The 144,179-nt window shown below is 35.6% G+C and overlaps 1 protein-coding gene across 4 annotated transcripts; it reads left to right on the forward strand.

Annotated features, from left to right (window-relative positions):
• The first annotated feature begins 15,084 nt into the window (after positions 1–15,084).
• Positions 15,085–115,763, forward strand: PCDH17 (protocadherin 17). 4 transcript variants are annotated; one of them, XM_047872401.1, is made up of 4 exons: positions 15,085–20,209; positions 51,889–51,947; positions 52,081–52,253; positions 111,057–115,763. In XM_047872401.1, the coding sequence occupies exons 1-4, from the start codon at positions 17,618–17,620 to the stop codon at positions 111,737–111,739; spliced, it is 3,507 nt and encodes a 1,168-aa protein (XP_047728357.1). In that variant the 5' UTR covers positions 15,085–17,617; the 3' UTR covers positions 111,740–115,763. The 4 variants fall into 4 exon arrangements, with proteins under 4 accessions (XP_047728357.1, XP_047728367.1, XP_047728385.1 ...); XM_047872411.1 differs by having other exon boundaries at positions 52,084–52,253; XM_047872429.1 differs by lacking the exons at positions 51,889–51,947; positions 111,057–115,763 and having other exon boundaries at positions 52,081–52,168.
• The last annotated feature ends 28,416 nt before the right edge of the window (positions 115,764–144,179 follow it).

Genomic DNA, 144,179 nt, shown 5'->3' on the forward strand with positions numbered 1-144,179 from the left:
TATTGCATACCAATGAGTAGCACCCAATGTCTATTTGTCCCTTTATGGTGGCAATTTTAACATTTGATGATTATAAATCAGCCAGGTTTTTCCACTGTAGTGTAACTTCTTCCCATTTTGCATTTAATACTTATTTTTGTGGTGAGATTCTTGAAATTATGTAAATATTCCATCCTCTTCACTTTCATTCACTCCTTTTAGGATCCATTTCTGGGTCTTGAATGAATGATCATTCAGACAATTGCCAAATGATGATCTTCAACGCTATCACTTCCTCCACATTTATTATTTGGTTTTCTAAGTAGCACTTTTGCTCCTCCTTGTTTATATATTTGTATCAGTGAGCACTTGTAGTTTCCTATATCATCCGATTGGTTATAATCTACCAGTGTCGGGCGCCTGGGTGTCTCAGTCGGTTAAGCCTCCGACTTCGGCTCAGGTCACGATCTCGCGGTCCGCGAGTTCGAGCCCCGCGTCGGGCCCTGGGCTGATGGCTCAGAGCCTGGAGCTTGCTTCCGACTCTGTGTCTCCCTCTCTCTCTCTACCCCTCCCCCGTTCATGCTTTGTCTCTCTCTCTGTCTCAAAAATAAATAAACGTTAAAAAAAAATTAATCTACCAGTGTCATTTTGATACTGTAATGTGTCAATTTGGCCAGTGGAAACCTTTTTTAGGTTGTCTTTTTTAAATAATATCCCTATTATTTCTTGAACATCTTTTTAACTTTTTTACAAAACAAGATTTTTCAGGCTCATTTTATTCATTTCTCTACCTTAGCCCTAGACGCAATGATTTCTTCAAGGATACCTGCTTCCTTAATTGGAGAGTGATATATGAAAAGCAAGTGGGCACGAGATGAGCTCATTGCTACTGGTTTGTCACTTGTCCTGGGCTCTTTCAGTGGAAACAGCCAGAAAATACATGTATGTGCATGTATACACACACATTCCCATGTATTTCTTTATCTATGCATGTATGTTGATAGCCAAGTATATATACCAGTACTTCCAATTCCACTGCTAAACTACAGAGTTCACACTGCCTCTACCAACTTCCAAGTTTGGGCCTCCCTTGGTGGAGTGTGAAATACTGCTCTCATCACCTCCACCCTCTTGATTGTAGCCAATTTCCCATCGCTGCCAGGCTGTGGCACCCCCACACAGGGGCCCCCTACACTGACTTACACCTCCCCTACCCTGGGGGCTGCTTCTCTCATTTGAGTTTGCCAGATGGACTTTTGCCAGTAGAAGGAAGGAAAAAAAGGAGAGCAGAACATAGATGGAGAAAAGCTGTAAGCGCTGTTAAAAGGGAAAGGTACAAGAAAGAGGAACGAGAATAGTTAGGTCTGTTTTTGTGAGAGCAATTTGTGAATATCTATTGATTTTTGCAAGTTTTTACCTGGAAATAATTTCAGACTTGCCAAAAAGTTGCAACTATAACAGTAGTGCAAAGAACACCTATAAATCCTTTACTAGGCTTACCTTTTATAAACACTTTACTACTTTGCTTTCTCTTTCTCTCATCTTCTCTCTGTTCTCTCTATGGCATGTATCTGTATAAATATGCATCTATGTAAGCACATATGCATACACATACAGATATGTGTATACACTCGCTTTTTTCCAGAATCATTTGAAAGTAAGTTTCTTATGCCATGGTCATTTACTACTAAATAGTGTTGTGTATATTTCCTTAAGATAAGAGTATTGTCTTGAATAACCCCAGTACAGTTACTGGCATTAAAAAGTAACATTGGTGGGCGCCTGAGTGGCTCAGTCGGTTGAGCGTCCGACTTTGGCTCAGGTCATGATCTCACAGTCTGTGAGTTCGAGCCCCGCATCGGGCTCTGTGCTGACGGCTCAGAGCCTGGAGCCTGCTTCGGATTCCGTGTCTCCCTCTCTCTCTGCCCCTTCCCCGCTCATGCTCTGTCTCTCTCTGTCTCAAAAATATATAAAAAACATTAAGAAAAAAAAATTAAAAAAACAAAGTAACATTGATACTTTTTTTGTCTAATCACCTATATGTATTTCAATTTAGTCATTTTATCCAATAATGTCCTTTATAGCATTTTAAAAATTAGGTACAGAATTCTGTCCAGGATCAGGTATTACAATAAATTGTCATGCCTCGTCAGTCTCCTTTAATCTGAAATATTTTATTTCCAAAGCCTTCCTTTGTGACATTGACATTTATGAAGAATACAGTTCCTTTAACATTTTAGTAGAATACATCGATTTGTTATTAAAATATATATTTCTTTTGACATAGCTAATTACTTTCTCATAAGTTAATTTTATGTGAAAGAGGTTTCCACACATATATAAAAATATGCTAAGAATTGTGTCAATTTCAGTATTTTGTAAAAACATCAGAAGTAATCTATATACCTATTGAGAGGAACTTAGTTACCTACATGATTATGTGTCTACACAATAAAATTCTACATATTTTTTCAAAAGTATAATGTTCTGGTGTAGAAAGATGTGCTTGATTTATCCTTACTGAGAAAAAAATAAATTATATAAAGGTGTGATTAGTACTTTTATCACATACATACTCTATTTAAGTGGCATGGAGTATATTGTTACTTTTATAAATACTACAACTGATCCACATTTGAAAACATTATATTAATATTACTTTGTACTAAATACTATTTCATATAAAACACAAATTTAGAATAATATCCAAATTATATTTCAATATGAATCTAAATAATTAAACCCTCTCCTATTCGAATATTTTAGTATTTTATAATATTTTATAAATGCTTTGTTGAATATCAGATTTCTGACGTTAGATATCTATTAGAATTTCAGTAACATCTAAAACTATTATTATAATTTCTAGTATTTTATTCAGGATAGGACTTCCAATAACAAATTCTCTTTATATGTTCAGAAAAACAATATCCAATAGTGTTTTGGAATATGTAAAAGTATTATTAATTAACTTAGCGGATAATATTTTATAATATACCTAGTATAAAGTCAAATTACACATTGAAGCTAAATGTATATGCATCAAATAATCTATCTAAACAAAGTGTATAAGTTATCTATTGAATAAACTTAAAGACATTTAACAGAAAAAGCCCCATGTAAAAATGCCTTCCATAAAATCAACAAGCATGTCAATTTCCCCCTTTCCCAGATCATGCAATAGGCAGCAGAATATTGCTGCTAATTGGTATATGTTTTTCTTCTGGACGTGAAAATTCTAACCTTTTACTTGACAGATGTTTGGGTAAAATGCCATGTAACATTTTGAGAGCTTATCTGTGCTCTTTACAGTTATGTTTATACTGCCACACATTCAGAAGCAAACAAATGAAATAGTAAACAAAAGTGAAAATATGACCTAGTTAGCTATTTACAGATAAACATATAAATCAAAAGCAAGTTAATTTCAAATATGTAAAATATTTGGTAGAGTAATCAAATAAGATATCAACTTTTTGGAACATTTGAGAATAAATGACATATATGATGGTCAGGTGATGAGTAATTATAAATACAAAACTCACAATTGGTAAAATCTTCATTATACCCATTTTTGTCATATTTTAGCTGCAAAATGGACTAGTACCATAATAACAGTGAACTGGTTTTTAGAGTTAGCAAAATCTTTTCCAAATGTCCTCTGGTCCCTATAAATTTGGGAGAGAGGAACATCAAATATTTTATTAGTATTTTTGAGATGATAAAATGTAGTCTCTGGGAGGTTGACCAACTTGTCTACTGGATGAGATGAAACCAAATCTTCCGATAACATTTTCAGCATCATGAATGACATACGTTACCCTGAACAAACCACCCATGCCCCATACCAAGACTGCCAGAAAATTTTAGGTGTAATTAAGACTGCCAATGATCCTATGCTCTGTATTTTGTAATATTTTATAAATGCTTCGTTGAATAAATTTATTTATTAATACTTTTGTTGAAAATATTAAGTCCACATAAACCAATTAGCTTTGTTCTTCCGTCATACGTATTTTTTTTTTAACATTTATTTATTTTTGAGAGACAGAGAGAGACAGAGCATGAGCAGGGGAGGGGCAGAGAGAGAGAGGGAGACACAGAATCCAAAGCAGGTTCCAGGCTCCCAGCTGTCAGCACAGAGCCCCACGCAGGGCTTGAACTCACAAACCGTGAGATCATGACCTATGCCGAAGTCGGACGCTTTACTGACTGAGCCAGCCAGGCTCCCCATTGTGTCATAAGTATCTTAAACTCATCAGGATGAATGACAAATGTATTCAACGAGGCAGAAATGAAGGCAAATGTAAGTTTCAATAAACTAATCCACACTTTTATAAGAAAAATAGCACTTTACTAAAATGGCATTAATCTCATTGAATCACTAAAGAAACCTATCAGATATCGGACCTCACATATACAACAACACTGAAACATAGCAATTTAGTATGCCTTATCTAAAGAGTTAAGTCACATAAATAAAAGTGGGAAATACTAATAAATCTTTTCCTTTTGAAATGTTATGTTAAGGTGTACCAAGTCAAATGCGTTCTTATTTCATTTACCTATAAATTAATTCCCCTCTTTAGCATTGTTTGGTTTCCCAGCAATGCACTAAAATAAAAAAGAATGTTAATCATGGACACACACCAAGGATGCTGTTATTCTACTTGGGGAATAAATTATTTATGATGAATGTAACAGTGAAAAACAAGAGAAAGTAGTTCTAAGCAATCAGTTGTTTCTTGTGGAACTTTGGCATTTTAGAAAACTGAGTGATCTCTGTGAGAAAAAGGACTTGCCTGGTGGGGAGAAGAACAAAAGCCAACATGGAAATTAATATTGCTTATATGAGAGATAGTGAAGTGATTGAAATTAATGTGTTAGTGAGGGCAAATGGTACCGTTAGTTTACTTATGTATTTTTAACATAAATTATTATGTATTAATAATAGAAAATTTATAAAATTGAAGATAAGAAGTCACCCATCACCCTACCACCTAGAATTAAATGCAAAGGACATAGCCTTATAAATGCTTGGTGTTTGTATCCCCACTTATTTTTTACGTACAAATGTGTATACACAGGTTGTAAGAAAATTCTAATAGTGTATACACTGCTTCTATTAAATGCTGTTTAATTTAAAATTTTTAATGTTCCATTTTATTAATGTTTCTTCTATTAACATTTGAATAGAATGCTAACAGATAGCTGTTGTATAATGTATTTATCCACTCCTTCTGTGGTAGCAAAAATGCTCCCTCCAAAGATATCCACATCCTAATCCCCGGAAATCTGCAAATACGGTATAGTACATGGAAAAATGGACTTCACAGATGTAAATAAGGTTGCAGACTTTTATTTAGAGAGATCATCTGAGTTATCCGAATGGACCCAATCTAATAACATGAGCTCTTAAAGCCAGGAAATTTTCTCCAGCTGGAGTCAAAATAGATGCAGCAGAAGGGGAAGTCAAAGAGATTCGAAGTTGGAAAAGCATCTGGCTTTTCTAGTTTGAAGATGGAGAGGGCAAATGACAAGGCATGCAGACAGCGTTGTGGAGCTGAGAAAATCTCCTGACTGACAACCAGCGAGGAAATGAGGACCTCTTTCCTACAGTTAGACACAACCGAATTTGATCAACAATCCTGGACCATGGACAAAGAGCTTTCCTTGTCTTCCTTGTTCATTATAATTCCAGAATCTACAATGTATCTCTCCTTTGCCAAATCAAGAATGAATGAATTGGGGCACCTGGGTGGCTCAATCGATTGAGTGTCCAGCTCTTGATTTTGGCTCAGGTCATGATCTCGAGGCTCGTGAGTTCAAGCCCTGCATCTGGCTCTGCGCTGACAGTGCAGAGCCTGCTTGGGATTCTCTCCCTCCTCTCTCCCCTGCCCCTCCCCTGTGCACGCTCTCCCTCTCTTTCTCTCTCAAAATAAATAAATAAACAAACGTTAAAACAAAAAGAATGAGTGAAATGTATTTCTGCTTTTGTAGATTGTTACTATCGCTTTAGTGTTGTAAGTTTAGCTTGATTTGGTCTCCTGAGAGATGATTCCATTTTTCTTGATTTGTAGGAGCTAGAAGCTCTGTATTAAATTTGTAGTGTTGTTAGGATGAGAAACTTGGAAGAGGAATCTATTTTATAGGAGGAAAGAAATGCACCAAAATAAGTTACTAAAAATAAAAATAATTCAATAAAATCAAGAAAATTCTATATTGCTCAGCTATCCTATGGACAGAGAAACAAAATAAGGAGAAGAAACATGGAGAACTGTGGAAATTTCTTATATACACCAGCTTTCCCGGTTCCAGGGAGGAGCATAGAATGAAGTCATGAGGGGAGAAATGTATATTATTTATAGAAATCTTATACCGAGCCCCAGTGCTAAAGAGTTTCAGGGGTATGGTAGCCCTGTGGTTTCTTTCACAGTTTCGCTACAATGGTTTGCCTGCGAGGCAAGCTGTGTTGTTCATCTTCTCATCAGCTTGCTCCCTGAAAATGTCACTTGTCCTGGAGATGGTAGGAGCCCTACACTGCGTTGTCCTGTGTGTTTGGGGCATGAGGAAATGCAGCAGGCTGCTTCTGTCCATCCTGCTCTCTCTGCCCACAGGGCAGAGCCCAGATGAAGCAGCCCTGGAGAGGATAACTTGGAGTTAATAATTAATATATATATATATATATATTTCATTACCTTTGAAGTTCAAAAATCAAGGGATAATTTACGTGGTTTTTGTTTGTTTTTGTTTTTGTTTTTTTACATTTTGTCTGGTAGTCAATGACCTTTTTAAATTCACAAGTCTTGGTCTTTTTTTTTTTAACCCCAGGGCACCTTCCTCTCATATTTTCATGGTAATAGATTTTCCTCATTTTCTCCATTCTGTTTTATACTTTCTGTTATTTATTATTGTGTTCTGTTAATGGATGGCCTGCACCTGTCATTGTGTTTATTTTTCTCCGATTTTATTTCTCCCCTCATTGGCCCCTTCCTCTGAGTTATAGGAAAATAGCTAAATTTTTTCATGTAATTTTCCACAGCTGACACTTTGGCTTCTTCTCCCTAGGGTACATGATATTACGTTTTTCCAAGTTTCCTCTTTTTCCTAGAAAAGTGGCTCTAGGAAGTTGACAATTGAGAAGTTTCCTTCAATCTAGTCCAATCTCAACTGTATTTATAAAACACTGTCAATTATTTAAATGTCATTATTGCCCTTTCCAAAATGATGCAGGAATTTCTATATTTTCCTTTACTTTTCTAATGATATTTTCTTTTCTTTTCTTTTAACTTTACTCATTCATTTTGAGAGAAAGAGAGAGAGCCCTTGTGCGCAAGTGGAAAAATGGCAGAGAGAGAGAGAGAGAGAAAGAGAGAGAGAGAATCCCAAGCAGGCTCTGCACAGTCAGCATGGAGCCAGACGCGGGTTATCGAACCCACTGACCCCACCAACGGTGAGATCATGACTTGAGCTGAAACCAAGAATTGATGCCTAACTCACTGAGCCACCCAGGTGCCCCTCCATGATGTTTTCAGTGGCAGTTTAGCAAGGTTTGAGGCAAGAGAGAAATTAGTGACATCTACATATCACCAATTCACTTTGAAGCTAGGATGAGATTTTAGACTATGATTAATTATCAAAATTGCTTTCCTTTAATGTATGTACATATTTAAAACCAAATATTTTTATTTTATTTCCTTAAATGGTTTTATTCTTAACATAGACTACTTGGAGAGATACCCTAAGCTACCCACAGTTCTTGAGATTTCTCTAATCAGGAGTCCACAGAGCACAAGGAATTCTATGGGTTGCTTCTTCACAAATATTCCCTTAAAAACTATGTAATGTTTTCAATCTATGTTTTTATATGTGAATATATTAGAAATAAGTTCCAAAGCATTCAGCAGATTCTTGGAAAGATCTATGGCTTAAGAGCCTAGCTACCACTTTTGGAATATTGTTAATTTATACTTGTTGAAATGGATAAGCCATAAAAATTTTTTTTAAATCCTCACAATTTTTATGTCTCTCTCTGATTGCTCTTGCCTGCTCATGTCAGCAGGGCCCTTTACCTCTAATTGGGTGGAATTATATGTCCATCGTTCACCGTCAGAGTGAAAAAAGCTCTCTAATCTCAATAAACCTATTGCTACTAACCCCAAAAAGTAAAATGAAAGGACTGCCCCCTGAGCAATCTTTTCCTCTCCTAATGGTCATGAGATTTACTTGTATCACAATAGTTATAATCAATTAAGCTTCCACTGCAAGTGAAGCTTCTGATTAGTGTACAGGAAGCTTTTTCTTTTAAAAAATGAATCTTTTAATTATTAAAATATATCTCATACAGTGGAGTGCATCTCACAAACTCATCTCACCTCTCTTAAAAATTTAGTATCTGGGTGCCTGGGTAGCTCAGTCGGTTGAGCGTCCAATTTTGGCCCAATTTTGGTCTCGCGTTCCCAGGTTCAAGACCATATCAGTCTCTGTGCTGACAGCTCAGAGCCTGGAGCCTGCTTTGCATTCTGTGTCTCCCTCACTCTCTGCCCCTCCCCTGCTCGTGCTCTGTCTCGTTCGTTCTGTCTCCCAAAAAATAAAACATGAAAAAAAAATTATTATCAGCAGAGCAAAACTACTTTTTGATAATTTTCCAAAACAGAGTTACTTCAGTGTTTGTACATGAGTACAAAATCAAGTATATACAATTCCTGCAAGTGTTCATGAACATATTTATACAAACTGAATTTATAGGTCACCATCAAATTTATTGGAAAGGCGTTCTGTAGCATTCAGCAGATTCTTGAAAGGATCCTGCCACAAAAGATTTTAATTACCACTGTTTATTATTGATATACCTTCAAAATAGTGTTAATTTATATTTATATAAATGGCTGAGCAGTACAATAAACTTTAAATGCTTTCTTTCTGAGGCTCTTCTCTGATTCTTGTGCCCCAATCAAATCATTTAGAAGGGGCAAATAAATCATCCCGACTCATCTAATTATTATAGCCAATATATTTCAGATTTATTTGTGGTTTTCTAAGATGAGCTGGCCAACATTCAAATAAGCATGTAAATATCTAAATTCTTTTTGCTTTCATTCTACAATAACTAGTTTTGTTGATAAAGATACCTCACTCACTACCAAAGTTGGACTTACGTTCTTCAATGTTTCAACTTAAAATATTATAAATCATTATATGTCTTTTAGTATTGACAATGTGTAAATGGCCATGCCCTTTTTTTCTGTATATTTTGTTCTCCTCTTTTCTGGAAACAGGTGACACTGACCCAGAAACCTGTGGACTCTAAGAATCTGAGGTTAGAAATGAGGTTTCATAGGTAGCTACGTAAATCAATTGAGCCATGGTAATTTTAAGGATAATTCAATCCAGTGATTCCTTTTATTTAACATTTAACATGACTTTAAAACCATTTCTTGACTAACAACAGAAATAATTTTAGAGAGTATGTTATGCACCTTTTTATGTATGTTTTGGGGTAGGGGAGACTAAACAAAGATGCTTTACCTAAAACAAAACTGTGCTACTTCTCAGGACATGGGCGATAGCTGTTTAATAGCCCTTGGTTTTCAATTGAACTGCTCCAAATTTGTAAAAGATAAGAGGAAATAATATGCTTAGCTCACTGAAAAGAGGAATTTACATAAGTAGCACATAATTATCCAAGGAAGACCTTGTCGCTGAGACTTGGGAGGGTTAATGATTATGATGATAATTAAAATGCAGAGGATTTGTAGAGCACTTATTTGCTTTCTGAAGAGCTCAGTGTACTTCCCATATATTCTTCTCATAGTTCTCTATGTGATAGCTATATAACAGGACATTTAAATATCTCAGAATAATAGACAGAAAGGTGTGACCTGTTATAACAATAAGTGATTATAAGCTTTTGGGTTTTGCCTCACCTGAAAGGCAAGACCTCCAGTGACAAAGCTTTTTGAAACATTTCAGGTCATCATAGCAGAACTGACTCTGAGGAAAGAGTGCCACCTACTGAATCAAACTGCCCAGGTTCCCACCAAGGGCTGGCCTTGCAGCTTTAGAATTGTCCTGACTTGCTTAACTGTAAGAAACAATGGGATGGCTGCACCATGCATGAAATACTTACTATCTTTGTTTCTCACCTTAGCCATTTTATTTTAACCATCCAGCATTCACATATATAAATTAACTATTTCATTCATAAACTTTTCATTTGTTTTAAAAAGTTGTATACAAAGATTGAATAAGCCTAACTCTCCTACGAAGGAAATTTTGAAAACAAATGCCTGAATATCTTTATTGTCGAAGTGACCACAAGGGGGAGCTAGCATGTAACGTCTCATGGGGCAGGAGAGTTGAGGTTTCACAATTAATTGAACCATTCATTGTATTTCTGGTTAAGTCGTGAGAGGACATAAATATGACATTTGGAATTTATGAAGCTGAAGATAAGCTTTCTCGGAATCTCATTTTGCACAATGTAATCCGACTTCCCTCTCTTAATTATATGTTACTTAATACATTAGATGTAACATATTTTTTCATGTGACAATTCTTGTTTCTGTGTGGTCTCTTTCAAGTACTCTACACACAAGTACACACACAATTTGTTTACACCATACCAAATAACCTTAAACTGTCAAATTTAAACGCAGAATTGTTAAATTAACTTTTAAATGTGTCTTCGTACTTAAAAAGCAACATCCTGAAATATGTATCATGATTCAAAAATTGACCATTGATGACTAATTTATGAGTATATCCTTCGGACTAACATACTTAAAAATGTATGTAAAATACATGAACACCAGTTGGAAATTGAGTTCATTTCTTGTGTGAATTTCAAATTAATAAATCTTTTATGTTTTTGTAGGGTTAGTAACTTTATTTTTGATGTTCAATAATAGGAACACACTTCGTATGTGTGGAGGGAGGGCACATGTATACGTATATATTATTATATCATAACATAACATATAATAGAGAATAAGAGTAAAATATATTATTTCCTAACAAATATTTTTCTAATAGCAAGATTTCATAATTTTAATAAAAATTCAAAAAAATAGCATTCAATTTAAAATACTGTTTATTTATGAAGATATTTTATATTTTTTCTTATTTTGTTGTGTGGGAGAGGTTGAGGTCTCATAAACGTTTTAAATTATAAAACATTTCCCCTGAAGCTTAACAATTATAGTTACTTTGCATTTTCATTATTATTCACATTTATCATAACAGAGAAAGATATGTTTTAGTGATTATCTGACTAGTGGCATCAATGTGTCATTCCTTAAAAGAGAACGCTTTGGTTAAAAGTCAGCAATTGGCCAATTGCTGTGTGTTAGAGGGAAGCCACAAACATCTCTAAAAGGCAATGGGAATTAGGAGAAGTAGCCGTTAATGAAATACTGTTATTCATTTTAGGGTTTAAATGTGATACTGAAACTTTTGAAACTTATTATATGTACAACAGTTCAATCATTAAAATTATTTTTGAAGATTTTCTATAAACAAATAAAAATGAGATCATGATAAAAGTGATGGAGAAGGAAATAGTAGAGAGGATATTTTTCATTCATATAAACAGTGGTTGTGTTGAAAACATCAGCATTAAAATTTCTTTTCAGAACTGTATTTTCTTGAACTCAAGAATACAGCAAACAGGACAAGTTTTTGAAAATGTTAAGTGCTGCCTTTATGGCTGCCTGCACAAATTCTCAGAACTATAGCTACAACTAGTAAGTAATGAAATACAAAGAGTCAGAGACAAAATTAAATAACTTAAATAACATGAGATTTCCTTAAAAAGTATCCTTAAGATTATTTATTAATAATATTAAATTATTGATTTAATATAGAAGCATTAATCAGCCTTTATTCATCTATAAAATAGACCATAATGCCTCTGTTCGAAGCTATTCTAACATAACAATCCATTTATTTTAAAACTCACTAAGACCAGCATATCTTGTTAATTAAACGATTTTATATTTATAGTATAAGTCTTTTTCCAAGTGCTTTTTCTCAGTAAGTGTGCACACACATCATATGTTGATTAAATCCATGAAATCTTTGGATGTTCAATATATGTTTAGTAAAGAAAGAATAATACAGTTTTGGTTTAAGGTTGAGACTACCATCTGTAATTATAAATTATGATTATCAACCAATCTCTTCTTGAGAAATTTGAGATTGTAGGTACTGTTCGTTTTGCATAATACTACATTCTTCTAGATTCTTCAACCCCAGTACGTATGTTCATAGCCTACTATGGTATAAAATCCAACAGAATCTTTGAACTATTTAACCATATGTATATTGATTTTTAAAATGAGCTTAATATAAGCATAGCTAAGAGTAAATACTTAATAACTATCTACCAAGCAAAAATATTGGGGATTAAAAATAAAACTTATGAGATGGAAAAAGCAAATAGTAGTGATTATAGTTTAAAAAATTGTGTCTGGTTAAGAGGAAGCAAAAGAATTGAAAATATCAGTTGATTCAATTTCCTTTAAAAATAAAGTAGGGATGAGACATAAGGATAAACATTAATTAGTTTGGGTACATGTCAGTATTTAATAACTGAACTCAATACTACAACTTAAATAAAATGTAAGTAAGATATCTGGTAAATTTTCATTTTACTCCCTTTCACAGATGCCCTGTGGCATGGTAGTTCTCTTTCTATACACTAGGGGGAAGTGTGACATAGTTACTCTGGGAGGGTGGTAGGCAAACTGTCTGTGGGGATGTATTTCCTATCACTGGTTTCTCCTTAGACACTGTGTTTTCTTCCCTCATTTGTGTAGCAGCATTTCTAATGAATTAAGGCTAATCAATAAGCCATATTACTCTTTCCCTGAAATGTTTTCATTCTCTTGTTTTTGCCTCATTGTGAACCTCAAGTAAAGATATTTTATGAATTTCCTTGAATTAGTATATGATGCAAAATAGCCATAGATTTGTCATATTAAAAAAAAGTAATGATTAACAAGTGAGTGTGTAATTACTACTCTTTATTTAAGTTAACTGCTGCTTTTAAAGCATCAAAGCCTTAGCTGCCAAGATACATGTTTTGGGACAGAGGTACAAAGCCCAAAGAGATGTAAAGGTGAAGTTCCACAAAGCAGCATGGTTAGATACCCACTCAGCAAAACAACCCAGATTTCTACAAAGCTTTAGCTTCCCTAGCAAAAGCACATGCACAAGCTACCTATTTAGAAAATACAAAGACACTTTAGGATTTGAAGGTCTGGCTGTAAATAGCTCCTCTTCAAATTATTAAACTGTTAAAGATCATCTCTTTAAGGGAGTGATGAATTTTGGATTCAGATTAGATTATAAACTCAGACTATAGGTTATTTCATTGAATCCTCCAGGAAATAAATAGCTCCTTTACTTGAATCTTGAAGCAATTATCCCAACAACAATCATCAGAACTTTCTGTAATTGTCTGGATTTGATTTTCTTTGAATCCTGAATGATTCATGTAACAGACTTGTACGTTAGTCATTCACAATTTATAAATGGCAACTTAACTTTAGTATTTATGAATTGCGATCGATACTCTAGCAATCAAAACACTCACCTTTTCTATTTCAATACTTCAATTTTCTTTTTCCTTCTTAACTCTTTCCCAGAACCACAGGATCGCGAGCAAACCAGTCTTCACTTGTGGATATTTATGTTAATAGTTTGGGAAGAAAGAACCTCTGAGATTGGAAACTGAAGTTGATGAAGTAAATGAATCAGGAGCCTCTGTGTATGGGTGTGTGTGTGTGTGTGTGTGTGTGTGTGTGTGTGTGCGATGGTGGTAGTGGTGGTGGTAGTGTTACTAAACATGAATCTTAACGGATCTCCCACTGATCTGTCTTATGGTTCAGCTTTCACGCATTGGAGCTTTAGCAAATGTGGTTATCAACATTTATTTTGTATTGAGATGAAATTCAGATTGCCATATAGAACTTCAATAACAAGATGGAGTAGAGTAACAAAACAGGGAAAGTATTGGGGGGGGGAGAGTAAAATGTCCCCTTTACTTTAAATCTGGACTGAGCTGCAGGAGACAGAAAAAGGTAGAGTCCTAAGTGTTATTTAGTCAGACTTAAGCTTTAACAAAGTACAAAGCTTGAATTGACAGTGAGCCTTTCTCCTTAAAGGAGAGGAGTTTTTTCCTCTGGGGAGACACGGCCTCTCTTTCACTGGGCTTTTGCTTTTCTTCTGAAACACTTTCATAATCAAGTTACTTTCCTTGCATGGGTGCCTGGGGACAGCTGATTTTTTCTCTGAGGATAAAGAAAGTTACATATTGATTGCTGTTGCTCCCCGTGTGTTTGCACCAGCTCCTGCAGAAGCGGGAGCGCGAGCGCCCTCGCATTCACACACACTCGCTTAAGTACACCTCACACACCCCAGAAACACGCATACACACACACACACACACACACACACACACACACACACTTACACCACACACACACACACACACACACACACACACACCCCTCTGCACTTGCAATCAGAAGGATCCACACGCAGTCAGATCTGCACCTCTTGGCATAGGTGTGTGTTTGGTACCGGTGTGTGTGTGTGTGTGTGTGTGTGTGTGTGTGTGTACAGAAACCCATCAGGAAGACCGCAGCTACCTTATTCTGCAAGCACGCTGCGATTCCGGTTCCTGTGTACATGGAAAAAAAAAACAATAAATAAATAAATAAATAAAATAAATAAATAAATCGCTGTCAAACTTTTTTTCTTTTAATTCGCCTTTTCCTAAAGGAAGACGGTGGAAGAGCTTCTCTCAGTAGTTAAGGACTCGGGAGACCCGGCGGCGAGGCCCTGGGCGCCGCTGCCCAGACCGAGCGCTGGGCTCGGGTAGCCCAGCTGGTCTCCCATCTAACTGATCTAATCAATGACTCTGAAGAGCTGGGGCCCCTGGCTCCGCCCCCGCCTGTCTCTTCTCCGCCTTCTATTGGGCGTGGGCCGAGGAGGCAGGGCCTTGTTCCTCACGCTGATTGGCTGGCAGGGAATCAGTATCAATGTTTAAGCGGCGGCGTGAGGTGAATAGAGTCAGTCAGCAAGAGGCGCTGGGGAGAGAGCTGGGACTGCGAGCCCGGCGGATGCGGCAGCGGCGGAGGGCGGCTGGGGAGAAGCTACTCCAACTGTTGAATTTTCACCTTTCATTTCCTCCGATGCCTTGCTTGCGGAAATGGATTTATTTGCTTTGAAACCCGCACGTCTTTCGCAGGCTATGAGCTGATCCTGACAGGCACCAGATTAAACGAGACCACCCGTGACAGAAAAGGAGGAAAAAAAAAAAAAGAAAAAAAAAAAAACAAAAACGAAAGCCCTCCACAACGGACTGCACAATTAACTATGCACACGGTGCTGGACTTTGTGAATAGAGAACATTGAGAGGAAAACCGTGAACTATGATGCGGGGCTAAGCTGTGAACAGTCCCTGGAATCCTGATTTTTTTTTCTTTTTTTTTTCCCCCCCAAGACTCTGAAAGATTTGGGGGTTCCTCACGCCTAACCAAAAGGAAAGGTTTTTTTTTGTTTTTTTTTTTTTGTTTTGTTTTTTTTAATAAATAAGTAAATACACCTAGCAAAACAGACGTCTTGTTTTCCAGAGCCTCGGACCCCGGCAGAAAGAGGTAGAGTAAAAGTGCTGCTGGATTCAGCTACACCTCCCTCCTTCCCTCCCTCCCTTCTCTCTCGCTTTTTTTTTTTTTTTTCTTTTCCTCCAAAACGTGGATCTGGCTTTTCTTTCCGTAGAGTGAGTCAGAGAAAGCGGGAGGAAGAAGCCGCAACTAATGTCTGTGAAGGGAGGACCATGAGGCGAGAGTGAATACGATTCGTTCCACTGCTTGTGACTCATCGGGCAGATCGCAACACCTGCATTTCTGGATGTGTCATTCCCGTGCGTCGAGGCGCCTCGAGAACCCGAGATGATGTGTAGACAGACCCGTGCCTAACATCCCCTCGGAGAGAGGGAGCTCTCGGGGGAGGCGGTGGGCGCCCCTGGCTGGACCGCCGCGGCCGCAGCGCCTCGCCCCCTCCCTGCCCTCCTCGAGCCGCCCAGAGAGACTGTGAGAGCGAGACTGCAGAACGCATCACGCCAAACCTTGATGTGGCTCTTTCATCCAGCCCACTCCTACTATTAAAAAAAAAAAAAAAAAAAAAAAAAAAATTGACGGGAAGAAAAAAAAAAAAAAAAAACCCGCACTTTATTCGCTTCGAATATCCACCACTTTTATTCCTCGCCAAGGTTTTCCTTTCTAGATGAAGAGGACTGGGAGGCAGGGCCATTGGAAGGAGATGCTGAATAGAAAGAAAAGAGAGGCACTTGACAGCCCAGCCCTGTGAATGCAGAGACTGTTTCCCTTCTAGCGAGAGAGACAGGGAGAGTGTGTGTGCGAGCCCTGGGAGGGTGGCTCCCCCTTCCTTTTTATTCCGCCTCCCCCTCCCCCTCCAGATCGGCACATCCAACCATGAGTTGCCTGTTGATTTCCTCTCGCCTGGGAAGAAAAGCAAACTGGAATTAAACTGCATCGAGACAAGTCCTCGCTCTCGGGGAGAGAATGGGATGGTAGCGGCGGCTCCTGGCTCGGCGTAGAGAAACCACAGAGTGTGTGTTCCACGAACAGAGGCGGAGATAGAGCTATATATCCGCCCCCCACCCCCCTCCCAACAGACTCACACCGCAAACGCCGATCAGGCTGTGGCTTTCCGGGGAGAGCCTTTTCCGAGGAAGAGAGGGAGGAGCGTGGTGGAGGGAGGAAACTACAAATCGGGACACTAGTTCTTTGCGCTGCATTTCCTCCCCTCCCTTTGGCTGCTCGGAAAGGAGACAGAGAGAGAGAGAGAGAGAGAGAGAGAGAGAGAGAGAATACGCTTGGCTGGGAGATGCAGTCCGCCGCCGCCTCTGCCTCCGCCAGCAATGCAAGATTAGATCTCTAAATGCAGCAAAACACTGCCTGAAAACCCAACAGCCCGCGAAGCCAGCAGACATTTCACAGGGCTCCGGCGAAGCTTCAAAATCTATCTGACTCTGTCTCCGTGGCTCCGCGTCCCCACCAGTTTCATCACAGGAGACGAGAAACAAGTAAGGATTTCACTTTCCCATCTGCCTGAAGACACACCTCCCCGCGTCCTCCCCCACCCGAGGTGAAGAGTATTCCGGCGGCTGCCGCGGGAGTGGATTTGCAGCGCCCTGGCGGGAGCCAGCAAAAGCTAGGGATTCTCGACCACCCCTTCTAAACGCGATTTCCGTCTTATCGCCGGCCTCATCGCTCAACTTCGAGTGGCCCCAAGTCCCGGCGGAACAGACAAAGCCCCGGGCTCGCCCCCCAGCCGCAGGGAGCCGCCGCCTTGCTCCGCGCCCCTGCAGCTTGGCTGCGCCGCCGCTTCTCGCCCGGTGCGGATGCTGTAGATCAACAGGTTCGGGGAACTTGAACGGAATAAGGAGACCGCCCGGTGCCGCAGCCCCGGAGCAGAGGGAAGGAAGGACCCACAGACTTGTGGCTCGTGTCGCGCGCGCACGCCGCGCCGGAGCCCCAGGCTGGCGCGCACCCACTCGCTCGCCCCTCCAGTTCGGCTGCTCCTGCCCCCACCCCACCGGTCTGGGATGTACCTTTCCATCTGTTGCTGTTTCCTCCTGTGGGCCCCTGCCCTGACGCTCAAAAACCTCAACTACTCGGTGCCGGAGGAGCAAGGGGCCGGCACGGTGATCGGCAACATCGGCAAGGATGCTCGACTGCAGCCAGGGCTTCCGCCCGCAGAGCGCGGCGGCGGCGGCGGCGGCGGCGGCGGCGGCGGCGGCGGGCGAAGCAAGTCGGGTAGCTACCGGGTGCTGGAGAACTCAGCGCCGCACCTGCTGGACGTGGACGCTGACAGCGGGCTCCTCTACACCAAGCAGCGCATCGACCGTGAGTCCCTGTGCCGCCACAATGCCAAGTGCCAGCTGTCCCTCGAGGTGTTCGCCAACGACAAGGAGATCTGCATGATCAAGGTGGAGATCCAGGACATCAACGACAATGCCCCCTCCTTCCCCTCGGACCAGATCGAGATGGACATCTCGGAGAACGCTGCCCCCGGCACCCGCTTCCCTCTCACCAGTGCACATGACCCCGACGCCGGCGAGAACGGGCTCCGCACCTATCTGCTCACGCGCGACGACCACGGGCTCTTCGCGCTGGACGTCAAGTCCCGCGGCGACGGTACCAAGTTCCCTGAGCTGGTTATCCAGAAGGCGCTGGACCGCGAGCAGCAGAACCACCACACGCTTGTGCTGACCGCCCTGGACGGCGGCGAGCCGCCGAGATCCGCCACCGTGCAAATCAACGTGAAGGTGATCGACTCTAACGACAACAGCCCGGTCTTCGAGGCGCCTTCCTACCTGGTGGAGCTGCCAGAGAATGCCCCGCTGGGCACCGTGGTCATTGATCTGAACGCCACCGACGCCGACGAGGGTCCCAATGGCGAAGTGCTCTACTCCTTCAGCAGCTATGTGCCTGACCGCGTGAGAGAGCTTTTCTCCATCGATCCTAAGACCGGCCTGATCCGTGTCAAGGGCAACCTGGACTATGAGGAGAATGGGATGCTGGAGATCGACGTGCAGGCCCGAGACTTGGGGCCCAACCCCATCCCAGCCCACTGCAAGGTCACTGTCAAGCTCATCGACCGCAACGACAACGCGCCGTCCATCGGTTTCGTCTCCGTGCGCCAGGGGGCGCTGAGCGAGGCCGCCCCGCCCGGCACCGTCATCGCCCTAGTGCGGGTCACTGACCGGGACTCGGGCAAGAACGGGCAGCTGCAGTGCAGGGTACTGGGCGGAGGCGGGACGGGCGGCGGCGGCGGCCTGGGCGGGCCCGGAGGTTCGGTGCCCTTCAAGCTTGAGGAGAACTACGACAACTTCTACACGGTGGTGACCGACCGCCCGCTGGACCGCGAGACACAGGACGAGTACAACGTGACAATCGTGGCGCGGGACGGGGGCTCGCCTCCACTCAACTCCACCAAGTCGTTTGCTGTCAAGATTCTGGACGAGAACGACAACCCTCCTCGTTTCACCAAGGGACTGTATGTGCTGCAGGTGCACGAAAACAACATCCCAGGAGAGTACCTGGGCTCAGTGCTTGCGCAGGACCCCGACCTGGGCCAAAACGGCACAGTGTCCTACTCCATCCTGCCCTCGCACATCGGCGACGTGTCCATCTACACGTATGTGTCTGTGAACCCCACCAACGGGGCCATCTACGCCCTGCGCTCTTTTAACTACGAGCAGACCAAGGCTTTTGAGTTCAAGGTGCTCGCGAAGGACTCGGGGGCGCCCGCGCACTTGGAGAGCAACGCAACGGTGAGGGTGACCGTGCTAGACGTGAACGACAACGCGCCGGTGATCGTGCTGCCCACGCTGCAGAACGACACCGCTGAGCTGCAGGTGCCGCGCAATGCCGGCCTGGGCTACCTGGTGAGCACCGTGCGCGCCCTTGACAGCGACTTCGGCGAGAGTGGGCGCCTCACCTACGAGATCGTAGATGGTAACGACGACCACCTGTTTGAAATCGATCCCTCCAGCGGCGAGATCCGCACGCTGCACCCCTTCTGGGAGGACGTGACGCCAGTGGTGGAGCTGGTAGTGAAGGTGACGGACCACGGGAAGCCCACCCTGTCCGCGGTGGCCAAGCTTATCATCCGCTCGGTGAGCGGCTCCTTGCCCGAAGGGGTTCCTCGGGTCAACGGCGAGCAGCACCACTGGGACATGTCGCTGCCGCTCATCGTGACTCTGAGCACTATCTCCATCATTCTCCTAGCGGCCATGATCACCATTGCCGTCAAGTGCAAGCGCGAGAACAAGGAGATTCGCACTTACAACTGCCGTATCGCCGAGTACAGCCACCCGCAGCTGGGCGGGGGCAAGGGCAAGAAGAAAAAGATCAACAAAAATGATATCATGCTGGTGCAGAGCGAGGTGGAAGAGAGGAACGCCATGAACGTCATGAACGTGGTGAGCAGCCCCTCCCTGGCCACCTCCCCTATGTACTTCGACTACCAGACCCGCCTGCCCCTCAGCTCGCCCCGGTCGGAGGTGATGTATCTCAAACCGGCCTCCAACAACCTGACTGTTCCTCAGGGGCACGCGGGCTGCCACACCAGCTTCACGGGACAAGGAACTAATGCAAGCGAGACCCCTGCCACTCGGATGTCCATAATTCAGGTAAGAGGCTGTTAGCATAACTCGGACTTGACTTTATTGCTGATTTTGGAGCTGTCCTGAAACCTTTGGAACAGGACAAGCCGCACTGCCAGCAGCAGTGAGGGGGAAATTTTTAAATGAAGATGCTTCCCGCTTTTGCCACTCCGTGCAAGACATACCCTATACATAACCCCTCCCATGTTCATAGTTTAAAATCTCAAAGATGTGAATGTCTTACTTCGGTTGTATTTTAAAGATTATTTTTATAGCTTTAAAAATGTTAGCAGTGTTCAGGATTTAGAGTTTATTTTTTATTCGCTGCTCTACATTTCTCTCAGTAACAAAGGATTCCTAGAGTAAAAAAACCCTGTTTTAGTTAAATTTGCTTTTGAATTCTATTTAAAAATCGGACACCAACAATGAGAGAAATGTACGCTGCAGTATTCAGAAGTTAACTTCTTCTTCAAGTACAAAATAGCAACCGCTCAGAATTCCAGAGCCTGAATCTGAGCTAAGTTTTCACTCCCCCCCCCCCAAAAGTCAGTTTTACATATTAACAAGTGTTTTAAAGAACATGAGTCATACTTTTTTCTTCAGCGGAAACTGCAGCATAACACCTTAGTGTGCTTTAAACTTTTAATATGCCAATTTTGCTCTGAAGCTCTTTCAAAAATTTGGGTTGAGGTAGGCTCTGCATCATGACCAGTAACTGTCGATGAAAAGTTTATAATTATTTTGTCCTGGAGTTTTCCCGATCTATTTCATTGAGAAAGCAACAGAGTATACCCAAGAGTCACAGACTCATTTTACATGGTTGAAAACAGGAGGCAAAGTTGGCATTAAAGGCACTTGATGCACCAAAAATGCATGTAGTCTGCATACTGTGTATTTTCAGTATTTTTAAGTGATCTTTAATATATTTTAGATTGTATAATCCAAAGTTACTGATGTATTTTTTCAAAACCCTAAATGACGGACCCATCATAGATTCTAACAATAGCAGGTAACTGTACTTTGCCTAACTTCTTTTATCAACTATTAAGTTGTGTCACAGGAAAAACTTAATTCTTGCTTATTATAAACGCATGTTGCCACAAATTACTCTGGATGGGCACTACTTGAAACTCTAAATTGAGTTTAACTAAAAGTGACACTTTGGGAGGAAGATTAGTTTGGGGCAAATGAAGTTAATTTGTTCATAATTTTATGCTTTGAAAAGCAAATACCCTTTAATGACACTTGACTCAGTAATGTTTTTATTACTAAAATGAATAGTAAAATATCACAACCTTATCTTTTCTAACATAAGTGTGACAAATGCTAAAAGTTGGCAAAACATATTTTCTTATGATAGTTAATGTCCTTGTAAAGCAGACTCTTGTAATCGATGCTACTGAATACTAAAGTATTGATTGTAGTATTAAATCCCACTTTTTACAGTGTCTACTATATTACCATTTATTATGATTTTTTGATGTCTATATAAGACTGAACGAAAAATATCCCCCTTGAAAAATATTGTGGTTTCTATGAAAGTCTCCCGTGACTGTGTAAAACTTATTTATGATAATCTCCTTAGGGAGGTATGTTAAAATACATATTCATACATCCTCTGCAATCATTTTATGTATACATACGTTATATACCTTTCTTATATTCTTATCATTGACAATTATAAAGTTATCACAGAGGGTTAATGCTTAATCTTCCATTCCAAGTGCTGGTAGTTGAATTCTTATTTAGGTTCCAGTAACAATGAAGTTGGTACAGTAGAATTATCAGCAAGCCTGATTCCTTGGTCACATTAGTGAGAAACGAATTTGGATGGAAGTATCCAGAAGGTTTTGAAGAACAGGGGTGCCTATACTGTATTTACACCATGCTGTTCTTTAAGATGTTCATTGCTTGAGGAATGGATGATGGTGATGATTCCTCCTAGCAGTAAAACTTAAGCCAAAGAAAATCTCGTACATGCAGGGAAAGAGACAGATAATTTAAAAGTAAAACAAAGGGCACACTTCTTGCCATTCCCTTTTTCTAGAATTTTAATCCATGCCATGAAAACACAGAAAAAGTTTCAGTTTTAAGTTCTTGACATTTTTTTCCAAGGTGACTCGATTTCCCATATTGTTTCCGCCCTAGAAATATCCTTGCTATAAACTGTTAAAACAGGCAGTCTCTCTTTCTCTTTTTTTTCTGCTGAGTTTTTGCAGTCTTATAAAGAACACTTTGTAAGTTCCTAATATGTTAACTTCCTCCTAAATATATCAGGCTTTCCTCAATGCCTATTATAGAGAACAGAGTAAATTAACTATAGTGACCCTCCTTTTTCTTCTTTCTTTTTAAACTAGTGCACTGCAAACACTTTGTGCTGAAGTGACATGCTTAAATTGAAGTGTTCAGGTATCCATAATCTTGTTTCAGAGTGTATTTATTAGTGTGTGCATTTAACACAGCCTGCTAAGGAAGCACACTGCTAATCTCACGCGTATTTCTGAAGGTAGTATTTTAATCCACAGAGTGCACTTGGACGAACAGCTGCTAGGTCTCGTTTACCTTTACTTCCCAGCAATTTCGTGCTGTTTAGAAGGCACGCCGGGTATTTTCATTGATGGAATGACAGTATTTTGTAATTGTTTTGCAATACACTGGTAAAGATGGGTGTTATGAAATTTAAAAATTTCAAGATGTAAAAGTCTCATATTACAGCTTAAATTAAGATTCATTTAAGTATCGAATGATATTGTGTGAGTCTCAGGGTCTAAAATTTTAAGGATGAGATCTGTAGGTTCTTGAGCATGAGAGCATTTTTATTAAAAATGAATGCAAAACAATCCAGTAAGCTGGTTACACATGTAACCATATGTAGAAACAGTGGTTTGTGAAAAGGGGTTTTATTTCAGGTTTTCTCCAAGTTTTTCAGGTGAAGCAAAGTCAGCCTGTGAAGTTTTAAATAACAGACTAGAGATTAAAATAGCCTCAATAATGTGAATCATAATACAACATTCTTGTAATGAAATATTTTACTCATTTTAAAGCTATAACACAGATTTCGAAAAACAGCACAGATTTTGTGGGAGGTAAGGCAAATAGATTGTTATACAAATTTATAAATGTGCTTTTCATAGGAGTAATTTCCATGTGAATTATTTCATATGTTAATATGAGAATCTAAAATCAAGTAGAGATCATTGCTAATTGTCACGAGTAACTACATATCGAGGCTTATCAAGAATTATTTGTTCAGTCTCAGGGTAACTTCTCAACAGGTGTTTTCAAAGAAGGCCTGGCTGAGAAGAGACTGGGGATTTCTTCACTATTGGGAGAATTTCCAGTTTTGTTTGAACATCTGTGTTTTCAGATTTTCTATGGCACTACTGAAAGCATTTCAATATGATCTCAAAGAAAATATATTGAGCCAGCAGAATAAGATCTACTAAAATGCATTTTAAAAAATAATACATTCTACATTCTCACGTGGTGTTTTACAGTTCAATTTCAAAAGATTCACATTAGGATTGACCTTAGGCTCTTTGTGCTAGAAAGAGAAAATCCTTTTGATATATATGCATGGCCTTTTCAATAAAAAGGAATTAAACACATGGTGAATATAGTCAATCCAAATATACAAAAATGAGATTGCAGCATCCAGGACTAAAGTAGCAAAGCATAGACAATAAACTCAGTATTTTAGAATGAAAAGGTGAAAGAAAAAGTATATCTTTACTAGCAACATTATCCGTTGTCTGCCTTTAGTCCCACTTCTCTAATACAAGAGATTCTTGACTATAGGAACTCCAATGAGCTCCCAAGACCATGATCCTAAAATTTCATATTCTAGTATGTCAGTGATTTCAATAACAAACATGAAAAGTGTGAGCAATTTCTTTCTTCATTTAAAATTCTGAGGATATTTGTCCACAGTGTTGTTCTAAGAGGACACAGTTTGATTAGTTACATGCATTCATTTCCATAAACATTATATACATCTCTATTTATAAGGGTAATGGTGGGCTGGATAGGAAGGGGATGTCTCTGTCCTACTGCATGTCTCCAAGAGTATCTTGTCCACTTGTGTTTCTTTTTGTAATTTATAGATAATAGCTTTAAATTTCTACTTTAAATTAACATGAGTACACAATCATGAAACATTTTTTCTATGCTACCATATATTAAAATAGTATAAAGTACAAAAATACTTGATTAAGAAAATCAGCCATCAAGGTGATTTGAGTTTCTTTGCAGAAGAGTTTAGAATTCAAATTATTTTTATCATTTTTAATATATTGTTAGTTTTCATGTAAGTTTTGTGTGCACCCATGAAAATCTCAGCTCCATTGTAAATTTGAGTACATTTCTTTATTTTATAATAAATGAAAACACAAAAGTTTTTTAACTATATGAGCTAGGAACCTGATAATCTTAGTTTTACTATTGGTTGATATAACTACTCATGAGTAATAACTTCTTCATCCATTAGTTTTTAGTTTTCAATAAAATCTCCAAAATTCCAGCCAGGTAAAATACTTCATCATTTTTACACTGAGATGATTATTCTTCAGTCTTTTTAAAATGTAGGAGTAAGATAATTGAGTGTATGAGTGAGTTTATAATTTTACTTAAGTTCTGTGAGTGAGTTTTATAATTTCAATAAATATTATCATATTCAAGCCTACATGGAAGATTTTGGAATTTTATTCTTGGCATCTTAATATTATTTAAGGCTGTGTGTGATCATGCAAGTTATCAGAGCATAAAAGAGTATGTCCTAAAATTCCAATCTCAATTGCTTGATCATATTTTTTAGTCACACACAAAAAAATTTCCAGTTTTTAAAACATTGTCACCTATGACTACACTGTTCAAGCCACATAAAAAAATTAAAATAAATAAATGCAAAGGTAATTTCTAGAAACTTTTCTTAATAAAGTTGAAGTTATACATTATTCGCTTTTTACAGTGCATATAGATGTATATATGTGGTTAAAATAAATTAGTTACCCTTTAAATAATCTCAAGTATCTCTCCTAAGGGACTTAAGAAATATACATATTTTAAAATAAAAAAAAAACTTTGAAAATCTCCAAATAATTATTTAATACTATTTACAAATATAATATTTATATTTTCTTATGTTTCACTACCACTGTCAGCTTTCAAGTTTTTTACTTATTAAGCAGCACTTAGTTAGTGCTGCTTATGTAATACAATGCAATAGAAATATATCTATAAAAATAAAAGGTATAAATTAAGAAACTATTTTATGTTAAGATTAATAAAGGTTTACATGTACTTATTACAGTGAAGGTTGGCTCTGGCTATATTTATGAAAATGTGAACAATAAAACTTCTTGGCAAAATTTAAGTGTATCCATGTATATATGTCTTTATATTTCCCAGATAATATATATAAATACTCAAGCACAAATATTAGCCCATTTTATATATTTTTTTAATTCAAAGGCAGCTCTCCTCTTTTTAAGGATGAGCACAAACCTTTATTTTTTCTTTGAAAATATATGTAAACTTGATTGTACCGTTTTCAAACTTCAAACATTTTGAAGTTCATTAGAGCCAGGCATTTTAGAACAGAGGAGAAGTTGAGGAACTACTGGTCTTCCATGGACAATAGGTTGGAGTTTATGTAGATTAAGAGAAAAAAAATTCATCTAGGTTCTGAGTCTTCCAGGAGGATAGTGGGATGGCTAGAGGCATTGTGAGAATATACACCTTGAGCTCTGATAATGAAACAACCACAGGAGGAAGATGAAACCACTTAAATGGGTTCATGCCAGTTAGGAAGTAAAACTTAACTCCCTTATGTTGAGGTGTCTTGCAATACACTCAATAATGGGTAAATTCTTACAAATGCACCTGCTAATTATGATATTAGTCATTGCTCCAGAATATATTCCCCTCAGTGATACTTCTGTTTAATAAATCCCACAGGGCATTATCTTAAAGTCATATTTTAGCAAAGTCATTAGGGAAGGTTTTAGTTATTTATTTTTTGGTACCGAATTCCTTTAACCAATGACTGCATACTTGTTAGAGGATGCCGTGAAGTTCATTTTACCCATCAATTTGAAGACACTGTGACTTCTGCCACCCACCTACAAAACACTTTCAAAGTTCATCAGACCTACACTAATCTATTGTCAACCTATTTTAGTAAAGGAGACGTTGACAAGAATTTCCTTCAGTGGCACACGGTATTTTACAGTTAGTCATAGCTTTCACCACTAGCTTTGACAGTGATATATTGCTATCCTTTGGTCTCCTGAAATAAATTATCTATAATAAAGAAGTCCTTAATGACATCAACTTTCCCTGCTGTGACTAAGCAGAAGTTTGCTTGTGCTTCCTTGCTACTGCAGAAGTACAAGTTCAATATTTTTAAGGTAAAGGAAAAAAAAGGACAAAAATACAGATGCAAAACTGTGACTGTGTGGGTGGCCTCTTTCACTTGTATGCACAAAGTTCTTCCAGTGATAGACTGTAAAATTGGTTTCAGATAGTGTTTGAGAGAATCTATTGATATACATGTGACACACTTCTATCTGTTCTGGTCCTACTGACATTCTGATTACTAGTATTTGTCGGCCTTCCCCTGGATCTATTCCAGGCAGTTTTATTGTAGTGAAATGGCTCTTACAGTTCATTGAACATCTAGCATAACTGTGCTGAATATGATTGGTGCGTTTGCATATATTTATTCAAAAAATAAGGCAGTTAAACAGCATAATTATGGGAAAATGAATCATAACAATAAAAGACCATTTAAGTTAACAAGCTTTGTGATCAAAGGATAAATACAGGTTGGATAAATGAGACTTTAGATGTAACTAATCTACATAAATAGACTTTGGTTTGATTAGAGGAATAGAATATATTAAAATAATTTAATGGTATTAAAATGCATTTTTAAGCCATTTTGAAATATTTAAACACTTGTGTTCTTTTCTTTATGTTTCTGTTCAATAATATAGTCAAGAACCATAGTTATGTTAGATGCAAAATGAGCAAGATGCAGATAAAAGTAATCATGTAAGCCTGTATGAACAATATTTAATATTTTTTAAACATGTAATGTTTCTGATTGATTTTTAATTAGTGGAACACATTAAAGGGACTATATAAAGGACAATTTCTTATTTACTCTCTTTATCAGCTAAAAGCAGCCTTTGTAGAATTTAATAGTGAGAGCATTAAAACTCTATTTAAAGTTTTCAAAGCTATGCCTTCGTGTTTTGTAAATATATACTGTTTTTAAGAGACATTGGTTACATGTTTGTAAATTATATTAATACATACTGTAGATAATGAGTTTATAGTCAGAAAAGCTCATATATATATATTAAATAACAGATTAAACTTACAATGTGACTTTTTAAAAAGTTTTTATTTATTTTGAGAGAGAGAGAGAGAGAGAGAGAACGAGTGGGGGAGGGGTGGAAAGAGAGGGAGAGAGAGAGAATCTCAAGCAGGCCCTGTGCTGTCAGCATGGAGCCCAATGCAAGGTTCAGTATCATGAACCCAACCATAAGATCATGACCTGAGCCAAAGTCAAGAGTCAGATGCTTAACCAACTGAGCCACCCAAGTATCCTTAAATAAGTTCTTTCTAACAAGTATGGTTCTTTAGATATATTTTCTTCAGAAAGATATATTCTTTCTTCTTGGCGATGACTTTTAAAAAATGTGATTTACACATAAGTCATCAATTGGTATACCTCTTTCCAGTATTTCTTCCTGAATCTTTAATAATCATTGCTGAGCAATGATTAGATTACAATTATACCTAGACTTTCCATGCCCTCACATTCAATAAAACCCAAGTTGAAATGTACACATATTTCCTAAATGCCAATGGCTTACTTTTATAAAGCAGAAATGCAACAGGTATTTTATTGTAGGCAGAAATGGTCACAGTGGTTTAAATGTCTTTCTTATTTCTATAGCCCAATTTTACACTATCAATGTCTTAGATAAATTCTTAAATATTTATTTGCAGTATGAACACTTGCATCAGTTTTGAAATGATAGTTTTTGCCCTCAAGATATGTTAGTTTTCAATTCACCGACCCCAGTATAAATGCCTTGCTTAAAGCTGTTTATTTTATTTTTCACACAGCATATTTTATCAGAGTATACTGAGATTGTTTTGTGATTGAACATTCAATAGATTTTTTTGCTATTTCACCAGAGCAATTCCATATGCAAAACTGATACTTATACAAGAAATTCACCTATGATTACCATGCGAAGCATTATGTTACCAGAGTGTAAAGTGGCCAGCATGTGCTTTTTGCCAATATCTCCATTTCAGTAGATGAGATCACGATAAGGAAATAGAATGTTTGAGACATAATATACTTAAAATCTCAGCAAAATTTACTAAGAAAAAAACATTTTTTCTTTTGGTATTTGGAGGAAAAAGGGAGTTAGCTCCAAAAGGGGATATTTTACAGCTCAAGCCTGATTATTACTTAATGATACATCTTTATAGAAATATTTGTCGTAGAAACTTTCCAAACAACCTTAAAAATAATATGATTTCCATGGTTCCTCAGCAAAATCCAGGATATTGTCTAAATATTGGTGAATTCTATTGTGGTGTCTTCTTGGGGCACAAAGTCTTGCTTTCTATTTCACTTTTGCAGTTTTGCATCTATTTTAAAGTAGTTTATCCCAAATCAACTTATTGCATTAAGAAGGTGAATAAGAGGATCTATAAGTCATGAAAAATAAACAAGAAATCAATCATTTATCTTTATTATCATTATCATTAAAATAGAATTAAAGGTTACATAGAATTTATATAATTTCTATAAAATCTATAATTTATATAATTTCAAGGCAAGATACTTGATTGCTTTATTTTTATTATTATTTTAAGCTTTGTGTGACCTTCTGTCACATTAATGAATTTGTGTTTTGTTTTAAGCCAGTGCCTAATCTCTTATTTTAATCTTAGTTGATTTAATAAGAATTTTCTGATTAAGAAAGTTTGGCGATACACTTGACAATTGACTCTTACTTGGCACGGTATGCCTGGTTTGCAATTTCAAAAAAAAAACAATGATAATATGTTGGTACTAATGCATGAATTGTTGTAGAGTAAGAAGATTATCGAGTGTGTGTGTGTGTGTGTGTGTGTGTGTGTGCGCATGTGTGCCTGTGTGTATGAAAAATAGCATTTTAATACAACACATAGATTGAAATACAAAGTCTATAACTTTGCACTTTTAGTATTGGCAGATGCATTGATAATTGTAATTATTAGCTACGTTTCCAGATCTTGACCTTCTAGGAAAGCTAGTATTTATCTCTAGATGATAATAAGACAGGAAATAAGTGAACTATCTTATTAAATCCCAGTCGGAGGAATTTGTAAGGGTTATTGGCAAAAGCCTATGCTACAGTGTGGCCCTGATCAGATATGCCAGTAACAACAAATGAGGCTATCTGCCTAAGTGGAGAGAAACTAAAAGAACTAAAAGACAGTGAATGCATTTAAGAATTTTTTTTTCTGATTTTGAGCAATAGACTTTTTACGATTTTTTTTTTATAATCAAGACAATTACATAGTAATTTGGGTTAGAATGCATGCCTAGTTCCCCATCTCAAAACCCAATTTGTTACCACCTGTGGCTATTTCTATTAAAAAAAAGAAAGAAACATAATTACTATGAGTCTCAGCAGTCTTAGAGTAAATTTTTGCAATTACAATACCTCCCTCGGGCAGATGTGTGAAAATGGCAGATTAATTCCTGCCAGGATCTTTCTGTTCCTCCTGCATTTTTAGGTTTGGTGTTACCTGCTTATTAGAGCGGCTCTGTTTGCTCTGGTTAAAGGTTATGTCAGTGTTTCCATAGTAAATCTCTAGAAATAAAGATCCACAAGTCAGCCATTAAATTTTGCCTTAGGTGAAAAGTTGACATGTAACGTTTTAGCGAAGGGGTAGAAAATATTTCCCATCACACTCCTCTGTTGGCTGGTTAAGTTTGAAGTAAATGGTAGTAAGACCATTTGGCAGTGTCGGAGAAAGCAGGACAGGTTGGGAGGTAAAAAGAAAAGCACCTTCTTTGAACTATAAAATACTATATAATCAGCAGAAGTCAACGAAAATATTTTTCTTCTATGCTTGATCCTAAAGCTACTTAATGCATAAGAGAAACTGGAAGACTAACAGATTTAACACCCTACCTATTTTCATTCATTCCTTCTTTGGTTTTTTTATGTAAACTTTGTTTCTATAAAGATCTAATTGATCTACACACAAAATGAATATTAGTAAGTCTAAACAGTTTTAAAACTCTGGTTCAGTGTTATAACTCTCTCTTAGCAAAGCTAATTTATCACAAAGCAACTTAAATAGCAGAATATTGGAAGACAGAGACCATATACGTTTGCTTGTTTCTGTAGTTGGGAGAACCTAAGATGGTTTCTAATACATAGAAAGCACTTAAAAAATACGAATTCTTGGTAATCCTATAATCATTAATCAGTCATGAGCTGGAGTTTAGATTCAAACCTAGAAATGAGGGAGGCCAAAGTTGAAGATATTATTCATATAAACATGCTGGTAAACAATTTATTTGAAGGTGGCATGTTTTGATAATTTTATGTATAATTTTTACCTTTGTAATAACTACAATGAAAATTCCTATACAATTCTATTGATAGTGACATAAGTTCTGAATTTGTTTGTATCTCTCTCTCTCTCTCTCGAAATATATATATAACCCACACATATATATGTGTATATATAAGTGCATTAATATATTTGTTCTTGATATACAGTATATGATATACATATATACAGTATATAGATATACAGTATATAGATATATAGTATATAGATGTATATCAAGAACAAATGCTGTTGGTAAGAGCATATCTTTTATCTTTTGTCCTATTCCTTGAAGTGCTTTATACAGTATTAAAACCACACAATTCAAATATTATGTCTTTTTGTTAAGGCTTTAAGAATCACACAGCTCTAGCAAATTATTAAGTAACTAATGTGATCCTTTTTTCTATATGACATTTTTAATGAAATGAAATTATAAGCCATAAATAGTAATGTGGGGATTACATTTATTTGTATTTGTTAATATATAATTTCATGATTTAATCACTTTGGTACCAACCAGTTGCCATCTGATATTGCAAAAAGAAAATCACCATGGGCAATTATCAATGTGTATAATAATAATAATAACCCAACTACAAATTTTTTCTCAAAATCTCAGAATCTATTTCATGTAGGTGGTATGAAATTTCTATGCATATACTGAGGAAGCATAAGCTAAGCATTCATGTAAACAGTATGCTACCCATTTCATTATTGTTATTTAAAATATGTAACCTGCAGAGCTGTTCAATATATAATTATCAATTCAATTAACAAATAAAAAATAATTAAAAAAGCTCTTAATTAAAATAATTTACTACTTTTAAGCTGTTTTAGGACTTATTTACTATTTTATCTGAATTTTAAACTTTAACTGCAAAATCTTTATCAAACAATAAGAAGGTTTGATAGAATAAAGCCTTCAAGCAGAATGAGCTTTCAAACCATATTAAAAATTTAATTATCTCCACTAGCCAGATAGTTGGGATACAAAATTAAAGAAAAAAATAATAGGAAGGAGCAGAGAAATGACATTTAAAATGTTTAGTATTCATTGTCAATTACCATTCGAAAAGAGGAGAAAACTTTCTGAGAGATTATAGTGTTAAATATCATATAAGATACACCAACGAATAATAAGTTTTCAAAGGGGACATTTATATCTACAATTACCCAAACATTATAGTTTGAGCCCATCTGTAAATTTACTCTGGAATATTTGGCATGTTGGGGAAAGAAGGCGTAGCGACAGTGGGTGCTGCTTTCTCCCCGACCGGATGCCAGTCTGGGTCTTGCTGTCCTGTTACTAAGAGAAGTCTGAGAACCAGGAGGAGATCAGTAAATGGGAAACTGGGCCTGTAATGTTCCATAATCTCTCTGAATTTTACTCATTTCCTTGTATTTTTTCTTGAACTATCACACATGCTTTCTTTTAAGGAATACAGTTTAGAAATCTACTAGAAATGTGACTTCTAAACAATACTGGTAAAATGGGAACGTCCTACAGGTTCACCAGGTTTCATGCATTTTTGTTAGTCTTCACATGAAACCATATGATCTGAAAACACATATCATTTGTTTAAAAATTCCAAAAAGTTGTTTGAATATTTGGAAAGTATCATCAAAACATATAATTTGAAACAAAAGAAAAGGAATTGTTACATATGCCTTACTCACATGATTTGTTCTGATTCTTTTCTTCTTATTCTTGCCATCTGGTCTCTTTTCTGTGATATCCATTCTGAAAATATATTTTTACAGGGATACCTTAGGAACCTTGTATATTTACATCAAATGTAAATATTTTTAAAGAACTCAGATATATATGTTCAGACCTGAGGTGCCTAGAGTTGATTCCTATAGTGGAGCAATATAGGAATGGGTTGGATTAAAATGGGTTGGATCCAACAATATTATGTTTAACATTATTAAAATGCATTTAATAAATGAGAAACTTTTGTTGGTTAGTTAAAATAAAAAGCTTCTTGGATTCCCTTTCTTCTAGATTTCTTTTTTATAAATGTTTTTATTTATTTTTGAGAGATAGAGCATGAGTTGGGGAGGCACAGAGAGAGAGGGAGGCACAGAATCTGAAGCAGGCTCCAGGATCTGAGTGGTCAGCACAGAGCTCAATGCTGGGCTCGAAATTGTGAACTGCGAGATTGTGACCTGGGCCGAAGTCGGACACCCAACCAACTGAGCCACCCAGGCCCCCCTCCTTTGTTCTAGATTTAAAAACATAAAATATTGGGGGCACCTGGGTGGCTCAGTGGGTAGAGCACTGGACTCTTGATTTCAGCTCAGGTCATGATCTCATGGTTTGTGGATTCGAGCCCCATGTTGATCTTTGCTGGAAGCACAGAGCCTGCTTGGAATTCTCTCTCTCCCTTTCTCTCTCTCTTCCCCGTTCACTCTCTATCTCTCTCTCTCACACACAAAATAAATAAATAAACATGAAAAAATATTTTAAAAAGATGAAATATTGGTTTTATTTTTTATAAAAGTAATTAAATAAACCTTTCCGTAATTCCTTCTTTTTGTTCTTCATGCAAAAATGTGCTCTATTGAGATATAGTAGAGATAAAATCCTCCATCTACAATTCCTGAAAACAGAACATTTAATTTTTTTTTTTAAGTAAACTCTCTGCCTGACTTAGGACTTGAACTCATGACCCCAATATCAAGAGTTGAATGCTCTACCGACTGAGCCAGGCAGGTACCCCTAGACCATTTCATTTTTTGTTCTCTTGATAAAACTTCCCTCTATATTTATTTATGCTTATGCAGGTCAGAGAAATAGACTAATGTATCTGTTTATAGCATAAGGAAAAGAAATTTATAGTTAATCTTATCCAACAAATACCTTATAATTATTTTCATTACAAATTTCCCGTTGAGCCTCAGTGGACTTGGGCTTCATTTTAAGTACTTATCATTTAACTGGAGAAATCAAATCTCCAGGACACATCTGTTATTTAATGATATTAGAGTTTGGATTTTGTTTGGTGTAAGTGTAGGATTTTGATGGAAAGGCACTAGGGGTGGGAGAGGAAAGGAGCTCTGATTCAATATTCCCAGGTAATATGATATGAATAATTGGAAAATGGAGATATCATTTCAGTTGGTTAATTGTAATAAACCTATTATCTTGTTAGAGCATTAAGGTAGAATCAACATGTTGGGAAACAGATAAAAGGTGCAAGAAAGCATTTAAAATTCAATCATTAGGTTTCATTGCACCCATCTGCTCCCAGGAAATATAATTGGAAATTCGATTCATTGACCTTTAGCTGCCATTTTGGACCACAGTTTCAAAATCTATGTTTTCAAGTTGGACATTTGAAGTTAATTTGATAAGAGCCATATTCGGTATATTTTTAACCCAATTATGTTTTTGAACAAAATTTAGAAAAAATAAAATCAGGCTTAATGTGCTGGTGTATATATGACAAGGAGTCAGCATAGTTATTTAATCCTGGATCTAGTTAAAATAACTGATGTTCAAATTCATTAAGGTTTCAATTAACTAGAGGGACTGCTGAACTTTTTACTGTTATTTTATGCACGAACTCCTGCTTCTCATTAATTATTCTCTGGGTCCATATTATACTACATTTATACTTACAACATCCAATTATGCTAAAATTACATACCATGGTATTAAAAAAAAGCAATATATAGTATTTCAGGTGGTTATCCTGAATTTAAAAAAAATTTCCTCCCCCTCACTCCCTCTTGGCAACATAAGTATGACAGCACAGAATCTTCCCCGAATATTGCCTACGTCCTCATTCAGAAGAGTTACATGATAAAATTATATGCATAACACGAGAGATACATTATGTAAATTGACCATCATTTCTTGTCAGCATTTGTGTACTGCTCTGCTCGCTGAAGTTCATGTAACTTGGAAAAGAGTCATGATTAGACAGGTGTTTCTTCAGCCTATGAGATCAAGTTTCTGAAATATTTATATGGTGGCGAGCCAGATGTACACAGATTAACCTTATAATCCCATTTCACAGCTTTTCCAAATACTTGGAAACTTGTTAAGTATGAAGCTGATTATTCTGGCAGCGTATCTCCATTAATAGGATTCAGATCTTCCTTGTTTACAAGCCAATGCTGCTAATATGATCTAGTATATTAAATCAACAGAGAAACAGAAAAAGTAGAATCCATCCAAGGGCTAATTGACAGGGAAGTCTTTTCTAAAGCTTTTTAATGTGTTTTTTATTGACTTCATAATAACAGAACACACGTAGTGCAGGCGAATGATGTAACTGGGCTACTATGCTGCTATCATTTGGGATGAAGTAGTTATTTATCAGATTCTTCATGCTTCTATTGTAATGTTGATATAAGCCACATAAGACCGTGCATCTGCCCTTTACAAATATTCCCTTCAACATCATCTCGATTGGAAGGCTGACTGTCATTCGACGTGTGAAATTATTTTAAATGCGCTCATCTTTTTTTTAATGAATAGAGGCAACACGGAGTAATGTAATAGTATGTCATGATTTTCATTATGCTTATTTATTGGTTCTGCAATAATAGACAGAGACCTTATTGTTACACATTCAGCTTGAGCCATTTATGCACAGTGCTAGTAGGTGCACCATTTCATATTGTTATGTTCTGTCCTCTCAAGAAAAGAGGTATCAGGAACCTTAAATCAAATTAGACTACAGGAAGAGTTTTATACTTTGTCTTTTTTATATTAAGTGTATAGCTTTTATAAACTACCTCACTCTGCTTGAATAAACTCATGCTCCTTCAGAGACAAGAAAAACCTATTTTTCAAACTATGTATGACAGCCTGATTCCATTTTCAGAAGAAGGAAGGAGAATGCAGGCCCTCAGCAAAGAGAAGAATTCTTCCACTTTTTTACTTCTTTGGGGGACAAATTATCTACTTTGTGTTTCATATTTATACATAATATGTCTAGTGCACGTAAAAGAAGAAGACATAATATTTCTTTAAACCTAGGATTAAGTGACCCTTAAAGAATAGTTTTTCAAGGACAATTGAAATGTAAATATATGAGAGTTGGGGCCCTTGAATTTTTGGCTCCGTGACAGATATCCTAAAGGTGAAGCTACTCCACTGAGACTGTGCCTCTGGACCTGTGTAGTTGAGAGTCAGGCACCGCTAGTGTATTGCCTTTTGGATTTCAACTACTCTAACATTGAACTGGGAGTTTGTAGTCAGCCTCCAGGGATGAATTGGCTACATTTGACTGCAGGGCCACTTACTCCTTTCCTATTTGATTTTTACCAAGTCAATAGTTTCCCTAGAAGAGATTTTACTCTCAGGAATAACAGCAACTATTCCAAAACTCTTCTATGCAAGAAGATCCACGTTTTTGCATTTAAAATAACTTCAGGTTTTTGGTCCAGTATGTGGACCAGTATGAGTTTCTCTCTTTCTTGTTTTTCCCAAAGTTAAATGACTATATTTTTTTCCTAATTTTAAGAGGAATTTTTACTGCAAAACTTCCACTAAAAAACCATACCTAAAACAGCACCTGGTGTACAGTAAGAACTCATTACATGTTTGTGGACTGAAAATAGAGAAAGTTGCATTTTACAAGTTATAATTGCTTATAATTTAGTACTCAGAGGTAGTTATTGCTAATCTTTTGTTGTTCAGACCCACAATCCCTTCTCTAAATAAAAATCCAAAGAACTTAGATCTGAACTGATTTAAGATTATTTTTAATCTTTACTTGTCCCACTTAGTGTTAATATCAACATTTTTTTTTTTTTACTGAAGAAATACTAATATGTTTAAATTTGAGGTATTATATCAGTCTCTGTTGGGATAGGCCATACATGACATGTACAACAAAATGTCATTCTGAGATATGGAAGACTTAAGGATTACAAAACATGTCTGAGTGCAAGGATTTTGAATAAGGGATTATAAACCTGTCTATCTTCCCATGCTGTAATGTGCAAACACATGCAGGACACACTAGAGTTTTGTCTAAAAATATAAATGTCTCATACATAGACACTATTCCATGTCAACAATGTGGTTTCATATTATCTGAACAATAATGGAATTCTGGGCCAATTAATGGATAATTCATTTAGTCAGTTCCTCCCTGATTGATGGTTTGATTCTTTACACTGAGATTCAATTCCCAAGGTTCTTGGTCTAAAAAAAAAAAAAAATTAGCTTTTCTGTCCAGAGTAAGATGCTTAACCTTATTTTTTTTTTCTGGTTTCTTATTAGGTGTAATAATATTTGTTCCTCATAAAATTGTCATAAGAATTAAAGATGAAATATGATTATGCATATAAAGGATATGATCAATACTAAATTTTGAATGAATATTAACACATACGATTATTATTGTTAGCAGTAAATGACGTAACACATGGAAGCAGGTAACTGATATGCAGACATATTCTCCATAAAAATAATATTTCATGTTAGCAATTATGCAAGAGTACAATTTTAAACCAGAATACTTACGATTATAAAAAAGTAATTTTATTAGAATGCTAATTTATTTTTATTTTTTTTAATATTTAATATTAAATATTTATTTAATAGTTAATATTTATTTTTATTTTTTTAACATTTTTTATTTATTTTGAGACAGAGAGAGACAGAGCATGAACGGGGGAGGGTCAGACACAGAATCCGAAGCAGGCTTCAGGCTCCCAAAAGTCAGCACAGAGCCTCACGCGGGGCTCAAATTCATGGACCGTGAGAACGTGACCTGAGCTGAAGTCGGACTCTTAACAGACTGAGCCACCCAGGCGCCCCGAATGCTAATTTATTTTATTCCAAATTTCAGTTTATACCTCTTTAAACCAGGATTGGTTACTTTGTTCTAAATGCTTTTTTTCTTAAAGGTTATTTATTTATTTTGAGACAGAAAGAGAGCAGGGGAGAGGCAGAAAGAGAGGGAGAGAGAGCAAATCCCAACCAGGCTCCGCACTAATAGCATGGAGTCTGATTTGGGGCTCGAACTCACCAACTGTGAGATCATGATCTGAGCTGAAATCAAGAGTCAGACACCTAACTGACTGAGCCACCAAGGCACCCTTGTTTTAAATGCTAAGTAGACATTTAAAAAAGTGATCAATTTTTGATAGACTGTCTTGCAAAAAAAATAATTTGCAGATATTTTAAACTTCTTACTTAAACCACCAAAGTGAACTCTGAAGTGGAAAGATGTTAAGTCTTCCTTCAGAACAGTGCTTTTTATGCAGAAAGAACTTGTGGTAAGTAAAGCTCACCCCAGGTAGAAACTGAAGAGAAGTTTCCACAAAAGAACTGTTGTAGAGCAATGAATACCAGAGAGTTAGAGACATATGACAACATCTGATTTCATTTACACTTCTTTTCATGTGAGAAAATTGAAGCACAGAAATATTACTCACATATATACAGCTAGCTAGAAATAGAAAATTAATGTCATGTGACTCATAGTTTAGGGCTTTTGTTTCTACACCAGTTGGGATATCATGTTTGGCCTGCATTCCTATGGAGGTATTGATGGAGTATGAAAACATCCTACAGCATGAATAATTGCTACTTTGAGTAGTGAAACTTAGTTCCTAGAAGGCAGGTCAATTTGGAAAAGAATTCTTTAAGGCCTTCATATATTAAGCTTCACATCTCTGCTGGGACCTATGTACGTACGACACATTGCCACAAGATCTTTCAAAGTGATAGCCAGCAAGTAGTTTCAAGAAGTTCTGTAAGTTGGTCCTATAGAGTGAAAATATTTCCAGATTTTGGAGACTCCAGAAGCAGATTCTCAGACTCTCAGATTTGATCATAGAACTGGCTTTGATTCTTGTATTTGAACCAAAGCTATCCAGTAGACCTCATTGCTTTCCTCTGTGTTTATTATGATTCAGAGCTGAACAATTGCAGGAACAAAGCCATTCACGGGGGTGGTGTGTGACCTGGTATCAGAAATCTGTAGGGAGCATTGATTAACAAGCATTATTAGAATGAAAGTAATAAATCTGTAAAATACTTCAGACAGTGATAAATAGTCTAGAAAGCAAAGCACAATACTCACAAAAGGGAGATGGGTCATACAGGACTTGCAGGATTTTATTTGAAAGAGTGTGAGATTTTGAGTCAAAAGAAACTTATTCCTATTACTTACTCATAAAGGGACCTCCAACTAGCCTTTCATGAATTCCATAGGCCTCAGTTTCTCCACCCATAAAATAGAAATAATTATAATGGTTCCACTTGGTGAAGTTGGAAGGAAGTTTAGATTTGGAGAGGTTGAGAAACACTGACAAAATCACCCTGTAAAATATGTAAGGAAGCACAGGAGACAAAGGACCAAGAACGGAAGAGTTCTTTTCTCTGGGAAAGAACAGGTTACTTACTCTTATTCTAAGTACACTCTAGAGGAACTTGTAATACACTTCAGGAAACTTAATGTGCCTAAGTACATTTTGTTTTCAGGTGTTCCCATGATGGTACTGTTTGCACAGTTTTAAGTAGTTTGGAATTGAATATAAACATGCTACAAATCACGTAACACTGAAATCCACTTAAAAAATATGAACAATTTTTCAATCAGGCAGCTTCCAAATGCATACTCTGGGAGAGAAGTCTGTGTCCCACAGGAGATGAAAATAACTTATGTGTTTTTTTGTTTTTTTTAACTATGACCTAATTAAACATAGTGTATATGTGAAAATGCCTCATTAGTATTTTATCTACAGGAGTGAGTAGACTAAAAACTTTAATTGTAACCTTAAGAGCTGAGACTTAGTTTTTCTAAGCCAAGAGCCTGCAACTTTTCCTATTAAGGATCAGATAGTAAATATTTAGGGTTTGTGGGCCATATAGTTTCCATCAAAACTATTCATCTCTGCCATTGAAGCATGAAAACAGCCATCGACAACAAGTAAATGAAAGGGCATGGCTGAGTTCCAATAAAACTTGATTTTCAAAAACAGATAGTGGGCCTTACACCATTTTTGTAAGGTATGATTAACTGTTAACATTTCTTAATTTCTTTCCGTTTGTGTATTTATATAAAAAAAAACCCAAAAAACCTGTACCATGTAAATTACAAATAACCTCTAACAAGATCAAGATATTTGTCTGTTGTTTCAAACTAGATATGGAAGAATGCAGGCCTATTATCTCATGAAATGATTGTCTGGGTAAGCCTGCTGCTTTTTCCAGAGGAGAAAAATTCTTAGCACTGAAGTGTCCAAGCAAAGAAACCTGGGGATACTTGAATTAGGTATTAAGTGTCAGTCTGATAAAGACTGGAGATATTTCATTTCATTTTGTGCTAATGTTTAATTAAAAATCTGTTAGCATTAGTAAAGACACTTAGCTTTATTTTAATTTCAGGTATGAATACCAACCTGAAATAGACTCTTTCCATTGAATCATACATTTTGAATGTGATACTTATTCCTGTATTTCAGAGGGAAAAATGATAAATATTCTAGTAATCTAATACTCATAAATTTGATTAATAATTAATTTCTTCTTCAAACTTAGGAATGCCTTTACTTTGTTAAAGTCATATCTCAGGGCAGATCTTCCAAATTCCCTGTATATTATCTCCTAAGTTTTTGTAATTGTACTCTTACATTACTCATTTTGTTTTTCAAATACAAATGGATAATTTTTTCTGGAAAATTTAAAGCTTATTTATTTATTTTGAGAGAGAGAAGGAGAGAGAGAGAGAGAGAGACTGAGAGAATCCCAAGCAGGCTCCTGTTGACACAGGTCTCAGTCTCCCAAATCGTGAGATCATGACCTGAGTCGAAATCAAGAGTCAGACACTTAACTGAGACACCCAGGTGCCCCTGAAAATTTAAATTTGTATATATTTTTTGTTGTTTTGGAAGGGGTTAGTAACTTATCTTTGAAACCCATGCAAAAGACCAGGACCACAAAATTCCCCCAAAGTAATTATTTAAAATAAATAATTATTTACTAATTATTGTAAAATAAATTGATTGGTTGGCTGTTTGCATGAATTGTTGCTTATAAAGTTAAAAATTCTCAGGGTACCTGGGTGGCTTAGTTGATCACATCAGACTTTGGCTCAGGTCATGATCTCACAGTTTGTGAATTAGAGCCCTGCGTTGGGCTCTGTGCTGACAGTTCAGGGCCTGGAGCCTATTTTGGATTCTGTGTCTCCCTCTCTCTCTCTGCCCCTCCCCTGCTTGTGTTCTGCCTCTCTTTTTGCCCCTCCACTGCTTGTGCGCTCTCTCTCAAAAGTAAATAAATAATTTTGAAAAAAAGAAAAACAACTTCCTTTTATAAAGAGTTAAAAATTCTTTATTAATGTGCTAGAGGAGGGCCACTTGGGTGGCTCAGTCAGTTAAGCGTCCGACTTCGGCTCAGGGCATGATCTCACAGTTCATGAGTTTGAGCCCCGCGTTGGGCTCTGTGCTGACAGCACAGAGCCTGGAGCCTGATTCGGATTCTGTGTCTCCCTCTCTCTCTCTGCCCCTAACCCACTCGCATCCTGTCTCTGTCTCTCTCAAAAATAAACATTAAAAAAAAATTTAAATTTTAGAGGAAGGAAAAAGTAAGAAAGGTATTTCATCCTTCAATTTCACCTTGAATTCCTTCTATTTTTTTTTTACTATTAGGAACTGGAATGCACCTATACAGGTGATGAGTTGAAAGGCAGATGCAAAATCAGACAGGAACCTGATCTTGCTGATATTTTTTTTTCTTTCATTTGCAAAATGTAACCGATTATTTGAATAATAATAGACTTTATCTTCTGATCAACAATGTTATTTGGAGGAGGAAGACTGGTGAACTGTGTGTACCAAAATCATTGTATCTGTAATGTTTTAAATTTTAGTGTATTTTGGAAAAAAAACAAACTGATGATATGTGACAGACAGACAGTTTGGTTTTTAAATTAGTTACTTAGATTAGTTATTTATATCTTTTAAATTAGTTATTTTTGGGGAATTTTCTGTAATGATTGGCTAAATGTAATACTTTGAATTTCTTTTGCACTTTAAAAGGTAAGTGTTCAGAAGTGCCTATTTTGACAATTTATATGACTGTCATGATGGTAAGTAATCATACAGTTAAGCCCACTGCTTGCATTAGACTGTTTGATAATACACGGCCATTATTACCTTTTTATGTTATTGGCCAAAGGAAGAAAATCTAGTTATTGGAGTTATATGCAATGCTCAGCATATTCAAATAATTTAATGTGCAAGCATGGAAAGGTAAAAGTGCATATTCTTTCAGTGAGTTGTCTTATTAGTACGGGGGATGGCAGTACTATTTTTGCTTGGTGTGTAACGTAATTTTTAAAAGCATTTCAAGTCAAGTTACATTCATTTCTCATTAACTTAGTTCTGAAAATGTTGGGATTGATCCTGATTTTTCTCTATTTGCCAGAGAGGTAGCACAGACACTGACTGGTTCTGGTGGTTCCCGGCAAGTACGTTGTTCTGCAGTGAATTGGGTATATGAAGGGTAACTTTATGAAAGTTAGTTAGCTGTCATTTCTCTTAAATGTCATTTCTCTGTTAGAAAAAAAATGTAGACAGTAACATTACTATGTGTCCTAGGGCAATTGAGGAGAATGAGTAATAAATATCAATAATACTGTTGTGCGGATACTAAAATGGAACAGGATACTCCAAGCCTCCTAACATAGAAAGTACACAATGACTTCGTTTCCATAAATTTAGATTCAGTGCAGTATAGTTTCAAAACATGTCCATATTAGCTAAATAAATTAGACTGAAAACTGGCTTGAATCCAAATAAATTAATTTATCAAATTTTTCTTTCACTTATTAGCAAGTTTTTAACATTAATGAAATAAGAGTTTAAGAACTGTATCTTGCATTCACAGTGACAATAAATAAAATGGTGAGTCACCGATTCGTCTCCCTCCCTTTTCTCTTTCTCTTCATATGTCGGAGTTCTAGAAGTTCAGACTTCTAATGAATTTTCACTGGCTACATTTACCTTTGGGTTCTTAGTTTGGAGGCCTGATTGCAGAGAATCCAGTTGTAGGTATTCCCTCTGGTGGGATAAATCTTCCATATTCTTGATAGAGAAAAAGAGCACTATAGGAGGAAAGCAGAGAAGAATCTTCTAAGACAATATATCTGGCTGAGAGATAGCCAAAACCAACCAACCGACCAACCAACCAACCAAACAAGCAAACAAACAACCAAACAGAAAAGAAAAGAACTCCCAACTCTCCCCCCCACTACCACCACTGGAAGAAAACAAAAAGACTGGGTATAAGCTAGGGTTGAGATAGAGACTGACCTTACTAAAGAGAATGGACTAATTGCAGGTATTAAAGTCAGCCACTCAAAGTTTGAATTTTTTTCCCTAAGACATCAACTTATGGCATAACTCTATGCCATTGCCAGAGAGAAAGCACATCTAGCATTCAGGGGCACCTTGGTGGCCTATGGACTCCAAACTTCAGCAAAAATAAAAAAGAGAATGCACAGCATTCTCTACTTTGTGTGCTTTTCTAGATAACAAACAGCACTCCTCTTACCTTTTGATTATTTCAACATTCTTCTTTCTTCTCAAAGCTGATTTTCTTTAAGATTCATAAATGAAATGATTAAACTCCAGCATACAAGGTATTATTAAAATTATCAGTGTTGTTTATGAAAGAGTTAACATTTGCAAAAGGTTTTAATATACAGACTCATTACTTTCAGAACAAAATCATCTAAGTCATCCTAATTGAGCTGTAGACTTAAAATGCTTGCTTACAGGATGTGGCTGTTCTTGCTCTCTCATTTCTAATTTAAAGTAATGCTAGCTTTTGCTAAATGTGGTAAGAATTTCTCATGTTTTTATTATGCCTTTAGTAGCAAAACACAAATGTCGACCACACTATACTTGTATAAAATGTATTATTTTGAAAATCATTGATAAATACAGTTATTGCCATACCTCATGCACTTTGAAAATTCCAGAGCCATAGGTGCTGTCAGATAACTTTATAAGTGGTGGCTTAAAGTGCTGTTGCCTACTTCAGCAATGTAGAAAGAACCACACCATATATTCTGTTGAAGGCAAAGCTATCAGAAGCGATGTCGGTATGAAAAGGCTTAAAGTGAATTATTCACCTCTTAACACTCCCTTGTGTTCAGTCTGCTGCAAAGAGAATGCTTACTATCAATGTGAAAAGCAGTGCCTTTGAATTAAGGGAAAAGTTCAACTTGTTTGGCTTTGTTTTCACCCCAATGGCATCAATATGTGCAGTCAACCTTATGTCCGTAATTCAAAAGAATTTTCAAAATTCCACTCCCCTGTGCCCCTGGATGAGGAAAACACTGATCATCTTAGTATAGCTGAAGCTGTAATGATATGATTTAACACCATAACTACACATCCAACCCCAAATTCGTGTGTGAGAAGCCAGTTTTCTCATAATAATGACTTTAAAGAGTCGAAGTATGTCAAAGACATACTTTCATTTCTCTTTAATAATTCCTATGCTAAATCAATACCTCTAGAATGAAACCTTTCTTCATATTTGTATTGCAACCTTTGGGAGAGTCTTCTTGTATTCGACACAAATATATTACAAATTTATCAAGACACTGAGGCAAATACGCTTTTAGAACCTGGTACAAAATGCTGCGTCTTTTCCTTCTCAGTGTCTAATCTGCTGTCGGTCCTATTCAGTGTATTTTTAATTTCAAATGTTGTAGTTTTCATTTTTAGAAGTTCCATTTGGGTCTTTTCTATATCATCTACTTCTCTCCTTCGGGCCCAAGATGAAAATGATACAAGGGAGGTACTTGGGGCTCAAATTTTAAGAAGGCACTTGCTCTCAAAGCCAGGCTTTTACGTTCTTGACCATATTTTTAATATTCTAATATTTAAGATTCTTGTTGGTTAATTCCATCATCTCTTTCATGCCAGGATCTGTTTTCATCGATTGATTTTTCTCCCAGCCATGGGTTATATTTTCTTAACTTATTGCAGACCTTATAATTCTTGATTGGGTCTCAGCTATTGTGAATTTTATATTGTTGAATGCTGGAATTTTTATATTGCCTCAGGTCTGAGCTAAACGTATGTTTGTGGAATGAATTTACCCACTGAGCCTCTGTCTCAAAGGTCTCCTTTCTGGTAAAGAAACAGACATAGAAAGGTAAAAGGATAGCAAGGATGCCAGCAGTTTATAAAGCACTGCCTCCTACATTTCCACACCAATGATTCTGGAAATGCGAGAGCTGTTTGTTTTGTCAAAAATTGTTCTCTCCATAGGAAATTTCCTGACTGCCCCATGAGTCTGTAATGGGAAGTATAAGAGAACACTGGCAAATTAGCACCAAGGTATTGTGGGCATATTTATCACATAGTGATTGGATTAATCACAGATTGAATTCCAGAATTTACTGAAATAGCATCTGTGATGAGAAAGACTAAACCATACAATCCACTTTCTTAATGATTGAATTATTTTTTTTTCTCTTCCTTTTGCAGGGATACCTTTGAAAATAGTTTTCTGATGTTTTCTTTCTTAGAAATTAATTAGAAATGGGATTCAAAATGATGATGTCTTTAATTTTCTTATCCATAATTGTCTCATTTCCTAGAAATCCAAATATTGTTTTAAAATTGCTCAGACTTTCCTCCAGTTATCATTATTTCATGATTATTACAGTGCTGCATGCAGGACTTAAAAAATATAAAAGTTATAATGGAATTGTATTAGATAACTAAGAAATTTTCATATATTATGTCATATAAAGTATAAAACAACATCTTTTAAATAGTATATCCTAAATTTACCACCAAAGTTGTAAAATTATTTTGAAGGTATTTTAATACACTTTGGTATATCTTAGATGCTAATCATTTCATATTCAATGTGTTTACACTCTTTACAAATATATTCTGTTCACTCTCAAATGTAGAATCAATACACAAGGTATTTTCTTTAAAAAACAAAAAACAAAAACAACTCACCGTTTCTGAGGATGGATCCCCGTTCTTCGCAATCTAGCCATGTTTGTTTCCTGCATTGAAATAAAAAGCCATTCCTTTGTTGGGGAGTCTAGCTGGCTTATTCGGTAAAGCATGCAACTCTTGACCTCAAGGTCATGAGTTCAAGCTCCAGGTTGGGTGTGGGACCTATTTTTACAGAAAGAAAAGCCATCCCTTTGCAATAAATTGTGTCTGCAAACTTCGTTTGAAGTATTTATGTTATGGTTGGGTAAACAGGAACTGCACACAAGGAAAACATCTTTGAAAGAAATGAAAATTTAGCTAAATAATTCATATTAAGGTGACTGTCTTATAGAGCTGTTGCTTGGGTTTGCTAGTGTGGCTGAATAGATCTCTATATCCTGAATCCATTCGTAGTCTGTCCAAATGAATACGGAATTTCTACATAGGTTTTATAAGTTGGCTTTGTATAATTTTTTAAAAGTTCAGAAACACTCCTTATTGAAGAAACTTAATAAAAGAGCTTATAGATTTATAATTCTCTGTGAGGCAGAAGGATCTTCAGCATATATGACAGGCAGATAGTGCCTTAGATTTAATTTTCGAATTACCTTTTTGAGCATATAGTAATGAACTTGTTTTGAATGTCGAGTTCCATGTATTTTTAATCATGTACATATAAAAGCTTCATGAAACCACCACCACAATCAGGATAGTAAACAGTTCAGGAGTTGAAAATCTTCATGCTGTATCTCCCTTAGGCAGTTTTAAAACTTGCCATCCACTGATCTGTTCTATGTCATCATAGTTTTTGGTTTTTTGAAAAGTTTTATAAATGGAATTATACAGTGCGAAATTTTCTGTGAGTGGCTTCCTTCAATCACCAAAATGCTTTCGAGGTGCATCTAAGTTGTTGCGTCACTAGTTTTTTTTTTTTTTTTAATTGCTAAATAGTTGTCCAATGTATGCATGTACCACAGTCTGTTTATCTATTCACCTGTTGAAAGATACATGGGCTGATTCCGGTTTTGACAAAGAGGGCTCCTGTAAATATTTATGTACAAATCTTTGAAATCTTTGTGTGAACATAGTTGACATTGCTTTAAAGTAAATCCCAAATGGCTGCATCAGTCTGGATGGTTTTTTTTTTTTTTTTGGCTATGGATTATGCTTTTGGTATCATGTCTGAGAACTCTGCATATTGCCAAGTCACAAAGGTTTTCTGCTAGGTTTTCTTAAATGTACAGGTTTACATTTATATTTAGAGGTGTGGTCCATTTTGATACATACATTTGATACATACATACATTATATATATGTATACATCCATACATATGTATAACACACACACACACACACACACACACAGAAAGAGAGGGAGAGAGGTGTAGTTTAAGGTTCATTTCTATTGAATTATCTATCGAATTGCCTTTTGAAACTGTGTCAAAAATCAATTGGCCGTATTTCTGTGGGCTACTTATGGACAGTCTTCTCTGTTCTATTGATCTATGTGTCTTTTCTGTCTACAGTACTACACTGTCTTGATTAGTGCAGCTTCATAATAACTCTTAAAATAGTGTGATTCCCTCAACTTTATTCTTCTTTTTCAAAAATTTTTTGGCTATTATAGTCACTTTGCTTTCCATTATGAATTTTAGAATCCTTGTCTGTATTTACAGTGAATCATGCTGTAAATCTGAATGTTGTTATATTACATGTATAGATTATTTGAGGAACATTGACAGATTTACCTTGCTGAGTCTTCCACTCCATAAATGCAATATATTTCTTCATTTATTTAGATCTTCTTTGATTTATTTAATCAACTTTTGTAATTTTGAGGGCACAGATTCTGTACTTGTTATTGAAAATATTTTTTTCTAAGCATTTGATTGGTAGGGAACTATGATAAATGGATTGCTTTTGAAAGTTCGGTTTTCAATAGTTCATTGCTAGAATATTGAAATATAATTGATTTTTGTGTGATGACCTTGAATACGCAACCTTATTTATTGGTTCTAAGAAGTTTTGTTTCCAATTTGTTTTTTTTTAATTCCTTTTTATTTCCTGCCTAAACAGTAATATTATCTGTGAGTATAGTAACTGAGAAATTTCCCTTCCTTTTTAATTTATCTTTTATTTATTTTTCTTGCCTTGTTGAACTTAATGGGTCTTTTAGCACAATGGTGAATAAAAGTGGTGAAAGGAAGGGTGAAACTTTCAGTCTTTCACTGGTACATATAATATTAGTTATACATGTTTTTTGTTTGTTTGTTTGTTTTTTGGTAGATGCTCTTTATACAGTTGAAGAAGTTTCCCTCTCTTTCTGCCTTTGCTGAGAATTTTTATCATTCATAGATGTTGACTTATGTCAAATGCTTGATACATTTTGAGAATTGCTATTTTTACTGTTTACTAGTAAAAAGTAATCTATTTGACTCCTTTTACTATCCACTTTCAATTCAACTTCTTTAGGCATATGTAAGTGGTCATGTCAAATTAATCTACTTCAACAAATAAAGAAGTTACCCAATTTGAGCCAACGTGGTTTAGTTTCAGTAGGTGCCTTCTTTTGGTCTTTCTCATAGATGCTTTTTTAAATCATGATTTGTTTTCTAGAGTTATAACAGAAGAAGCAAATTGTAGAGTATGTATATATATCTTCGGATATACCTGAGAAATAGCTTATTATTGAGTACTCCTGATAAAAATTCTGATTTTGAATGTCATTTATAAATTGACTACAATTTGCTGAGTACTCCTGGAGAAATGCATAAAGGCAAGTAATCAAAGAAACCCTTCATATCATGCAGACTTATCCACTTTGTATGTTAGTTTAATTGATTACTTGCTTATTTGTGTTTTCAGTACAAAGGAAAGTAATGAATACTAAGTTTTCATGTTCATCAAACAAAAAAACAAGGAATGAACAAAAAAATGAAACTAGGAGAATGGACTCAGTTTTATAAGATAGTTCAGATCTGTTTTCTTACGAGCAAATAATCAGTAAAAAATGGCCAAACTTCTGTCTTTTATTCCAGACTGAACTAGATTAAAAAGATGATCACATTCTTAAGTTTTTAAAGTGTCTATCTTGGAAGTTTTCTGTAACTACCCACCAATTCCGAGTACTTTTACAAAATAATAAACAAATTATATGTTTAAAAGTAATAGTTAAAAGTCACTGAGTTCCAGTTGAATTTGAAGGGAAAACAGTAGTGTATATGATTAGTTTGTATGGAAGAGGATAAAATTTTCAAAGATATAAATATTCATGTTTAATAACTCTGATGAGTCCTAAAAAACTACAAGTGTCTGACCTCAAGTTTTACCTTCTTCTTAGACTTAAAAGTTAAGATTTATAGATATGCAAGGTAAAACGAATTTTTTAGAGTACATTATCGGGAAATATCTTAAAACCCTTCCATTTCTAAATTAAATGATGCTGTGGTACATATGGCTTTTGTTTTGGGTCTATTTTCATTTTCCTATGCAAATACAGTTATTTTATATTCAGATTATTTTAAATGAGTTTTCTGACACCCTTGGAGCCTGGATAATGAAAATGTTATTTTCTATATTAAAACCAGTGTGGTTTTTATAGTGACTTAGTTATATGTTTGTTAAAGGCCAAATGGCTATTTCATTATGGTAATCATAAACACACACACAATCTTTCAGGATTCTACGTATTTAATAGATAAATGCAGGCACTATTAGTAAACTTCTGATACTCTGCTACTGATTAAGCTGCAGATTTTTAACAATTGTATTTTGTGAAATTCTATAACGATAAACCAATCTTTCTTTCTTTCTTTCTTTCTTTCTTTCTTTCTTTTTCTTTCTTTTTTACATTCCTTTTTACCTCTCTCCACGTCATTCCTCCTCCTGTGTATATGTATCTTTTTGTTTCTCTCTTTTTCTTCTCTACTTTTCTCTTGCCTTTCTCTGTAATTATATTTTTCTCCTCTTTCTTCCCCTTCTAAAATCCCTTCTCTTATGACTTCCTCTCGTTTTTCGATTTTCATCAAAATAACATTTGGTAGCAACACCATCTCTCAGTGGTCATCAAACACTCTGATGCATCCATGCAAACAGACATCGTACAAACATACTTATGCACATGTGCACGTGCACGCACACATAATTTAAAAATAGCTCTTCATTCGGTGGAAAAACGTATTCTATTTCTTAGTTCAAGTCTTTTATTAGAGCTGTTTAGAACTTTAACAATAGGCAAACATTTTTAGATACTCTCCCTAGTAGAACAGTGGAAGGAAAGTTTCCTTATCTGTTTCCCTGTGTTTAACTGAATAGGGATCCTATCCTGTGATGCTCCACCTAACTAAAGCCATTACAATCACAAAGTTACTTATAATAGCACTTACGTTTTCTAACTAGAGTTTCTACTTTGATTTATATTTTACTCTGTCTGTAATACTCAGGATTCTGTTTTTCTGAAGTGTTCTAAGATACTCATGGCCTAGTCTGTAACCGACAACAATAATAGGTTGCATACATGTTTTTGACCAATTCAAAAGAGGAACTTGATTTTATTAAGCTAAAATGTGGAGTTTCTAAATAATTATAGTTTTAAAAATTAGCAAAATTCTGTTGCAAACATATTTGCCCCAGTTGCAAACATTTTTGCCCCATTTTGTTATTTTCCGCTATTATTTTTACTAGAAGATTGTCACCCTTAAAAACTGATAGTTTGCCATTATGGAAACAAAAATTAATGTGCTTCACAGAACCTAAACGCTAATAAAACATGTTAATGAAAAATGTCTGCTACCAAATGCTAGTTAAGGCAGATTAGAAGTGAGAAATGCATTGACCTGTTTACCTTCATCTTTGCATTTTGATAAAGGTCATTTGAGCACCGACAAAAGATTATAGATTCAGAAATTTATGAGGCTATTTCCTGTCCCCAAGCTTTTAACAGACAGTGAAACTTAGTATTTTAAGCTATTACTCTTAACATGTCCTTTCCCCCCCAATAATAAATAGTTCCCAAAAGCCACATAATTAAAATTATTTCATGGGAAGAAAAAAGAGTACTGTTAGTTTAATTTAGCTTTATTTATACGGAAACACATATTGCACTACGTTAAGCCTTACCTTGCGCCCTCTTCTTCATGAATCGCATGCTCCTGTGTCACTGATACTTACATGCTGGATGATCTTGTATGAATCCATAGCTGCTTCAGGGCACAATGGTGTGATATGAAGTGATGCTGAAAACAGGAGAACCTTTGTCACTGAGTCAGCTGCAAGAAGAAGTGATGTGTATGAATGTACAGTATAGGGAGATCTATGAAAGATCTAGTCTCTTTCTCCCAAAAGACTCTGTTCCATGATACAAGGAGAATTCAGTTCTTTTTGGCAGACCTCCACATCAGTTTGGAAGCAGTAAAAACAACCACAAAAACAAGCCTGGTTTCTCAACGTCTTTACTCTCAATATTTTAAGTGACATTTTATTTCTTATTTTTATTTCACTTTGTTTTCGATAACCAGCGGTAATACCCCTTTCCACTGTATCGTTTGAGTTCAATGCCATAATAGGAATGTAGATGAGAATGAATTATAGAGAGGAGTTCAACCATATGTTCCATGCTTGTAATTGTTATTGGCAAAATTTGAAGGAAAGGCCCTGCATCTCTTAATTGAGGAGTGGATGCCTTTAAGTGATGCTACATGGAGGGCGTAGAATCCCAGCAGATGATGCAATTATGTTTAAAAATGAGTATTATTAAATAATTCACACTTTTAATATGGAGAAATTAGGTCATTTTTTCACTCCTCCCACAAATGTTCAATCTTAATATCTAGGTAATGAAACAACGCAGACAGTGTTATCCATCCTGGTAGGAACAGAGAATGCCAGTTATGACAGGCTCATTGTTTACTTTAACAGGTAATTTGTGGACCGGAATCATTTAATTGTTCTGAGTACATAATTACATGTCAGCAATTTCCAATTTAATTAAAATTTACAAATCTGAAGATTAAGGGAATTTTTGAATTATTAATCATTTTTCCACTAGGAAATCTTGTTGCTCTGCAGGAGATTTGTCCAGTGTACAACTATACGTATTTTTTCCTTCTCTTTCGCAGACAGACAATTTTCCCGCAGAGCCCAATTACATGGGCAGCAGGCAGCAGTTTGTTCAAAGGTAAGGCCTATTAAATAACTTTCTCGGCTTCCCCATTTGCATTCGTGTCAAAATTGCTTTGCAAGAGACTACACTTCAGATTCAAACTCGTAGAGACAACACTTTCTCTTCTTTTTCTTTATATGTATTTCAGTAGCTCCACGTTTAAGGACCCAGAAAGAGCCAGCCTGAGAGACAGTGGGCACGGGGACAGTGATCAGGCTGACAGTGACCAAGACACTAACAAAGGCTCCTGCTGTGACATGTCTGTTAGGGAGGCACTCAAGATGAAAACTACTTCAACTAAAAGCCAACCACTTGAACAAGGTGAGTGAAGCCTTCCAATGCTTACGACGTGTAAAGCTTAAGCAATCATTATAAACCTATTAGTACTAGAGTCGCAGTTTATCACGGTGGAACGGACCATTGATAATATATCAAAAGAAACAGCAGATCCCGAGCTTGTCCCAGACAGAAAGCAACTATTCAACACCTCAAGAACAACAGAAAAAGGAAGGCCATGGATATTAGTCTGTAACCATCTTAAAATGACAACTTGACCAAAGTCACCAGATTGTTCTTAGCTTTACAGACATTCCCCAACCTGTCCCATTTTGTGTTTCATTAGCAAGGAAAGCAGGTCATATGTTGGCTAGATATGCACATTCTAATATACTAACTTACAAGATCAAATTTAGTAAATTCACCACATTTAGGTAAAATGAAAACCTGGTTGGAATTTTATAGCTCTTAGCAGAGTTTGTTTATTTTTAATGCGCATTTTAGCCTCAAAGTAGTTTTTCAAGAGTTAAATGACAGCAAGCCAGAATTTTGGCTCCTTTTTTGATTTACATCTAAATGTACATGAGTGTCAAATAAATATGTACTTGTTTACCCTGATAGAGATAAAAAAGAAATACTTCCTAATAATACAAATGTTTTCTAAAAGTCTATCTTCAATTTATCCATTTGATATGCCTTTTTATTAGTTTTGATGCTTTTATTGTTTCAAGCACAATGAAATATTTGCTAATGATTCACCCAGAGAATTAAGCTACTCTGACATATAAGACTTAGGCACTGTGAATAGGTTTTTATGTCTAATTATAAAATATGAAAAAAACTGTTGTATAAATCGGGTTTCAGAATTGCAAGTACGTATTATATTAGTTAATACTAGTTTTCAAAGTATAATAGTATTTAAATATATCTAATATTTATTATTTCAGTTTTTTAGGGAGAAACTACATTTAAACTTTGTGAACATAGTCATTTATTCTTCTAATTCACTTATTGATTGTCAATTCATAGAAAGTAACCTTTTCCCTGTAGTGAAGCCTGACATATTACATATGTGTCAATAGATATTATTAATTTCTCTAATCTAAAATTAAAATTCATTTTAATACAAACACATTCACACATATGTGAATTCAATACAGAAATAAATACATAGGTTCATAATAATATATATGCAATACAGAAATAAATACATATGTTCAATAAAATATAATTTATATTTCTGCACTGAATACAACATCCTGAATTTATTTTAAGATTGGCCTCCAAAAAAGCCTTTTTTGATAAGTCATAACTGCCATATACACCATAGCAACTTTTTGTCCAACAATGCAATATTGTGTTTTATAGTAATTGAATTGTAATTCAATTGAATTACAATTGAATATTGAATTGAATATTTATAGAATATTCATAGTTCCTACAAATTTGAATGTTTACTTAAAGTGACTTAAATGATCTTGATGGGTTTTAACTATGTCATATTATAATATGTGAATTTTTTAGACAAATTTTAAGTAGTGGGTTGTTGCATCTTGATATGTGAATACAGAACCTAACATAGACTCATCTTTGTGTGTAATAAAGTGATTGATGGATAATACATTGGCTACTTTTTGCAAAGCTGCATAGAGTAAGTAAAGAGTTTGCATTTATTATCATATTTCATGAGAAACTTTGTTAATCAAAGAAAAGTTTATATGCTGTTCACATTAACTCTTTAAATTATTTTCATCCAACTGAGCAATATATTTGATGGGAAAGAGCAAAGGCCCCTATAGAAAATGGAAGTGGTTTTATTTATGCCTAAAGATGTCATTTATACTGAAAATCTGTTTTTTCAATTTTGATATTAGAAGATAATACCTAAAAAAAGTAGGCCATTCTTAGAAAAGCATATATTTGGTATATATTGTAAATAACATTCTACATAAAATAATTGCTAGTGTAAGAGTGAGAATGCTAATACAAATGTGTCCTGGAAAACAACTAGTTTCCACACATCTTTCTTAATAAATATGGGAAAGTTATTATGAATCTATGAATTATAGAAGAAATACAGACCTCTACTTTAAAACATGATTTTGGAGGATTAGATAAAATAGTATTTCATTGACTGATTGACTGATTAATGTATTAGCTCATGTATTTAATAAATATCTATTAAATCCTTTCAATACTTGAGGAAAGTTAGTTTCTTCAGGAACATCAAAAATAAATTTGACTTGGAGCCTGCCTTCAAGAAACTGTATGTAACTAGTAGAGATGGGGAAGCTCTCCCTCTCTGTCTCTCTCATCTGTCTCCATTTTTCATCTTCAGTCTCCCTATTTCTTTCCATCATCTATCATCTTTTTTGTTTTCTTCTTTCCTTCCTTTTTTGTCTTCCTTCCTCCCTCCTTTCATTCTTTCCTTCCTTCCTTCCTTCCTTCCTTCCTTCCTTCCTTCCTTCCATTCTTCTTTTTCTTCTTTCTTTCTTTCTTTCTTTCTTTCTTTCTTTCATCTATCCATGTTTATACTTATCTATCTACCTATATAGATTCAGAGAAGGAGACTAGCATTTACTGAGTTCTTACCATTTACTATAAACTGTGTTAGCTCCATTTCATTGTTAGCTTATTTAACCTGAAAACTCTAAAATGCTTAATCATTTTTGTCTCACTTAACAAGAAAACTGAACGTATAGAAAATATATTAATCTGCTCAGCAGGTTGGAATTTTATGCTACATCTAGATATAGCTAAAACTTGTGTCTTTTCTACACAACTTTGTCTCCAAATGGGAGAATTTGCTCAGACATTCTGATTCACTGCTATGACTAGATATCAAATAAACATTGAAGAATAAGTTAAAACCTGAGTTCATGTATGCAAACCTTACGGGAGAATGTAAGAATAGCTCATATGCATTGAATGAATTATGCAGTACTTAAAACTTATTATCCTATTTAGTTTTCATTGCATTTATAGATAAGGAAGTACTGCTACTCTCACATTTAACAGATATTAAGAAATGTTCTCAGTGTTCTGCAGTTATAAGGAGTGAAGTCAACATTAGAAATAAAATGACATGCCTTCAGAGCCCGCCCTCTTACCCAATGCTTTATAGTACTCACATAATGAACAGTTTACTCAGAAATAATTTTAAAATGTTTGAAGAAGCCATCAGCCATTGTCTTGGTCAATGTACTCTGTTAATTTATTTGAAAAGCGTCAAGAGAGGCAATGCCAAATTAATTCAATGCACACCCATAAAGATAATTTTCTTTACAGATGAAAGATGATGACAGCCGTATTTAAGCAATTATCTCATGTCAGATTTCAAATATTAAACCCTAATCTTTAATACCTTCAAAAATCTCCTAAGAATCAAAAGTAAATTTTCTCTTAGGAGAAAGAAACCAAACACTAAACAGAAAGAAATCCATTTATGAGTCTTTTTTTTCTTTCTAAAAATTTGTAGTAGTGCCTTAACACATTTCAGTTAAAACAATCAATAGCATATTATATTTTATAGCTTTTGTATTAGCTTATTTGATTTCTTTCCTTGTTTAAATTTTCTCTATTAAGAAAAATGATGTTCTATTTCTAACTCAAAATATTTCTTTAGCTTAGAAATTAGAATTAATTCCAAAAATAATCTTCACATTTTCAATGGAACTTTCTACTAATAATGGTTTTCCTTTGCAAATGATTTAGGCCTTTGAGATCTTCTATTATTAGTTCAAATATTACTTTTTCTTCTCTTTTGTGCAGACTTTTTCCATTTGTTCTATTCCTGATAATTATGTTTATTGCTACCATCGGTTTAGTCGTCCCAAATACACAGCAGTAGTATGTGTTGGTCGTTATTTTAGCAAAAATATTTGAAAGAGTTCAGTAGTTAATTGAAGGCGTGATGGATAGCGCGACAGCTGGGGAATAGCCTTAAGGATTTTATGTTAAATCCTCTAATAGAAAGAAGTGGTTTTAGTTTCTCTAGTGGGACTAAAAAAAATTCTCAAAGAATGTACTTAGTTTCTTTCTATTTGATTGCATCTCTGTGCCCTGCCAGTCTATTTGTCACTTAGATTTTCTCCATACTCCCTTTGCCCAATATTATAGGTAGGTAGGTAGGTAGGTATCTACCTAAGTAGATAGGTAGGTAGATAAAGCAATCCACTTTGACTTCTTTCAGAAAACATCTGTACTTTGGAGTTCTGTCCATTACAGAAGTCTGGTAAAGTATTTTGATTGTGAGCAATAACTTTTTCTTCTTTAACAACATTTAGTAAACTTTCCCTAAAATTCAGTAGTCTCTCTTGATTCCCAAATAATAAATGTGCAGTTTTCATAAATGCTGTCTGGTGATTTCTTTGAGCTCTTTATTGATAACTCAGTGACTGTTCTCAAGTTTTCAAGGGTAATCAGTCTTCAGCTATCTTTATAGTTGACTGAAACCAAGTTCGTGAATTTAAGCCAGAAGCTAGTGGAATAGCATTGCACCCTGTAAGTGTTGACAACCTTTGCTAGGGACAGCAGTAGAAGCATCACCGTGAGGGAAGCTAATGCCCTGTTAGGTGGCCAACTGTTCATCCCTTCCTCTGTAACTGGATTCCAGGACTTTTCTGATCCTTAGAAGTTGCTTCATTCAAGTTCTTTCTCATTTCTCCTTTTATTTAATTGCCTTATAATTTCTTTCTTTCTTTTTTTTTTTTTTTTCCTATTCAATCCTGTGCCTCCTCTGTCCTCTCTCTTCTGCTAGAAAATCTGACTTCTTAAATTACATTCTGGGTTCAAAACATTTCAGAATAGAATCCCTGATTAAAATCTAATAAAAATAAAATCAATAGAAAGTTGAGAATAATAGAAAGACAAAATAAGCTAGGTTTGCTCCAGTGAATTCAGTTTTAAAACTAAATTACATTCTTAAGGGTTGCCTTCCCTCTTCCCAGAGGACATTCTGGAAAACTACAAAAACTAAAGCTAATGGATTTTTTTGTTTGTTTGTTTTGTTTTTTTCAAATCACTGTTTGAATTTTGCTTGTGGGCCCCATATTTAAAACAGGATTAAGCTAGTTTAAAGACTGCAGTATTTTTTATGTGATTTCAGAGTTTGACGAGGCTCTGAACCCTACTCTTTCAACATCGCCCTCCCTAATTTACTGCATAATGACTGCAATTTCACCATATTTCTAATTATGTCTGGAAAGGAAACAGTTTAAGGTTTCTACAACCTATACTTTACCATGGAGGAACAACTTAAGGAAGAAATAGTAGGGAAATGGGAGAACACAAGGTGAAGCTCTTGTCCACCAGAGTAGGGGTGGAGCCATACATACAGGGTTTGGAAAGGAGTTATTGAGAAAGGATTAGGACACTGAATTAGGACACAAACTTGACCTACTTTGCAATTGCCCCTAGAACTGACTAGCGATAGGACCGTACTTGGATAGTACTTTAATATTCTCAAGCTTCCGTTCTGCTTTCTATTCTGCACCTATGGTTACTGCAGCTGTGACCCTTCCAATCAGTCGATGTCTCTTCCCAGACCTTCCCATAACACGCATCAGCAAATTGCTTCTACACAAGTAAGGACACAGAGGTGATGACGACGTCCATCCTCGCAATCTCTGAAAATACTTTTAAAAAGAAATGCTGCTGTAAACTTATTAATATCAATTTGTCTTATGAAGGAAATGGAAAATCACTGCTATATAGAGGGATGGGGAGTGGGGAAAGCAAAAGAACAGTTGACTGTTTAATACCAGGAAGAAATCATTTACGAATTTTTAAAGGCACTGCTGCTTTTATGATTCAAATGTGTGGCATTTAAGAAATTGTATTATTTGCCAAGCATTCTTATTCTATCAAGCCATCTAAGTTTGAATTCGGCTGCATTTAAGAGCACCTTAATGTCAACTTTTTCCCCCTCTTGTGCTGTCTTAGGACTTTCAGAATTCATCTGGCTTTAGATTTTACTGGATAAAATATTCCCCAAACTATGAGCAGCTTAAGTTCATTTTTGATAACCAAACTTTGCAAATGTCCCATAGTTCACCTAACTTTAAAAGTTTCAATGACATCTCTTTCTCATGTGCAAACATCTGTTTCTAGAATCCAGCAGCTGGTATCATGAAAATAGGGAGATTTTATCACCCTCACATTTGTTCTCATCGTAAAGCCTCCCTAACAAGTGTTGCATGATTTACTATAGATTTCAATGTGATTTTTAGGTTATCTTGCTTTTAGTAATGACTTTTGCTAAAACACTCCAAATGGGGAATGTTGGGACAGTAGTTCCCAAACTTTTAGAATCTCATTTTGCCTTCGGGCAGGGGAACCCTTCCCAGCCTTAGAATTATTGTTTCTTTCAAACACTGGGATACACCTAGAGGATTTTGGTTTTTGTGTGTTTTTTTAATAAGGACTTTTTTTTTAATTTTTACAAATAAAATTGTATATTAATATTATGTACATTTCTATGAAAATAAGAGTATGACATAAACGATAAACTATGACAATCAAGCATGGTTATTAGTTCATCTGTTAATTAAGAATTGTGAAAAACTAATGTTGATAGGTCTTAAGCTTCTTCAAGAAATTTTCCATTATTTCACTTTAAACCCATGTTCCAGTATTGCAGGTTCTCCGTTCTTTTGAAAACCATATGAGGAAACGTTAGGGTAGGAAGATTCCTTGAATCCTTGAAGCATAATTCCCCTGTTTTATAAGTAAGAAAACAGATTCAATGAGTCTTAAAGTTAGAGGCAGAGATAGTGCTAGTTCTAGGTTTATCCTTTGCTGGTCTTGAGTTCTTTGTATCCTTCATGCCATTCCTGTAATTCATGATAGAGAGACTTCAGCGTCTCCAAGCAGGTACTTCAGATTTGTCAAAACACTTCATTTTTTTATAAATCTGAAGATGTAGGCAGTTATGCCTGATAGCTTAATTTTCGATTCTTTCATGTATATTGAATAAATATTTAACATATAAGTATATAAATATATATTATATATACATTGAATAAATGTATTGAATAGAAGCTCCAAAAAGTCAAAAAGATGTATCATACCAGATGTAGACAGTGACACTATTGTGTTATTTGTCACCAAGCATAAGGGTGTATATATTTCTCATCTAGGCACAATATCTACACTTGTAATTGTGAGTCCATGATATTGTCTCAGTGCACCGAGGGATGATGGTTCCAAGGAGAGATTTATTTAATTACTTTTTTTTTTTCTTTTAATGAACAACTGTGCCAGGGATGCAAAGACAAAGTAATGCACAGGCTGGGTTCTGCAGGAGCTCACACTCTAGTAAGAGAATTGGACGTATAAGCTCTGAGGTTGGTGTAGTGAGAGCCATGCCCTGAGTATGCATGGAGTCATGAGAAAGAAAACCCAGCTGAGATTTAAGGGAATCAAAGAAAACTCCTGGGGAAGGAGACATTTGAGTTGACTGGTTCATTCAGAAAATGTTTACCTGTTTGGGGAGGGAGGATAAGAGGGCACTCTAAGAAACACAGATGAAGTAATGTATGGCAAGTTGCTGTTGGATGCATGTGAGTAGGAAGGTGTGAGATGAAAAATGGGGCAAATGAGACCGAGAGGTTGTGAGAAGCCCAGTGATGAGACAACTGACAAGGAGCCATTGGAGGTTCAGGTGGCAACAGTGCAAAGTCTCATTTTATTTTTATATTATTTTTTATTTCTTTAGAAAGAGAGAGAGCACGAGCAGGGAACAGGGGCAGAGGAAGAGAGAGAAAGAAGCAGGCTCCATCCTCGGCACAGAGCTGGATGTGGGGCTCAATCCACGACCCTGAGATTATGACCTGAGCCAAAATCAAAAGTCAGAGGCCCAACCGACTGAGCCACCCAAGCCCTCCCAAAGTCTCATTTTAAAGAGATTATTTTCTGTCAATGCCTGGGGAGACAGGGATACACTTAGGAAGCTGAGGAAGTAATGTAAGACAAGGCAAATGAGACCCAGAGTAGTAAACAGGTAGCAGGAATGGAATTAAGTGAAAGATTAAAAACTTTTTAGAATATGACAGTACTTTTATGATTATAAAAAATTGCTTATTATTCACTTGAAATTGATTTTGAGATAATGGTTTCTAAAGGAAAAAAATCATTTAATACCCAAATAAATGGACTATACCTTGAATTATTTAAGTCTCTTTTTGTGTAATTTATAACATATATATTAAATAACACACAAATATTTGAAAGTTTCAGCATTTTCTCTAAATTGACAATACTGATTTGTATGCTGAAATCAACCCACTAAAAAAACTTCACCATTTAAAGATGATAGAAAAAAAATAAAAAATAAAGATGCTAGGACTAAACAGAAATGAAACAAAAAAACTTCAGCTAACCAGAGAATTTTTAGAAAATGGAGAGGCAGTGTAGAACGTGGTATCATAATGAGTCTGAGAATCATGACTAGGGTGACTAAGTTCAGTGTTCTTAAGTGGAAAAGACAGGGTGAGGTCACCATGGGGAAAATATTTGGGAAGTAAAAAAGAGTTTAAGGTGAATATCAGAACAGGCAACTGGAAAATATAATTTGGCAATCAGAATAGAAGTTTGGAGGTATAAACTTGGACAATCCTATGGACATAGGATCATGCGTGAAGTATGTACATTGATGAAATACGTCATTGGGAGAAAAGAATCCAGGAGACTAGAATCCAGGATTATTGGGAAAAAAGGATCCAGGACAGAATCCTGCAGCATTTAGAAGTTGGGAAGGGAGAAAGTTCAATAATGGTTCCACCTGCCAAGAAACATGTTCAGTATGTTTGTGACAATCCAAAATCTGGAGACATCATGGATGAGTTTTATGACTAAAACCTAGAGTTTTTAGACTTCATTTCCAACCAAATATCATTGAGAGCCAAATTAAATCAATACATTAAGTAAAGTTAGATAATACTGTTCTTGTTAAAAACAGGATGATACTGAGAAAGTTGTTTTATGAGTCAACAAACAAGCTCAGAGTAAAGTCCCAAACAGGTGACCTGGCACTACTGGGATAAATGTATAACTTCTGGAGCTCACTTGCTTTGAAAGAAGGAACATTCACTTGGAATCAAACATTGTGAATTTTTCATGTAATTCAGTAACACTTTCTATAGTATCATTGTGTATATGGCACTATCTTAATTGCTATGTTGTATATTTACTCAACAAATATTCCTTGGGTTTCTGGTATGTGCCAAGCGCTCCCCCAGGTGTTGAGGACTGAATAGTAAGCAAAACAAACATTCCTTCACACTGAGCTTACATTCAAATGATGATGAAATAGTCAAGTGAACTCTCTCAAGACTCACAAAATCCATTTTCACAGAACTGGTAGTCTAGTAAAGGAAGTGAAACATGTACTAAATCTAATAAAATGTAGAAAATAATGTGCTATTGATTAGGTGTAAATGAAAGGGTCTGAGAGTTTCAAAAAGAGGATAGAATATTGATAATTATTCAATGAAGACTTCATACTAGAGATGAAAATTTAGCTAAGACTTAAGGGAGAGATAGAAGAAGCACAACAAATACATAAATACAATCATGGGATATGGAAAGTGGATTTAATATTTGGGGGATAATGAATAGTTCAATGTGTCCAGAGGAGGGACAGAAGGAAAAAATGCTGAAGAAAACAGAAAAAAGGTGATCAGTAAGGAAGGGAGGAAGTAGGAAAGCCATAGAGTCATGGTAGCCAGAGATGGATAAGAACAAACATTTTGATTCTTTAGAGAAATCCAAGAAAATGAGGCTCAAGGAACAGCTATACAATCTGATAACTGACAGACCGCTCTTGATTTTCATGAGAGGAGTTATAATGGAGTAATGAAAAAAGAAAAGGGATTTCAGAAAGATAGACTATGAAGTAAGGTCAGGAATTGGAGACAGCAATTTCTCTTATTTCAAGACTGGCGAATAATGGAATAAGGGAAAGACAGGGAAAATAGTAACTAAGGAAGATGGTATTATGAATGGAAAATGCTTTAATCATTTAAGATAACTAATTATTAATATACTGAGGCAGAGGATCCAATTAGAAGGAAATATTGAAGGACAGGACTGGATAGAGGATATGCATGGGAGTGTAATGGAGATGCTAGCCTTAAAGTAAAGATCAACTCATTTTCTGTAAAGGAAAGAAAGGAGAAATAAATTAAAAAGATCAATGTAAAGGTGAAAGGAAAATACTTACAGGGAGTTCATTATAGGTGGGTCCAATCTTCTCTATAAAGTGAAAGGCAAAAGACATCAATCTCATTATTTCACATAAGCCTTTAGAGTATATACATGACCTCAGATTTGTGAAAAACCAGGGACATCATGAAATTACCAAAATATTCTACTCCAAAGTGCACATCTGTCAAAAACAAATATGGATGGCTGTTATTTTATATTTATATTTGTTAAAAAAAAGAAGTGTGAACATGTTATATAGCAAACTAAATATATATATATTTATATTTAACCAAATATATTAACATTCAAATTTGCTCCCCTGGTACTTTGCAATTTCATAGCTTGAATAAATTTTTGAAAGTTGATGTTTTGATATGTATGCTTATAATTCTTAGAACAAGATGTTTTCCAGAATTAAGGATTTTTCAGATTTTACAAAGGTGATATAATACGTATATCATATATTATATAAAATCCTCACTGGAATCTGGCAATACACACAATCAAACACATTAAATTTTGTAGAAAAAAACCTGAATATTTACAGTAAATGGACTAAATGAATGCTATAAATAGCTTATGTTAGTTCAAGTCATTTTTTACCACTAGATGAGTAATAAAACAATCTCCAGATCTGAAATATTTTTGGGTTTCAAAATTATGGGCAAGGAATTATATAGACTTGTACTAAATTTGCATGTTGGGGCTTTGCTTCCTTAAATTCTTGACAACCAGTTATACTGATGATGATTCAAGTGGTAACATAATGAAAAAATTATTATGTACCACCATAAGAAATTATTTAATCCTGTCTTCTATTAAATCATTATAGAAATATGTAGTTGGGGTCTTGCTTCAAATGTAGAAAAAAATAGTCTATCACCCCCGTAATAGTTTTAATGTGATAAATATTTACTTTAGGAAGCTAAAGAGGAATCTTGGAGCATTTAAATGTTGGACTTGAAAGTGGACTAAGACCGTAAGATACAGGGTGAATTAAGTATTTGAAACTGGGATAATACATGATCAAAGATTTAGAGATGTGGCAACTGAACAGTATAATACAAGAATGGCAAAAAAAGTAGAAATATTTGTATTTGAATATGGGATATAGAATTATAATGGAGACAAATTGAACCAGATGAATGGGTTAGGGTCAGATTATGAAAAACCTCGAATTCCATACCAACGACTTTGAACCATATTCTACATGCAATTGAAAACTCTTTTGAGTGGCGTTACCTGGTCACATTTTTCTTTTAGAGTGATCAATTAATAATAGACCAGGGGAGAGTTGGGAATGAAAAAAAACCAATGGCCAAACCAATCCATCACCAAAATTCAAAAAGGGAGAAGTATGTTTAATATCTCTTTCATTTTTATATAACATGTCATGCACTTTAATTGCATATACCCAAGAAATTTTATTGAAATCATTCTGAGCATTAAATACGATTAATTCAAAAGACACATTACTCAATTCAAAGTACTGCTATTTATATTTGTTAATAAGCAAAGTTGATTTTTTTCCTTTCCCTTTTATTTTACAGCAGAGCTAGCAACCCTATCTTAAATATAAATCATAGTGAAGCCATTAAAAGAGCATAGATACTTGACAAACTGTGTGAATTTATTCAGATAACAAAAGATCAGCTACTAGTAATAAGGAATTAAAAAAAAACACACACATTTACTGAACATCTGTTATGTGACAAGCACTGCCCCAAACACTTTTGTGTTTTTAATTTATGTATTTATTTTGAAAGAGAGGAAAAGAGAGAGAATCCCAAGCAGGCTCTGCACCTTCAGCACAGAGCCTGATGCGGGGCTTGAACTCATGATCTGTGAGATTATGACCTGAGATGAAACCAAGCTTAACAAACTGAGCCACCCAGAGGACCCTGCACCAAGCACTTTTAAATAAACTTGTCCTAATGGCAAGCCAGTGAGATACTGTTATCTCCTGTAATAAGTGAAAACCACGTGCATCAGAAAACTGAAGGATCTTGCCCACAGATGAGACCCTTAACTGTGTAGCAGTTGTCTGTCTGATGTCATGTCTGTGCTCTTTGCACTCTTGTCCCTTCTGCTTATTTACAGTCTTCAATAATCATGTGCAAAGAATAAATCCCAATCCAGTTATGTTGTATGAATTAAGCACTAGTATCAGTGTCACTTTTAGAACTATGATAGACTGCTCAGAGATATTGAAGTGATATAAACAAATTTAATCCCACTTTACTGATGATCTACAATTTGTAAGACATTGTAGCCCATATTTATTCTTAAGACATTTCACAGTTCTCTGGGTATTTGATCAAAGGTTTTGAACAATTAAAACATAGCAAAATAGCTTGAAAATTTCATTTACCTCGGTTCCCCCTCCATCCCAACCCTGCCAATATTTTCTCTCTACTTTCACAAGCTCTTCCCAGCCAGCTCTATTCTCATCCCAGTAAGTGGCATCACCATCTACCTACCTAGTCACTCTAATCAGAAACCAGCAAAGGAACTCCTTTTCTATCTCTTCAGCATCACAGTATGTGTTATTAAGTCCTGTTGTTACACGACCCAATTCGTCTTGAAATGTCTTCAGTTCACTTAGTTACAGTTTATTTCCTCTGTCCAGGCTGCCTCCCTTTCTCAGAACACCTCCTAGGCAGGTACCCACCTGCTTCCCTCAATGCCCTGTTAGTTAACTACCATCCATTAGCAGGACAGTGATCCCCTTGAGAGATAAATTTGATCATTTCACTCCTCCAAGTATAAACATTCAGTGATTTCACAGAGTTCTGGGAGGAGGGGGGGAGGGTGATCTGCACTTTTAACCTTGGTCTGTAAGCCTTGCCCTTGTGCCAGTCTCCTGCTAGTTTACTGTACCCCAACCAGGGAGGTATTCTTTCAGTGTCTTCTTCCCTATTTCAAGAAAAAGGCTCCTGGTGAATAGAACTTTTTTGCACTAATTTGTCTCCCCCAGTAGTCTGCAAGCAACATGTTGTGAAGGAGATACTTCTCTTACACTCCCTGTATTCTCAATATATTCCCAGTATTTATTTACCAAAAAAAAAAAAAAAAAAAGAAAGAAAGAAAGAAAAAAAAAGAAAGAAAAGAAAGAAAAAAGAAAAAGAAAACAAAAAGTTATCAAAGATTAAAAATACAGATCACTAAGAAGATCTTAAAGAACTTGAAGTCACAGGATAAATATTAAAAGATCTTGATCTGGTAAATGATATGATATTGAATTAATCTTTAAAAGAGCCAGTTTTGTTACAGTTAGAAACAGATCAAACAAACATTTAATGACTTCAAAGAACAGAATTACGTACATTTACTTAAATTATCTCATCTACCATACACAATTTTGAATAATTTTATAAGGTAGTTATAAGATAATTTAATAAGATATAATTGCCATTTCCATTTTGAATAGAGGAGATAACCAACCTAAGGTCCTCAAGCTTTCATATGGCTGAACCAAAATTTTGGTTATCATGGGTCTGTTCATCATCTCACGGTGGCAATTGCCCATGTGAGAAGTAATGAAGTTCTCACTAGTCTAGGTGATATTGAAAATAAGAGCGAGTCTTGGGGGTGCCAATATTTGGAGACTAAAAGCCTTAATATCTTGGTAGAGAGTAAGAAAGGGCCATCAAGTTTTCAAAATTAGAAACTTCCATCAGGTTGTAACAATATTGTTGGGTTATTGAATAGTATTGGCTGGCTAAAACGATGTGCAGAGAAAGCAAATGGTGCAATAGGAATGAGTAAAAGAAACACAGGATAATGCAAAAAGTAAGTACAATTTATTTGAAATATATGATATTCTACTTGAAATATCTGACTGCAGATTTTCAGATCATTCTATAATATTGAGGGAAAGATGGATACATTTGGGTTATCTTTTGAGTGTCCATTACTAATATTGGATTATAAAGTATATATAAAAATTTGAGTGAGTGGATAAACCGACATATTCAGGAAAAAAGTAAAGCAAATTGCCACTATGAAACACAGGAGACAACTTAGGAAAATGAAAGCTTATCTTGAACCTTAGATGAGGCAGGTAAAGATTCCACAAAGCTCAGAAGTGATCCTTCTTACTACTAGGCTGAGAAGCTATATTTGCAATGAAATCATTTTATTTGAATACACAGAAAAGTGGTGTTCATTTCTTTGTATGAAATACTGATAAAGTTGGCCATATCCATGTAACTGATTTAAAAAGCCATTAATAATTAGATAATTCTATTTAGAGTGAAAGCAGAGTGGTGAAAATGAAAGATTTGTCAGAAGGAATAACAGACAACACTAGGAAAAAGAAGAGTAGTAAGGTACTCAAATATAGAAGAGTTTTGAAAGAGAAGGGTAAGTGTACCTCTTCAGAGCATGATGTGAAATCCTCTTGAGTTTATACTTTATTTTTTTTATTTTTTTTTAAATTTTTTTTCAACGTTTATTTATTTTTGGGACAGAGAGAGACAGAACATGAACGGGGGAGGGGCAGAGAGAGAGGGAGACACAGAATCAGAAACAGGCTCCAGGCTCTGAGCCATCAGCCCAGAGCCTGATGCGGGGCTCGAACTCACGGACCGCGAGATCATGACCTGGCTGAAGTCGGACGCTTAACCGACTGCGCCACCCAGGCGCCCTTGAGTTTATACTTTAAAAAGAATATATATTTCAAATATTAAAAATTAGAGAAACAACCCTCTAGAGGCCAGGGTTTTCCAGATTTCTTCCTTGCATTTTACTGAGGATACCAATACTGTTTCTACTCCTTCTTTCCTTCTATAAAACACTGAAAATGTTAAAAGCCTAGGCTACATCAAACTCCAGAATTTATAAAATACATTTCCCTCTAGATTTGTTTTAATTAAATTTAATTTTGATTTTCTTTAAAAATTGTTTTATTTGAGAGAAAGAGAGGGGGTGCACGTGTGAGTGCGCATGCATGCGTGGGGGATGGGCAGAGGGAGAGAGAGAGAGAGAGAGAGACAGAGACAGAGACAGAGACAGAGAATCTTAAGCAGGCTCCATGCTCAGCATAGAGGCTGATGTGGGGGTTGATCCCACAAACCTGGGATCATGACCTGAGCCAAAATCAAGAGTTGGTTGCTCAACCAACTGAGCCACCAAGGTACCCCAACTTTGACTTTCTATGTGATTACTAAACTTATTTTCTGTTTTATGCCCATACATATATGTATGAAAACATATATGAGTTTACATATATACATACATTTATCTCCAAAATTTGAATGGCAAAAGCATTAAAAATATGTATTTAATTACACTTAGAGTACATCCATCAGAATATCACTAACTTCTGACGTGTATTGTAACGTTGCCTGGAAATTCTACCAGGTTACTAGACACTTGTCCTTGAAATTACAAAATGTTTAAATAATACATAATAATGCATTTTCACACAGATTTATTAGCACAAGAGTATTCAATACCCATTAACAGTTTAATTATTTCCATGTTCACATGACAGTATTTTATTAAACGTCATTTAAAATTTTTTTGAATGTTGGGGCGCCTGGGCGGCTCCGTTGGTTAGGCGTCTGACTTTGGCTCAGGTCATGATCTAGCGGTGTGTGAGTTCGAGCCCCGCGTCGGGCTCTGCGCTGACAGCTCAGAGCCTGGAGCCTGCTTCAGATTCTGTGTCTCCCTCTCTTTCTGCCCCTCCCCTGCTCATGTTCTGTCTCTCTCTCAAAAATAAATAAAACATTAAAAAAACTTTTTAAAAAATTTTTTGAATGTTGAAAACAAAACAGTTGAACAGTTGTTCAGAAGTGAAAGAAACAGCTTTGTAAAAGCTATGAGGAAAATTAGTTGTTTTAGGTTATAAGTAATAATGTTTTATCAGTAGAGGTTACACATTTTGTCTAACCTGTCTTTTGGAACCATGGTGTTATAAATATAAATACGTACATTCATTTCAGTATATGTATTACTTACATGCCATCAGCTCATTTAAACACTCTGATACATTTATTAACACCATCAATGTTTGAGTGATATTCTATCATTTTCTTCAGATGTAAATAGTCTTTCTCTGATATCAGTTCAATGATGTTAAACTGCTCAAATTCACCTTAACAATACAACATAGTCATTAATTCTCTCTGGGGGAACCTATCTGCATCATAAATTACTTTAAAAAGAAGTCAGATTTCTATTTTCGTTTGATTCAAAGACAACTAAAATTCAAATTGAGCCTATAGTATATCGCCATAAAAATCCTTATTGAAACCTTCAATGATGAATAGATATGATAGATAGAAATTAGTATGTTATCTATAATTTGCTTCTAATTTATTTGAGGGAGACTAAAAGTAGTTTGTTCCCTTGATACTATAAGTATCCCCTTATAATTATGTTTGTGCTCTTAATGTGCAATATCTGTTAAAAATATTGCAAAAGGTAAAAAATCTGCTTAGTAATAATTATACTGATGTATAAAGTATTACTGATGTTTCTCAGTGACACACATTCTCTTTTATCTTCTCAAATATAGTTGCAATAGATGACTCAGCATTTACTTGTGCCAGACACTGTATAAGGCACTAAGGAGTAAAATTATGCACAAAATAAATGTAAGTCCTGATCTCTAGTAGTTTACCCCAGTAAGTATTTGTATCATTCAAAACTCTTGGAACAACATCCATTTTGATTTTTTGTTATTGAAGCATATTAGTCTGAAAAACACACCTTAGATCTACCATGTGAAATCAGCATATACATGAGAGTTGACTTTAAAAATTGGGTAGAGGGGGCGCCTGGGTGGCGCAGTCGGTTAAGCGTCCGACTTCAGCCAGGTCACGATCTCGCGGTCCGTGAGTTCGAGCCCCGCGTCAGGCTCCGGGCTGATGGCTCGGAGCCTGGAGCCTGTTTCCGATTCTGTGTCTCCCTCTCTCTCTGCCCCTCCCCCGTTCATGCTCTGTCTCTCTCTGTCCCAAAAATAAAAAAATAAAATAAATAAAAAAGTTGAAAAAAAAATTGGGTAGAGTAAAATTTATCTTATCTGCAGCTGTGAAAATTGTAGGATGGAATTTTCATCCCTCTCCTATAGATAAAATTATTGACAAACTATATCCTGCATGGAATTCTTGAACAGAATAAGGACATACAGTGAAAACTAAGGCGATTTGAATATAGTATGAACTTTAGTTAACAATAATGTCTAAGTAATGGTTCATTAATTGTGACAAATGTACTATATGAATATTAAATGTTAATGATAGGGCCAGTTGGGTGTGAGATTCATGGAGCTCTCTGTAGTATCAATTTTTCTGTAAATTTAAAATTATTCTCAGGCACCTGAATGGCTCAGATAGTTAAGTGTCCAACTCTCGATTTCAGCTCAGGTCATGAACTCATGGTTCGTGAGTTTAGGCTCTGCCTCGGGCTCTACTCTGACAGCACGGAGCCTGCTTGGGATTCTGTCTGTCTGTCTGTCTCTCTCTCTCTCTCTGTCTCTCTCTCCACCCCTCCCCCACTTGCACATGCATACCGTGCATGCTCTCTCTAAATAAATAAACATTAAAAAAACAAAATTATTCTAAAATGTAAAAGTTTATCTAAAACATTATTAAATGTGGTAGAAAAAAATGAGACAAAATTGTGCAGAACATTTGATGTTAATATAAGAATTGGGCATTTTTAACGATCAGTAGAAACCATTAAAAATGTGTGGGTAGGAGCATAACCAAAGTAATACAGCTACTTAGGGAAACTTTCTGTGGGACAGCACAGATTGTAGAGAGGGAAAGGTGGCTTCAAGGAGACCAATCTGGTTCACTAACTTTCATACAAAGTGGTAAAGACCAGAAATGATGGTGGTCGGTGTGAATGGAAACATACAGGTTTGACACAGTACAAATAAAGTAACAGTATTTGGCAATTGGATATGAAGTCTATCAGAGAAATGCAATGTGGGTGATTCAGAAAAGAGATTTATACCATAATAAACTGGATATAGGATAGGAAAGTAACATAATTTTAGACTTAGAAACTGGTTGCTGATGGTATTGGGCAGGGTAAAAGAAGGTACATTTGAGTTTGAAAGCTTAATGAAAGTTTAATCATTTCTTCCAGGAATGTCCTGTGTTTAAATAATTTGAAGCCTCTTTGAATAGCGAGCAAGGAATGTTTGGAATTTTTGAGCCTAGAATGTCACTGTGGTCTGTTTCACAATTTTTGTTATGATGATTGTATTCTTATTTGAAATTAAGTGTCCAGTGAGTCATACTCTCAATGCACAAACTAAGAATCAGGAGTAAAATGGGAAAATTTCTAACTGCCAGGCTATCACTTAATCAGTAATCTCTAATATGTATTCAGAATATTAATTAATGGTTTTAATAGAAGTCTAAAAATGGCACATGGCTACAATTCCAAATTCACTTGATAAAATGAAATTTTAGGTAGTTAACTTTTATTTTATTCTCATTTACATTTCTACTCTTGATTATTAAAAGTAATTTTATGTTCCATATCTCACAAGTGCAAAATAAATTACTTCTGAAACTTTTAAAGAAGGGTAAATGGTTGAAATTATCAAATTTGAAAGTGACCCACAAAACACTAGTAATGAGAGAAATAGAACTGAATTTGTTCCCATTGTGTGGAACAGTTACCCTGGAAGTCAATGGAGGTTCCTAAGAATGTTTTTATAGGCAATTTGAAGTGTTCAAATTAGAAATAACTATTAGATTAAATACAATCTCAATTGGACTCAAATTTTCGTTTTATACTTGTGACCGGCTCTTTAGGGTCATTCTTATTAAAGAAACCATTTTTTCATTAAAAAAAAATATAACATTGTATCATCAAAAGAATAGTTTGAAATAGTTCTCTGGGTCAGGGAGAGGGAACTCACATTTCTTGTTGATCCGTACAGTGCTTTCATTGGATTCAGTAAAGTGTGGTCTATATTTTTGTGATTAAAATGAAGATGTATATATATTTGACCACCAAGTTGACCATGGATACCAGAAAATGATATTGGAATTTTTGTCAGACTCCAGGACAGATACCACAAACTCTCCTGTGATGAACTGTTCTCTCATATTCCACTGTCATTGTTGTCTAAGGCTGACAGGAGGAGGAAGCTTCCTTAGGGGAGTGAAGTCCTGGAACATGATAGATTTATTTTTTCCCAGGAGGTACAATATTTTCAGCATGGTTAGAATCCTGTGAGAGTATTTTGGTCAGGATAAGGCGTGGAGAGGGTGACCGTTCATTGAGATTACCCTTACTGCAATGAGGTACAAACATCTTTGGAAATTTTTTCTCTGCTGAAAAAAGCTGAATACAATAATCCCTGTATCTCCAATCCATTTTCTCTGAAGTCTTTAGAGGTCATAGGCTTTTCTCTTTGGATCGTTAGATACTGCATTTAAACATTCTTTAGGAAAAATTGGGCTTCTGTATAGCAAGGATAACACAATTTCTATTTTATACTAATCAGCACATACTAATACAGTTTGTATTGTGTTTTATTTTTTGGCCAGAAAAAAACAAGGTTAGTGATTATTATATCTGAAGCTGATCTCTCCCTTTAATACAAGATTTGTTTTTGTTTTTGATTTTTCACAAACGCCTACTGACATTTAAGTTTCAGCCATGGTTGCATGAATATTTGTAGAAATGCTATATATTATATACAGTTACTTTAATGTAGCATCATATACACAGAAGACTTGAAATTTTTTATATCATTGTAATGAATGTTAGATCTGGAATTAGTACATTCATTTGTGGTATTGACTCAGTTATAATAATACTGGTTGCATACCTTTGCCTTTTACTATGACTTTAACTTGGTGGGTGTTTTTAATGCCTTACCTGTATATGAAAGGACCAAACTAGATTATCTCTAACATGCCTTAGCACTTTATAATGCTGTAGAGATAAGATATGTAGATGATAAATAGATAGATAGATAGATAGATAGATAGACTGAAAAGTTTCGACATTGTAAGATTGATTTTGTAGCCTCTATTCAAATTCCATCAATTATTTTCTCAGTATAGAAATATGATTCATTCTATATATGTAATATCAATAACTAAGATTTCATTGAAAGAGAATTCATTTGTGAAGTCCCAAATTATCAGCAGTCCTGTTGTGGCTAATAATAAGGATGATGATGATGATCTATTAATAATGAATAATATTTCTGGGCAATAACGTTCATTCACTTAATAATTTTTCGTGAAATATCTACACTAAGCCAGATATATTGTAGAAAGGGAAGACAGGAGTATTCATCAAGAACACGCATTCTAGTCAACATATAAATGTCATGAGGGAGGAGAGCCATGACGTAGTGAGGAAGTACAGACTGATTGCTCTATGGGGAAGAGAGTTGTAAGCAGTGAACCACCAGTACAGTCCCTGCTTATCTGGCATATTGAATAAAAAGCACAAAGTCAAGATTGGAAGTGAGTTTGAGGTAGAAGGAGGCGTTAAAGAAGAGAGAAGGGGTAGATAAATAGTATAGCACCATATAGTCATAGAAGATGGAAAGGACACAATTTCTAGTTAATTATCTTACTGATGATGCTTATGGTCTGTTTACTCAAAGAATCATTTAAATTGGGATCTCTTACATTAAAATATCCAACTTTGTGGGAATTCTAAATTATAATCAAACTTCCCTGAAGACAACCTTTGTAAACATATTTGTGTTTCTTTAGTGTCTTTGAATGTGTTGTGTGTGTATGTGTGTGTGTACCTACATGTGTGTATACACACATATGTATCTCAATTGGATTCATCCCAAATATATAATTTGTGCATTTCCCTTGACACTTAGCATTATATCTTGAGCAAATCCCTGATCCCTAAATCTTCAAAACCATTAGTTGCATTCAACTCAGTATTCAAAACCGTGGTTGAGCAATTCTTTATTGAAGCGAGCCTCTATTTGGGGAAAATTAATTATAATACACATATACATACACTTCAAAATTACTTTTCTAAATAATGGGATATTTTAATTACTCTTACAAATAATGTTCTTTTAAATTTACAATAATATATCTTATTATTTCTCTAAGAATTTATCCTAGAAGCAGAATTACTAATGTTTCAAAGAGCATTTTTTAAAAGTTCCTCATAAAAACTAAACTTCCATAAGAATTTTATTTTTTGAAGCTTTTATTTAAATTCCAGTTAGTTAACATACAGTGTAATGTTAGTTTCAGGTGTACAATATAGTGATTCAACTCTTCATACAATACCCGGTGCTCATCACAAGTGCACTCCTTAATCCCCATCACCTATTTAGCCCATCCCCATACCCTCCTCCCCTCTGGTAACCATCAGTTTGTTCTCTGTGGTTAAGAGTCTGTTTCTTGGGGGGTGCCTTGTTAGCTCAGTTGGTAGAACTTGCGACTCTTGATCTCAGGGTCATGAGTTCAAGCCCCACACTGGGTGTAGAGCTTACTTAAAAAGAGTCTATTTCTTGGTTTCTCTCCTTTTTCCAATTTGCTCATTTGTTTTATTTTCTAAATTCCACATATGAGTGAAATCATATGGTATTTGTCTTTCTCTGACTTACTTCGCTTAGCATAATACTCTCTAGCTCCATCCACGTTGTTGCAAATAGACATTTTTTTTTTCAAAGAAGACATACAGATCCCATAGGAATTTTAAAAAATTGACAGGCTATGTATTCCTTAAATTTTTCACATAGAAAACTAGCCATAAACTATCCATAAAGGGAATATTCTTAAAAAGGAAATATAATTAGTTTTGCATGTTTCATACTTAATTAGGTTTCAGAAATCATATATGAAAAATAATTCTAATCTTCAGACCAGCACCCTAACCATATTCATTCTTGGTTTTTATTATATTATTGCCATTATTTGTGCAAAAATGTTTTCACAAATAGTTTTAAGAAATACTATAGTATCAGTTTAATGCAATAAAGTCTTTACAAGATTGTGCTCAAAGAATTTTTATTCAATTAGAATGTAAAGATATCATGTAACAAAGTAAGGGAGTTCAGGTTTTAGATACAGTGGTTTAGAAAACCTAAAATTATTGCCATAATAACTCACTCAGAAATATACCTTGTTTTATCAAATTATGCGACATAAACTGAATGGAAAAGACAGAAATGAGCAAAAGCATGAATTTTTAGTAGGTGAAATAATATATTTTGTATGTAGCTAGGATCAGAGAATATGACTTCTGAATAAAACTGAAAATTCTCATGGGTAAAAAAGAAACAATTCAATGCATGAGCCATATTACAAATCCTTTATAGTATCATTTATGTTTGATGATGTGTGATGTGTAAATTGTGTAGTCTTTACTTTGTGCCAGGTACAATTTTCAAAATAATCTAACCACAGCATGTTCACTAATTGCATTACTCTAACTAGCTATATTGTATGCCCTTCATTTGACAGTATAACTATATAACCTTTGAAAATGGTATCCCTTGTGATTTTTACATGCAGCATCAACATTTTGGCAGAATCACTTTGCAGCCTTTTAAGTTACATGCATTTGAGTTAAAAATTATATCTTCTGAAAAATATCTGCAATATAGTTTTTTTTTTTATTTGCACTTGTTCAAATAATAATTGCACTTGTTCAATAATAAGTTACTAATTCTTTGGTAACTGTTTACCAATTCATTAGTCAAAAGTGTTTCCCAAAATTGATTATGAAGAAATTATAGATAAACATTTAATTATGTTAGCCAAAATTCTATTAAATAAAAAAATAGAGAACCGAAACAAGCATTTTGCTTATTTTAACTTCATTCACTCATTGACTCATAACCACCTTAACACCACTTACAGAATTTAGTAGGATGACCATATGATTTATTATACAAAATGGCTCATATTTTAGAGTAAAAGGGACACTTTTCATATTTTCTTTGAGGCAAATCAGCCTGTGGTTCTCTTACTATATAGAAGTTTTTAATATAATAAGATAAACAGTGATTGTGCAGGAAAACTGAAATATAAGAACAATGGAGAGATTCAAAAGTGAAACATAAAAATTAATATTGGTCTACTTGGCTCCTGTGTGATTATTTTTTAATGTTAAAGGTTTTAACATTTGCATTTTAATTTTTAAAAAGAATGCAAGCTATTTTTGTTTCTCATAGATGTAGTGGGTACACATATCAATTAAAAGTTTAATAACTTTACAAATCACTTTACTCATCTCCCTTATGTATTTACAAGTGGAAATGTTTAGTTTGAAAGAGAATCCATGAGAAAGAAAATCATTTAAAATTTAATTCATAGGTAAAACAGCTTATCTAGAATAATTTTAGTTGCTACCAAAGGGAAAGTGTATTGTCCTTACATATTTTACCTTCCCCTAAATCAATGAACATATTAATATTATGCCAACCAACAAAGGTATTTATTTTGAAATTAAAGGCATATCAGACTATGGCTTTCTATTTTGAATGTATACTGGAGCTTATTAAATTTTAATACAAGTAAACCAATTTAAGGTGACTTATGGTTTAATAAATGCCAGTGAGAACAGGAAGTTAAAAGGCTTATAAAATTCGGGAAGATAATTTCAACTTGATAATATTTCATGGTGCAGACTGATAAAAATTTCTGTTACTATTTCTTTTCATCCTCTATTTTCTGGTATCCAGACATTGATATTTAGCATTTTCATGCTTTGAATAACAGTTCTATGCTTATTATTAAATTGTCTGCAATTTTATGGATAAATAAATGAGAAATTCTCCATTTCTCAGCCATGCCCAGGAAGCATACTGCCAGCTTTCATTTCTATACAAGGATTGACTGTTACTTTAACTAGCTACTTTCTTCATTTATCAATTTTAATTTTATCTGGATTAGTTTACTTTTACTTTTGTAATAGGTTTTGAAGTTAACCTGGCTGATATTTGGCAATCTTATTTACAATGAAATAAAACTTTGAAAGCCTTCTATTAAAATGAGTTAAGATGTGCTATAAACTAGTTCAGCTGGTTTCTTCTATAGGAATTTAAATATTTTATTTAATATAAAAGAGTTACATCTGGGAATTCTAAAATGCTGTATGCATTTCATATCCACTTATAGGAATGCAGCTCTAAAAGTGGCAATGCTCGATGAACTAATATAATCTGGAGCAGAAGGGAAGAACACAAATTAACTTGTATTTTCACATTCACTTATTCTAGATTAGTACTTTTCTCGTTTCTTTGTTTCTCTTTATCTCCTGTTCATGCTGCCCCTTTCAAAGGAGAGGAAAAAAGTGCTTGTTTCATTTTTCCAGCTCATTTTATAAAAGTAAATCTCATTTTCCAAATTACCATTCCAATTAAGAAAAACAAACATGTATGTAGGAATGTTCATACTCAGCAGTAAGATGATTTATATGATACAATATCTGATTTTATATTTACTTGAACTTGTTTTATAATCAAAGCATTCCATGTCCATTTCTCTAATAAATAAACTCTTAAGAGGTTTAAAGATTTTTTCAGTTAAAGAAATAGAGGCAATGGAATTTCTCAGCTTTCCCGTAGCCAAAAAGAAACGCATGACATAGCTTGGATTGGAGGTCATCGCTCCTAACTCTTCATTTCAAGGGATGTGACGGTTGTCCGTACTTCCTCTTTAAGGTATTTCCACAATTTTCAAATTCCAGGGAAGCTCCTGCTGTTAAGTAAGGAGCAAGTGAACACTCGAACACAGATCGACACTTTTTTTCTGCTTCAATGTGATAAACTCATTGTGAATTAAAATAGCACTTAAGGAAAAAAAAATTTTATTGGAACCTGATATGTTCACTTTCATTAAGCCTATCAAGCATTTAGGACACAGAATATATTTTCTCAAATAATACTCTAAGTTTCAAATTCAGGCCTACTAAAAAATTGGCATTGTTCTTTCGTATTTTAAGTTTGACCTTATTAGAGGAATTGTGGTTTGATCAGAGGAGAGGTGGACCCTATATATTTTATTTGGCAGTGGTGAATTAAATTGTGCAAAATCATTTGGATCTTATTATTTCAAATAGTATGGTGGTGATAAAGTAATTTAACATTATTGTTTAATTTTTAATTTTGAACTACTCAGAAATATCTTTTATAAGAAGGATTAAATTATTACACAGCACTTCACATCTGTCAAATAATTGTTTTCTTAATTTTATAAGGCTTTTTATGCTACTTTTCTCTCATTTCATGATCTTCTATTGTCTCTGGATGGTATACATATTGCAAAATAAAGAAGAACATGGTTTTATAAATCCCTGATTTAAGAAGGAATTCTAAAAACCTATTAAAATTGTTTTTACAGTTTCATATTCTATATTCTTTTGTATCAATTTAAGCTCTGTCTTCAGAGACCAATTAAAGTCAAAGTAGTTTGTAAGAATCTTCCAATTTATAAACTGTAGCTTCATAAAGTGAAGTATATTTTTAGTCGATCTACATAAAGAATGGCATATAAGGTCCAGATAATTGATAACAACACATCTTGGATATTTCATTGTCAAGTTTTATGTATTTATTTTCTGGGTCAAGTTAGGTGAAAGTGAAATCAATCCTGCCTTGATGTTTCAAAAGTTGAATCTTGACTCAGTTATTAACTTTGTAAAAGCTAGAATTAGGTAAACCAGTCAAAGTGTATGACTCTTTATGTTATATTTTCTCAGCCAAAGGTGTTCATTGTTAACAATGCCTGCTGGAAGGGCTCCTGGGTGGCTCAGTCGGTTAAGAGTCCGATTTAAGCTCAGGTCATGATCTCCTGGTTTGTGGGTTTGAGCCCCGTGTCAGGCTCTGTGCTGACAGCTCAGAGCCTGGAGCCTGCTTTGGATTCTGTGTCTCCCTCTCTCTCTGCCCCTTCCCCACTCGCACTCTGTCTCTGTCTCTCAAAAATAAATAACCGTTAAAAAAATTAAAAAAAGAAAAAAGAAAAATGCCTGTTGGAGAAGGGTTCTCTCCACAATATTTGTGGAGCACAATGTAACTCCTACAGTATAATAGCTACTATTTTTTTTATCTGTAAAATTATGTCAGCAAGCCTTACATACTTACCATCATAGAAAGCAATTGTTAGAGTCCAAAAAGTGATGAATATGACAAGGTTTCTAGGAGAATGAAGGACTATCCTGGTGTCAGTCTTCGTCTTACATGCAGGGACGTCCTGTGGAACTGAATATGCTGTATTAAGAAAAGTGTCATGAAGCATTAGCTAATTCAGAAGTTAGAAGCAAATTTTTAACCTTCAAAATGAAGTCTATGTGAATTTATTTATTGTTGGATAAACACGCTAAGCAGTAGTTTTAGTCTCTAAAATAAACCATACGGAGGTAAAATTTATCTTCTTTTTATGTTATCCTAAAGTCTCCTGAGATCATCATTTGATTATTTAAAAATTTTTAACCTTTTTGTTTTCATTTTGTTTTGCTGTGAATTGAAACACAGTCACAGTATAGGGTAGTATAATTGTTCCATTTTAATAGAGTCTATTTTTTCCCTAGTCCTCAGAGAGATCCTATGTAGGCCATTGCCAGATGTATCATTCTAGAGTATATTAATCAAGGATCCGAATCAGGATGGCAACTCCTGTGTGTCCAGAGAGCTGGGTCAGGATGTTTCTATAATTCCCTGATGAGGAGTAGAAAGATATTGGCCTTTGTGCTATATAGACTTTAGCGTTTTGTATGTTATTAACCAGTTGATTGCTGCTCAGCATACCTGCTAAGTAGGACACACTTCTGTTCCAGGAAGTGAAAGCCTCAATTATCCAATTGAATATAATTTTTAAGGCAGTCTCTTAATGCCTGCAAGAAATGAAATTAACTATGTTTTTCTGTTCTAAATAAGTTAAAATTGCATGTATGGAAAAGAGAACGTTGAGTTGCCTTTTCTGTGTTGTGGGGTATCTGGTATAAAACGATGGCACCAAGTATGTTGATAATTTCATCTTAAAAAATCAAGTAATTCTCAAAAAGAAGGGGCATGATCATGTTTAGTTTGTAAGTTTTTGCGTCTTACTATCAGTGCTAGCTTAACAACTTGTTTTGGGGATGATGCTAGAAACAAATTTGTCATATAACGAACATACAAGATAAAGGTAAGATTACAAATGAGAAAGAAGAAAGAAAGAAAGAAAGAAAGAAAGAAAGAAAGAAAAAGAGAGAAAGAGAAAGAGGAAGGGAAAGAAAAGAAAGAAAGGGTGAAGAGGAAGGAAGAAAGGAAGCAAGGAAGGAAGGAAAAGGGAAGGAAGGAAGGAGGGAGGAAAGAGGGAGAGCAAGAAGGAAGGGAAATGACTGGTTTCTAAAGATAAATTATGTCTTTAAGGGGGAGTTGTATTTACTCCAAACATTGTACTAAAAAACAACCCATTTTTAAGTTATGGCCTGCTGATTATCATTCCTTTCCCTCAAACTATGCTTTTCTGAAGTAAAGTTAATTTTGGATAGGAAAATTGGGCAAAATTTAAGAATTATGGACCAGTACAGTAGAATACCTCTTTGCCAGTTATCACATCTTTGCTCTGTATTGAACTGTTTACATATATCATCGATGTCCTCACAGATAAAAACAAACAAACAGGGGCGCCTGGGTGGCTCAGTTGATTGAACGTCCGACTTCAGCTCAGGTCATGATCTCTCGGTCCGTGAGTTTGAGCCCCGCGTCCGGCTCTGTGCTGACAGCTCGGAGCCTGGAGCCTGTTTCAGATTCTGTCTCCCTCTCTCTCACCCTCCCCCGTTCGTGCTCTGTCTCTCTCTGTCTCAAAAATAAATAAACGTTAAAAAATTAAAAAAAAAAAACAACCTGTAATTCTGTAATTTAGATGTTATTTCCACATTACTAAAAAAGAGATTATAGCTCTGCAATTATTCTTATACTTTAAGTCTCCTCAGGATATGTTGTTTCATGTAGCAGTAAATAGGAGGGAAGAAAACCTAGATTCTGATTTAGTTTTGCCACTTGTTCTTTTAACTGTGAAATTCGGGACCCTTTTGAAAAAATAACAATGACCTATCTTCTTTAGAGATGAAATTCAAATGTATTGATATATGTGAATAGAGTTTGTAAACTCCATACATATATGATATTGTAACAGTTCTATTAGCAATAAGAAGAGATGGTTGATAAAATTATATTTATTTGTAACTATTACCTGGGTTTTCTAAACCGGTATTTTTAACTTTCAACAGACAACATTTTATGAAAATATTATTTCATTCTAGAATACAAAAAGGAAACTGCACTTGGTATAAAATTATTTAAATCCTCAGTTTTAGACAGCTAAATCCTTCTTATTTTGTTAATTTTTATGAGTGGATTTAAAATTTCACATAAACTAATTTATTTAGCCCTGACACTTTAAGAAACAATATCATATTTTATGAATAGAAGAACATGTTAAAATAGAATATCATTAGAAAATGTCAATGTTGCTTCAAATAGATTTTTAACAAACAAAATAATTTTTTGCAAACAAAAAAATAAGGAAAATAATTGGACTGTTTTAAATGTCTTAGAATCAGTTCTTTGCACTGTCTTAAACTGTATCCAGTAAGCTATATTACATTTTTCAAAGCATTAATAGTGAGATTTAAATTTATTTTTATCATTTCCATTGGGTAAAAGAAGTTAGTGGTTCTCTTTTTTTAAGCAAGGTATAAGATTTTACACATTTTAAGCATTAACAATAGAGATTAGAAAAGAATTATAAATTGAAATTCACAACGAGGAAAAAACCATTTTCCTTCTAAATGGCAGTGAAACTGCTGAAGTTTTTATGTGTGTTCGTAGAAGAAAGGAGTCAAATATGAAGGGTGGCAGTGCTCTCATCTGCTTAAATTCCTCCCACGTCCATAATTGATTGACATACTCTCAACAAACTGATAATTGCCCACTTGATTTGTTTTAAATAATTCTCATTTTTTTTTAAAGTAGACTTAAATTGTTAGGAAATACTTACATCAAGTGGAATCATTTGTGGGATTTTTTTTTTTTGGTCTTTTATCCTTTATTTATTTATTCATTATTAAAACTTTACTTTTTTAGAGCAATCATCTGCTTTTTTTTGTTTTTGTTTTTTTACAGTGGAAGATCCATTTTTTATGAAGGCAATCTTCTGTTCATTTAGGCACCTGCTCATATTTTCAAATACCCCTCTCTCCATTGAGCTTGTTTTCATTAAGCTGAAAACCTATGAATTCAGGTTGTTTTCCCACTCTTTCTAGACTTTCATGGCTATGCAGAGTATTTCCTATTTATTCATAAAATACAATTCTTTTTATGCAGAGTAGCCATGTTGGAGAAAAGCAATTTAGCAAATTTTTGCATGAGTATTTCATGCTAGAAATCTAAGATGACTTTCTTTATTCCTGATGAGATAATTAGTTTTGTAAGCTATCATCTGATTTATGTTAATATAACATATACTATATACAGCTCATATAGAAAAAAATGCAAAGATTTTGCCAAAAAAAAGAAAAATGTGGAAAATGTTGTTAAGAAGCCAAGTGTCTCCTATATCTAACATGAATAGCTCTGTTACCATATTATCTGCTATTTAAGTTTATTATAAACACATTTCTACCAAAAGTGAACTGTGAAGCACTTGTTACCAAATCACACCTCTTGAATAAAAACGACTGTCTTTATATATTCTCTATATTCTATCTAGAATATTCTAGAATGTTTTTTTAAGATCATAGAATACTAATAATGAAGTAAAACACAGTCTATGTGTTTAGCATCCTTATCCTACAGCTTAAAACAAAAGTGGCTTTTTTTAAGGCTACCAAGAAAGTTGGAAACAAAATGGAACCAAGACTGTAAGTCTGGCATATTGCACATTAAATGAATTTATCTTTGTTACATGAAAACAAATAAATCATAATTCTACTTACCTCACCATCAATCTTTCAAATATATTAAAACACATTAGCATTTCAGATATGCTTCAGTTTCTTCCGTGGATAATCAAGTCATAACAGTGGAGCATCTAAATTCTAGGACAGTGAATATCCATAATCTTGATAAAGCAGTAAAATGTATATATAGATATATATTTAAAGCTTATTTTGTTTTTGAAAGAGAGAGAGAGAGAGAGGGCACTGAGGAAGGGCAAGGAGGGAGGTAGAGACAGAGGGAGGAGAGAGAATCCCAAGCAGGCACCACACTGTCAGCACAGAGCCTGACGTGGGACTTGAACTCACAAACTGCTAGATCATGACCTGAGCCAAAATCAGGAGTCAGTCACTTAACTGACTGAGCCTCTCAGGAACCCCAGTAAAATGTACATTTTGATGTTAACAGTGTACACAGAGATTTCAGCAGGTGGATTTTTATCTTGATCTGTTGTATTTTGTGACATCATTGACCTATAAAATGTTCTGAATTGATTGCACTTTTGTGTATGTGTGTGTGTATATATATAGTATATATATATAGATATATATAGTATATATATATAGATATATATATATATTGCACTTTTGTGTGTGTGTGTATATATATATTATGTATATATGTGTGTGTGTGTGTGTGTGTGTGTATGGAAATAATATATAAAAGGGTACATATAGAAGGAGGAGAGGGGTTTTGGAGTTATTTGTTTGTTGTGCTTATTCTTTAAATAGCATATGATCGGGGCGCCTGGGTGGCGCAGTCGGTTAAGCGTCCGACTTCAGCCAGGTCAGGATCTCGCGGTCCGTGAGTTTGAGCCCCGCGTCCGGCTCTGGGCTGATGGCTCAGAGCCTGGAGCCTGTTTCCGATTCTGTGTCTCCCTCTCTCTCTGCCCCTCCTCCGTTCATGCTCTGTCTCTCTCTGTCCCAAAAATAAATAAACGTTGAAAAAAAAATTTTTAAATAGCATATGATCATTCATGTGCTTATTTTAATTACCATTACTGGGAGATACTCTTAGGGACAAACTTTTCTTAGTGACCTGATAGATAAATTGACGTTACAGAACATTTACATGCACAGTCACAGTTTTGAAGGAAAATCGGAGTCCTAACATTGATCTTTGGTGTTTTATAAATATCATACTGCTTTCTCTTAATCTTCCAGAGAAACAGCAAGCTGAAAACACCAAAGAGCACCATGTTGTGTTTTGAACAATTTACTGCAATTCCTAATTTTGAGTACTATGTGGTGAAATGAATTCACCTGTTTTACAGATATCATTAAATAGTGTGACCCTTTAGAAAAATATTCCAACATATTGTCTCTCACTCTGAAGCTGATTCATTCAGGTCACAGAGATATAATAATCAGAAATGTTGCCTTGTAGAATGGCCTTAAACACTTAAACACTGCCAAAGCCAGTTTTCTGAGGTGAAGGACTCAAATGAGCAGTCACCTTCACGTTATGTAGCATATATTTATAAGGGGGAAAACTGACCTTTGACACCTTGAGGAAAGTCAGAATAAAATGTACCAGCTAATCATTTCATGTCAACAACTGAAAGGAAAAAAAATAGAAAATCCTTGACATCTTTATTTCCCCACTCGGATTCAGTTCTATGTAAACAGAGCTCCGTTTTGACAACTGTTTAGCTCAAGGCACAGATTTGAAGTATTAAAGATAATGACAGATTTATTAGATTAACTTTTGCCAGGATCTTTTAGTGTCCTAGATAATTACTAGCCATGGTACATCTGAATGGTTTCGGCGTGTATTATTGGAACGTGTGCATTCCCTTGTAGGCATTGATGTTGTGTCAAAAGAGATATTAGAGAGTCTATATTTAGTTATGTTCCATTGATTTGTGTTTTTAAAGTTTGTATGTGTGTGTCTGTGTGAGTGTGAAATAATTCATATCTCTGATTTATTTCTTCCCCAAATTAAAAAAAGAGGTCAAGTGTCCTTTCTATCCATTTCCTGAATTTTAAAGAAACTATTCTTTCAGTTATCTTTCTGATTTTAATTATTGATCTGTCATTCTTTGATTACTCAAGTGAGCACCACCAGACTTGCTTCATCAAATTTGCACATTATATTTCTCCCTTCTGTTTTGTATGATTAATTCATACAGTCTCTTGGCATACTTGCATTTTCATGCTGGGTAGAATGAAAGTATATACAAGACAATGTATATACTTGTAGAATGCAATTATATAAAAAGGATCTAATGCCTTTTTATTCTTCTCTTATTTTTGTATGTTGCTTTTTTACTAGCTGCTATATTTATTAGGCTTTTTTACAAAGCATATTTTTATTACTACTTTTTATAGCTCTTAATTTGGTTTAAAGGTTTTTGATTAGCTTAATATTCTGTATGGATTTCCCTAACATTCCCTTAGTTTTGTTTGTGGTGGTGCCGATTTTTGTCACAAAAGCAGTAAAGATTTCCTACTGCATTCTTCTACGTATATAGACGAAACATCTTTTAATCCAGTCAATAAATATATCATTGTTTTCCAGTTTTAAAGGATTAAAATTCATATTAGTTTCTAGAAAAATAATGTTAAGATTGTTGATCTTAAATAAAATTTGTATGTCTTTTACTTCTTAAATGACCTTTTCAGAAACAAATCCTAGGATGCTAACCTTGACCTTTCTGGGTAGACTATCATTTGTCATGGTTTCCTCAGGAAAAATCTCTGTCTACACCTGTTGTCCAGACATAATCATTAATAGTGGCCCCTATCACTTTCAAAAATACCCTTGCTTGGGCAATATGTTATGTGGTCACCTTTTATTTATGGGTGACTACTGCAGAAAAGCAACATAAAAAGAAAAATATATAGATACATAGAATGTGGGAAAAGAACTGCACTCAGGATAAGTAGAGTTATTTATTTATTTATTTATTTTTTTTTTTTTTTGCTACTAGCTCTTCTGAACTTCAGTTTTCTTACCTGGAAAATAAAGACATTTTATTGCATGATCTCTAAACCTCTCATCCCTAAAACTTAAATTACCACACATAATTACATTTCCTTTGAGATTTAAACTACACAAAGACTGTGTACGCATATAAACAATAGTTACAAGGAAAGAAGTTTGGAGTGTATGCTTGATTTAAGAGATGGCCTGATTGTGGAACTGTGAGAGTAAATACTGCTTTCTTTTGTTTCCAGTTATGTTGATATTTTCTAACTACCTTTGGAAAAAATATAAAATAACTGTATCAATGTAGCTATTATTCTATATGTGAGCAGACAGTCATATACATGGAAACCTGAAACTGACTTAGAAAAGTTCAGACCAAGTAATTCTGAAAATGAGGTTCTTTCCACAATGTTTAAGTAAGAATAAAAGAAGATGTATTTTTTGAGTCATCATGTCTTTGAATGTTAGTAAACCACATGTAAATAACAAATAGAAGGCCAAATGGGGTGCCTGGCTGTCTCAGCTGGTAGAGCATTAGAGCATGTGACTCATGATCTTGGGGTTGTGAGTTCAAGCCTCATAATGGATGTAGAGAACACTTAAAAATAAAATATTAAAAAAAAAGAATAAAAAATAAATCTTCCTCATTATTTTTTCCCACCATTAAGATATGGCAGAAAAAAAGAATTTTTAATTTAAAAAATCAAAGGAAAACAAAAGCACAACACTTTTCCCAGTTTACCAAATTACCTGTCACTGTATTTATCTCTTTTGACTCCCTGATTTTTTTGAAGAAATTCTAGAAGTAGAGTGTGGAAAAAGACCTGTATGGTAGATGTGGGACATGAGTTCTAACCTTCAATCTGCTTCTAGTTTGTGGGCGGCCCAAGTGAAATCCTTTACCTTTCTGGCATTTCTAGATTTTTCCACCAAAGTATCCCTAAAGGCAGAGGACAATAAATGCATACATAGGAGTCTTCTCACAACTGCTAGAGTTATTGGATTCTCATGTTCTAATTTTAAAATACCCATAATTATGCTTTCTGTTTTATAATATTTGTTTTAACACGGAAGTAATGATTTAAATTGTTTTCCATCTAGTCATTTTATCCTTCAGGAAAATGTGCCTCGTCTATTTTTGTGAATCTTGAATACCCAAGCATAGAGATAGAACCTCAGTGTTTCTGGAGTTCTGATTTCATTCATTCCAAAAATGCCCTGGAGGAAAAGAAACATATATTTATGACTTTTTCACTGCAACTGTGTGTTATTTATACAGCCCCTAAAAGATACGTATGTTACTCATTTTATGCTTGAATTTGGGGTGAGAAGTCTACTGAGCATATTGAAAGTAAAAGCAACAGCAATAATGGCATGTTTTGTTGGGGAATGCTAAACCACTGAGTCCCAAGATGAGTGGCTTTCTCTTCCAACAGGCTCCACATTCACACTCAGTCTGTGAACAAGTTGTATTGTACTTTCTTGGACCTGCCGGCACTGCCCTGGCATTGCAACTTAATGGCAGCATTCCCTGAGGGGCTTCTGTGAACTGTTCTAAGTGCTTTGCATGCATGTGCTCATTTAACCTTCACAACAGCCCCGTGAGGATAGCCCCATTTTGCAGATGAGGAAGTGACGGAACGCGGAAGTTCAGCGGTTTGACCCAGAACAGACAGCGTGAGACGTCAGACCCAGCTATGGGGTTTGCCAAATTCCATCTCTGGCCTTCTTCATTGTTATTATTTGTAGGCCAAATATTATTTACATTTGTAGGAATACAGTTTTAAAGACTGAAATTTTCAACTGCCCACCCAGAGCGGACAGCTAGAGTCTAGGACTCTAGGACACGGCTGCCCTCTCATTGCCTACACCGCGCCCTTGGAGTACTGAAAGAACTCTGCAGTGTGATATGCAGCTGCGTGTCGCAAGACAAGCGGTGTCTGATTTATAAATGACCCACATACACAGCAGAACACTCTCCCTTCCTCATTGTCTTTGCCACATTCTGAACCCCTGCTGCTGGCTGTGCCTTCAGAAAGCGGGAAAAGGAAATAGCTATTAGAAGCAGGGCCGGCTAGGGATGCTGGCAGGCTCCATGTGACACTGGCCTTTCTGTCTCTCTGCACGAGCGTGCGTGCATCTGTGTGTACGCAGGTGCCCGTGCGCATTTGTGTGTGCCGCCCCAATTGTGTTTATATGTCACCGCTTGACTTTGATCAGTTTTCACAGATGAGACCGTTACCTAGTTTTGTAAATGTTACCAGTTTTGCAAGGACATGGACTCTTTGGCCAAGAAATCCATTAAAAAGTTCAAAAGACGTGCAGTGTTTTCCTCTAAATTTTGAGAGAATTAGGGGTTTATTCAGTCCCATGAATTTGGATAAACTTAATCAGCTCGCTTTCATGTTTGTATGCACAACGTACACCAGATATGAACTGCTTGGCGTGAAAGAGCGTTTTCTTGAGGGAAGAAAAGCCTTTAGGTAATTTGGGAGCATAGCAAACTTATTGAGGGAGTCAGTCAGACAATGTGATATTTCTCAGTTGGGAAAAGAAGGGACGTCTAATAAATTGAAGGGTGGAAGAAAGAGTGTTAAATGGAGGAAAGACACAGAAGCGAGAACAAAGGAGATTGGAAGAAAACAAACTCTTACTCATATATCCTCATGGACTCCCTCCGGTGTCTGGGCTGAAGGGAACCAGCTCCTTCCTCCTCCACTTCCTCTTATGTTTTATTGTTCCTTGTTGCTAGGACTTCAAAATAAAGCCAGAATTAGTATTCTTAGTACTATAGTTGGCCACCCTGCGAGTTAAGCAGGTTTTTGTAAACTAAACTAAGAATCTATTTGACTATGGCCTTTTAATGCAATAAAATACATGTTGAATTCCAAAGTAAGAACAAGGAATAAACTTTCAGAATATAACTCATTTGTACTTGTGGAATATATATAAGCTCAGTATTTTTGCCTGCATAGCCCTCTAGTGATATTTGCTTTCTGTCACAATAAGAATGTTGACTTATCTTTTTCTTTTTACTGCCATTGTTATTGTTGAATGAAGGAAATTCACAGAGAAATTTTCAGATAAGATTTTCTTCTGACATAGTTGGATGTTTTAATATTCTTAGATACCTGTCCTCTGATATCAAAACTAAAATGAATGAGAATTCAGCTACATAGGTTTGTAATCTCTGAAATTGAATCATAACCCGGCCTGTACCTGTCAGTGTGCCATTTTGTTTTGACATCAAAGTAACATGGATTAAATGATTTCCCTCTTCTCTTTAGCTATCGTCAAAGATAATGATGATTACATGGCCTATAATGCCTTCGTGGCTTTTTGGGAAGCATTACAGATTATAAAATCTGCTCACTAAAGCAGCCTAATAATAGCTGAACTTTTGTAGAAAACCCAAAGTATATCAAGTATTGTTTCCTTTTGATTACAGTTCTGATAATATAAATCAGTTTTTAAAATTTAATTTTGCATTCTTTTTCTGGGTCAGCATAATGATTGAGAGCCAAATAGCAAGGAAAAATTAATTTAATAGCTCTTTGCTATTGTAAAGCATAGCTCGGTGGCTCAAATCCTTACCAAGAACCCACTGAAACTTAAGAGGCAGGCACGGTACTTAGAAGACATTATTTGGGACAGAGTGACAGGGAGCAATTTTCTATGCTGCAATAAAGCATGCATTGATTTTTCATTTAAAGAAACTGAAATAACATGGAAGAAATATTCTACTGTGAACAGTATAACAAAACAGCAAGAGATACATTTCTTGCATTTATGTGTAAGATACTAATGTCAGTTTTTACACACCATTAGATGCAATCACTTCGAGAGATGCGTAACTCGGATCGATTCTTAGGCTTTGCACTTGCAAAGAGCACATGAATACTCAATAACTAACATATACTGATATATATCACTTTTTTTTTCATTTTTAGGTCATTCCAAAACAGACCAGTTGTGAGATCTGGTTGCATTTCTTTCGTAGAGTTATTTGACGTGTAGTCTTCTCTCCTCCTACAGCATTTGTTTCCTTCATGCAGTGGAGTGCTGCTATGGACTGAATGTTTGTTTCCTCTCAAAATTCATAGACTGAAACCTATTCTTCAGTATGATGATTTTGGGAGAAGACTAGGGCATAAGGCTAGATAGAGCTCTTTTAGAATGGGATTCATGAGGGTGCCTGGTTGGCTCAGTCAGTTAAGCATCTTGACTGTTGGTTTCAGCTCGGGTCATGATTTCACAGTTTGTGGGATCAAATCCGGCATTGGGCTCTGCACTGACAGTGCAGAACCTGCTTGGGATTCTCTGTCTCCTTCCCTTTCTGCACCTCCCTGTTCATGCTCTCTCAGTCTATCTCAAAAATAAATTAACATTAAAAAACATGATGTGATACTAAATTTCACCAAAATATACTGTATATTATAATAGTTATATGCATCATTAGTAAAAGTATTTCTTTTTAAGTTAATTTAGTACACACACACACACACACACACATTGTGTTTCTTTTGTACTTTATGTCCCAGTATATTCATATTAAATGATCTTTTCTCTGTAAATACTTACCTTAGTCCTTTTGGGCTATTTTAATAAGCTTTGATAGACTGGATGTTTATAAACAGAAATTTATTTTTTACAGTTCTGGAGGCTGAGAAAAAGTCCAAAATCCAGCAACCTGCAGATTTAGTGTTTGAAGAGAGAGAGAGAGAGAGAGAGAGAGAGAGAGAGAGAGAATCCTAAGCAATGTCTACACTCAGCACAGAACCCGATTTAGGGCTGGATCCCACAACCCTGGGATCATGACCTGAGCCAAAATCAGGAGTCAGCCAAAATCAGGAGTCAACTGACTGAGCCACCCAGGCACCCTTAGTATCATGTTTCTTAAGGGAAATATATTTCTGCCATACTTTTTCCACTTAAATTAAAAATCAAGTAAAATAAAACAAGTATAAAAATTGACTATTTTAATGTTTATGCATTCATTTCCCATAAAAATGGAAACATTTATTAATACATGCCTTCAGGTAATGCTGAGTAAGTTTCTAACTGAAAACATGCATGTATTTGGAGCCATATTTATATATATGGAGATGTTTTCTCCTTATAAGAGACTATCTTTTTTTTGTTAATCCAACACTTATGCATGTATATGTACATATGTGCATTTTGTTTAAGTTATAAGTCACATTTTGTTCAAGAGCTCACTAGTATAGATGGAAATTTTAAGCAAAATTTGCATTACATATGGTACTGAAGATGTGATTAGTAGACATAAAAATCAAAGTAATAGAGACTGAGGAGAGTAGTTAAGTGAACTTAGAAAATTAGAAAATAAGCACAAGGAGCTATTAATTTGCAGGCATTTAAAGAAAATACTCTATTTCAAAGTATTTGCTACAATTGAATTATCTTACACACACACATGCATACATATATTTTTTCTTGGATGATTTCAGTTAGGTCTTATACTCAATCTTACTGGCATATGAACCCATCTCTTACACCAAATTTAGTTTATTTATGAACCATAATACAGAACACAACATTTTAATTCATTCATATCTATCTTGTTTTACTCTTCTAGAATCTGCTTTTTATTTGCCCCATGTCATTCGCCATAGCAATTTTTTGCCATCTGGGTATTTTATATTTTGAAGTTTTTTGGGTTTTGGGGGGTTTTGTTGTTGTTGTTGTTTTGTTTTGTTTTGTTTGTTTGTTTGTTTTGACAATCTGTATTTGTTTCCTAGGTCTGCTGTAACAAAACACTACTAATTGGGTGGCTTCAAAAAACACAGGAATTTATTCTGTCACAGTTCTAGAGGCTAGAAGTCCAAAATTAAAGTATTAGCCGGGCCATGCTGTCCTAGCTCTAGGTGAGGATTCTTCTTTGCCTGTTCCTAGCTTTTGGTGGTTGCCAGCAGTTCTAAACATGTCACTCCCATTTCTGCTTCCATGGCCATATGGTATTCTCCCTTGTATGACCATCTTTGTGTCTTGTTTCTCTTCTTATGAAGACAGCAGTCATGGGATTTAGACCCACCCTAATATTAACTTACCTGACTTCATCTTAAGTAACTATGTCTGCAAAGACCCTGTTTCCAAATAAGGTCACATTCTGATTTTCCATGAGGACATGAATTGTGGAGGAGCAGTATTCAACCCAGTCTATCCTTTGAACCCCCAAATTCACATGCATCCCATTTACAAAATCCATCCACCTCCTCCCGCTATCATCCACACATCTCAAACCTTTCTAGCAGGACTCTAAGTCCCAAATCAAATCTAAATATCAACTAAGAAAGTCTCACATCTCAGCAACTAAATCAGGTGTAGGGGAGAATCTGGGTATGGTCCCTCCTGGGCAACCTTCCTCTTCTTTCACAGACCTATCACACTAGAAAAGAAATTACCTGTTTCCAAAATACAATGATGGAACAAGCACAGGGTAGACACTCTTATTCTTAGAGGGTGAAAATGGAAGGAACAAAGGGGTTAGTAGTCAAGGAAGTTGGCAACGCATAGGGGCAAATTCCATTAGGTTTCAAGGCCTGAAAGTAATTGCGTGCTCACTCCTTTAAGCTTTCTTGACTCTCTGGGGCAGTAACCCACCCTTCCTGGTCCCTGTATCTGTGGCTGTACTTTAGAGTGATTTTTCCTTCATTTTGTCTCATCTCTGTCTCTTTCAGTCCACGTTAGCAGCGTGATGTAAAATTCTCAAAAACTTTGACTTCTGGATGTTGAGGGGATCCACACCATTAGACAAGAGTGTTCTCCACAGATCTTTCCTCAGTAACCTTATCTCTACTCCTGACTTCTCTTATGATGGTTGATTGGAGTCATAGATAACACCCTAATCACTACAGCAAAAGACTGTCCAGCCACACCTTTGTCCTTGTTTCCAGAACATGCGATTTGATAGTGAATTTTCCCAATCAATTGTTGGTGTCTTTTTGCTTAAAAGTTCATTCCTTAGTTGATCTCTTTGCTCTCACATTTTACTATAGCCAGAAAGGAGAAACCAGCTCACACCTACTACACTTTGCTGGAAAGCATTTCAGCTAAATATCCAAATTCATCAAGGACAAGTTCTACTTTTCACCCAACAATTTGGCCAAGTTTCCTGCCACTTCATAACAAGCATTGCCTTCCAGTGTCCAATAACATTTCTACCTGAAACCTTATGAGAAGCACCTTTAACATTCATATTTCTGTCTACATTCTGCTATTGAGGATAAAGCCACACGTATATCCTCAAACATGATAGAAACTTCCTCTATAGTTAGCCTTACTTCTTACTGAGCTCGGAGGAGAATCATTAAATTAAGTTTTTTTAGTGTCTGTATTTCTTCCAATAGTCTCTTCAAGGCAATCCAGGCTTTTAAAAACCATGCATAACTCTCAACAATAGCCAAATTATGGAAAGAGCCTAAATGTCCATCAACTGATGAATGGATAAAGAAATTGTGGTTTATATACACAATGGAATATTACATGGCAATGAGAAAAAATGAAATATGGCCTTTTGTAGCAACGTGGATGGAACTGGAGAGTGTGATGCTAAGTGAAATAAGCCATACAGAGAAAGACAGATACCATATGGTCTCACTCTTATGTGGATCCTGAGAAACTTAACAGGAACCCATGGGGGAGGGGAAGGAAAAAAAAAAAAAAGAGGTTAGAAAGGGAGAGAGCCAAAGCATAAGAGACTGTTAAAAACTGAGAACAAACTGAGGGTTGATGGGGGGTGGGAGGGAGGAGAGGGTGGGTGATGGGTATTGAGGAGGGCACCTTTTGGGATGAGCACTGGGTGTTGTATGGAAACCAATTTGTCAATAAATTTCAGAAAAAAAAAAAAATAAAAAAAAATAAAAAAAAATAAAATTTTTTTAAAGTTTATTTAAAAAAAAAAAAAACAAACCATGCATATTAAAACTCTTCCAGCTTATTCCCATTACCCAGTTCCACAGTCACTTCCACATATTTACATATTTGTTCCAACAGCATATCACTTCTGGATACCAAAATCAGTATCAGAGGGCTGCCATAACAAGAGCCATACTAGGTGGCCTAAAATGACAGGAATTTATTCTCTCCCAGTTCTGAAGGCCAGAAGTCCAAAATCAAGTTATAAGCAGGAATGTGCTCTCTAATGGCTCTCAAGGAGGATCTTTCCTTGCCTCTAGCTACTTTACTTCTGGTCATTGCCAGCAATCCTAGACAAAACACTCCAATCTCTACTTCCACCTTCGCATGGCATTTTCTCTACACGACTGTCTCTGTGTCTCAGTTTTCTTACAAGAACATCATACATTGGATCAGGGCCCACTCTAATCCAGTATGACTTCATCTAAAGTAATTAGATTTGCAAGGACCCTCTTTCCAAATAAGGTCATATTCTGATGTTCCCGGTGGACATATGGGGGTCAATACCCAACCCAATGCACAGCCTATACCTGTCTTTTTTTTTTCCTCCAATTTCAATTAAATATATTTTTCTGAACAAAAGGATTCTATACCTTATATGACTCTGGGAATATTATTTAAAAATATATGATATACTTTGAATAGATCTAAAATATGTTAGATAGTGATTGCTGAGTTTGAATTATTATCAAGGGAATGTAGAGTGCCTTTTACATAGTAAAATGGTCAGTGGGTAGAAAAAAGTGCAATTTCTGGTAGGACTGAAAATTTAAGAGAATTGTGCCAAATGCAAAAAAGACAAGTGAACTTGGTAACAAAATAAGAACAAATGAAGGTTGTAGACTATAAACTTTGGCAAATGTCTTTGGCAAAAACTAGATCATCTCTTCAGAATTTTAAATTGAACATAGTAACAAGGTGACTTACAGATTATTTTTTTCTGTAAACCAATATTCTCTATTCTCTTTTCTGTGCTAATATCACAATAGGCATCATTTAAACATGTGCATGAGGCAGACTTATTTTCAGGTGTTTCCATCTGTTGTGGGAATATATTTGAAGAATAGAAGAGAAACATACACAAATTAAACACAAAGCCAGGGGAGAAAAGGAAAAAAAAATGAGAGAAAACATCTGCAGGGAAACAGTGTGGAAAAATGTTTGAGCTGCCTGTTATTAACTACTCAACCTGTTTTACATTGGAATCCTGCATAATTACATTCCAGGGGAGGGGCAAACAACAGATGTTGAATAAAGGTTGAAAATAAGAAAATGAGACTATTTGAAAAATAAAGCTACTTTGCTCACCAACAGGCCTTTTTTTTTTTTTGGCATGACTTTTAGATAGCAATTGATTTCATATATTCATTATGCATTTAGACGCAAACAAAGCATTCTTTTTTTGTCTAAGAAATTGATCAATTATACACATCCATATATGCCCAAGTTAGAGGTGCTTAAAAAGCAAAACAAAAATAAAAACAAAATGCAGCATTTCTTTATAACAATAACATTTATTGTTATGTGTTGGATTAAAAAAAAAGAGTTGAAATTGTTTCAGAAATATATATATTTCTTATTACTAAAATCAATACGCTTTTAACTATTGACGGTTTCTAGGGGATTGAGTAAACAGCTAAGTTTCAAACAGTTTGTTGTTTCAAGCTCCAGACAATACACATCAAAATTTCACTAGCAGTGAAAACTTTTATTAGAGCCTTGTTCTCTAGGGATATTAAAGAATAGACAGTCTGCAACTTTGATTTTGGTGGCCTGATTTTTTACATATTCTACCCACTACTACAGAAAGGTTTTTTCTTTTATTTAGGATAAATGAATCCATCATCGTAGGAGTATTTTTCCCATTGACCTAGGCATTCTTATAGTTACTTTGCATTGTTTCTATCTCCTCTAAATGGAAATATGCCCCCAAAGTAATTTTCTTCCAGTCACACTAAGTTTTATGCACCTGGGGAAATACAAATGACCGTATCTGTTAGGGAATGATCAATCTAAAGGATTTTAATATAAAAATTTCAATCAATAGAGAAGGATTCATGATTCAATTGGCCCTTTTTTCCCATTTGGTTTTTCTATTTGTTAACTAAAAATATTTTATTTTTCAAGCATTCCCGACTTTGCTTTCCTTTGCTATCCTCACCCTACACACCATCACAACTAGACTTCAGTCTGTTGACCTACTTCCTCCAGGTGAGCAATTTCTTCATCTGCTGGCTTTCTTCTCTGTGATCCGAATTTTACTTGTTACATGATGACACTCATAAGACTATCCACACATAAATTCAGAATGTGTAGACTTTATTCCTTTAAAGGAAAATAGAATAGTAAATAAGTAATTTATTCTATTTTATTTGCATCGCTACGTCCAATATTTCAGGAAAAGCTGTGTAAGGTTAAGGGTTGAAAAGAGATTCTACATATTCATTTATATCAGGGTTTGTTTTTTCACATTTATAGTTCTTAAAAGAGTGTAAGTGGTCCAATTCTTAATTGCTTAATGTAAAAAATCACCACTTGTACAAATTTCACTTCAGAGTTAGTGCTAGGGAAATGCTAAGGAAGAAATTGGTGGAATAGAGGGCTGATATAGGAGAAGAGGATTGGTTATTTTCCTTGAATGTTAGTTGTTGGTATAGAGCAAGGTACATCACTGTTGAATTCTGAAGAAGAAACTGTTTCACCTGAGAAATTGGGTCCACAAATTCTTCTTTCACTTTGGACAGGCAATTACATTCCAAATTAGATGTGTTATTTTATGGAAATATATTAAAGGCTTCTTTACACATTACTTTGTAAAATCGGTACACATCACCCTAATACAGATTCCTAAAGGCAGGGCGGAACCAAGTTCATGTCAATTGCAACAGCTAGTGAAGCTCAAAATTAAAATCTCCTGAACTCGATAAATTTTGTCAATATGTTTTAATTTGGAAGTATGCTCTACATGTGACTCACACAATCTAGGAAAACACATTGAAATTTGAAATAACTGGATGGATTAAGTGAAAGACAGAAAGAAGTATATATCTCAGGTGAAATTTTAGCTCATTTCATGATATCCTTCTAACTCTGGGTTGTATATAGTCCAAGTCTGAGTCATTTGAATGCTTTTGAGAGATTTCATTGGTTTCTCAGTAGTTTAATCTCTACACGAGGGAAACAAGCCAGTGGAGAAAATTAATATATCAAGTTGTCGCTGTGGTTGAAAAACACACATATATGTTACAGTAATCTATTAGTGTTATATTTATTTGTGTTGCTTTACTCAAGCCAGGAAAAGAGAAGAGGTTGCATTATTTCTAGATGGAAATGAATGGAAATTGGAGAGAAAATACAAGAAAAGGCCTCAAACAGTGTTGCAGTGAGGAAATTTTTACTTATTTCCAATTTGGGGGAGTAAGGTGGAAAGTTTGACAGCATGAGTGCATGTACATACACATATACTGACACATCTATATAAAATCATCCTTGTCATCCTTAAATAGTTGTGATTTCACACTTACTAAATTATAATCGATTGGGAAAAAGAGTTTTATTTATCAATTCTTATTTTCAACTTCAATGTAAGAATTAAATTTAAGGGTAAAATTTATAGCAAAAAAAGCATTTTGGCCTTTAGAATGTAAATGTCTGCACATTATTTTATGTGTCCCTAAAAATCTCTCTCTTAATCTGACACTGACACTCTGCTCATGTGCACACGCATGCTTCTGGTGAATGTACATGTGTGTGCATGTGCACACCTGTGCTTCACCATGACTGTCTATTAACTTGAAACACTGGGCCCTCTGGGAGCTATCACTGAGCATCAGGAAACCCAAAAGCTGTTGCAAGGCGGGTTAGGTCTTTATTTTATTTCCATTAAATAGTTCCAGAGGATTTTTGTCCTTAGGCAAGGCTCCTTCCATTCATTTCCATTTGGTATGGGAATGTATTTTTTCATCATGTGTACAAAGGGTGCTTATATAAGGAAATGAATGCATGCCTTTTTAGTTGTATTCCTTTGTTGATAGTTACCTGATGTATTGGAAGCTGTCATTTTAAAACGTATATTGCCTTCACTTAAAATATTAAGATAGTGAAGCTTATGAATATTTTCCATCAAGATATATGCTACAATAAAATCTTCAGTTTAAAACTCTGTTACTGGAGCTCATTGAATATAATATTTTCCTATTTTTGTACATATATATTTCTTTGATTTTTAAAATACTAGAATGATTATATGTAATATAATCATTTCATGCATGTGTGTGTTGTAAAATAATCATAATAACTTTAGCTTTTTGTTGAAATCACTGTTATCTTTCAACTATATGGTTCGTATAGATACAACCTTTATGTTTATGGATAATAAGTAGATCAATGAGTTATATATGTTAGACTATGACCTGTTAAAATAAATGGTTAATCTTACAATGAATCATTTATATTGGAATTTTATGCAGAATTATGTGCAGATATATATGTTTTTAATCATAAAAGCATCATTCCCAATAGATAAGAAGTTACATTTGCCAAGTACTTCTAACTTAATAATTTTTCTATTTTGCAATAATACTTACCACAGTGACCTTATTTACAATAATAATTAACTAGGTAATTTTTTGTTGTGATCATGCATGTTTTTTATCAATTCAATGAAGAAACACAAATACATATTTTATTAGAAATTTGTCAGATCAAATAGTTATATTTCATTCCATTTTGCATTGCACCTTGGGTTTTAATATTAGATAATTTTAGATCAAGGAACATAACCATCAAGTCACCTAAAAATTTAAGGTTAAAGTGACACTTTCTCAAATTCAAGTTGTTCTCTCTTTTGAGCAGACACATGGTGATCCCAAGTATATGTCCACTAGCTTGTTCCACATCCTCCAATTGACCTAGGTAATAATTACAGCCTTCTAAAGGAATTTTAGGGTTCAGTTAGATGATTGCTACCATTTTCCTAAAGATTACGGAAATATTTGCTGGAACAGAAAGTATACAAATTCTACTTGTTAGAATCTAAGTTTATTGTTTTTGTTTTTTGTTTTTTTAATGACAGAACTGCCTAAATAATTTATTTGGGGCAGATTACAGAGGGTTTTGAACACGAGGCTGAGTAGTTCAGATTATAGCAGTCCCCCTTATCCACAGTTTTATTTTCCATGGTTTCAGTTACCTGAAGTGAACCTCATGGTTCAGAAACAGATGACCTTCCTCTGACATCTCATCAGATGGACAATAGTAGCCTATGTCACGTCATAGTGCCTACATCATTCACCTCACTTCATCTAATCATATAGGTATTCTATCACTTCACATTATTGCAAGAAGGGTACATTCAATACAATTTTTATTACAGTATATTGTTATAATTGCATTATATTACTATTAGATATTGTTAATCTCTTAGTGTACCTAATTTATAAAAATAAACCTTTTTAAAAATAAACTTTATTGTAGGTATGAATGTATAGGAAATAACATAGTGTATATAGGACTTGGTGCTACTCGTGACATCCACTGGGGGTCTCGGACCGTATCTGAATGGGAAAGGGAGGACGACTGTATAACCTTTTTCAGGAATGACCATGGAAATTGTTAGGCAGCTCCTCAAAAATAGCTTTGGCAACACAAAGGATCACTTCTTCTGAAATTGAGCATACATATTCTTGGGGGGGGTGGGGAATCAAATATAGCATGCCTGAATTTAAAAAAGACTGTCTCAATGAATTCAATGAATTCTCCTTGTGATATCAATATGAATTTCCAATTAGATTAGATTTAGATTGCAAGTTTGAAAATAAAATAAGTTTTCATATATTTATATTTATTTCCCCGTTAATATTACTCATGGGGACTACACTTCACTTTTATCATCTGTTCTTTGCTCCAGGTATGACTGATTATCAATTAAATCATAGAAAGTACTCTCCAAGATAAGAAAGTATTTAAAACATCACTGTAGACACCCTTTGATGTTAATACTGCATTATGGATGGATAAGCCTTCATATCCTTTAAAAATACATTTTTATCTTTGCTGTGATTCAAGGATAGCCTTCTCCAATAGCTTTTGACTCTCGGTTTGATTACATAACAGGGTGATATAGAGGGACGCATCTCCTATCTTACAATTTATGAATTTCCAGACCTCTTTTCCCAATTTCTCCATTGCTTCAGTGTGCTTTAATGATTACAAAATATTAAAGCTGTTACAGAAAAATGGCTTGTCATTGCCGGTAAAATCCATTACAAGAAACACTTTTGTATATTTACTCTAGAACATAGTATTGAGTGTATTGATTTTGCTTAAATTTTCATTCTTGGGATGACCCAATCATACAGGATAAAAAAACATCAGCTTCCAATAAACTTACAGCACACTAAAGGTAATAAGAACAGAATGGTTTCAGAGAAGTAATTCCAAGAACAGGCTTTATTTAAATTGTTAGTTCTCTTTCCTTTCCTACTCTTTATGTATTTTAAAACTATCTATAATATAGTAGCAAATAATTGTGGTAACATGAGCAGCTTGGTAGTAGGAGTTGTTTTAATAAAATCAAGGCCAAATTGTTTTGGTTCAAACTATTGTTATATTACTCTTTTTTTTTAATTTTTTAATTTTATTTATTTTTGAGAAAGAGCATGAGCAGGGGCGGGGCAGACAGAGAGAGAGAGAGAGAGAGAGAGAGAGAATCCCAAGCAGGCTCTGCACTGTCAGCACGGAGCATGAGGGACTTGAGTTCACTAACCGCAAGATCATGACCTGAGCTGAAACCAAGAGTCGGATGCTAATCCAACTGAGCCACCCAGGCGCCCCTGGTGTATTAATCTAAAGTTACCTTTGGGACACTATCAATCTGAATAGTACTTTCACACAAACTTCATTTCACAGAAGGCATTTTTGGTGAAAAATACATATTTATTATCATTTGTGTGTGTGTATGCATGCACATCAAGAACATTTACCTTTGGTTCACTTTTAAGTTGTAATATAAGCAATATTTGTAGGAATCATTTATAGAGAAGTATAGTTTCACATATATTTCCCATTCATATATGTCCATAAATACATTTTGTATTGCATCTTCCTTTAAAAACATTATGTTTTTAAAAAGTCCTGAACTGGATCTGCTCTTTTGGAACCGTGTCCAACTAATTTAAGGTAAGTGAATCGAAACTTTGGATCTATCTCTAGAGAAGAGCCCTATGAATTTTATGAAAAGCTTTCAGAGACTAGAATGTTATTGAAAATATGAAAACACAAAAATCTTTCTTAAAAAATTTATCTTTTGGGACTCCCAAATCCTGTTGGCAGGTGTTGATCACTAAATAATAAGCTAGAGAGGATTAGTTGCATCTGAATTAACTCTGTTTTCTGAGAATGTTAAAAATGACACCCAGCTCTGTGTACTTGTCTCTAGCAATTGAAAACAAGTGCTGGAAATGAGATGAACAACGGGATTTGAACTGGTACACAGATATATATCCCAATAGAAATCAGATAGCAAGCCTGAGAGAAAAATGCTCATGAGACTGTCTCCCTTGCTTCTTGCAAGGAGTTCAGCTTAACAGGCATGTTTTCATTGACCTTCCTTACAGGATTAGCACTTTGCTCGGAGGATGCCTTGAATTTTGGATGTATTCATCCATGTCATCAAAAATGGTGTCATTATCTGAGATGGGGTTAGCTAACAGAGGCAATAAGAGCATAAGAAAACATCCTCTTTAAAGATGAAGAATAGTAGCATATTTAAATAGTCTTGGGCCTGAAATTCGGAGCAGTGTTTAAGTTGTTATAATTTTAAATTTGTCCTTGTAAACCAAACGTCTTTCCCTAACTATTTCATGCCAGAGCTAGGTTTATCGCCGTATATAAATCAGGTTCTTTTTGGAAGTTGCATTAACCCTTTCAAGACTCTAAAATTACAGGGACTTATTAATGAATTCACATGTGATGATAGCTATCAGATAAAGTACAAGATATAGACGCAGCTAACTTAAACTAAAACAGAGAAACTGGCACGTTTGACACAACAATGAAGTAGAATCAAAAAAGGACAAAAGGAGAAACCCAGGAGTGAAGGAAAAAAAAAAACCTATAGATGCTGAGGTGTGGGTTTTCAGGATACTTGCTGTTTTCTTTAATTTAAAAGTATAAAGAGGTGATTATTTAAATCTAGACTTTAATTTCAATAAAGGTGTCACTGATCTAAAAAAAACCCTAAGGGGAAATATTCTGACCTCTGTGTTTACATATATATCCCAGGCAGGTTTATTTATCTTATTTTAAATTATAATAAATAAATAATAATATGGAACTCTATAGGTTATCAATAATAAATAGAGAACTTTAGATTTTTATATAAGCATGGTATCTAACAGACAGATATGATGTTACTTCATTTTTTTTTTAAGTAAGCTCTAGGGCCAAAGTGAGGCTTGAAGTCATGACCCTGAGATCAAGAGTCACGTTCTCCACTGACTGAGCCAGCCAGGTGCCCCAGATCTCATGGAACTTTAAATCCTGTATAATTCACAGTGAAAGAGAGCCATTTTGCATAACATTGTTTAGGTCCTGGGATCATTCTGAAAGCTAACCTCACAACCTCATAAATGAATGAGGAGGTTTTTTGTTTGTTTGTTTGTTTCAATTTTTTATTTAAATTCTAGTTTGAATGATTTTGAAATAAGTAAATTATAAGGAATAGTCTCTTCTATTGTAGATTACCAATAGTATTAGATGCCTTTTTAATTTACTCTTCTTTTACATCAATGGCAGCTTTCAGGTGTAAATATTGAATGTGTTCTGTGTGCTCAAGGAATAGAGCATGAAAGAATGAAAGAATGGAACACAGTATCGGTACCTTGATCCTCAAGGTGTGTAAGGATCTCATTGAGGCAAATGGATTAAAAAATAATGAGTTACGAAGCAATGCTGGTATATATAATTCAGTGGAAAAATGTGGCATTATCTTCATCCTAAACAGGAATGCTTATCTTGGACATTTTCAGGAATTTCCTGTAGAAATTTATTCCTCATATCCGGAACCAACTTTGAAAAGTTTCTGAGATTCCTCATCTACCTTATCTGTGGTCATTCTCCTTAGCTTGTAAAATTATTTATTACCTCTCTCCTAGACACCAAACAGATCTTCTTTCTTCCAAACCTTTCCTCTTCTGGCGTTCTCAAAGAATCCTTTAATCTTTCAGATGTGCTCATATGCAATCTTATGGTTGGGTAATAATAATAGTAAATTAGAGAAAGAGTGAAGACAGATAATCTAGATGTAAGAAGAAGAAATATTTTTTAATGCAGAATTATAAAATACAGGATTTATCCTATTAATATAAAATACCAGTTGAGTCAACATGCATTAAGACTTTCTCTAGTTTATAAGGAGTAGGATGAGATGTTAGCAGAATGGGGTCACAATGGGGTCTGAATGACTATTCCAGTGAATCATGTCATGTCCTATTGTGCTCTGCTGGAGATATCCTGGTGGGGACCAAAAATCTATATATCTGTTTCCAGAAATAATGCTGATTTGAACGCTGCTTGCCCTGTGGTTCATCTCAGTTTGTATGTTAATAAGTGCTGTCTAATACCTTTTTGATCAAGCACATATTTTAAAAATCTTCTGAGACATAGGACATTCAAATACCTATAATTTGAGGGCTCATTGTCTGCTTCATTACTTATTATTATTATTATTATTCAGAGCCTTTCTATTCTCTTTTAAATCGTAGTCAATGTTCTGTACATTAATAATTTATTTTTTGGTATTGCCACATATGTCCTTTGACTCCTAAAGTGTTCTTTTACTATCTTGTGAAATGCACAGTCCTGTGTGGTTACTGTTTCACTTTCTAACCCTTTCACCTGGATCATCCTCTTCCTGCTCTCTACTTTTTGTTGAAACTCATCATCCTTTGAATTTTAGATCAAGCACTATGACTAGTACAAAGCCTTTCACAATATTGTAGTCAACACTTTTCTCTGTATTTCTGTTGCTTGACACTCATGTAACATAATTCAAAATGTAATTGATCAGGAGTTATTTGCCCTAGCTGATTTTAAACCTAGTTTCTAGTTTCCAGTCAGAGTGGAAATGCCTTAGTGAAGAGATAAATTCTTACAGACTGGAGAATTTTAGAAGTGGATACACATAGGTTTGTTTATGACAAACTTTTACTTGATACATTACTGTTCTACAACATTCTATTCAAGATGACTTTGCTTGAAAACCTCCAATGCCTAAGCACAAAGTTTGTGTTTGATTCGTTCTTACCTTGTGAATTCTTGAGTACAGCTTCTTCAAACTAACCACCGAACTGTACATATCTAATGCTGTCACTGAATTTGAGCTGTTATTACTCTCGTGGTGCATTTGAGTTGTATTGTTTTTCTTTGAGTAGCTCTGTCAGAGTCCCTCACTCACACACACACACACACACACACACACACACACACAAATGCAAACTTTGTTTCATTAGTATAGTATCAAGTTTCAGAGCCAGTTCTTATCAACATACCAGTTAAGAAAGAGATGGCCTGGGGCGTCTGAGTGGCTCAGTGGGTTAAGCGTGCAAACTTTTGGGACTTCGGCTCAGGTCATGACCTCACAGTTCGTGAGTTCATGCCCCACGTTGGGCTCTTTGCTGTCAGTGCAGAGGCTGCTTGGGATCCTCTGTCTCCCTCTCTCTCTGTCCCTCCCCCACTTGTGCTCTCTCTCTCTCTCTCTCTCAAAAATAAATAAACATTAAGAAAAGGAGCAAAGAAAGAAAGAGATGGCCCCATTTATCTGTGCCTTCACTTTAAGCATCTGCTTCTGCCCCAGGTGATGATGGCTGCACCTACAGATTGGGGAAGGGGGGGACAGCTAAAATATGAACGTTAATCTCAGGGCAGTGCACTATGGGACACAATTATATTTGTGCTATAGGTTCCCAATGCATGGTTTAGATTCTCACTTATAAGATATTCTTGCTACTTCCATATCAGATTTCCTTATATCCTTTGGCTCTCATTCTTTAAGTTTCCGTTTAATTTAAGTTTTCTTCATCTTAGAGCATTACTATATGTGGTCAATATATATGCCAGAAAATTCACTCTGGTAGACATGTTGTTCTGTCCAAAGGGTCACAAACACTTAAAACCATCCCTGAAGGCATGCAGGTGCACTGAATAGTATGTGCAAATGCTCCCAGTGCCCCACATACCCAGCTGCAATTAGATTCAGTTGACTATGATATAGGCCAGTGGTTTCTGGTGTCTGAATGCAGCCGTGGCAATACATTCGGAAGCATTGTGCAATGCAGGTGCACGCTGGAGGATTGCTGCTTCAAAGCTGCCATGGTTTGACTACTTGATAGTATTATAATAACTTCCACTTCAAAATGTGCTTTCCACCTATCAAAAGCAGCTAGAATGGCATTTCACAACTGAAGGAAAACCTGGAAGCCTGATTGGCAGTGGATCAACCTAAAAATATATGCGTTTCTCTCTCAGTGTTTTTATTACGTGAACTGTGTGTCCAAATTCTGCTTCCTGATGGCCAGTTGTTAGGACAAAATGCAAGTTTCTGGACTTGTAACCTGCAGTTTATTCATGGTGTCACTGCCAATGTGTAAACAGACATTCTCACAAAATGAGCATATCAGCGTACGTAACACGATTCATGGTCCTGTTGACATTAGCAAAACAAAAGAAGCTGCCTCTCTCTGTCTCAAAATAATACATAGATGTTAAAAAAATAAAAACAAAACAAAAAAAGAAGCAACAGCACATCCCACAGGTGTATTTGTGTGTTAGTTCCTTGATCAGTAGAACATTAGATCCCCGTACACAAGAAACACAGCAAATACAATGCGGTAGATGAAAGATCACTCAGTGATCTTAGTGGTTGGTTCTCTGATGCCACATTTTCCCTAACTCCTTCCTTGTCTTCCCTGCACAAGGATGTACCAACCTTATTAAAAAATTGTGCTAAAATTAAGCCTGGCAGTCATGTGAACACTGGCAGAAAAAAAAAAGTGTGTGATAAAATTGTAATATATTCTTTTTCTTTCTTACCTGACACAGAAAAAAAAAGTTTTGAGACAAGTTTCCAACACTGTCTCTAGCAATAATATCGAGAGTGAAATTTTACCCCTCTCGTAGTCAGATAGACTGAAATCAGAAGGTTTATTTTTAATTAATCGGCTAGTAAATGGGACATAGAAATCATAAATGGAAATAATTTGAATGAATATAGATAAGGTGCCATCTATACAGAATGATTCACCCCATCATGATAACAAGTGTAAGGGGTTTATAGGATGGTAAAGGAAAGTAAGTGAATAATCATCAACCGCCAAAAAAAGAAAGAATTGTTTATGTTAGCAAAGTGTCAGTTCACAGGATCTTGTGAATTATGTCAACTCACTGAAAGGAAAATTTAATCACAGATTTGTTGGACTGTATTCTGATGAGGTTTCTATTTTAGCATTGATACTTTTTATCTGATACGTTAGAATATATTTGGATTAAATCGGAATTTGTTGCACTCATAAGGAAGTGTGTGTGCATGTGCGAAATTGAGTGTGTGTGCTGAAGAACAGAAAAAGACAGCGAAAACAAGCTGTTCTAATACCAGCAAAACCTTTCAGTAGGAAACTGATACACAGAAACTGCCAAAGGTCTTGGTTTGTCATTGTTTCCTGGTAGATAATCTGTGATGGCTTCCTAGTTTAGATTCCATAGAGTTAATCTCCCAAACACCAGTGCCAGACATAAATAGAGATGGGTCCCTGCTCTCTGCTTTTCCAGACAGCTAATTAGGTGTTATGAAAGCTTACGTTGGTGAAAGAAGGTAAATTAGAAATAAAAAAGAAAAACGAGAACAAATAAAAAATGGACTTCCATTTATAGAGTTGTCTACTTGGAAACAACTCTAATTTTAAGATGCTGCTAGAAACCACCACTCTAAGGGAAGAAAGCTATTCCTATTTAAAGCTGTTTACAAAGCAGAAATAAAGCCATTTTATTGACAGTCAAAAAGCAGAGAAAACTCTCTCTCACATGCCCTTCCCCCATTGCCACAGCATTTTAGAACTTCCTCATTGACTCTCTGACTTGTGGAGTTTGGTTTTCGGATTTCTGTGACACCTTTATTTCTTCATTATAAAAAACTAAATCTAAAAAAAAATTAAATCTGAAGCATATCTGAAATTCTTATGCTAGAAACTATATGCATGTTTTCATACAAGTATCTGGGCTCTGGAGGCAGCAGTCACATGGAAACTGAGGGGAGGAAATCCTTTTATGTTTTCTAATATTTCCGTAAGTAGTTACAAATCAGTTGCCAAGCATCTCTCTTTGGGTAGTGTGCTATAGTGCTTTGAAGACAGGGAAGGTAAGCTTGATTCTGGTTTGTGATAAATTCCGGCCTGAGAGTGAGAGAGACTAGAATAAAGGGGTAGATGTACTCCGGAGTAGGAAATTTTATGGGGGCTGGCTTCTTGACACATTCCCTTAGTAATGAACACCACCGAGTCATGATACGCAAGGATTGTTTCCCCTGACTCTTCCCAAAATAATCATGTTTAGCGAATGCGCCCTTAATCTTTATTAGTTCCTACTGGTTTAAATAGTGCTTTGGCTTCAAATTATAATCTTATACATAGTAATGTTTGGTACCTTTTACCTATCCTTGAGATGGCTCTGCACCCCTATTGATAAAGTGACATCACAATGTTTAAATCACATTGTAAACATGAAGTTATGGAAAGCTTTATGGAAGATGGCTAAAACCCAATAATTTAAGGGCAGGTAGTTTGATGTTTTACCTAAATATTTTTTTTTCCTTGCAGGATGTAACTTCCACAATGACAGCTCCTTTGAAGGTGTATTTTTGCACCAAACGGTTGCTTGCCTACTATCACTAAGATTAAGTTATTAAACTGCTTAGTCTAGGTTAAAAAGAAAGCTTTCAGACATGTCAGCTAATATGAATATGCAGATTTCAGACATCTTTATGTCTAAATCAATTTGAATTATATAAAGTTCTAAAATCAGAGGTAGTCAAGTTGTTGATCCAATCACGGATTTTGCACCAATAGTTGTAGGGCAAATGGAAAGATTAAAATGTTATTGGAGATTGATTTATACCTACCTATGTACATTATACATGTAATGCTTTATATAAAAATGTGTACATATAGATGTGTGTTTTATATGTATGTATGTTATCTCCTAAATTATGAATATAGAACATTCCTGTGCATTTCATTTTTTCATCTGTATTTCTCTTATGGCAATAACTGCTAGTAAATTTTCAGGAATGCATTGGCTATACATTTCAGTTTTAAAATTTTGTTTGGACTATATACTGGAGAAAGGTCAAATTTAACACACACACACACACAGATAAAGATCTCTACGTGTGTGTGTGTGTGTGTGTGTGTGTGGCTTGTTGTGCAGCTGCATTGCAAGTACTATAATCATTTGTGTGACTTTATATCTTTTGCAAAAATATATAAATTAAGATGGAAAATTAAAATAATTAAGATGACTATGTTTAGATTCCTCTTTTTGAGAGCTTGTGTAATACTCAGATGTGTCTATAAGAGCATAGAAAATAATTCTTAATACTAAACAAGTACTTAAATTTATCAGGTTGTCACATGATCCTTCAAGGAATCATACATTTTAAAAATGTGACACTGTAACCCTTCCCTGCAGGCAGAATTGCCCAGAGTTCCAGCTGTTGGACTTCAGAATAGTTTTCTCTTTGTAATATAAGCATGCTTATCTGTCAGTTTCTCATCTGCACACCATTTGGATTATGATATCTTTCTTGGCCAAGGGTGCATTTGTGAAAGGGTAATCATGTTATATTGAGGAAATCATTAAATGAGGGTAAATAATTTCTTTGTAATCTCATATTAGTCCAAAAGAAAAAAAGTGAATCTTGGACTAGGATCAATTACTTTTACTTCTACCCAGTGTCTCTGAGTTTGGTTTCTGATACAGATATCTAATCTATGCAAATAGTGGCTGTCTATATAATTTGCTTCTTTTTCAGTTCTGTTGTATATAATTTGACATATCTATTCTGGGTTCCATTTTCCCTACGGTACAGGCAGAAGTTTCATTATTTACCTTGGTAGCTCTAGATCTTGAGAAAATGCCCCACGCTATTATTTTATAATAAGAATACTTAGTGTACTGAGGGGATCTTAAAAATACATAGGAGAAGGTATACATGACAGGAATCCTCCCGTACAGCTCCTCTTCCCTCCCATCTCTCTCCCTTCACTTAGCTTTCTTTCCTTCTTCTCTCCTTTTTTCTTCTTTGTTTTTCATTTTGTCTACTTTCTATGTCTATGTGGTCATTCGTTATATACTACCTATGTCTCTTTTTTTATACCTACCTATTCATCTATTTATTTATGTTCCTTCAGAAATAATTTCACTTTCTCATAAATTCTTTCTTATTTGACCCTTGGCAATTATAGTTCACTTTTTGCTCATGGTTTCTGCTGCTTGTACAAAAGTATCCATTAGATTTTCTTCACTGTCTGGGAACCGCTGTGATCAAAATTACAGTCTAATCAGAAGGTGAACAGCTTATAATGTATCATGATCAATACTTAGAATTTGCTCCTTAGGTTGGGACATGAAGGAGTGAAGTAAAAAGCTGCAGATTTTTCAGCTGTGAAGTGCAAACAATCATTTCATGTTGATGGTTTCAAATTCAAGGTCGATTTATACTTTCATACATCTGCATTATTCTCTTTTACTCCCTTTTAAAATTCATATTGAATTTATTCAGTGCTAGGCCATCCAAATTGCTGATATTGAAGGCCAGTCAATATTGGAATATAAAACTATGTTAGCATATTTCGAAGAGAGTGCATTGGTTGTAAATGAATTTTTTAGAAGTCATGGCTCTAAAAGCTACAAAAATATTATCTAATGAAATAGACAGTATTCTACTATATTTGTGGAGGACAAAATTGGTTGAATGAAATCATACGTATTTTCTTTCTAACACAAACAGACACAAATGTAAAGGTGATTTTTATGATTCCCATGCAGAATAGGTAGAGAAAACAGATACCTGATATGAAAATTTTCTAATATCCATTTGTTTTCAAATTTCTGTTTGACTTTAAATCCATACAGGAAGGCTTCCTAGAAAATGTATAATGCTAGATTTTTCTGCTGCTGTTTGTCCGTCTAACAATCTTCCAAGAAACAGATAGTATTTGAGTCTATAGGTATGAGTACTTGAGTTCACTATTCTTGCCTGCATTACATAATAAAATTAATATATTTCATTCATTCATATGGAAATATATTTTTGAAAACACGACAAAATTAAAATATAGGCAAGCTACCTGAATACATTTTTAACATTTCACCAATATGAATGACACGTGTTATGAAAAACCACAATATTTTTATTCTGTCAAGACACTATTCTAACTTCTTTCGAGAAAAAAATTAATCTCATAAGAAATTCTTTTATCCTAAAACCTTTTGAGATAAATCAAGTTGTAGTTTATGTTTTCTTTTTTGGATAAGGAATTATTTATATGTTTTAAATCTGAACTCAGATTTTACATATGACTTTGAATAGTAACTGTATAAATGTATCAGGGCTATTAAATATGGTACTTTCTATTTTAAGTATCTTCCATGTGGCCTTTTTTTCCTTGCACAGGACACTATGAATTTGTAGAGATCCTCTCACATCAATTAAATGGCTGCCCCAAGGGTTGCTAAATGTGTGGGGAATTCTAGTCCCATCACACAGAGGTGAAGTGTAAATATCCTCTCCTGGAAAAAAAAAAAAAAGGTCCTTGATTTAAAAAGAACCATTAAATATAAGGGGAAACAATCATTTGTAGATGAAAGTGACAACTGGGAAGAGGTATTTCAGTTATAGTTCAAAATATTGGGGCAGTGGAATTATGCAGCTATCGTCATTATGAAGGAATTTTCTTTCATATTTTCTGTTCAGCATCTTTGAAAGAGAGATCATTAAAGACTGCTTTATTTAGATTCTCTGTATGCCTATTGGCAAAAGAGAGAAGCAAACATTTTCACAGAAGACATTATCGTGGAAAACAGGAAATCATGAGTTGTCATTCATCTGAACTCTGTTGACTAAACCCATTTTCACCTACTTACACCAAAAAAAAAAAAAAAAAAAAAACTGAAGTGAAGAAAACTGATTGCATGATCCATACCCATATCTAATAAAATAGGAATGTGCACTTTTTGACAAGTTTATTCATAACATATTCTGATAGGAAATTCCATTTGCTCCTCTCAGTAGGAAAGGTAGGCTTTTAAAGGAAACCTTTTATTTCATGACTGTCACCAAAATAACAATTACAAACAAAATAGGGATAAAACATGAAAAAAAAAAGCAGCTTAGGGCTTGTTATGGAAGTATGTGATCTAGTTTTTGCCCCATTATTTGATTTGAAAAATTAATCCTGGTAATCCTTTTTGAAGTTCACTGTTTCCAGGATGGGTTATACAGAACAAAGACTAACTGATATCTCCAGGAGGTTAGTTTACAGTGATGTTCTATTCCACTGAGAATGATTCTCCAATGGCCACTTTTTACTTCTTCCCAGGCTATGGGAATTCATTAATATCTAGAGAATAGACTTAAATAAAACCATTGTCTCAACCAGCAGGTTTATGCAACCATCCTGAAATGTTTTAATTATTGTTTTCTTTTCCTTTTTAATTAAGAGACCAGAGGTCAAACAAGCCCACTGAGAGCTGATCGCAGCCTCAGTAGAAATTTAAAAGCAACCCTAATGATTGGATTTGCTGTTTTCTCTTTTGTTTTGCAGAACCAGAAGAGTGCGTTAATTGCACAGATGAATGCCGAGTGCTTGGTCATTCTGACAGGTGTTGGATGCCACAGTTCCCTGCAGCCAATCAGGCTGAAAATGCAGATTACCGCACAAATCTCTTTGTACCCACAGTTGAAGCTAATGTTGAGACTGAGACTTACGAAACTGTGAATCCCACCGGGAAAAAGACTTTTTGTACATTTGGAAAAGACAAGCGAGAGCACACTATTCTCATTGCCAATGTTAAACCTTATTTAAAAGCCAAACGTGCCCTGAGCCCTCTCCTCCAAGAGGTCCCCTCAGCATCAAGCAGCCCAACGAAGGCATGCATCGAGCCTTGCACCTCAACTAAAGGCTCTCTGGATGGTTGCGAAGCGAAACCAGGAGGCCTGGCCGAAGCAAGCAGCCAGTACTTGCCCACTGACAGTCAGTATCTGTCACCCAGTAAGCAACCGAGAGACCCTCCATTCATGGCTCCCGATCAGATGGCAAGGGTCTTTGCAGATGTGCATTCTAGAGCCAGCCGGGATTCCAGCGAGATGGGTGCTGTTCTTGAACAGCTTGACCACCCCAACAGGGATCTGGGCAGAGAATCGGTGGATGCAGAGGAAGTCGTGAGAGAGATTGATAAGCTTTTGCAGGACTGCCGGGGAAATGACCCTGTGGCTGTGAGAAAGTGAGGGAAAAAAAAAAAAAAGCATTGGCATTTTCTTGTGTCTTCTGTTAATTTAAAAACGATCCCTCCTGGTGACAACCCATTTCACAGGGACGAAGAAAGACCAATGCTGCTTTAAGGCTTTTAGTGAACATCTGAAGTGCCCACAAGTATGTTCTTTTCACTGCTGTTTCTTTTTCAGAGATAACAATGGTTTTGTTTTGACCAAACTTATATTAGGACAGAATTAATGATGCCGAAAGAGAAAAGAAAATGAGAGAAGAAAAAGGAAAGAAGACAAAGGAGGATGAGGAGGCGAGTTACCTTTTGACAATCTGTTAGGAAGGTATGCAGCGTGAGAGTTGAAGTATTTCTGATCACTCTGAGACTGTCCTCCGTGATTTATGCTGACTTAACTGTTTACCTATAAACCCCATACAAAGCAGGGTCATAATTTGTGATCTGTGGTGGATTTCTAGCCGTCATCACAGGCTTCTACTTAAAGTCCCGAAAAGACCTTGCAGTAGTCCAAGCTACCCCAAACATTAACACATATTTGTGGTAAACATTTCTGTACAAAGTTACCTGCCACACATATAAACACAAAGGACATTCCATATCATCAGTCAAAAAAAAATTAAAAAAAAAAAACTTGGTCATTTGTAAGACACTTCATGTCGTATAAAAGTTAAATGTAAAAAGATATAGTCCATTTTGTCCTGCACACACATAGACTAATTCACGTCATTAAAGGAGAAGAAATTTTTTTAAAAGCTTAAAATGCCTCTTCAGCATTTTAGTGTCCAACAAACATATAAATAATGATGGATGTGTTTTAAATTTGACCTGAAGAATAGTTACTATTGAATGATAATATTCGGAGGAAATGAACACGATCAATATATTTCATTCGTTTCTGGACACTAAAATAGCTCAGGAAAGTGAAAATGTCTTAGACATCACAAATCACATGACCATTTAAATGTGCAAATGTAAGAAGATTCAATGTGTTTACATCAAATGACATATTTTTATTGATTTATTGCAGATTCAGTGCATATGAGCCAAATTGTTGAGTGTATAAGAGCTATATTGTGTATTTTATTAAATTAATATATAGTTGTGTTGCAAAAATATTTGGGCTTATATTGTAAATGGCAAGTGTTGCCTCGGTAGCTGTCGAACTCTATGAGTTTTGTTTTTTCCTGCTTCCTTTTCCCCATGGAATGTGGGAAGCAGTGCCTCAGAGCAAAGTCTCTTGTTTAATGTATAGTCTACCAAGTACTACAGTACATAATCTGTTCAAAATGTGTTTGAGTGAGCTGATGGAGCTAACTGAAAGGTCAAAAACTACATCCGTCAGTCATGGTTACGTGCAAGTCCTTGTAGAAGCTTTTATTAAAGTCACGCTAAGTCACAAGAATTACATGTGTACCAATACCTGAAACTTGTTCACGTTTTTCCAATAACATACAGCTTCTGCCTATGTAGATATCATAACGTTGATTGGTTCTCAAAAGTATCTTACGTGGTTCAAGATGTGCGTTCCCATTATATTTCAAAACCATGAAAAATGCTTTAATGCATGTGTGGTACCAGCAAAGGTTACTTGCATTGTGTAGTGTTTTTCAAGAGGTCTGGGTCTTAGCAAAATGTTTTTTTCCTTTTTCTCAGTACTTTTCTGCCTCCTTTTATTGGCGTCCTTCGAGAACAATACACCTTCTATTCCTTCCTTTGGTTACACCTTTTCTTGTGACATTTAGCAGGTTTCAAACTTACTTCCATATGAGGCTAGGAAACCTCAAATTTCAGGAATTGGGAAAAACAAAATTAGCACTTGCAGAAGTAGCAGCAGATGGGAAAATGCCTTGATTGACATTTTCCTTCAGCGTCGAAAATTTTTGGCATTTTACAGCTTCATGACAAACAGTTTCCAGCCCATACCTTACAAAATGTGGTGCTGAGTTAAATAAAGGCTGTTTGTGCACTGGAGCAGAAAAATGCATTATTTGCAAACTGGTGGAGAATTCTGTGCCTTCTTTTCTGGCCACCAAGCCAGTGTAGAAACAGCATAAATGTCATAAAACCATTATATTAAAAACAAAAACAAAAGCAAAAACAAACAATGAACTGAATTAAGTTTTGTAATTTTAAACCTCAAAAAATTCAACTGAAAATATTTCCGTCAAATGCCGTCAAGATTTTAGACTGTACCTCGTTTGCAAAGCCGCTGTGAAAGGGAAGAGCGGACAACTCCCATCAGCCTTATTCTCTCGAGAACTGGATTTGGTTCCTAGTAACAGCCTTTCCAAAGCTCTACTCTTGGTTTTTATTATTCATAAATGTTTAAATTAGCAAAGAAGGGATCTTGTACATGTGAAACCTAATTGACTCTCTATATTTTGGACAATTTATGTATCTGAAATGTGTTGTCTCTGTTATATGATGTTATTTTTTGCCAGGAGACTACAGGTTGATTTAGCTTGATAGCTGAAATTTGATGGAAAACTAATTTCCATTTAGTCTTACCAAGTGTCGCTTCTCTCTTACTAGACAGATAGCCGCGTAGTTCAATCTAAGGCAGTATGTAAATGAGATCAACAAAGAGAGTAGGGTTTATTTTTAAAACATTCTTAACGCTGAGTAACCAGTTGTTCAATTTATTGTATGTCTGAAGACATTAAAACACTATAAGATTTTAAGAATTGGTTGTGCCAATGTGTGAGGGATTTACCTTTAGGCTCTCTGTCACCAGTGATTTACTAGTGTTAGCTGTTTAACACATTATCTGTATTTAGTAGTGATTATTTATTTACAAGTTGGTGGTAATTTCAGCAGTCAGGACTCTAAGCTCTTATAGTTGAGTTGAGGGAATCTCACCTTTATTCATTTGGCTGGCGGCTGCCTTTATCACAGACCTCTGGTGCTCGGCTTCCAAGGAAGTCAATGAGATGCCAAAATCACCCCGCTACAGAGCAACTTGCTTTAAGGGGTGATGCATGATCCAACAGTGATGTTTCAAGGGGTTTCAGCATAATTCAGAATGTGGAAAAATTGTCTTAATTCACATCCTCCAAATACCAACCCCTCAAAAAAATCCCACACATTCAAAAAGAATAATTTGATAATACTTTGTCTTTTAGGTCCTTAAATAACTGAAGTGAAGCACAGACTAAGAATTTATAGAAATTTTTGTAAGAAAGTCAAAAAGTTCTAAAAATTGTTTACCGATGAACTAAAAAAAATCAGTAACAAAACAACCTTTTCATTAAATGTTAACGATAAAAGATCTTTTCATCAAAGTTCAAAGTAGTGAGAATCAGTGTTAGTCATACCTATACCAAAGTAAACATTAAAGAGACATATCATGCAATTTTAAAGAATGCTTTCATATTACTTCTTAACCTTACATACGTATCCTTATTGCAGTCAATATACAAAGATTGGCTCACTACTCCATGAATTAATTGAATTCCTAGTTGGGAAATTGACTCTGTTTCATTTTCCTGAGATTTTGTAAAACATGACTTCCCTTTAAAGGATTTAGGCAGTGCTCAATTTAAAAAATGACACCAGAAAAAAAGTCATGTAGTAATAGGGCAGTATGCTTTATTAGAACTAGGTTAAAAGCTGTTTGTTGCCTAATGGAGTAGAAGTTGCTGAGGTCAACAAGTAGACTGAGGTCTGGCATAATATATGCCCACTCATTATTGTCTAATTATATTCTTTTGACAACAGACAGCATTTATCACAGCATTAATTCAAATGAGAGTTTTGGCTATCAAGATGTGTTGATTTGAAACATAATTGAATGAGACCTGATTAAAGTCTGACTTTCCTGGCCCCAGTGTTTTGCAGGTTGGCTATTCCCATTCATCAGCCCCATCACTCCATAAGGTTCTTAGCTGCACCAAGCGATTGGTGAACAAGGACAACAACAACAAAAGCAGCATACATTGTATGGATTTATCTCAACGCTATTGTTTAATGGCTGTGTTTAATGTGACCTATCTGGAAAATGAGGACTCCGAATAAAAAGCTATTACTAATAGCGGTGTTGCCTTCCCTTGAATTCATTAACACAGAGGTGATGTGTTATACACTGTGTACCACAGGGACACTGATCGTGATTGTTTTGGAAAGCAACTGTGGTATCACAACTGTTTTTGCCAGTTATTTGTTTGCCGGTAAAATAAGATTTTTGAAAAATCTCTTTGACAGTAATCTCACTGGGTTCTCGACAGGAATGGGTTAACCGTCTTTCAGATAACTTTGCTACTTTGGCTAGTCAGATGGTTACCACAGAGTCATAGCCTAGATGCTTGTGGCTTCTAATTTTTACAGTTGGTTTGAAATTAATTTGGGGCAAGAACCGGAAGGATTTCGGAAAAAGTCCCTTTTAAAAACCATCTCATAATCTCACATGATGGGTGAAAACACATATTTATAAATAGCATTTTAAAGCCAACATATACTTACCATGGCATTGTAAAATAAGAACCCTCTCTTTCTACTTGTTCAACAAACATCCACTGAGTTCCTACAGTGTGTCTGCCCTGGGCTACTATGCCCCAGAAGCAGACAGTAAGCCAAGGAGTGGCCCCTGGGTCACAGTCTTGTGAGTTAAAACAGATGGGTAAGTTCTAATGCACCTTGCTCTTTATAACTTGGATGTAGTTGTTTGCATTTCTCCCTAGTTTCTCCACATATCCCTTATTTCTACCGTCTCATTCTCCGTGAATGACATCTCCTAAATTGAAAAGAAAACCACAATAATCTGCCCAATTGGATTTTTCTTTTAATTTTCTTCTGACAGCATAATACATATCAAGAAGGGTCCACAGCTTGTCCACATCTCAGATCTGTATGGTTTTAGGCTTATTGGGATAGACTAAATGGCTTACCTATTCTTTCCTTTGCTCATTTATTTGTTGAATTCTCTGTTTCTTTCATTGAGCACCACTGAAGTGTTATACAAGGACCCTAAGTTACAAAGAACGAAGCCAATTACAATATGTTGCCTTCAGGGTACTTGTACTTTGTGCCTAGGTGGCATAGACTACCATAGGAATTGACCTTATGTTGCCTTGACATTACCTTTTCATAATGACAATCATTTCTCTTTTAACGAATCACAGAATCCCTACGCCTACCATGCCGTTCATTGCTTTCAAGTGTGAGCGGAGAGCAACCTGTCAATTGACTCACCAATCTAACCAGGGTTGAGGGACCAGAGTCATTCAGATGAAGAATCCTGTCTGGCTATATGCCGCAATTAGAAGAGAGTCAGGAATGGGGCATATATTATAGGCTTCTTCCACGCCGCTAAAGTATCAAATCCTCAAACTGTTATGCTTTTTAAAGTAAATGTGCCCACAAAATACAATTATTTGACAATTGTTGAGAACAATGCTTTGTAGGATATAAAGAGAATGAATTCTTAAAGGTCACTATAGCATCAATATAGCACACAGAAATTGATCAGCGAGTTAATGGACCATCCTCAAACTCTTTATTACATGCTTTGGGAGATGCTTGCACATGGTTCACCAATCCTTTTCTGTTAATTTTAGACACGAATAGTACTGAATATCCCATTGGACATTAGGGATTATATTCTCAGTATTCTCAAAAGAGGGTGCAGTTTCTTTTACTGTTTCAGAGAGAATAATCAAGTACTTCAGAGAGTTATCAAAAAGTAACTTTAGGGGGCGCCTGGGTGGCGCAGTCGGTTAAGCGTCCGACTTCAGCCAGGTCACGATCTCGCCGTCCGTGAGTTCGAGCCCCGCGTCGGGCTCTGGGCTGATGGCTCAGAGCCTGGAGCCTGTTTCCGATTCTGTGTCTCCCTCTCTCTCTGCCCCTCCCCCGTTCATGCTCTGTCTCTCTCTGTCCCAAAAATAAATAAACGTTGAAAAAAAAAATTAAAAAAAAAAAAAGTAACTTTAGGGGCGCCTGGGTGGCTCAGACAGTTAAGCATCCTACTCTTGGTTTTGGCTCTGGTCATGATCTCGCAGTTTGTGGGTTCAAGCCCCACATTGGGCTCTGTGCTGAGTGCAGAGGCTGCTTGGGATTCTCTCTCACTCTCTCTTTGCCCCTTCTGCTCCCTCTCTCTCTCTCAAAATAAATAAATAAAATTTGAAATAAAACTTCATTTATTAAAACTACTTTAAGTGGTAATGAGTATCTTACAAGGACTAATTGAAAAAGGGAAGATTTCAGCGACGTTTTACAAATTTTGTATCATAGAAGTTGACTTCTCACTCATTCGGTCAAGATATGTATTCCCCTTTTTGTCTTACAAGTAAAAGATGTCACTTTGAGAGGAATGTTTCCCTCAAACTTTCCTTCCTCAAACATTCGCTCCCTTTTTTTTCTTATACATATTACATTATGTATAAGAAAATAGCATTTTTCTTATAGCATTTTTATCAACTAAATTGTGGTTATGACTTATATTTTAAATTCCACTTCCTGAAGTTATGTTACTCAGTCAAATTATTTCATAATATTTTCAAAGATTGCTAAAAACAAACAAAACCAAGTTTGGAACTCTCATTGTTTACCTTATACAGATTATCATTGTATTTTGTTTAAAATATTGGTATTCAGCACTACTTATGTGAAAATCACGCTTGCTTTCCTAAGGGTTTACAGGATCGGGCAAGGCAAATAAAAGAATAATTACACAAGCCTAAATTAATACTGATAAATTCTGTTTCCAGTTCACAGAGCACTTTCACAAATCTATAGGACATTAAGGAATTAAAGATTCTGTAACTCAGAATGGTAAAAGGACTTATCCAATGGCAATTCGCTCAGAGGCTTAAACCCACACTGAAACCAAAAGTACAGTTCTGCTGTTCCAGATTTTGCGCATGCTGCAATCCTGCCCTATCTAACATCTTTCCTTTTTAGTATCTTAAGGTTATGGTCTGAAAAAATTAAATTATGCCGGCAATATGCCTTCTCCTTTAAATTGGCAGTCATATAATTTAGATAGTGTCTATGTTAATAGTTCATAATAGTATTAAATAATTTGAAAAGTAGGGAATAGGGATTATAGTCTCCAAAAAAACAAAAAGATATCATAGAAATCATGCCTCTCTTAATATTGCTCTCAAGTTTTTGTTACTGTCTGTAAAAAGGTTTCATAACATTGGTGGTATGTTCTCCAAAATATTCTGGAGAAATATGCAATATTAATTTTTCTCGAACTTGGTAGTCTCACCTAGAAATAATCATAGAGGTTTTACTGCATTCCTTTGTATCATGAAGTTTTGTATATGCTAAGCCAATAAGACTACTTATTGGTTTCTTATAAATAATTCCATAAACTAGTAATCTTGACGTGACATTTTTAATACAACACCCACGAATATGGATTAATATGCATATATAAAGGTATCAGAGTCAACTAACTTCAAAAGCCAGTATCACAAAACAAAGGTGAGAAGGAATTTAAGCGGTAACAATATGGCAAAGTGATGAACACATATTTTTTTTTATTTATGACTTGCCACATCCACGTTCAATAGAAAATTGTATCCTTGGTTTCTTCAATGACCAGATGAAAAAGTGAGATTGCAATTGCTAAAAGAGTCATTTTCAGGCTGGTTAATCGAAAGTGAAGTTGTTCTGATTCTGCCTGGATTATTTTATCAAAATGTTTCATATCTCTCTTTACAATTTACAGAAAACCAACTTTATTCTCAAGAGGTCCAGAAATAAATTTTTATTTTATTTATTTTATTTTTTAATGTTTATTATTTGAGAGAGAGAAAGAGAGAGAGAAATCAGGGGAAGGGCAGAGAAAGAGAGGGACAGAAGATCCAAAACAGACTGTTGAGAGCAGAGACCCCGATGTGGGGCTCAAACTCAGGAGCCATGAGATCATGACCTGAGCTGAAGTCAGATGCTCAACCGACTGAGCCACCCACATGCCTAGAGAAATAAATTTTAACTTCCCTTTACCACTAATCAGCTATTTTACGTTTTGAAAATCTAAATTCAAATACATGGGATGTAATATTCATTGGTTTTATTGATCTGCTGAATATCTTGGTATTACCTCTTTAGCATTATTAAAACACATTTTCATACTATTCTTTCTTGCATTGCAGTTGAGAGACTACATCTTTAAGGTAATAGTTTGCTTTGAGATAACATTGTTAAGCTTTCATCCTCTCCTTTTTAAAATTAGATTTTTGTCTATATTTGTAGTATCAAACATTCAATATTAATCTGCTGTCTTACATGTGATTGTTCGCTTATTTTCATCATAATTTCGTAATTTTCTCTCAATCTATTATTTAGTCTTTTTCATCTATTTTCCATTAAATGTATATATATACATCTCCATGGCTATGGACCAATTATGGAGGTAGTGATGTCTCCCCCAATAACTACTTCAAGTAGAATGTGTCCAAGCTGCTTTTATTAACCTATAAGAAAACTGATAATATTTTTTAGATGTAACCTACATGGAATGTTAAAATTGACAAAATGCAAAATGCATACTAAAATATAACAGAAGTATGAACAGGATGCAGAATCTTACTTAAAATCTTTATACAAGACTGCCAAGCTATTTCATTGAAAGGTTGAAAAAGAGATAGAAAGTGAATAATCTTATGCTATTATTATTAATTCCTATATGTTATGAAATCCTCATTTTAACATCTCATGTGAAATGTTTGGCTTTGACTGAAGATAAGAAAAGACCGTTACCTCTGAGATTATATGCCTGTGATTTCTCAATCTGCATTTATTCCCCACTTACCTCTGATATTTAACTATTATACATATTTCATCATTTCTTTCATTTTGGATAAGTACTAGAATTTACTTTCTGTTCAATGTCCAAGAGGAGGAAAGGAAATAAATGAATTGGTCAAATGTGGCTTCTCTGGTGATTTTCCGCCTTAGAATGTGACATCCCAATTCAACACTGATTTGCGGAGCATGTATTGTGTTTTCGAATACAATCGAGCATACGGATACTAACAAAGGATAGTCTGTCTCTATGGAATTTAAGATATACTAGGAAATGAAGATATTTACACAAATACAGATTTTAGTTGATAAACGAGTGAGGTCAGGGGAAGGAATCGGAGAAGCTTCTTGGAGAGAACAGCATTTGAATTGAGCATTTAAGGGGCACCTGGGTGGCTCAGTTGGTTGCACATCCGATTTCAGCTCAGGTCATGATCTCGTGAGTTCAAGCCCCGTGATGGGCTCTCTGCTGACAGCTCAAAGCCTGGGGCTTGCTTCAGATTCTGTAACTCTGTCTCTCTCTGCTGCTCCGCTCTCTCTCTCTCTCTCTCTCAAAAATAAATAAACATTAAAAAAAAATTTAAAAAATGCAAACTCTGTTGAGCATTTAAGGTGGGAACAGCTTTTGGCAGTGGAGGTGTACAGGAAAATCCATTCTTTGTAGTGTGTGCAAAAACACACATAAATAAAGTCTGGATTTTCTGATTAGAAAGTTAGAAGTGTTGGGAAGGTGGGTTAGGTCACACTGAGAATTGTAGTGAATGCTGAGTTAGGAGATGCCACGTGAATGCCTAGTCCAAGGAAGAAGAGGCTCGAAGCCACCTGAATTAGGTTCACCAGCTGGGAAAGTTCTCTGAAAGGCCTGCCAAGTAGAAAACGAATTTAGGAAAATAACACTGGGACAGCTTGCTGCTGCCTGGTGATCCATTCTTTATAAGATGCTGCCTAATAGCACCTTGTTCTTGGGGCACATCCAACTATTTAGCGGCAATGCCAACTTTGCTGAATCTTGCAATTCTCAGCTTCAAGCCCTCAGCAGAGTATTTATGTGTATATTTCCAACTTCCCAGAAATAATTCTTCCTTTGAAATCTGTAATCATGTTTGAAGGTTTGGGAGGCAAAAAGAGTCAGAAGAGAAAGACGAAGATTAAGAGAGAGCATGGGTGATATCATCCCCCGGAAAAGTGTTTTTTTCACATGTCCAAATTCTCCAGGCATCTCCTGGTTATCTGCAGTATGAATGCTGTGAAGCAGAATAATTCTATTCCTAAGAATTTTTGTCTACGTCTGTTGTCCCAGGAACCCCCAGGGCTGATCTAAGTATCCTATCTTATTGCTTCCATAATGTTCTATGCATATCAGTAGAGGAGTTTATAATTATTGATTATTTAGACACTGAAATAGGAAATCATGACTTAGATTAGTGCTTCCGAACTGGGGGCAGTTTTGTCTCCCATGGACATTTGGCAATATCTAGATATGGTTTGGGTTGTCAGGAGGTAAGGGAGTAGGGTTGCTATGGTTGCTTACCAGCCACCAATATCCTGTTTTGCACATTACAGACTTCCACAGCAAAGATTTACCCCATAAAAAATGACAGTAATGCCCAGGTTGAGAACTCCTGCCTTAGAGAGAAAGGATGCAGTTAAGAAAAGAGGAGTGAACAACATTAGGCTTTGGATAATGGGTACTGAAAACTAAATGGATTGACAAGTCTTCTCCCATAGTTTTAAGGAAAATCCTGGAAAGTCTTCTGAATTACTTAGCATAAGGACTTACGTTCAACTTTTTGTGGGTCTAGTCTGCTATAGAGGGTGGCAGTGGTGGTGTCTTTTTGCAGATGAAAGAATGATCTCAGATTCTAATCAATACCAATAACACATATATTGGGAGAATTTCCATGGACTGAAAGGAAAGGTGTTTCTTGGGATAGCTGTTTACTTTACTCCTCCTGAAGCAGCCTGAAGCTGATTTCCTAAGGACAGGCAAAACAAAATCCCCTAGCTGGGAAGGGAGAGAAAGAGTCTGCCTCTGGGACCATCTTGAGGGTCTAGTCTACTGTTGCCTTACAGGTCCATTGGCATGATCAACTTATCCTCTAGCCTCAAGTCACCTGTCCTTAATGTGTATGTAGAATCTTCTATCACGGCACTGGGAGTTTGGGGGAGCCTGGTACTAGAAAAGGTGATGATGGGAGGGGGTGGCAGATCAAGGGATGGCAGGGTTCTAGAAGCTGGGTGACCATAAATATGCTTGGATGCTGTAGAATGAATGTCTCTATTGATCTCTTAGGCATCTTCCTACCATAAATACTGATTTTAATTCTTTCAAAGTAATATGCGGAATGCCAAAAAATGTCAGACTGACTTTCTAAATGAGGTGAGGGGAAGGTTAGAGCAAATGGTTCCTTAAAAGTTTTATTTCTCTTGACACATTCTGTTTTACCCATCTGTAATGCAAGGTGGGCGGTTCCAATGCACATTTTATGAATTTGAACTTGAAATGACTCTGGTTTAAAAATAATAATGATAATGTGTTGAAAGGGTGACAGGAACTCCAGTGGCAAAGTTGAAAGTCTGCACATTGACAGGCCAATTAATGTAAATAGTAATTACCATAGCCAATCCACATTTGAGATATTATTTGGTATAACTTGCCTAGATGTGCCTTACATGTGTTGAAAAATAAGGTTATTGGGGCGTCTGGGTGTCTCAGTTGGTTAAGCGTCCAACTTTTGATTTCAGCTCAGGTCATGATCTCAAGGTTTGTGAGATCGAGCCCTGCATCCAGCTCTGCTCTGACAGCCCAAAGCCTACTTAGGATTCTCTCTCTCTCTCTCTCTCTCTCTCTGCCTCTCCCTCACTCTCTCTCTCCCTCAATATAAATAAATAAACATTAAAAATTAAAAAAAATACAGTTATTATACACTGTAGTGAATGCTGGCTCTACCAACGGACCAGGAACATGCTGGTAACCACTCGAAAGACAGAACAGAAAACCACAACCACACCCCCCGCCCCCCACCACCCAGGAGACTTCCTTCCAGTGGAGACTCAGTCACCGACTCAGCTCATATACAAACTTGCTGTGTTTTATTTATGCTGGAATCTCTCCATATTAAAAAGCAATATAATTGCTGAAATACCACTACTGTTCAAGCTAATTTACTTCCTAATGGTCTATTTGCATAGTGGAATTTGCATTTTATTTCACAGCAAATGTTATAACTCCACCTGCCCTATTTTAGATAAAACACCAAAACCAAGAGATAAAATAGAAACAGTTAAAGGAGAGAATGAATATAAGAACCGTCTCACTCATCCATCCTTGCTTGGCAACACTGAACCCAGCAGCCAGAAGAGGACATGAGAAATCCTGATATTTTCTAACCTCACAGCTAGTGTACTGGCTTTCTGTTTCAATCTTCTCTCTCTGTGTCTTTGCCGCTGCAGTTCAATAAAGGTAATTTCCACAGGTGACACTGAACCATACAGAGTTCATTGTGAGGCTATATTCATTTTGAGAAATGTTAAAGACAAGTGAGGAGTTACATGCAGACGTGGAATGTCTTTCCACACTTCGACAATGCTCCTGGTTGTTTGACTTATATTGGCCTCAGACACACAGGGGATGCAAACTTACACCACAGCCTAATATAACAAAGCACTGCCTTCTGACCCCCTTCTGTGATCCAGAGCCTGAAATTTGGGAATATATTTTCCTTTCCTCATTGAAGCACACGCATCTTTATGTATATAAATATATTCTTTTTTTCATGCTTCAAGGTTCATATCCTAGGGTGACAGCTGCCATTTTAAAGGTGACTCATTACAGTCATTTAGAGAGTCCCCTAACAGATGGATAGGACTTTGTTTCCCAGGGAACACTGACAGGTTACAATTCTCAACAGCTTTTAATCATTTCAGCAAACTATACACATCTGTCAATTACCCTATTTGGTAACGTTAATAATACAGCAATCTGAGGGTGACAAAGTGCTGGGTTTAAAAAAGAAATTATTCCATAACATTTGTACATAAAGAGAAAAATGTAGGCCAAAATATATTCAATAGCTTATTTTTTTAATCTGTAGGAAAAGACTCCTTTTATTTTCCATAATAAATTTCATATTGATGTTATTATTCAGAAGAATCCTTAAGAGCTTCATAAATAAAAGCGTTAGGGAGAAAACAATGAACATATGAAGAATAAAACAGAAAAAAAAAAGATTTTAAAGCACGTAATTAAGCAAAGTCATTTTTCTCTTTGAAAACTTTAATCATTGCATAATAAAGGTTCCCAGATGAGTGAAAATGGAACTATTTCCAGTTACAAATGTACAGAAAGGAATAGAGGATGGTAGTTAAAGTCAAAGGCTGAGCAGGTGAACAGCCTCAATTAGAGCCATAACTCTCTTCCATGACTCTAGCTACGTGACCTTATATCAGGAGTGGGCAAACAATAGCCTTTGAGCCAAATCCATCCCTCCAGCTTAGTTTTGTAAATAAAGATTTATTGGAAGCCAGGCACACTAACTCATTTCCGTATCGTCTATGGCTGTTTTGCAGTACAACAGCAGAGTTGTGTGGTTAGGAATACACTGTATGTCCCACAAAACAGAAAATCTTTACTCTCTGGCCCTTTCCAGAGGGTATTTGCCAGTGCCTGAATTATGTAACCACTATATATTTCAGTTTCTCCATCTGTAAAATGGGAATCAATGAGACAATTGTAAAGAAATAAATGAGATGTTACATAGAAAGCTTAGAAGCACTTTGGACACATAGTAAACTCTCAATAAATGCCGCCCATTGTTGCAATGGACTCTTCCTGGTACTATAAATCCACCCACGCATAACCACACTAGAGTCTGAAAATCTTCCTGAAGGTCTTTGTCAGACGAATTCTTCTAAAACAAAACACAACAACAACAATAACAAAGCAGTTCGAGGGCTTCCTGTTTATTGTAGTTTCCCCGCCATTACAGGCGACCATACTTCTCGCACATGAATAGCAAACAAGCCACTTAACCACTCACCACTACTCCACCAGAACCCTGGACTCCTTTACCTTGTTTGCTATGAGCTTTCAGAAGTATGTAGTCCATGGTCAAATGCTTCTCAGTAAAGTTAAACAAGTGGCAGCTGGCACCATACAGCTCTCTTATAATGAAAACATGAGGTGGCTGCCATTACACAGTCCTGCACTAATGAGAACAGTGGGAGGCTAGCATTACAATGGTCTAATGAAAACAGGAAATGGCTGGCATTAAATTGGTATAATAAAAACAGGAGGTGGCTAGCATTACACTGGTAGAATAAATAAATTAAGACATGTCAGGACGCCCCAATCTCATCTCCATTATATATGACCATGGTACCCACAATTTAGACCAGATCCACTCCCAGTCAAACCAGTGTGGGATGGAAATAAGATTTGTTTTTTTCATACTGTGCTTCAAAAGTTTCTTCTGTTTCAATTTGTGTTTCCCTTAGGCTAATGCAAGCTTGTTGTAAAATAACGATATAATTTACATTGAGATCTTTTTTTTCCCTCTTAATTCCAAAAAAAAAGTAACATTCTTTCTGACTCAGAAGAAGATGGCTAGAATAAAAGCCAACAATTCAAAAGGAGTTTCTAATTTAGTCCTTGCCTTTTCCTCTCCTTTCTCTTCTAAGTATCCAATGGTGACTAAAGACGCAGAGTTGCATAAAACACACTAAAAAGAAGCACAGAAACAAAATCAAACGCAGGAGAGAAAAAAAAAAAGAACACAATCCATCATTTAACTAATGGATTCCTCCCCCCCCCCCAACTCCAGAACAAAAGGTAGGGATTTCTCATATATTGAGTGACATAAAAACTATATATATATTAGTATAGATGTGTACATCTTGTGTACATCTTGTGTACATCTCTCACACAATAGATTTACAAGAACTTTACGTTTTATTCTACGTCACAGAGCCAGCTGTATCTGATTCATCCTGGTCTTTTTAATCTGGGCTGAAAACAGAGCAAGTTGGCACAGTTCAAGGTCAGCACATTAAGACAGCACATCTATCCTCTATCACTCAGTGCTCCAACACCCATGAAAAAAACACCTACGTTAGTAACTGTAAAAAAAAAATGTTTGGGACGCCTGGGTGGCTCAGTCGGTTAAGCATCTGACTTGGCTCAGGTCATGATCTCCGGGTTTGTGAGTTCCAGCGCCTCACCAGGCTCTGTGCTAACAGCATGGATGTGGACAGGACCCCACTTCGGTGTCTCTATCCTTCTCTCTCTCAGCCCCTTCCCACCTGTCTCTTTAAAATAAATAAAGATTAGGGGCACCTGGGTGGCTTGGTCGGTTGTGCGTCCAACTTCGGCCCAGGTCATGATTTCACGGTCCGTGAGTTCGAGCCCCGCGTCGGGCTCTGTGCTGACAGCTCAGAGCCTGGAGCCTGTTTCAGATTCTGTGTCTCCCTCTCTCTCTGCCCCTACCCTGTTCATGCTCTGTCTCTCTCTGTCTCAAAAATAAATAAACGTTAAAAAAAATTTTTTAATAAATAAAGATTAAAAAATTAAAAAAAGAAAATGATTTTAAAAACATATATATGAATGTTGTACATATAACATATATGTTCATATATACATATGTATATATGTTATACATACAGCATTCATATATATTTACATACACTTACAATGATTTCAGAGGAGAACAATACCAGACGAACTTTTATGCAAAGGATGGTGTTTCTGCAGGTTCACCTACACTGAAAGTTTTAGCTTCCCTGTGTAGAAAACAAAGGGAAACATTCTGGTCAGGTAGCCAGGTGACAAAATAGCAGTGTGATTCAAATAAAGTAAAAATATTGATAATAAAATAAAAGCTTTGAATCTGGTTTTATACATTGACATTTAGTTTTCTTTGCGCCATAATTTTTATTAGTCTTCTCTAAGACTTCTGATTTAGCTTACCGAACAAATCCAAATTCATGATCTAATACATACTGAAGAAGCAAGTAAGTGGAGAGAGAAGATAATCCTATGCTATCGCTACCATATTTTTGTATTTATGTATGATTCACTTTTTCTTCCTGAACACGCCCTTATAAGAAATGACCAAAACTGATATTATTAAATTTAAAATAATCGTGGACAAAAAAGTCAATTAACATTCTTTATTAATTGTTTTCAAAGAGGTGGAATTTATAATGTAAAAGAAGTCATTTCTGCCACATGTTTAAAGCCAGAATTAAATCTAAGATGTGCTGAACGTTAATACATGCGTTGCGTAAAATCTGTTGCTGGGCTTGCATGGGATTCACAGACATGGCTTAATCGAGACACAAAGTGATGTGTGCCATGCATTCAAAATTAGCACCTGGCCCAGGGCCACTAAATTTGGCATCCCAAGAACTGATTCTATCCTCTGCCAAGTTTCTGCAGAGACTAGACTCACTGAATTCTGAATCACAGCCTCTAATTTCCCCTTCAACAGACTCTCTTTGAATTGTGGGATGGGAGAAACTTGCAAGTGAACATAAAAATTGAATGTGAAATATAGAACTCTCCAACGAAGAACATTCTAGATAAAAGATGGATACAGAACATGAAATATTTCCAATTAATCAACTGTAATGTGGACAGCTTACTAGCCAGCTCACCCTGCGTTCAATTTGTTTGTTTCTTACACAAACAGAGAGCACACTACAGACTGCCCGCACTGCCAAACTCCAAAGAAATACTTGAGAGCTTATGAATTTTGCATACCATAAATTTCCTTGACAGGTCTCATCACATTGTAAGCAATATTTTTTATTAGACAACTTTGTGGAAGAAATGGCATTTTGCCCTAATATCAAACTAACCAATTCTGTCATGGTTGGCATCTTCATTACATTATTAAATACATCAGTCAATACCACCTGGTGTGATTGAGGCTTGTTATGTAACTCAGATGGTTGTTAAAAACTCTGTAGTGGTGGTGGTTGTTGTCATCGTTGTTAAATCGACAGGCAGAAAATATTTGATTGAAATTTCAGAAAAAATATGTATCACCACTGCAGCTATTTCTGATTCAAAATAATGAATTGACCTTTTCTCAGATTATGCCCCAAATCATTTTATGGGTGTGTTCCAGTGAAAGTACGATGTGAATATTTGATTCTATGGGATTTCAGCTTTGCGTAGCATACTGAGACCCATGAAACCTAGCACCTGAGAATTCCAAGGGGATCACAACTGAATGAGGTGGCAAATGTGAGAGGAACTTGAAAAGGCTTGCTTTGAATTGAAAAGGGGGAGGGTAAAAACACTTAAGGAAGAGGCGATTTAACAGAAGAAAAAGGAATCATTCTTTAGTTTTTTTTTTTTTTTTTAATAACTCTAAAGAAAGAGCTTCGTAACTTTTCTCAGAGGTCAATACGGTAATTTTTAAATAGGTAGAAATAATGCTAAGGGAGAGAAAACTCAAAGAAACAAATTGCAAGTGTTTAGCTTCCTCTTCTCTCAAAGCTCATTAAGAGAGTTTGAAATGCTTAATAAGGGCGCCTGGGTGGCTCAGCCAGTGGAGCCTCCCACTTGGGCTCCTGTGGTGATCTGGCAGTTCCTGGGTTCAAGCTCTGCGTTGAGCTCTGTGCTGACAGCTCAGAGCCTGGAGCCTGCTTCGGATTCTGTGTCTCCCTCTCTCTCTGCCTTTCCCCAGCTTGCACTCTGTCTCTCTCTCTCAAAAATAAATAAACATTAATTTTTTTAAAAAAATAAATGCCCAATAAAGCAACGGCATAGGATCAAGTTAAATTTCCACTGGCAAAGTCAGCATTATTTAAAAAAATATATATCAGTATCTAATCTGGAAAAAGCAATTGAATTTCTGGTTTTCCCCAAATCCTGAAACCTAATGCCTTATCCCATTGTTTTTCAAAGAAAAGTCAAATATTCTTACAGTCTTATCCAGAAACAGCAACACTTCCATGAGAAATTTCTTATTTTTGATATACCTGAACTCTTAGGATTCCACAAGAAGAAATCTTGGTAATAGACCACACTGAAACAATTTATATCTGACTCACTTGAAATAAAAACGAAAAGTTGGTGGAAGATTCCTTAATCCAAACGGAACCTGACTATCACCATGCACTTTCAACAGTACTTTGTAAAGGATATCAAGTGTAAAAAAATCTTCTGAAAATGTAAAATATTTAGGTTTAAGAGATACACATATTTTAATAATACTTCTACTCAATAAAAATAGTTCTTTTAATTTAAGATCAAATTATTCTTAAAAAAATAAACGCCTCAATGTATATATGCCTGTAAGGCGAATCTCAAGTTTAAAAAATTTAAAAGTGACCACCTGAGAAAACTAATCCCCTGGAAAGATTCCCCTTTAATTCTTACAACGCTCTTATCTCTGCCAACAGAAAAACCTTGCTGAACCCTGGGAGAGGGGAAGAAGGGGTTGTGTCACAAGTAATTATCAGAGCTCCCACACCTTACCTGACAAAAACAGACTGTGTGTTATTGCACATTTAAATATCACCAATAAACTCTACTGAATACTTTGGTAACGTCAGGGTCATTTACTAGAAAGCTCATATACTATAATCTCATTAAAAGTTAGACTTTTGTTGTCTTTATCCCATTTCAGTTTCTTTTTTTTTTTTTAATTTTTTTTTCAACTTTTATTTATTTTTGGGACAGAGAGAGAGGGAGCATGAACGGGGGAGGGGCAGAGAGAGAGGGAGACACAGAATCTGAAGCAGGCTCCAGGCTCTGAGCCATCAGCCCAGAGCCTGACGCGGGGCTCGAACTCAGACCGCGAGATCATGACCTGGCTGAAGTCGGATGCTTAACCGACTGCGCCACCCAGGCGCCCCCCATTTCAGTTTCTTGGCTTAAGCTTTTTCTTGGGAAACTATCCCTGTTCAGTTTTCATCACTCTTTCATCTTTCAGAGATCTCAGGAAATAATAACTAAATTTGACATGCAGTTCATAATTTAATATTAAATACCTGAGAATATACTGAATCCACATTGGGGAGATCAGTTGAAGGTGTGAATGGTCCATTCGATGCTGGATCTCCCAGTAACTAGATTATGTTAAGAACACAGTAAAAAGGGGTTTAAAAGTAAAGTTTCAAAGTAATTTTTATGTTTGGTATTTTTTAAAGGGTCAAATTGATTATGAGGAGAATAAAATAATTATTGGATCTCCTCACAAATACGTTTTGTGTTCATAATATTTTTATTTTGAATGATGTACAAAGGGGTGCGATATTCAATTTTATGTGTAAATTCCATGTGATAGCTATGTATCTATCATCTCTCCATCATCTGTCTCTGTCCCATTTGTTCGCTAGTGAATGCCAACTAATGCAAGTGGTGTACCACAATATTATCAATGCGCAGGACCGATTTGTTTACTAGTAGTTAGGTTTGGGACAGTTGAGGACCAGACTGGGAAATGTAATCTGAGTTAATTTTGTGTCCAAGGCATGTACAAGTTGATTCTCCCAAACGTCTTCATCGAAAGAGTTGCCACGGAAAGTAACTACCTCGCTGTTTTAAAATTTAAGTAGAAGTCAGTAAACAAATGGGGGATAGAGAAATTGGTGTTAAGAAGGGAATTCTCGAAAAGGGAAGGAGTACATACGAAACCAGGATGACTGAAAGATTGTGACTTGGTTACAAAATTATATTAGTAGGAAACTTTACACTATGATGATTGAATGCTGTCAAAACGTACCAGCCTATTGAATGAGTTTTTGGCAAGTACATTGTAGAGGAAGTTTTCTCAATATTTCCTTGCAATATCTCTACTTCCTTAAAGTAGAACATACCTAAAAGTCATCAGTTGTCAACAAATTATTTGCATCATTGCGTTAGTTAATTGTGTCCAAGAATCAACACAAAACTAGGTATGAATTTCATATGTTGAAAGTTCTTGACTGAATAAAAAAGAGGAAATCTAGAAATTATATCCAAACAGGAGTGCAAATCAAATAAAACTCAAGTTAACCACAATTAATTTAAGACGGTGAATGATTGTGTTTTGTTGAAACTAAACTGCCATTTGAAACGTGAATAAAAATATGACACAATGCTCTGTTTAGGGACTGACTGCAGGTGGTTTCAAGTTAGGCATTGCTAAACTACTGTGCATCTTATAATGACACAAATCTCCTACCACTTTCCTCTTCTAGAACTATTGTAAAACATTCATTAGTACACATACCCTGATGTCTTTTGTAATGAATGCTTTATTTACATATTAATTGTCTCTATTTGTTTCTCTTTAGCTTACTGCAATATAGTGTGGTATAGGTCTTAACTAAATGACTAAAATTTTTATGATTTAAGAAATGAAAACGGGGGCGCCTGGGTGGCTCAGTCGGTTAAGCGTCTGATTTCAGCTCAGGTCACGATCTCACGGTCCGTGAGTTTGAGCCCCATGTGGGGTTCTGGGCTGATGGCTCAGAGCCTGGAGCCTGCTTCCGATTCTGTGTCTCCTCTCTCTCTGCCCCTCCCCCGTTCATGCTCTGTCTCTCTCTGTCTCAAAAATAAATAAACGTTAAAAAAATTAAAAAAAAAAGAAATGAAAACGTACACTTTGAAAGCTCTGGTAGAGAATATTCTGACACTCAAGGATATATCTGCATATCGCAGAGAACATATGGACCCTGATTAAGAGAACCTTCTACTATAGAAAGATTTTTTTACTGTGCTTATTTATTATCCTAAGACTTTTTAGTCCAAATTCTTTTTGTTCTCCTTATCTTGGGCCTCATATTTTTTTTTCCTCCAGAATATATGCATTCGATTTTGAAATGGCAAAAGGATGTGCCATAGAAACATAATGAAACACATGGTCCAACATTAGTAATTGATTTTATAAATATAAGTAGAGTTTATACCCTTATACACAACTCATTTGTAAAAAGCTAATCATTGCCATCCAGGGAATTTCCACCACATGGCAATGAGTTTAGGTGACACGATAGTCTCCCAAATGAAAAAGGTCAATGAGATAAGGCATTGCTTAACAAATCTTTAAATTCCTCCATTTTGGCAAAGTTCCTAACAAGGAAGCAAGAAGTGGCATTGAAGTGTCTCATTCTCACCTTGATGAGCCCTTAAAATGTAATTTACTGTTGCTCTCAATTACTATATATTATACAAGTGATGACTATTTTTGGCTTACAGCAGTCTCACAATCAAATGATGAAGAATAAATGTAATGATCGGTTCTTTTTTAACAGAAATCTAGCGTTAAAGCAAAAAAGATATTTAGACTAATCTGTACGACTCCCACTTGGAGTTTTAATAAACTGCCAAAACAATGTGCTAAAACCAGAGTAAAAGAGTTATTCCAAGAAGACAGATATTTTTCCCAAGGAAAATCAGTGATTGCCTTCAAAAGGAAGTGATAATTTGGTATGTTTCCAAATGTGTTATTTGTATTAATTATCTAGATTCTAGAAGGTCTTATTTCACATCGCTAAGAAACTTTGTAACCAGCAATGAATTCAAATGTTCTGAGTATGGCAAGCATTTGATAATATACTTTGATTGCAAATACGTTTTCTGAAGTTCTATCACATGTGCCATATATATATCTCATGATATATATGTATGTACATACATTGGTTGTTTAGGGTCTACATGGTGGCCAAAAGCAAAACAACAAAACAAAGCAAACTAACTGAAAAACATTGGCAGGAAAGATGATACATATGGATGTGGGTGGCAGTGTTTGAACAACAGATCTGGTCGTCCCTAAGGGAATATTTTAGGGGAAAAAAAATATTTATACCAAACTAGTGCATTGTGTTACATTGCGTGAGGGTTTGTACCAAATATTTGTGTGCTATCAAAATGATAACCTTTGCCATTTTTGGCTTGGTGCCTTTAGATCTCAATTATGAGACAGAATTTTAGACGTTGCCTTGCTCTCTCTTTGTCTTACACGTTTTAAATTTTGTTTCTCTTTTACAGAGTTAGTTTAAAAATATTGAGTTTGAATTATTTATGTATATATTGAACAACATGAATAACTCTCTGTATTTATTTCACCAGGCCCATCATTTGGACTAAAAACCAAACAAGCAGAACCAATATATTTGAGATTCACTATGTAATAATATTATTTTTCTTAATTTTTAAAAACTAAACAAACTCACAGAGAGAATATGACATAATTCATAAAGAGTCTCAGGGTTTACTCGCCTATAATTAAAATACTAATTAGGCAGAAAATTCTGAGGAACAATTGTGCTCTACTTTTGTTTCTTGTAGGCCCCTGTTTTGGACCTTCCTCATTTCACTTTTTCAACTCTTTGTGCAATTGTGGAGATTTCTTCATTCAGAAGGTCATGCATTTATTCCATCACTGTTTACATTAAACCTACTAATTGTCAGACACTGTTTTAAGTCTCTGGGATAAAACTGTGAACAACACAGACAAAACCCTTCTTTATGCAGTTTAGATTGTAACATGCCCCAGGTTAAATAATCAAGTAAACAGTGAAGATACTTTCAGATGGTGATATATGCCATGAAGATAATAAAATGGGTGATGTAATGAAGAATAATTTGGGGGATGGGGTTACTATATTAGACAACTGATGAAGTCAGGCCTCTCTGAGAAGGCAGTATTTGAGCTAAAATCAAAGGAAAGAGAAAGAAAAGCTAAGACATAATCCAGGACAAGAATGTTTCTTTTGAGGTGAGAACAAGATTGGCTAAGTTCGAAAAAACAAATTAAACTAATGAATGGAAGTTAGTGAGCAAGGAGGCAACTAATAAAAGACATAACCTTTGAAACAGTAACCAGACCAAATTCTTAAAAATGATTTTAACTTAATTTAATTAAAATTATAAAAAGATCATTCTTTTATGAGGTGAATGATTTATTTGGCATTGAGAATATAAATAGAGACATTGCTCTATAGGCTACTGGAGATCCATGAGAGAAGTGATCATAGCCCAGATTAGAGGAATGTTGGATAGACTGAGAGACATAGACAGATTTGAAATCTATTATGAACATATAACTGATTGGCAGGTGGGTGAAAGGAAGAGAAAATCATGAAACAAAGAAGACAAAAAGATTCAAAGGTAATTTTCAGGTTTTTAGTGAATAACAGTAGACTGCTGTATTTTCTACAGTGGGGAAAATAAAGAGAGACAGGATTAGTTCATGGGTAGTAAGAGTTTTCAACATGTTACTTTTGAATTCCATGTTGAATTATTAAATTTAGCCCAGTAGAGACAGTTTAAACAGACCAATTTTCAATAATGAAGTAGAGAATGTTATCAGAGTGCCACCCTCCCCAAAATAGCAGCAGATTTAGATGGAAAAATAACATCGAATTTCCCATTGCTATTTAAATTATACAAAACTTTACACTTCTGAATGCTATTTAACATTTTCTGAAACATTGAAAAAGTATCTAATTAAAACCTATCACTAAATCCCCACCCCCAAATGGCTACAGTTTTACTCATAAATATCCATATAAAGAAATTCCAAAGAAAATCTTGAGAAGCAATAAGATAAGATGTAATGACTAAAAAACACTAAAGTGGTTTTTATTCAAGGATTGTGAGGATGATTCAACATTAGGAGATCCTGTAATATAATCTTTTTTTGTTTAAAATGTTTCCTTACTTATTTTGGGAGAGAGACCACGTGCACATACATGCAAGCAAGAGAGTTGCAGAGGAGAGAGAACCCCAAGCAGGCTCTACACTCAGCATGGAGCCAGACGCGGGGCTCGATCTCAAGACCATGAGATCATGACCTGAGCCAAAATTGAGAGTCCGACACTTAACCGACTGAGCCATCCAGGCACCTCACAATATAATCTACTTTCATAATGGATACAGGAGAAGAAGCAGTATCAACTCCTTAAAAACTGCAAATATATTCAACAAAATTTAGTATCCATTCCTAATTTTAAAATGTCCATATGATGGATGGAGAATACTTAATAATCTAAAATTGAGCCATGGGAGTTTTCCTACTAAAGTCAACCAAACAGAATCCCGGTATGTCCATTCCTACTTAAAATTATATTCGATGTATGATCAAATGCAATCATAAAAATAATCATCTAGACATATAAAAATTACAAGGGAAAAGGTAAATTGTTTGTGTTTGCAGAGGGCATAATACCTAACCTAGAGACACTAAAAGATAAAAGAAAACATTAAAAAAACAAAAACAGGGGGCGCCTGGGTGGCTCTATCGGTTGAGCGTCCAACTTTGGCTCAGGTCATGATCTCCTGGTTTGTGAGTTTGAGCCCCACGTCGGGCTCTGTGCTGACAGCTCAGAGCCTGGAGCCTGCTTCAGATTCTGTGTCCCCCCTCCACCCACCCCCGCATTTGTGCTCTGTCTCTCTCTGTCTTTCAAAAATGAATAAACTTTTAAAAAATTAAAACAAAAACAAAATTAATATACAAAATAAAATCATTTAGTAAATATGCATAAAATAAATGAAAATTGGGAGACATAACAGGAGAACTCATTTGTAAATGTAAAGAAAAAGGATAGAATACTTCAAAATAAACTAAGAAATGTAGGAAAACTCTAGGAGGAAAAAATACTTGGAATACTTATAATATTTCTAAAAGATAAAAATACTTGGAGTACTAGAAATACTTTCGAAAGACATAAAAGAAGACTTGAACCAACTGGAAAGAATATACCATGTTCTTTGATGGGGCAACTCAGTTTCATAAAAATTTCCATTCTACCAAGTTAATACTAAATTTAATGCAATACCAATGTTTTTACTATTTTTTTTAACATGTAAGCCATTAATTCTATAGTCCAAACGGAAGCATTTTTTTTTTCTTAACTCTAAGAACTGAAAGAGTTTGGATGCTATGCTATACTTGATGCACTGAGATCGCTAGATCCTAGATCTTAGTTTCAAAAAACCATTCCTACCTGAAGGAATCAGGGCTTCTTGATGAAGGATTTAGATCCATGTGAAGTCGTTCCTCTTGACCAACTTCAGGACAATTTAACTTTTGAAAAGAATCATGGATTCCAGTAATTAGTGTAACATATTGCGTAAATGAAGTCCATGAGACCATAGTGATATGAAAAAAAAAAAAGAAAGAGAAAGAGAAAGAAAAAAATAGCTACTATTAGAGGTGTAACTATCACACTAGCTTTGAAAATCAGTAATTATGTTAAAAGAATTAAGCATTTACCCATTCCCATCTTTTTAATTTTTTTTTAATTTTAATGAGTAACTAGTTTACCCCCAAGGTATCAGGGAAACATGTATCTACAGAAGAACACCAACAGATAAAGAAGAAATGATAAAATTAAAGAAATTCTACAATTTGCAATGAAATGATTTATTCAAGCAAGAATCATTAAAAGATACTTTTACGGGGCACCTGGGTAGCTCAGTTGGTTAAGCATCTGACTCTTGATTTTGGCTCAGGTCACGATCTCACTGTTTTGTGGGTTTGAGCCTTGCATTGAGCTCTGTGATGACCACACAGAGACTGCTTGGGATTCTCCCTCTCTCTCTGCCCCTCCCTGTGCTTGCACTCTCTTGTCTCTCAAAATAAATATAAACTTTAATTTAAACAATAAAAGTAAAATATATTTCTACAATGAAAAACGCCATCTTTCAGATTAGTTGCTACTTGCAAAGGAGAAAATTATCTTCTCAATAGTGATCTTCTGGTCACAACCTTAAAGAAGTGATCAAACTTAACATCACTTAGTGAAACAATCTGATGTCATGTGCCTCCTGATAAATATAATATAAAGAGTCCAGAATTATGTATGATATATTCTTACCCGAATTCTTTATTTGGATTTAAAATAAGATCTCAAGACTAACACTCACTTTACAGAAAATGCCAGGGATATAAAAACAGATTCAATGAAGCCATAAAAAAAAAATAGATAAATTCAGCATGTGGGATATTTAAAGGTAACTGGCTTGGTCTTTTTAAAATTCAATACCCTGCAAAAAAAATTTTAGTGAGGATTTCTGTCAAAGAGAGGCCAAAAAGACATAATAATCAAATTCAATGTGATTATGTTTTGGATTTCATGTATATTTAGAATTAAATGTTAATATGTCGACTATTTTTGTAAGATTCAAGATAAGGATGATAGATAGTAGATAGATAGATAGATATTAGTGAAACAATGTAAAATGTTAATCAGTAAATATAAGGACGTGGTGTTTCATATACTATTATTTGAAATTTTTTCTATTTCAAAAATTTTAGGATTTGAAGTGGGAGGAAAAAGAGGAGACATTGAGGCTGGAGATGAGAAACAAGGGTCATCAAACAATATCAGCGAACCATGACTTGGAGTTACCAACACAGTACCTGAATTCCCATGCATTATGAAGGTTCCTCTTGTATTTATTTCATGAATAAACAACATTTCTCCTTTTTCTTTATAGAAACCAGTAACCTTGGGAACTTTCAGACAAAGGCAAAAAGGGCTGTAATTTCTCCTTCAAAACTGGATCTTAGCGAAACAGTGCATTGAGTAAGACAACAACCTGGTAAATAAAAACAGTTTATGATTAACAAAATACCTATATTATTCACTTTCCCTAAAAAATATAGATCTTTTACAGGAATTTGGAACACTATGAAGGGGGTCTATTTATGCCACTAAAGTGGTGACTTAAAAATGAACATTAGGTGTTAACGCTTTCCAGGGAATTGAAAATAATTGGTATTTTTGAATAAACTTGTATAGCATTTAAAGTTTATAAAATGGTTTTGCACAAACATATTTGTTGGAATAGGAAGAATAGACATGTGATGCATGTGCTTAAAGCCTAATATTCTTGTAATAAGAATGTTTCTCCTCCTAACCCTCCAGCTGTCCTTCATCTCTTTCCTAAACATTCTATTTCTCTAATATTATGATATAAAACAGTAAATGCTAAGTAAAGGTTTACCGTGTATTGGGCACTGTTTTAAGTGCTTTATAATCTTTCAGCTATTTATTCCTTATAATATTCCTATGTAGTTATGTATGATTATTACCTTAACTGCATCAATGAATAAAATGATACGAATAAAATAAGCTTTAAAATAGTTTAGAGCTTCTATAACTTGCTCAAGGATATATAAATAGTAAGGGTGAAAGCACAATTTGAATCTAACCAGTGAAACTGAGGACGTCACATTCTGAACCACTGTTTTAGCACCTTTATGGAAGGAGAGGCAATAAAGGATTAGCTTTATGATAACCAGGTTAGACTAACAGGCCACAAAAAGGAGAAATGATAAATAAGATGGCCACATTTGGATTTGGAACAGATTCCGATCAGATTCTCTGCTTGAAGAACAAAAGTGGAGAATTGAGAAGAACCCACAGGCAGCATAACTGAGCCCTCTGAACTCAAGTTGGAGAGTTGCCATGGCCAGTGCCATTTTGCTACTTTCTACTGTCATGGACCAGTGTGTCATATACGCAAAAGAGGAGATTGTTGTCACTCCTCATCAGAAGATTAAATCTGTCAGACCTTGGAGTCCTGAGGACCTTGGTGGCAGTCTCTAAAGTAACCAGAGGAGTTGGTAGCCATCTTGCTTCATGGAGATTTTGGAAAACAGGAGTTCACAGTTCAGGGGAGACTTCCAAAAATTTTTATTCCTTGCAATCACTGTATTTTGCATTTGAAATTGAGATTCAGAGCTGTGGTGGTCCTTTAAAATTAGTATTAAAGTAGGGTCGGAAATACTCAGGAAGTAGGTACGATCGGAAATACTCTTCAGTTTATCCTCTTTTCTTTCACTGAAATAAGTATAATACGTAATAAAGTTTGTATATGGTCCATTAACATTTCTCTGTCTTTTAATATTATGTCCGGAATGTAGAAAGCAAATCTGAAGAGCTCAGGATTATCAGGCTACCTTTTTTCAATAACAGAATGTGTGTTTACCACTTACCGTTTTGCAATAATCACTTCATCTCCACTTTGCCTGTGTAGACACAGCCAGCATTAACTTTTATGGGGTGTGAAATCAAGCAAACTGGAACTAATTGAAATGTTAGTCAACACTGTACTCAAATTGAATAAAGCAAGATTAATACGGCTCAGGTAATAATTGAAATACACATCTCATTCCAGATAATCTCCTTTTCAAAGTAATCAGTGTTTTCTATGTCATAAGACATGGGGAGCAAATATATTTATGTATGTATATATGAATGTCTGTATCACCTATCTCTCTATAGATGTCCATACTTATGTGTATAAATATATTATCTAAGAATCTGACTATACCAAAGGCATATAGTACCATGGAAAAATAGTATAGCCTAATGTGAATATGGCTTTTGAGTCAGAAAGATTTGGGTTCGAGCCTTAACTGTGTGACTTTTGGCAATTCATTGTCTACAAAATAAAGTTAGTGATATCTATTTCAGAGCTTAAATAATTACTATACGGTACTTAATATGATGTTCAATGAGACAATGAACTCAATGTATGGTGCAACATGAAGAACACAAAGCAGTGACCCAGTCAAATAAAACATGTAAGCCTGTATCTATGAAAATACATTCAGTTACCCTACTTATCTTACCTCATTTCCTCATTTCCTTGTCTGGGCATGGTCAGGCCAATGTAGCAGTTCTCAATGGGGGACAATTTTTCCTCTCAAGGGACACGTGGTAATAACATTTTTGGATTGTGGTGATGTGAGGAAAGGGGTTGTTACTTTCATCTAGTGGCTAGAAGCCAGAGATAATGCTAAATATGCTACAATACCCAGGACATCTGCACACAACAAATAATTATCTGGTCCAAAATGTCCATAGCATACACACTGAGAAACCCTGGGTCAATCTCATGTATTTAGAAATTTAAAATGATCATATTTATCATCAGTCAATAATTCCATATTGAGTGTCTACTACATCTCAGATGAGTATTGACAGTACTCTCGTTTACAACGAGAAGGCAGGGCTCTTTTCCTCGTGGTGATTATAATTTAATTTCTCTGTTATTTTTTTTCTGTCTCCTGTCCTCAAATAGTCTCAGATTAGATCCATATTTTCAGAATTTCCAGGAAGTCATTTGTGACCTCTCCAATATTCACTAATATTCTCTCCTCCAGGTGGCCACAGAACTAGTGGATTGTATCACTTCAGTACCTACTTCTCTACCCCCATCGATTGTTCTAATTGTCTTATGTACATTTTACCTCCACAAAAAAATCTTAAATAGGAATCGCAGCTCTTTCTTAAAATCCTCATTTACTGATTAATTTATACAGTATGTATAAATTCTCCATTCGTGCACTTAGATGTGCAAAAATCTTTTTTCCCTCCAACTCAAGTAAATTTTTATAGTTAGCCATTACATCTGGTAATGAAAAAAATTAATGTCACTCATTCAGGATAATTTCAACTGCTTGAGAGTTTCTCGAGTTGTTTCAGGATAAATTTGATCAACAACAGCCCTACACCTTCTGAGCCTGTCTCTAGGAAGTGGTCTCCATTCTGGGATATGTATCTGACCTGAGGAGTAGATGTCTGGGCATTTGATGGTTTCTTTATCTCAGCCAAAAGGACAGTCTGCTAGTTTAGGAAACATTCAGCCACAAAAGAGAGGGCTCTTCTTGTTCCCCATCAAGGAGCAGGGAGATCCCATGAGGCTGTGCTGCGCCCACTGTATCCTCCTGTGCCATGGGTGTCCCTTCTCCATGCGTGGGTGGTGACATGATCTCTTCTCAGGGACACTCCCCAGCACCTGCCTATGTGATTTTACTTTCCCTTCAAATTCTCTTTTATTTGAAATGATTTTCAAATGGCCTAGATGTGTCTTACGTGTGTGTGGGAAGGGGTAGAGGATCGGTAGCAAATATTTGTTCTGCCTCTTTCCTACTCTTTTTCTACATCTGAAGTGCAATTTTTTTAAGTCTAAAGTCAGAAAATGTATATGGTCTACCTTGACAGCCTGCCTCTAAGCAATGGATAGAACCCAGAGTAATCAGAAGCACGGGAAAAATCCGATCTTCAAATATTCCACAATGCCCTTTCCAGCACAATATAACAACTCTATTATACCTATGCCCTCGATTCTTCCTCTCTCCAATTATTCAGGCCATTAGTTGCTGTGTTTTACCTTTGGAGCTTTTTATATACCTGGAATTATCAGTTTGTCTTTCTTCCTTCAAAACTGATTTTAATGTACATTCATCTGTGCAGGACATTGTGCATGAATTATTTCACATCTAATGAAAGCAATGGATAATTTTGCATTTAAAGTGAAAGTCTCCTGGGGCGACTGGGTTGCTCAGTCTGTTTAGCGCCAGACTTTGGCCCGGGCCATGATCTCACAGCTCCTTAGTTCGAGCCCTGCATCTGAGACAGCTCAGAGCTTGGAGCCTGCTTCTGATCCTGTGTCTCCCTCTCTCTCTGCCCCTCCCTCGCTCATGCTCTGTCTCTCTCTCTCTCCCAAAAATAAATAAACATGAAAAAAAATTTAAAGTGAAAGTCTCTTTTAGTTTCTTTGTTTTTTCCAGATTGTAAATTTCTAAAATCAGAATTGTTATCTAATTACACAGTAGCAGTTAGCACACTGTGGGAATATAATAATTAGTCGATGGTCATGTGTATAATATATACAAGCATTTATACTTCTAACATAGTCTGTTTTGCCAAATAAGAAAACACTTGAATTAATTTAATATGCATATTTAATACAGTTTAGGTAATGTGGTTTATTTGTAAGTGTTCACTACTGAAGATGAAGTTGAATATGAAGGCATGATGACGACAGTTCTCTTATTTGCATATGTACTTTATGGACCCATTCAGCATCCTCACTACACCCATTTGAGGGTGTCATAAATAATTGAGTACTACTCTGAATCTTTCATCCCTTTGTACAATCAATTTCATTTTCCTTTGCTTGCTGGGATAGTACCAATCGCCCATCTTTGCACCTCCAAACAAACCAATCCAATCTTCTGCAATTTTTCACCTAAAGCGAGTCATGAAGCAGCCCGAAAAATGAAATCTTCCTGTTAATGTCATCATCTGCATAGCTATTAGTATTCCAGTGCATCATTGCATGAGAGAATGAGAGAAGGAGTAACATCATATTTTATTCAATCAAGAAACAATCAGTGTCAAAAGCCTGATGTCCAAACCTAACCTTTTAATTATAGCTCCCTTCCATATGGGATTGTACTGTGAGGTACAAAGGCTTATCCTTCAATAAAAACAAAGAAAGCTTGCAGTATACAGGAGAAATCCACCACAGAACCACCTTTGAATACAAGAATGGAAATTATGTGAGTGTTTCTCCAGGGAAACTTTGGTCCTGCACACTCCGGAAATCAAATATTTCTATGAGTGTTCACTGAGGATGTGATTGCCTGTTTTACTGCTAGATTAGGTCAATGCTGCTATTGCAATCTGGTATCACTTTACCAGCAAGGCAATTTCACACAATTAATTTCTTTCTTTAAAGGAAGCAATAAAGGACAGGCAATTGGAAACCTTACAACTTATAACTAACATCCTTTACTAACTGGTGCACACATCTGCAAATGCAAATATCCTCCTTTTTGTATGCTTACACACGTTCGTTCGTTCATTTATTTTAAATTCATTTATATTTATATTATAAATGAATTCATTTAAATGACAATGAGTTTTCACAGATTCTTTGTAAACTTCCTGTAAAACAAGCAAACGAACAAACAAACATACAACAGCAACAATAAAATAGTGTGGGGAGAGCAGAGAGCTCAGATTGACTCAGATTTCAAATTCCTCTAAGGTACTTGTGCATTCTTTGGGGATTTAAGAGTAGATTGTAATATATGAAGGAGGAAAAAAAGTAAAGCACCATAAAGTAACATAGTGTCAAGACAGAATCTCATATCTAATTCATGGCTTGGCAAACATTGTATGCATTGATTTCATAATTATTTTCTGTGCTTTTTTTCTATGTTAAAAGGCCACTTTCAGTTTTTCCAAACTAAAGTTTAAAGTGCTGTAAAGTATAACATAAGCTCTCTTTTTTTCTTATGTGGACATACTTTGCTTTTTGGACATCCTTTTACTGTCAATACTTACATCTGTTGTTTAAAAAGCTATTCGTGGTGCAATTGCTTTTTAAATGCAAACCCATATGTGTGATCTCTAGAGGAACTGGTAAATTTCACCAAATGGGCATTCCTAAATTACATGCCATCTGTAGCTAGTGAAGAGAGGACTAAACCTGCTCAGCTGTGATTTTGCACCAATGTTTCCATCATTTTGATTGGCTCTAGGGAAATCATCCGTTTTTGGCATGAACTTTTCTAACCCCAACAGGTTATTATGGTCTGCTTGAGTTGCATTGGCTCAACGAATATTATATTTTCGGCACATGTTACACCTCATTTGGCTTTTTGCTTTGGTTTCCTTACCACATTTTACCATTATGGCTTAAAATTTCTTTTCCTTTCCTTTTTTTTTTTTTTTTAAGGTTTCAAACTAGTAAGGAGATGGTAAAGGTAATTCTATTGCCTACATAAGGCTGTTTAAAGAAAAACAAATAAGCCCCCAGACTGCACATTTCAACAGTTGAATCACTTTAGCAAAAATTACCACATTATATAACTGAGGCTAAAAGATCATGTTAGAAAAAAATATTAAGCAGAGAGTAATCCATAGTACACATTTTTTTCCAGTGT

Source organism: Prionailurus viverrinus, chromosome A1, assembly GCF_022837055.1.
Source record: "Prionailurus viverrinus isolate Anna chromosome A1, UM_Priviv_1.0, whole genome shotgun sequence".
Taxonomy (NCBI): domain Eukaryota; kingdom Metazoa; phylum Chordata; class Mammalia; order Carnivora; family Felidae; genus Prionailurus; species Prionailurus viverrinus.

What these genes read in the sequence shown, in the direction of transcription:
- PCDH17 (XM_047872401.1), top strand. Translation starts at nt 17,618, where the DNA reads ATGTACCTTTCCATCTGTTGCTGTTTCCTCCTGTGGGCCCCTGCCCTG. An exon ending in CTCGGATGTCCATAATTCAG is followed by an intron (nt 20,210 to 51,888) that starts GTAAGAGGCTGT and finishes TCTCTTTCGCAG; the next exon opens with ACAGACAATTTTCCCGCAGA. An exon ending in AGGCAGCAGTTTGTTCAAAG is followed by an intron (nt 51,948 to 52,080) that starts GTAAGGCCTATT and finishes TATGTATTTCAG; the next exon opens with TAGCTCCACGTTTAAGGACC.